This window comes from Ruditapes philippinarum, unplaced genomic scaffold (genome assembly GCF_026571515.1).
Source record: "Ruditapes philippinarum isolate M1 unplaced genomic scaffold, ASM2657151v2 ctg998_1_1_1_1, whole genome shotgun sequence".
Taxonomy (NCBI): Eukaryota; Metazoa; Mollusca; class Bivalvia; order Venerida; family Veneridae; genus Ruditapes; species Ruditapes philippinarum.
The window spans coordinates 91695-213590 of NW_026851652.1; the positions used below are offsets into that span (position 1 = coordinate 91695).

The 121896-nt window shown below is 33.6% G+C and overlaps 6 protein-coding genes and 1 long non-coding RNA gene across 13 annotated transcripts in view; 2 read left to right on the forward strand and 5 right to left on the reverse strand.

Annotated features, from left to right (window-relative positions):
* LOC132733633 (neurofilament heavy polypeptide-like) overlaps positions 1–6931 on the reverse strand; it is a 14779-nt gene extending 7848 nt beyond the window's left edge. For both annotated transcript variants that reach the window (XM_060720402.1, XM_060720327.1), the window contains exons 1-3: positions 6464–6931; positions 1288–1410; positions 388–451 (exon numbers count right to left, since the gene is read on the reverse strand). In XM_060720402.1, the coding sequence (XP_060576385.1) occupies positions 388–451; positions 1288–1307 (84 nt within the window). In that variant the 5' untranslated portion in view covers positions 1308–1410; positions 6464–6931. The remainder of the gene's footprint in view (positions 1–387; positions 452–1287; positions 1411–6463) is intronic.
* A 15505-nt stretch (positions 6932–22436) lies between these two features.
* LOC132733792 (uncharacterized) lies at positions 22437–34748 on the reverse strand. 2 transcript variants are annotated; one of them, XM_060720587.1, is made up of 6 exons: positions 34648–34748; positions 34253–34328; positions 33082–33238; positions 32091–32160; positions 28378–28436; positions 22437–27437 (listed from the first exon to the last, which is right to left on the reverse strand). In XM_060720587.1, the coding sequence occupies exons 1-6, from the start codon at positions 34665–34667 to the stop codon at positions 26734–26736; spliced, it is 1086 nt and encodes a 361-aa protein (XP_060576570.1). In that variant the 5' UTR covers positions 34668–34748; the 3' UTR covers positions 22437–26733. The 2 variants fall into 2 exon arrangements, with proteins under 2 accessions (XP_060576570.1, XP_060576489.1); XM_060720506.1 differs by having other exon boundaries at positions 34253–34331; positions 34648–34744.
* Positions 34749–42520: 7772 nt separating this feature from the next.
* LOC132733944 (X-ray repair cross-complementing protein 6-like) lies at positions 42521–66075 on the reverse strand. 2 transcript variants are annotated; one of them, XM_060720735.1, is made up of 20 exons: positions 65996–66073; positions 64942–65040; positions 61865–61975; positions 60853–60927; positions 60155–60202; positions 59064–59118; positions 57563–57656; positions 57014–57092; positions 56012–56119; positions 54796–54872; positions 53813–53896; positions 52701–52797; positions 50184–50298; positions 48828–48916; positions 47822–47950; positions 46092–46203; positions 45593–45754; positions 44745–44845; positions 43346–43438; positions 42521–42687 (listed from the first exon to the last, which is right to left on the reverse strand). In XM_060720735.1, exons 2-20 carry the CDS (start codon positions 65008–65010, stop codon positions 42565–42567), a joined length of 1821 nt encoding a protein of 606 aa, XP_060576718.1. In that variant the 5' UTR covers positions 65011–65040; positions 65996–66073; the 3' UTR covers positions 42521–42564. The 2 variants fall into 2 exon arrangements, with proteins under 2 accessions (XP_060576718.1, XP_060576657.1); XM_060720674.1 differs by having other exon boundaries at positions 42523–42687; positions 64942–65023; positions 65996–66075.
* Positions 66076–66846: 771 nt separating this feature from the next.
* LOC132734092 (TAF5-like RNA polymerase II p300/CBP-associated factor-associated factor 65 kDa subunit 5L) lies at positions 66847–94843 on the forward strand. Of its 4 annotated transcripts, none has more exons than XM_060720845.1 (16): positions 66847–67011; positions 68833–68990; positions 70029–70147; positions 71557–71686; positions 72502–72565; positions 74348–74402; positions 75682–75732; positions 80503–80716; positions 82080–82265; positions 82726–82832; positions 86943–87024; positions 87523–87634; positions 88647–88815; positions 90126–90248; positions 90769–90832; positions 92279–94843. In XM_060720845.1, exons 1-16 carry the CDS (start codon positions 66943–66945, stop codon positions 92391–92393), a joined length of 1818 nt encoding a protein of 605 aa, XP_060576828.1. In that variant the 5' UTR covers positions 66847–66942; the 3' UTR covers positions 92394–94843. The 4 variants fall into 4 exon arrangements, with proteins under 4 accessions (XP_060576828.1, XP_060576952.1, XP_060576882.1 ...); XM_060720969.1 differs by having other exon boundaries at positions 75697–75732; XM_060720899.1 differs by having other exon boundaries at positions 75691–75732; positions 92279–94842.
* Positions 94844–97780: 2937 nt separating this feature from the next.
* Positions 97781–102926, reverse strand: LOC132734379 (uncharacterized). The gene is made up of 2 exons (XM_060721146.1): positions 102679–102926; positions 97781–99750 (listed from the first exon to the last, which is right to left on the reverse strand). Exon 2 carries the CDS (start codon positions 99671–99673, stop codon positions 98375–98377), a length of 1299 nt encoding a protein of 432 aa, XP_060577129.1. The 5' UTR covers positions 99674–99750; positions 102679–102926; the 3' UTR covers positions 97781–98374.
* Positions 102927–104493: 1567 nt separating this feature from the next.
* Positions 104494–113977, reverse strand: LOC132734476 (thymocyte nuclear protein 1-like). Its single transcript, XM_060721256.1, has 7 exons — positions 113834–113977; positions 112977–113164; positions 112587–112655; positions 111349–111444; positions 107894–107955; positions 105596–105780; positions 104494–105266 (listed from the first exon to the last, which is right to left on the reverse strand). Exons 1-7 carry the CDS (start codon positions 113853–113855, stop codon positions 105223–105225), a joined length of 666 nt encoding a protein of 221 aa, XP_060577239.1. The 5' UTR covers positions 113856–113977; the 3' UTR covers positions 104494–105222.
* Positions 113978–115888: 1911 nt separating this feature from the next.
* On the forward strand, positions 115889–117482 carry LOC132733229 (uncharacterized). The gene is made up of 2 exons (XR_009626149.1): positions 115889–116406; positions 117239–117482. It is a non-coding gene; the product is annotated as an uncharacterized LOC132733229 (long non-coding RNA).
* The last annotated feature ends 4414 nt before the right edge of the window (positions 117483–121896 follow it).

Here is a 121896-nt window from a genome sequence, read left to right on the forward strand (position 1 = left end):
AAAATTAGGCAAGGTAGAGTTACGGTTCTTGTGCACTGCACTGCAAACCTACTCAATAAGATCTATCTACCTACAAAGTTTCATTTTGATACCTCTTATAATTTTAGAGTAATGTCCCGGACAAAGTTCAAAGTGTAAAAATAAACAAAGGAGAATAATTCAAAAATTAGGCAAGGCAGAGTTACTGTTTTTATGCACTGCACACCTACTCAATAAGATCTACCAACCTACAAAGTTTCATGTTGATACCTCTTGTTGTTTCAAAGTTATGTCTCGGGCAAGAAAAACGGACAGACGGACAGACAGACGGACAAACAGACGGACGAGGCGGCGACTTTTTTCGGGGGAGCATAATAAAATCCTCACTTTAATACATCTTTAACCTACCTTGTGTACAATATTCACAAGTCCTGATGTGCTAGGCTGTGAACTTAATGTCTTTCCAAACCTCCTGTTATATAAAAATAGAAAAGAAAAACATATTTTTATAAAATATCTAACAAAAGATTATAGATAATATACTTGCTTATTATTATTTTTATTATTATTGTGAAAGGCTACTTAAAAGGGGCTCCACTGAGGTCAAAAAGTCTAAAAATTAAAATATGCAATTCTTACATAGAAGAATTGCACCTAAAATAAAAAAGTCTGCAAAAAACAAGAGGGCCAAAATGATTGCTCACCTGACCCATCAAACTCATCCGAGTTCATGACGACTTCGTGGTCAAGTGAGCTCAATATGCTCAGAAATAAATTGTCAAGATAGACTTTTTGTGCGATTCTTGGCCAATTTGAGTGAAAAGCATTGCAAGGCTTTCCATTTTTAGGTCATTTTGCACAATGAAAGTGATGATTTAAGAAAGGGGGGGGGGGGGGGGGGGGGGGGGCAGGGATTGATTTGAAAAACGTATGCACAAGTTATTGGTCCAGACTTACTTAAAATGGTAAACAAATACCGTGAAACTATTTCTAGTGTTATCATGTCGAAAAACCTCAGTGGAGTTCCTTTAAATTATCAGTCATATGTTTAGATACACATTTATCGGACAAAAAAAGCAACAACATGAAATGATAAGATTCGTTTTCGTCTTCACTGAGACATAAGTTATGTTCATGAAAAACATCACTTTTACATGCCAAGATTTTCCCTTTTCCAAAATACATGCATCTTTACTAAATTCTTTGTCTTTTTGTTGCCATAGCAACTACAAATACTTTTAATCATTACTTTTCATATCATTTTTGTTTGTTTTTGTTACTAAGTAAATGAGAAGCAACTATACTTACATAGTTTCTGACTCTGCCATCTTTCGAGTAAAATAGAGTTAAGGATGTTAGAATGTAGAATCCAAAAACAAGGACTGCGTCACCTTACGACAACTCCACTGGTGCCAGGTCTATTCTAGATATCTGGAATAAATATCTCAGACTATAAGCTCTATACTATGCTTCCCTTAGTTCACGGTACTTAACGATTTGAAACCAGAAAGAAAACAACTAATGTAACTTATGGTACAATAATTGTCATAAGCTATAACATATAGGTATTTTCTGCTGTATGGCACAAGGAAACAACAATATATTCAGTCAAAGTCAATTTTAATGGACCAAACGCACCACATGTGTCGGCCATTTTGAAAACAGTATGTCACCATTTAAATCGCGGAAATGGTGTTACACTTCAGTTTTTCATGTTTTTTCTAAAATTTCTACATGTTAATTTGCTTGATTTTAAATATTAATATTATCCTTGCTTTGTAACTCAAATTTTTTTTTTCAACAAACAAGAACATTAAGAAAATGATGATTGTTTCAGACATACACACAAATTTAATGGACTTTATTGCTTTTGCAGAAATTTGTAAAATTTTGTTCTGTTTTACATAAAAATCTAGAGATTTAAAATATTTTGCACAAAAATTAACTTTGTTGTATAGGTGTATGAATAAAATATGTCAATTCTGACCAAGTTAAACACTGGCCACATGAAAATATGCCATTACCTTGAAATAAGTGATGACGCGGAATTAGTGATGTTGAGTACTATATATCAACAAGATATGTTTGTAAAACATGTATGCCCCATATCGGCAGCCAATTAGTCATGTGATCAGTTTATTATGACTGACTTTTGACCCAGTGACCAAAAAATTAATAAGGGTTAATAACTGGTCATGACTAGTCACTAGGTAATTGTGACCGCAAAGGTTGTGTGCAGCAATTTTGTGACAAAGTTATTTCAAATCTTACCAAATAATATATGCATAAATTTTATGAATAATGTAGGCCTCATTAATGACAGCCAAGTTGTTATATTACATAAGACCTTGAAATGTGTATACCCCAAAATGTGTATACCCCAAAAGGATTTTTAGTTTAATAAAAAATATCAACCAAGGCAACTTGAGTTGTTGAGTTATTGGTCAGAAACAGTCTTTACATACAAGGTCAATATGACATGGACCTTTGACCTTAAATCAATAGGGGTTATCTACTGGCAAAGACCAATGCACCTGTGAAGTTTGAAGGTAAAGGGACCATGAGTTGGGATATTGATCAGAAAGCGTTGTTACCAATAAGGTCAATGTGATCTTGACCGCTGACCCCTTAACGCCAAAAAATCCATTGAGGTCATCTTAATTATTATGACCAAAAGCAATAAATCTGTAAAGCCTGAAGGTCAAGGGTCCATGGGTTGTCCAGTTATTGATAGAAAACCATTTTGAAATACAAGGTCAATGCAACCTTGACCTTTGTTTCCTTGACCCCAAAATCTTAAGGGGTCATCAAATGGTCAAGTCTTATGCACCTACCAAGTTTGAGGGCCAATAGCCCATGGGTTGTCAAGTTATTGATTGGAGACTTTTTTTACTGACAAGGTCAATGTGATCTTGACCTTTGACCCCTTGACCCAAAAATCAATTGGGGTCATCAGCTGGACATGAACAATCATCATACCTAGTTTGAAATTCCTAGGCCTAAGCGTTCTTTAGTTATCACTTGAAAACAGTTTTTACCTACAAGGTCAATGTGACCTTGACCTTTGACCCCTTGACCCCAAAATCAAAAGGGGTCATCTACTGGTCATGACCAATCATCATACCAAGTTTGAAGTTCCAAGGCCTAAGCGTTCTTTAGTTATTGATCGGAAACTGTTCTTACCTACAAGGTCAATGTGACCTTGACCTTTGACATCTTGACCCCAAAATCAATAGGGGTCATCTACTGGTCATGACCAATCACCATACCAAATTTGAAGTTCCTAGGCCTAAGGGATCTTTAGTTATCACTCGGAAACCATATGGTCTATGGACCGACGGACCAACAAATGCAAAGCAATATACCCCCTCTTCTTTGAAGTGGGGGGGGGGGCATAAATATATCTGTCATATGTTGTTCAAGTTTAAAGACAATCCATTCAAAAATAACAAGGTTACAGCCAATGATAGCAATTAGATGATAAGATCAAAGGAAAATTTGGACTTTCGACATTGAAGGTCAATGACATTTATGGATGAAGGTCAAGGTAAGTGTGGTCTACTGAAAGGTCTTGTCCCAAGGGTTGTTGTGGCCAAGTATGAAGACAATACACCAAGAAATAAAAAAGTTATGATCATCATCCAGGTACAAGTTTGCGGACGGCAACGCCGCCGCGACTATCACAATACCTCTACTTTTTTTTTCAAAAAAAGTCGAGCTAAAAAGGTCCAGAAAACTGCTATGAATTTTTGAATAAAGGTGAAAAAATGTGTTACATTTCAGGCCTATATATAATTTAAAAAGTAAAATGAAAACGCCACATTAAACACATGGCAATGCTTGACAGATACCTAACTTTGTCCTGTCAAAGTTTTGTACCCCTCCGTAGACTGATTTTTATTTTTTACGGTGGCCGGAAACTGCTAGGAAACCATGCAGTAGTGTCACGGACATGCTTCACTCCCTGAAGCTTTGAAAACTGGAACTCAGACGTATCTAAAGGTGCTAGTTTATCCTTTTTCTGTAAGATTAACAATGGTCTGGTTGCTATCCCCATAGAACAATATGTGACACCCCTCTCCCAAACATCACGCCAAGGCCATTCCTTCTGTAATAGGGTTATTCACAGCAACATCAGACTGCAGCTAGTTGCCCCACTCCCTACCCCTGAGCAATTCAGTGCAGCCATAGCTTGCATTGAACATGTCTCACCCTAGTTTTCCAGTCCCCTGTTTTTAAAATTTAAAATATTCTTTTATCCTCTTTTTAAACAACTCTTTTTAACTTGCTTGCGATTCTGACGCGCTGACATGACATAAATAGTAGGTAGGTAGGTAGGAAATTACTGTTATTTCGGACCACGGACGTTTCAGACCAGACACTTCGGACCAGATTTTGGGACATTTCAGACCATGAGATGGTCATTTCATGACCATAATGGGATGGGGACACATCGGACCAGAACTTTTTATTCAAACTTTTAGACCATTTATTCCTTTTATATATAATAATTTGTTATCTCAGGATGTTATTACAATATTGATGTGCAATAAGTACCCATACACGCTGAATATACATTTTTAAATTCATTTTTTACCAAATTAAATCGTGTTCTGGCAGGTATTAAAGAACAACGACATCCTTGTCAATGCAGTTTTTCACACGTTTTAATTGATGAATAGGACTTGTCACGTTTCACTCAATTAAAGAAGTATATGTATCACCTAATTTGACAACAAATATTTAATTGATTGGATTTGATTTACTATATTGTGTCTAGATTCATCACATTATTTCGTCTTGGCCATTTTCTAAATATTATTGATTTACAACTAAATTGCACAAGTATATAGACCAAGACATTTATACCGTATGATCTAAGTCAATAAATAATCGATCTTACAAAATGCTTTTACAACAAACACACATTATAAGTACCAGTTCGAATATTAATACCACTACCAGTATAGTAATTAATATTTTTAAATAATAAATAATATCAATATATTAGATATATTTATTATTCTTTTGTAAATATAAAACAAAGCGTATAAAATTAATTATTCTTTTTAAATTATTTCTTAAAATCTTCATTAATTCATTGAACAGTACCATCACACCTATCTTGGAAATTCTACATCGACAACATAACGAAACTAGAAATGTGTCATCATGCCACGGATGTATGCAACCAAAATTTCAGATGTTATAATATTTAGTTCCAAATTTGTTTGCAAAAATTATTATTTTCGTTTTAAGTTCAAAGCCCTAAAAATATTCAATGTTAACACAAACCATTTTATACAAAGTTCAAGGCACTGAAACTATTCAGTGTTAACCTTTTGTAAATTGCATATGATGCATATTTGTAGCCAAAATAATGGGTACATACATTTCCACTAAAGTATGAGTGCTTTAACTGAAAATTCAAAATGTTTCCAACATTCAAGAAAGATAACTTTGTCAAGAATCATTGAACCACGACCAAGTTTAAACTTGAACTGCTTATTCCTAAGATATATCTATATGTCAAATTTGAGTTGAATTTGTACAACCATTTTGGAGATAATTAACGGAAACTTAAAATTTCTGATTTTTTTTTCAAAGTTCAAGAGGGAAAACTCTGTCAGCTATCATCAAACCATGACCAAATTCGAACTTGACCAATGCATTGTTATGACATATCCATATCTTTTATTTGTTGTTGAATATGTACAACTGTTGGGGAGATAATGAATATGAACTGAAAATTTCCTTTTTTAAAATTTAAATCGGCATAACTCTGCCAAAATCATTGAACCATGGCCAAATTCGAACTTGACCTGTGCATTCCTTTGACATATCCATATGTAAAATTTGAGTTGAATATGTAACACTGTTGGGGAGATAAAGAACAGAAACTGAAAAAATTCATATTATTTTCAAAGTGAAAGGGGCTTTACTCTGCCAAAAATCATTGAACCATGACCCAATTAAAACTTGGCCTGCGCATTCTTTTAACATATCCATATGTAAAATTTGAGTTGAATGTGTACTACTGTTGGGGAGATAATGAACAGAAATTGTTTTCAAAGTGAAAAGGGGATTACTCTGCCAAAAATCATCAAACCATGACCAAATTCGAACTTGGCCTGCACATTCTTTTGACATATCCATATGTCAAGTTTGAGTTGAATGTGTAATTAATACCGTTTCGGAGAAAATGAACAGAAACTAAAAAATTCATATTATTTTTAAAGAAATCAAAGAAAAAGGGGCATAACTCTGCCAAAAATCATTAAACCATGACCAAATTCGAACTTGACCTGCGCATTCTTTTGATATATCCAAAGAATGTCAAATTTGAGTTGAACGTGTGCAACCGTTACTAAGATAATGAACGGAAACTGATGATGACGGAATGACAGAATGACGAAATGACGGAACAGAGTAACACTATATGCCCCAGCCATTATATGGCGGGGGCATAAAAGGCCAACTCAACTATAGCTTTCCTGCGCCGAATCATCCTGTCAAGCCCACCAGAAGCCAAAGCCTACAACACCTACGTACGGTCAAGCGTCGAGTATGCCTCCTCTGTATGGTCACCTGCTGCTGACAGCCACATCAACGAACTAGAGATGGTCCAAAGAAGAGCAGCACCATGCTCTACAAGATCAAGCATAACCTTGTAGATGTCACATCAGATCCCCCGCTACGTAATGCAAGAACATCAAGAGGCAACCCACAACAACTCATCCAGCTCACTTGTAAGAAATCTGTGTGTACCAGAACAGCTTCTTTCCGGCCACCATCATCCTCATTCACCATCAACTAGACACATTGCCAGTTTTTACCAGTTTTTAAGAAGATGTAAATAGACAATTTTAACTGTAAAGAGGAAACCAATTGCTGCGCATGTACATAGTTTTAGTTTCATCGCGATTATGCTCTATGAAGAGTGAGGCGATTACTGAAGATGATGATGAACTAACAGTTTGACATCACTATTAAATTATTTGTATAAACATTGCATCAACAGTTACTTATCAGTTTTTTATTGGACCATTGAAATATATTTAGACTATGTTAAGCCAATTAAAACCAAAGTCTTGGAAACATATATACGAATACGAACTTTATTAAGCATAAAACATAGTACAATGTTTATAGCCATAGAAATACAAATAAACATATACATACAATGAGAAACAGAACAATATTCCAGAGAGTATAAATATTTGCCAGAAAAATAAACAATTCTAGATTTTCATACATCCTAAGTTGCTAAATGTCGTCCATATTGTTATATGGTTATGTGTGATCAAGAAATACGTTTCTGATTTGCAAAATACAAAAATTTAGACAATGCCAACAATGTTCTCTTTGATCTAGATGATAAAAGATTATCAAATTTATACATGTTTGGCCAATGACAATATATAGGTTTAAAAATTTTTATTCTAAGCTCTCTATAGTGTGGACACACAAGCAGAAAGTGGTATTCATTTTCAATTTTTCTCATGGTACATGATTAACATATTCGATCTTCACGTAGAGTATTATCATATCTTCCTGTTTCAATAAAAAGATTGTGTGAAGAGGTTCTAAACCTAGTAAGTGCTACTCTATATTTATTTTCATGTATGGAGTCTAAATATAATTCACTAACAAAATTGTGTTAAAATAGACAATAAGTTTGTAATCTTGAAGAATTATTAATTTCGGTATACCATTTCTGCATATATGTGTCCAATAATCTTTGTTTTATAGAGTTAATCGGAATTTCAATATCAAATTGGTTATCCCAGACATACCTAAATCCGTTACTTGATAGAATATCTTTAACATAAGAGGCCCAATTTTTTCCACCATAATTACGACCGGAGTCCGTGTCGGATTTGAGGAGAAGGTATGATTGTTTTACAATTGAGGAGTCATTCTGTTTAAGTATCTTTATCCAATATCGGAGTATATTAACTTTACGAAAGATTTGTATCGGAACTCGACCTAATTCTCCATAAAGAGCTGCAAGATTCGTTGACTTTTTTACACCCAGGATTCTACGCAAAAATTTTGTATGAATTAGCTCGATATCTGGTGCATCGTGTAAAACAGTTTTGTTTATAGACCGTAACAAAACTAAAATAATATTTAATCAGATAATAAGATAAAAATAAATTATGTTTATATTTTTTACTTATTAATATAAAATATACTTAATGCAAAGAAAATCACTTATATATTTTTATCATTTAAATAGCATTAAAGAATTGTAACTTTTATACAACTACACCCAGTCAAACACATAAACATGCATGATATCCTCCCCTAAGTAAGAATACATATTTGAAAAGATAGATGGGCCAACATAAAGAGACCAAAGATCTCTCCCCATCAAACACCTGACGTTGTTTCAACGTTGGATTAAATTTGGATTTATGTTACGACGTCAAAGTTTGTATTTGCGACGTCGTATCAATGTGTTGGAATTCATCGATAGGACGTCAGATTGCAGGGTAAACATAGTAGTAATAATTGACTTATTTCCCTTTGTTCTGATTTGTAAACCCGATAGGTGGCTCTAATTTCAGTTCAAGATAATCATTCGAATTTTGTTTTTCAGTTTTTTTTCACATCCATTGTATTTTAAGAATATTTTTTTGTTATACTAGACCATAAAAAGGAACAATATAAGTATTTCAAATAAATTGAAAAAATAATGGAAACTTGATGAATTTCAAAACAAGGCTACAACAACAAATTTCAAATTCAAACAAAGACAAATGACATTATAGACACCATATAGAAGACAACTCTTTAATAAATAGTAAGTGATATTTTTGAAGGGAGATTAGTATTAAACTTACTGCATGCATAGTATAATAAATGAAAAATTATTAGATTCAATTATCTCATTTCTAAACCAGTTTATTAACGTTGTCTGATTCGCCCTCGTTTAACACATACTTTGGGATTCAAATGATATATGCAGTCAAACATTTTGTTTTATTTGTGTTGTCATTTTAAGCCAAGATTCCTGGGCCACATGACCTTTACCTCTCTTGTATCATAGTTTGGGGACCTTGCTGTTGAAAATGTTTCAGAGTTAAATCGTATACATATACATGCACAATGCGTTAACTGGAGTGCGGGTATTAGTTACCCGTACTCCAGAGCATGCCTATTCACCGAGTCCAATCGTTCACTATGTTTCCCAGGCGGAGAACGCATGAAGAGATCAATTTTACAGGTGGAAAACCGATACTGTGGTAAGAAAATTGTCTTCAATTTCTTTGAAAATGCATATTTCAAAAAAAATTTATAGCCTATTCTGATCTCGTATGATTACTTTATCCGACAGGCATCTCAAACTAGCCAAATCTTTGTTAACTTATTAGATCATTATCGACAACTGCACAAGGAAAGTCACAAAATTGGTAAAATCGCTCTTTGATAGCCAATAACTTGACATCCAAGCAAACTTCTAAACATTTGTATCGCTCTAAAGGCACTTTATTAACATATCCTCATCCACCAAAAGCCTGTTCTATTTCTATCCCGTATTTTTGGAGTATAATATCGTTTAAGCGAATTTTCAAAATGAACGCATGAGCCGAACTTTTCATGTGGTTTCATAGGTTTGAAAAGTGAACGCATGAGCAGGTGGTATTTTTAAAACTCAAGTTTTTCTTAATTATCTAACAAATTTAACATATTCAAACTTTAAAATTTTCAAATTTTATTCCAAATAAATGAGAGACACTTCTTTTTACAAATTAAAATATACTTTGTACGCTGTATATATATGCTAATTAGCAAAAGTACGAGGTCTGTTGGGAAAGATCGTGTAAAATTGAAGTAATTCCTCAAAAGCAGTTGTTAAGATGACAAAGAAAAGCATAATAGTTCCTCGAAAACTTGTTAACTTGTTAATAGTGTTTAATACATAAAACGGAGAGATAACTAAGTCTTGTCATGTTGAATAAAATCAACAACTGACGACATTAAGCTGGTTTATATAATAATCTTACATGGCACTTTGGAAAAATCCTTTGCACGCATTGTAAATGATTGTTTTACAAAATATGTACTTTGATAATTACAACATGAATCCTGAATAATTGTATATAATTACTATCATACATGCATAATATTAAACAACAAATACAACAAAGGACAAACGACAAATAATAGCGTATGTATACTCCTTTAAAGTCCCTGTACCTCAAAACTTTAATAGTCTAATGCATGTTTAATATGATAAACCTGATACTCAAATAAAGAATTACCAATATTACAAATCTTACATAGATATTATCGAATTTAACAAGTTCTGTAAATAAAGGGAGGTAATTAACAAGAGCTGTCCGTAAGACAGCGCGCTCGACTTTTTTATTGCTTGCCAATAAAAAAAGTTTTTGCAGTAAAAGGCAATACAAGAATCTCTGTATTTTTAAAGTGAACAATGGCCATGAGCATTAAGATATTTAGTGAAGAATTATTTTATTATGACATAATTTATGGTAAAGTGAACAAGTGGATAGGAATGAATTTTTTTAGATTTTTTAAGTTTTTTAGTGCTTGCCTATAATACAAAACATTGACAGTTAAGGGCCATAATTCAAATAAAATCTTTGACAGAATTACCTTCTCCTGGACATGTTTGGGAATCATGATTGTAAACAAGTATTCCAACTTTCAAATTAATATCTCAAACAGTTCAGTCAAAAAGTGGACTGGTACTAAAAACTTAACCAAGATTCTAAGTCGATAAAAGGCCTTAATTTTTAAAACAAATCCTTGACAGAGTTACCTTCTCTTGCGTACAGATGGGGGTAATGATGTGAAATAGCATTAAAAGTTTCAAAGCAATATCTCAAAGGGTTAAGGCAATAAGTGGATTTTACCCATATTCAATGTATTTTTCTAAGTCAAAAAGGGGCATAATTCTGTCAAAAACCTTGACAGAGTTATGTCCTCTTGTCTGTTGATGAAGGTCGTGATGGTAAACAAGTATGGTCAGTTTCAAAGCAATACCTCCAATGGTTTTGAAATAAAGTGAGGTGGTACAAAAAAACTTAACCAAGCTCAATACACTTTCTAAGTCAAAAAAGGGCCATAATTCTGTCAAAAACCTTGACAGAGTTATGTACTCTTGTCTGTAGATGGAGGTTATCATGGTGAACAAGTATGGTAAGTTTCAAAGCCATACTTGTAATACTTCTGAAATAAAGTGGGGTGGTACGAAAAACTTAACCAAGGTGTGACGCCGACGCCGACGCCGACGCCGACGCCGGGGCGAGTAGGATAGCTCCCCTTTTCATAGAAAAGTCGAGCTAAAAACACATTTTGATAAATACTTTGCCTATTCTTCATTAAAATAAAAAGTGTATTATTTTTAAAAGAAAAAACTTATAATGAACCTAAAAAATATGTGTTATTTCAACATTTTCTTGTATGTTCATTTTGTTGTAAGGAAGGTGATATATATATTCTTGCTTAAAGGTCCTGTATTTTATAATTGAGGATGTAACATCCTTGCGAAGTCAGTTCTTATGAAAAACATATACTTAAGAAGTTAACATTATTAAACACATTATATGATATTTCTTGAGGAAAAAAGGTTGTGAAATTTTTATTGGAATGCAAAACTGATTTTTTTTACCAAAAACAGATTTCTAATTATCTCCTTTTTTATCGGAAATTTTAAATTTTGGCAATATCCTTATCAAAAAGGTTTTCTGTAACTTTTAACATTGTTAATTCTTTATTTAAGCCAAAGATGTTTCATATAAGAACATAAAATTTTGAGTCACAGGATCTTTAAGTGTATGTTACATCTTTAATTTATCACACACCCGTGCCGATTTGCGACTCCGTAAATATGGTCAATCACCTACGCAGTGATCTCCCCTTGTAAACAGGATTAGATAAAGTAGCAAAGCGTGACGTAACCGCTGTGAGGAGTTTGAAATAATTATGGTATTGCACGGCCGTGCATATATTTTGACGTGACGTCATTAGCGTTATACAAACATAGTGTAAAGACGCGCTAAATGTTAGCGTTATACTATAGGCGCGTCAATGACTCTTTTTTCACTTTAAACGGTCTTTATTTTTGGTATGTGATAAATAGAATATTAAATTCGTGTAACTTCATTACTGAATGTATTGCACTCGCCAGAGCCTCGCATAATATATTTTTATTCAACTCGTGCAATAAATTTAGTATTGAACTCACGCTCATTCAATATCCTCTATATAACATACAGGAAATTTAGGTCCCATCAACCAATTGTGTTGTATTTTGCAAATATTTTACTCAAAGTTTTAGAAATGAGGATTTATTATATTTTCACAGAACCGAACAGACCTTCATCTATTGCTTATAAGCAATTCGTCATAAGGTATGAAAATAGAGACTTCTGTTTGCTCAAACATTTGGAACGAAAATTTTGGAATTTAAAGGTTCAGTGATCGATAACATGTGAGATATCCATGAAAACTGGAGTAACCAAAAAGTCCGCCTGCTCATGCGTTCATTTTGCAATCTGATGAAACCACATGAAAAGTTCGGCTCATGCGTTCATTTTGAAAATTCGCTTAAACGATATTATACTCCAAAAATACGGAATAGAAAAAAGAACAGGCTTTTGGTGGATGAGGATATGTTTATAAAGAACCTTTAGAGCGATACAAATGTTTAGAAATTTGCTTGGATGTCAAGTTATTGGCTATCAAAGAGCGATTTTACCAATTTTGTGACTTTTCTTGTGCAGTTGTCGATAATGATCTAATAAGTTAACAAAGATTTGGCTAGTTTGAGATGCCTGTCGGATAAAGTAATCATACGAGATCAGAATAGGCTATAAAGTTTTTTGAAATATGCATTTTCAAAGAAATTGAAGACAATTTTCTTACCACAGTATCGGTTTTCCACCTGTAAAATTGATCTCTTCATGCGTTCTCCGCCTGGGAAACATAGTGAACGATTGGACTCGGTGCTATTGATTGGTTCATTTTGTCAGGGGTTTAAATATTGTGACGACAGAGAAAGGGAAAGCGATGGAATATCATATTCAGATGCTCGTGAATGTTACTTTTTTGTGGGGTTTCATTTTGTGGTATCAGGGAACGTGTTTTTATGTTTGACTATGATACAAAAGAGAAAGAACAACAAAACACTCGGCAATCTGATTTATACTCGGGGGCTACCCCCCCCCCCCCTCGTAAAATCAGATAGCGGCTCGATCGTGTTTCGGTGCTCTTTCTATTACATGTACTTATTCGATTTATCAGATTAGATAACAATAGGTATTTCACAATGACGTACATGTATTTGTTATCTTTGAGATTGAACTGTACTGTATTGTATATTTGATAAAAGTAAATTTATAGCTTTTTGTCAATAATCATTTTCATGATTACTTTCTTAAAATAATAAAATCAACTTTTCGAGTATAGATAGTTTGGTATTTTCTCTTTATTTGGAAATTATTTAATGTGAAAACGAGTCAGATTTATGTTGGGAATTGGTTGGAATTATGTTGGAAACTGGTTGGTATCACGTTGGGAATAGGTTGATAAGTAGTTGTATACAGTATATATATGTTAAATAGAGGTTGGATTTATGTCATTTTATGACGTTGGATTGACGTCGGATTCTGACGTCTAAAAAACTTTCATATACAACTAAATTTCAACATCTATCCAACGTCAGACTCAAACGTCTAAGCAACGTTGATACAACGTCATGTGTTTGCTGGGCTCCAATCATGTAAAAAAATAATACTTTAACAATTATGATATACAAACATGAAAGAGTTTGAAGTCATTGACAAAAAGTGAAATCGCCCTTTCCATTTCATTTTGTAGTAGATGTACTTGGTCTATTTTAATATATCATAAGTATCAGAATAAATTTGGTATAAAATGGGAGTGAAAGGTATTCCAGACGTTTCAGAGTAAAACGTCTTGGTGTGAACCGTCTCAATAGTAAAACGTGTGTCAACCTGTGTTGGCACAGGTAAAAACATTGGAGACGTGAAAAAAATGACAATCCGGCATTATGAATTTACTGTACTTAGCTCGATGCTCCTTTATAAAGCGTATGTTATACGATATTTTGAATTACAGTAGAAAATAAACACAACATTTCTTTATTATAAAAAGTTTTTACCTTGATTATCCTGATGATATTTACCCTGTTTGCAGGTTATTAATTATTGTAACCAAACTAAGTGACAAACATTCATTTTGGAAAAAAGCTTATTTATCTGTAAAATATTTGTTCTGTTCTGTAACGATATCAAACATCTACTCCAAAACCGGGAGAGACCGGACAATAAACGTGCGGTACTAAAGAAAAAAGTCATGTAATAACAACAAACCTTGTTGTTCTTATTTATACCTTTTATGAAACTAAAAGCCGGTTTTTCTTTTATCTATATTAGTTGTTCTTACCTTTTATGAAACTGAAAGCCGGTTTTTCTTTTATCTATATTAGTTGTTCTTACCTTTTATGAAACTAAAAGCCGGTTTTTTTTTTATCTGTCACTTTTTATTTTTTTGTCATCAAACTTTTGGAAAATAAACATACTTGTAATATCTGGGGAACCGTGTCTCAAATTTTTTCTATCTTTTCTCAAAAAAATATTACGTAACGTCAAACATTTTATGCGACTTTTTTTACCATACATATTACGTAATTAAAGATAATTAAGTCGCTGATTGAGCAAACAAAAATCCCTGACACGGTTCCCTCCGTAAATAAATTCCCTTTCATGTGCTTTAAACCGCATGTTAATTGCTTGATTATTAAAAAAGTTATGCCGATTCAAAGTTAGTCCGACCCGCATCAAACGAAGTGTCATAAATCGGCTGTTCTCTCTCGGACCCCTACGTTTCACGCTAAATACAACAACAACAACAACAACAACAACATTTATTAAGCAATTAAGCATTACAATGCTTTTAGCCATAATATACATTTGACATAAGGTGACAAATGACATGAGAAATCATTAGCAATCAAATATTTTCTGCATAGAGAAGCTTACACAATAAATAAACTAGTTTGACATAGGTAAATTTAAATCGATACCAATATAATAATTATCAAATTTCTAAACTATTCCTTAATTCATTTGAAAAAAATATATATTTTGATAAGTTTAACAATTGTCTTTCATTATCTGTGGACATCAGTCTATCGAAATCTGGGTCCAATTTGGTTAAGCTAGCCAAGGATGCACAAGCTGGCATGGACTCACTATGGGGATGGGCACAAAAATGGGGCTTTAAAATATCTGAAACTAAAACTGTGGGTATTATATTTGGTAATCAAAAAAAGCACAATTTGAACGTATCTTTAGGTGGTACACCCATTAAATTTGTTAAAACGGTCCGATTTCTAGGTTTACTTTTAGATGACAAATTAACATTCGGGCCGCATATCAATGATTTGGTCAACAGATGTAAAAAGGATTTAAATGTCATGAGGATGTTAAAAGGCACTGATTTTGGGACTGATAAGAATAGCCTATTACTCCTATATAAATCCTTAATACGTTCAAAGATAGATTATGGTGCTCAGATCTATTCTTGTGCTAAGAAAACACATTTAAATAAACTCGATACCGTACAAAACACTGCTCTCAGATTGGCCCTGGGGCCCTTCACCCCACACCAGCAAGGGACCTGGAGGTGGAGGCCGGTATAGTACCTCTATCAATAAGGAGGAAATCACAAACATTAAAATATTATACCCGGGTTCGAGCCTCTGCGGCAGACAACCCGGTCCGTGGACTGCTGGGAAAAGGCCACTATACACTAAATAGGTTTAAAGACCCAGTCCTCCCCTTTGGTGCTGCAACGCAGGACCTGGCGGAGGAATGTGGTATTAAGGATTCAAACATTGTTGAGAAGCGGCCCATGGAGGTTCCGCCGTGGACCCTAACCTTGCCTGAGGTCGACATCACGTTACAAGAAAAAGTGAACAAATCTGATTTGCCGCATCTCGCAAATACAGAAACAAAAATATTAATTAACAAATATATAGGTCAAACACACATTTATACAGATGGATCAAAGGACCCGGACTCTGGCAGGGTTGCCTCGGCTGTAGTAATACCTTCCATACAATATGAAAACAAGATTGCATTTGAGAAAAATGCTATGCCACCGCATTAATACAACACTAAATAGTAGTGTAGGAACAGATATTTTTTGTTTCTATACAATTGAAGATTGTCATAATGCATAGATCCCTGACCTATCTAATTCTTATCATCAGATTAGGGGTTGAATCTATTGTTAATCCAATAAAAGATCAGAGTAGGAATATATCAATGCACTTGAGTCTGGTGAATTTGGTGGTGAAGGTAATATTTTCACACAGCCTAAATTTCATGACTCTATCAATGGACAACACAGTAAGACACTTTGTTAAAATCTAAATCCAGCTGATATCAAAGTTCACTTTACATCTTAATCTGTGCACATGGTTCAAATTTCATAGCTGTACATCAAAGGACAAGAAAGTAGGTCACATCATCAAAATCTAGATCACCTGATATCAAAGTTCAATTTTACAACTTAAACTGTGCACATGGTCAAAATTTCATTGCTGTACATCAAAGGATAAGAAAGTAGGCCACTTTCCCCTTGGGCAAGGCAAAATTTTGACCCAAGGGTTTAATTCAAAACAATCTTGATACAGGTCCACCAAACAACATTTCAAGTCAAATATATAAGCTGTAGCTTTCTCCCATTCAGAAAACATTTGTTTTATTTTCTGTTTTTACTATGTGTACATAATGAGAATCACTGCCCCCAGGCAGGGCCAATTTTGACACCAAGGGAAAAATTTGAACAACTTTGGTAGAGGACCTATAGATGATATTATATAGCAAAGATCAAAGCTCTATGCCTTGTTCCTTCAGACAAAAATATTTTTTATTTTTTTTTTACTATATGTACATAATGAAAATCAGTGACCCCCGGGGTGGAACCAATTTCGACCCAAGGGCTATAATTTGAACAATCTTGGTAGAGGTTCAATTCGCAAAGTCTAATGCCATATATTTAACCTCTAGCCTTTGTCAATTCAGAGAAGAAGTTTTTCAAGTTTTTACTTTATACATATAAGGAAAACTATCACCTCTGGGGCAGGGCAATTTTAACACTAGGGGCATAATTAAAACAACTTTAGTAGAGGACCATGATATTACATACCAAATATAAAATCTCTAGGCCTGTACCTTCAGACAAGAAGTCTTTTTTTTTTACTATATGTACATAGTGAAAATCAATGACCCCTGGCGGTGGGGCCAATTTTGACCCAGGGCTATAATTTGTACAATCTTGCTAGAGGTTTACTACACAATGTTTCATGCAAATATCTAACCTCTAGCATTTGTCAATTGCTAGAATTTTTTTTAAAGTTTTAAACTATAAGTTTTTTACTATATACATATAAGGAAAACCAATGACCCCCCGGGCGGGGCCGATTTTGACCCTAGGGCTATCATTTGAACAATCTGGGTAGAAGTCTACCAGACAATGCCTTATGCAAAATATCTAAACTCTAGGCCTTTTGGGTCTTTACAAGAAGGGTATTTTTAAGGTTTTTACTATATGTACATATAGTGAAAATCAATGACCCCCGGGGCGGGGCCGATTTTGACCCCAGGGCTATCATTTAAACAATCTTGGTAAGGGTCTACCAGACAATGCCTTATGCAAAATATCAAAGCTCTAGGCCTTTTGGGTCTTTACAAAGAAGGTATTTTAAGGTTTTACTATATGTACATATAGTGAAAATCAATGACCCCCGGGGCAGGGCCGATTTTGACCCCAGGGCTATAATTTGAACAATCTTGGTAGAGGTCTACCAGACAATGCTTTATGCAAAGTGTCTAAGCTCTAGGCCTTTTGGGTCTTTACAAGAAGATTTTTTAAATTTATTCTTATAATTCCTTTTGGTTGCCATGGCAACCAGATTTCTGCATGGAATGAAATTCTTTGAACAACTTTGGAAGCCCTTCACCCAAGGATCAATCCTGCCAAGTTTGGTTGAAATTGGACCAGTGGTTTTTCACAAGAAGATTTTTGAAGTTCACTATATAATCTATATAACACACACACACACACACAAACAAACAAACACACACACACACGCACACACAGGTGAATCGCTATATGCCACCGCATCGCAGATGCTGCGGTGGCATAAAAATTGATAGGTTAACCAATAATACATCCATCTATACCGCCGAGCTCCTTGCTATTAGAAATGCTATGTGCTGGATTCATGACAGTAATATAATAAAAGCTGTCATCTTCTCTGACTCACTTTCATCACTGATCTCACTGAAATCCAACAATAGTCAGTCGAGACCAGATTTATTAAACGAAATAATTCTTTTATATAATAAAGTCCTAAACCTAGGAAAACAGGTTACCATAGTTTGGTGTCCAGCACATATAGGGATCTCAGGCAATGAACAGGCAGACAGGGCGGCCAAAATGGGCTTTAAACCTCAACAATGTCACTGAATCAATCTCACTCTCCCCCACTGAGATATATTCCAAAATTAAAAAATATATAGTTTTAATTGTGGCAGGCTGATTTCAATTCCTGCCATGATCAGAGAAAACATATAAATAACTCAGTGGGGCTCAGTCGCCCAATTCAATATTCAAATAATATTAAAATAGATAGGGCCATAACAAGACTGAGGTTGGGCACAACCCTATTACCAGGGGGATTCTGGCCAATATTCAAGAAAATGAGCCCCAATTGTGCCCAATGTGGAGTGAGATTCAATATATCCCACCTATTGCATGAGTGTGACCAGTTCAGGGACCATAGAAATGAACTGCGGTCTGCACTTGGTGCTGTAGGTTTGGGATATAACACACAAAATATACTGAGTCCACCAAAGAAATACTCAGTACACATTTTTTAAAGCTTTAGAGTTGTTTATTCTAAACTGTTGTCTAACAGATAAAATTTTAAACAAATAATAACCCATTTTCACTAATTTATTGAGTGATTGGGGCTTTAATATAATTTTTTTTTGTCCAAATACAACTGTGACCTTGATCCAGCAGTCATATTAAAATATGAAGTCATGATTGGCCTTTAATGTAAAATCCTACTTTTCCTCCCCTCTGACAATAACATAAAGATTCCATTATTTGTATACTTCACTTAATTTATCAAAAGGTGTTAAAGGGACCCAGTTTGCATACTCAGTCCCCCGATACCGGTTCCTTTTTTATGGATTTATAGTTTTGACAATATCAAATATAGTAAAAAATTATCCAAATTTATGATAGTTTTAAAAATATAATAAAATTATTTTATGAAAAGCAGTAAAATTTCTTTTTTAAAATAATATGACCCAGAAAAACCAAAAAATTAAAAACCCCAAATAAAAATTGAAATACCCAAAACTTTTAAAAATTTTTTAAAAAATTAACAAACCCCTTTTTAAGGTTTTAAATTAAAAAAATTTAAAGTACTTTATTGGTTTTTTTAAAAAATTTTTTAGGGGTTGTTTCCCTTTTTCGGGCATTTAAATAGAGGAAAAAATTAAATTTAAACTAAACAAAAAAATTTTCACCAATTTTAAACCCCCCCCAAAAAGGGAAAATTTCTTTTTTACAAATTTTCCACCACTATAATAAATTAAGAGAAATCTTTTAAATTGAGATAATAAAAAAAATTCCCATAAAAATTTCTTTAAATTTTAAAGAAGATATGGCCAATTACCTATGACACTTTAAATTTTATATTTAAAAAACAAAATTTTTCGGGAAAATTTAAGTCAAGGGAAGCAACTCAATTTGGGATTAATGAAGTATTTTTTCCCCAATTTGCTGCTTGATTTTAATTAAAAAAGGGCCAAAAATAAGATAAAAGGGTTTTTATAATATAAATTTATAGGATTTTAAAAAATGTAATTTTAACAAGTTTTAAGATAATTTGAAAATTTGGGATAGGGGGAAAAATAAGAATTATGGGCTAGAAAAGGGTTAAATTTCGGGTTTAATTTTAGGAGTTGTCCCCCAATATTTAAATTTTGGGGTTATTTTTTGGTTTTTTAACTCTTAACCCTTTAATTTATTTTCAATATTAAGGAACTTTATAAAAATGAAACCAAAATTTGGAATTTTAAAAAAATTTTAAATTGGAAAAAGTGTCCCCAATTACTGTAATAAAATGAAAATATATACATAGAACATAATAAATATAACCCTGTCAGAGGGGAAACCAACATTGTACATGAAAATACTGAAATTCTATTTACATCTTTTACCAACCTGGGTGCCAGAGTAGAATTTAAATGTTAAAATAAAATATTTCAATTAGATTTTGATAGGGACAGATATGGGCGGGCTGAACTGAACGTCGTGGACAGGCCGTACCTCAGGGAAACTTGACCCAATGCTGTCCTAATTAAATATTCAACTGTTTTCCATATAGTAGAAATACACATAGGTATGTTTTGGTAATTTGGTATTAAGTTAAATACCTATTCTAATGGTGCTAGTTTAAGGTAATTTGTGGTTTGTCCTTCCTTGGGTACATATTTCCCTCCATGAATAGCTTTAATTGGTATTGTTCTATTTTCATCTAATTATCATTTGGGCTCCAGAGAGAGCCAGTTTTATTAAAGTAGAATATGGTATATCCATATAGGTGTATAAATTTTCCAATTACCTGCCAATGGGTGTTGCCATAATTTACTTTATTGTTTTATTTTGTTCTATTCTTGTGATAATAGCTATGAGCTCCATTAAAAAATTAATTTTTTAAAAGTTGTTAAATAGTGTACAGGTCAGACACTTTTTATTGTACATAATCTATTGTTTCTTTTATTACATGTAATTTAATTTTTAAAAGTGGTCCTAAAAAGTGGCCGTTAAACGGTGAGACAACTATATATTGCTTATTTATTTTTACATTTTTAATACATTTTAATGCATATTTCTTAAATACTGACTGTACACTATCACTTATTTTTATTGTCCCTGGAACATGATCAATCAAAATTGGGTTGTGTGGCTACATGATACCTACAATGTCACATAAAGACTCCATTTTATACCTCTTATCTATATTTTTATCCCTTGTAAATAATAAACAGCTGGTCTGTTTGTAAATATATAATATATAATATATCTTCTTAATTTTTATTCATTCTTATATAGGTACAATCTATAACATACTATATGTTAAAATTGAGCCCTATTTCAATAATATGGAGCAAAAGGCTATATAGGGCTCAATCAAGTATGAAGTCTTCTTTTATATGTTAATAAGAGGACTTCATCACATTAAGGATGTCCTATTCTATTTTAAAACTAGCATAACAAGTCCCTATGGACTACAATGCTGTTTTTTTTTTCTAAAGACAACCTTAATGTTAGCAAAGACTCCATATCAGATTGTACCCATATAAACAAATATTTTATAAAACAGTTTTTTACTGTGATCTACTCAATGACAAAAATGGAGCATACGTTAATTCATTGAGTAAAAAGTATTAGGAGTTTTTTTTTTTCTAAAAGGGAGACTATCAATTTTAGGGAACCAAGCAAGTTATTAATTGCCTTTTAAGGGGATAATTTTTCTATTCTCCCCCCCCTTATTTTTTTTTTAGGTCTATAGGAAAAGTCTAGAATTAAAAATAATTTGAATATTTTTGTTAAATTTTTAAAGATCATTTTTACCAAATTTATCAGTACTTTCCCCCCCTGTTTTTAAAAAATTTTTAAAAAGGGGGGTTTGTGGTTTGGGCTCCAAAAGAAACCCGTTGTTATTTTTTAGCATTTTTTGGGAGACGGGGCAAAATGTCTACAGAGACCACGTGGGGCTAAAACCACAAAATTCTGAAACTAAGCTCCAAAAACGGGGTAGTAAATGCGCCAATGAAATTGTTTAAAAAAACAAAAATCATATCTTATCCCTAATTAGCCATACAAATCACACCATTTTTCGGCCAATCAAAATTTACCTACTAAACGTGGTTCGGCGCTATCTGTCAAAATCGTTTCTGCACTGTTCTCCCTACGAAAAGTAAATTATTAAATGATGGCCAATTGTAAAAAACTATGTTCTCGGGCGTGTTGCTAAGGTTTATACTTATAAACCTTCTCATGTGCTAAATAAAGTTTATAAAAAACTAAGATATACAAATCTAACTGTGTTGGTCTGTTATAGAAGGCGTACGCGTATAAGCGTCTTCCCCCCTTTTAATATTTGTTTTAACATTATAAATATGATTTGCAATAAATGAAGCTATCATTAAACATAATTATTAGGGGTTTTTTTTTGTTCCCTATATAGAAGACGTCCGCGTATAAGCGTCTTCCCCCCTTTTTAATTTAAGTTTAAATTTTAAATACAGCTTTTTAATCTTAGTGTGGGATGTAATCCCACCGTTTTCCGGCCCCATTCAGTGCAATTATTTTGCATGGTTGGGGCAGGAAATATTGTACTCACTAGTCACATATGCAGATATTAACTAAATAAAGTGTTTTCCCTTTAATAAATGAAGCATATGCTCGCCCATATGGTTTTTAACCGGTGGCGAGGGTAAATAAACTCAACACACACACAAATGCTTTTAGCCATAATATACATTTGACATAAGGTGACAAATGACACGAGAAATCATTAGCAATCAAATATTTTCTGCATAGAGAAGCTTACACAATAAATAAACTAGTTTGACATAGGTAAATTTAAATCGATACCAATATAATAATTATCAAATTTCTAAACTATTCCTTAATTTATTTGAAAAAAATATATATTTTGATAAGTTTAACAATTGTCTTTCATTATCTGTGGACATCAGTCTATCGAATTTATTAAGAGTTGGCCACCTACAAAAATATGGTTTGAAGTATTTTTTCTTTATTTCTCGATATATTGGGCAGACAAGAAGAAAATGATACTCATCTTCAATTATATTATCTTGGTTGCAAAATTTACATATTCTATTAGTTCTTTCTATATTAAGATATCTACCTCTTTCTATTTCTAAATTATGCGAAGATAATCTAAATCTACTTAAGGCAATCCGAAATTTCCTTTCACTTATTGAATTTAAATATGTTTCAAAGTTAAAAGATTGTTTAAACCTACAGTAAGTAAGTAAACGTTGTGAATTGTTTATGTTTGCATACCAAGCTTGATAATAATTATCTAATATCCTTTGTTTAATTTCTAAAAATGTAAAATTTCCATTATCTTGATTTATCCATTATTTGAAAGTCCTAGATTGTTTAACATTGTTTTTATATGAAAGGCCCAATTTGAATTATTGTATGTTATATTATTATTGGCATCATTCTTAAGCATGATATAAATTTGTTTTTGCAAAGAGTTGTCTGATTTCAGTAAATGGATCCAATATCTTATCATATTTATCTTTCTAAAAATAATCATAGGAACTCTCCCTAATTCTCCGTAGAGACCAGTAGCATTAGTTGATTTATTAACATATAAAAGTTTTCGACAGAATTTTGTATGAATAAGTTCTATATCTGTTCCTGCATTCATTCCCCAGACTTCTGAACAGTAGTTTAGTACAGTAGCAACTAGCGAATCAAACAATTTACTTTTTTCACTCGTAGAAAAATCGTACTTATCAAAAATTGAAAATAGTTTATGTAAAGATTTAGATGCATGTTCTGCAATACATTTTTGGGTTCTATTCCAATTTGCATTTTTGAAAAAATGTACGCCTAAATATTTAAAAGAAGTAACATTTTCTAGTAGAGTATTATAAAGGTAAAAATCATAGTTTGTATGTCTACTGCCTTTTTCAAAAATCATAACCTTAGTCTTTGAAGTATTTATTTTTAGACCCCATGTATTACAATATATTTCAATATCATTTATCATTGATTGTAAGGATTCTGGTGATGTTGCAAATAACACCTGATCATCTGCGTATAAAATTAAAAATAAAATTAAATCTTCGTATGTGAATAATCCATCTAGATTAGTATTTATATTGTCAACAATATCATTTACGAATTAAATAATTGCATAATACACAAATATCGCACCAGAGAGGGTCACAAGTTGCGCTAACATACTCTAACAACATTTTATGACCCAAGTGACATCTGACCAATTAAAAAGTTGCTGATTAATATCAGTTTATTAGCATCCTGTGATAATAAATTGGCGTCCGCGCCGAAGCGCGGCGCCCCTTTATGGAATGAAATCAGATTTTGTGAAAGGGCGACAGCAACTTCTCGAGCCTGTTAGTCGGACATAAGAAAAGCCGATCATTCCAATCGGTATGAGGTTGCTAAAAATGAAATGTCGCGATATGTACAATGAATAGCGAACTGGAGGATTTCGCAATGCAAACATTTTCAAATGCAATTTCCGTCTCTTCGGTTTTTTTTTATTTATCATTTTGTAGTACACAGTGGGTTATCATGCCGGCTCGCCACGGCGAGCCGGTATTACGTTAGGATTTTACTGAGAAACAACCTAAAACTCCGAAGCCATCCAAAAATTTAATCGAAGCTTGGCTTCCAGCTTTCTACAAAATTTATCTATCAGGGCTAGGATCCAAAATTATTTAGCCAATCAAATTTAATCTTACATAGCGTCAAAAAACCTTCAATTTTCACGCCATTTTTAAAAATCAGCAAGTATTGTTTTGAGCGCAAAGATATAATGATGATTAAAATGTTTGTCTTTATGAATTCTTTTCAATAAATCATATTTACACTGACTTTTGATTTAGCGATTTCACCTGTTTTCTCTGTAGTAAGTTTTCGTTTGGTTAATTAACATAAGTGTACATCTGGTTCTGTGCATTTTTTATTTTTCCTTTTTTCCGGTCATTTTATCCTTTCCGGTATTCAGTGTATGTATTTACTGGCCGGGATCCGGGATCGTATAAGATATTGAGGAAAAACCTAATGAACTATATTTGTTTTGATTGTTGTCGTAATGAAAGGCCATTAAACGTTAAATTTTTTTATTGTATATAATGAACGTTAAATCAATTTAACTTAGAATATAGATATATTTAGAGCTATTTATTAACAAACTTAAAATGCGGAAATCACAATACTTATAATTATATGCCTAATTAATTGGAAAAATCAAAGACTATATATATATATATATATAGTTATTCAAAAATAAGACTATCTATTTACTATCATATCAACTAATGACTACACAGATTTTTTTATTTTAGTATAACTAACTATTGAAGATGCTAGCTAGAGTTTTAGGGATTTTATCATCATGAATATACAAAAATTGAGCTACCAACATTATATATTAGCTGTTCAGACTACACAGGTATGTAGGTCAGTCTGGCTCTATACTGGCAGCATAGACTAGTCACTTTAGGCTCCAGAAAGGTAACCATTTTAGTAGTTTCTAATAACCCTTTACAAAATTCTTCCAAAATTACATTTATCACATATCTGTGCCACTTGTGTGACTATGTAAAAACTGTGTATATATTTACATGACATCATTTGCATTATACAAACATAGTATAATGATATGTTAAGTGTTAGCATCACACAACAGGCATGTAGATGAAAAAGACAGTAAACAGCATTTATTTCGGATATGTAATAAATTGAATATTATATTCACGTAGCTTCATTGCTAAATTTAATGAACTCCATGAATAAAATATTATTATGCTTGCATAATATATTTTTATTTAACTCCTTCAATAAATTCGGTATTCAACCTACACTCATTCTATACCTCTTTATCTAGATTCTTTTACCTAATTATCTTGTAAACTGTATTGTCTTTAGTGTAAATTAATGCTTTTTCTCCTCTTTTTATATATTTATCTATCCTTTCTAATGGCAATCTAATTTTTGTAGTTGATCCATGAATAAAATATTATTATGCTTGCATAATATATTTTTATTTAACTCCTTCAATAAATTCGGTATTCAACCTACACTCATTCTATACCTCTTTATCTAGATTCTTTTACCTAATTATCTTGTAAACTGTATTGTCTTTAGTGTAAATTAATGCTTTTTCTCCTCTTTTTATATATTTATCTATCCTTTCTAATGGCAATCTAATTTTTGTAGTTGATTGGTCTTCTATAGAAATATGATGGCAATAGCTCATTTTACATCATACATTCAGAATATATGCAAGAAAACTTGAATATTGACCCCAAAAATGGTTGCCACTTTTGGCAAGGGAGGTAAATATTGTAAAAATCTGGAACTATCTATACTGCATACATTAAGAATACATGCAAGAAATAACTTTCTTTTTGCATCTAATTCGGGTTATATAACAAGGTCTTGACCAAATCATGTGTACAGTTAATTCTTGAAAAATAGGGAACATCAAATCATATAATTAACAAACCTTGCTGATGATAAATCTAAAATTTCAAAAGTTTTTCTTTTTTGAAAGTGATATCGTTTAATCTGCTATTAAGTCATTTTAGAAATTATTAAGGTCTGTTAATAAACTTAGGAAATAACCATGCCACAATATTAAATTAATATCAAGTTTGGTGAAAATCATTCCACAAATTCAAGAGGAGATATGGACAAAGTTTATCTTTCTTTTTTTCTTTTTTCATTTTTGTCGCCCATTTAAAAAAAAAACCTAAAAAATATAAGGTACACCAAAACATGCTTAATGCCAAGTTTGACAAAGATTCATTCATTGGTGCATAGGATCTTACACTATCAAATAAACTCAAAAAGGGCCACCAAATACTATTCAAACTCCGGAAGTATGGGAAGGGATGTTTGAAATTTTTTAGATTTGTCACTTTGCCGTTTGTATGGGTGAAATCTCTCATTAACGCCACCTTCACCCTGCCTCTCACCCTGTAAGGCCCTTCTTGTTTGTTCAGATTTGAACCGCAAATTTGACTGCAAAATATTCTTCAGTTCAGGGCTTATTGTATATTGTGTATGATCTGGTGGCTTCTGGGGGATTGACTTATAAGGATATAGACTTGGCAGAGTATTTGACCGATCATTTGGTTGTATACCAACCGTGGCATTGCCATTTCCAGAAGCATTACCAACAGAAACAATACCATTATTAGTCAATGCATCGGAATTATCAACAAGAGCATTGCCTATACCAAACAAATCATTGGCATTACCAAACAAATCATTACTTAGGCAAACATTATTTTGCTTTGACATAGAGTTGCTTTTAGCAACTGAAACAATGACAGGTTCTAAAGAAGTCTTGCTTTCACCAACAGCCTTTAAACTGTCATCAAGTTCCATTCTTTCTTCTTCATTGATTTGGCCCTCCACTTCTGTTAAACAGTTGTTTTTGTTTTCAGCTTTTTTGTCGGGAAAGGCAATATCATCAGTAGGAATATAAGGTTTTTGGTTTGAACCATTATCCGATTGTAAGTTTTCTTTCCATATAACACCAACATCTGACTCGCCAATGAATTCTGAAAACAAGAAAAAAGTATAGTTCTTATTTATGTACAAGCTTAAGTATACAGATGACTTGTTCCTTATCTTCCTTATCTATATACTGTATCTATTTACATCAAATTTCAAGTTAGTGTCAGACACTGGATCTATGGAGAGAGAAAATTTGTCGAAAAAAAGGGGCATTATTCTGTCAAAATGCTTGATACAGTTACCTCCTCCTGTCTACAGGTTTGGGTCATGATGGTGAACAATAGTGCAAAAGTTTCAAAGCCATATGTCAATGGACTTTGAAAATATTTGAGGTATTACCAAAACTTTAATGAAAATTGTAAGTCGGAAAAAGGGGCATAATTCTGAAAAAGGGGCATAATTCTGTCAAAATGCTTGATACAGTTACCTCCTCCTGTCTACAGGTTGGGGTCATAATGGTGAACAAGTGTGCAAAGTTTCAAAGCCATATGTCAATGGACTTTGAAAATATTTGAGGTATTACAAAAAACTTTAACATAAGTGGTTACGCCGACACGGATGCCAACGCTCAGGTGACTACAATAGCTCTACTTATTCTTATCAAATAGTTGAGCTAAAAATGGTGATAAATACTGCAAAATCAGTCATTAATCACTTATAACTTGTAATTTATTACTTAATTTTTTAACTTTTTACTTTTTCTTAAAATATTAGTACATTTCTCTAAAGTCTGATTTTCTTAAAAGCTCATCTGGAGGCATGCACTAAATAGCATATATTAATTTGGATAGCTGTTTTGATGGGTTTAGAGCCAATTTTGAATTGTCATTAGACTTTTCAACACAAGTGGTTTGAAAGTGAAACAAAGGGTATTAGGCATGATTATGTTAATCGCATTGTCACATTAAAAAAATATGACTATGATTTACAGTTTAAAATGTACAATTTTTTTTAAATGAAATGGAAACAACAAACATAACAAACCTTCAAGAGTCTTTGACACTGGAATAGGGGTGAGTTCAATGCCTTCTGGTGTCTTTAACCTGAGAAATTTAGAAATCACATATCATTTAGAAACAGTTTTGTGGATTAAACATGTTCATTACTAGTAATTTTGTTTGCTTGTAAAGCCATTTCTTTTTTAAACACGCTCAACTTTTTTTTATTTCTCAAGACAAACAGATCAGCGGGGAAAAAAAGGACCAACAAAATCATGAAAAGATATTTCAAGTCCTGTCATATCATTAACGTCAGTAGAATCCCTTTGAGGAACGTTTCTAGTCTTCAACCACCTGTAAAAAGCTTAACAGTTTGGCCACTTGACCTGAAAACTTATATTAGCATTATATAAGTGCATGTATTAGCATTGCCAAAAATACGTAGCAGTCATTTAATTTTAAAGGGCAATATTCCTATATAGTCTCAGTGTAAAATGGCAATCATTTTCATATTCAAGACCTTCAGTTTTGACTTATAGAGCCACAAAGGCAACCATCCTAGTAACTTCGAGCAAAAACCAGACCTGGGGTAATCACTAATCGTAATCATCAATTTTTTAATTGATTACATGATTACACTATAATCATCATGTAATTGATTACCTTGCTCAAAATTGATTACATTAATTGTAATTAATCAATTACAGCTTAAATTCAGTCTGTTATTATGATTACAATTTGATTGATGTTGATTACTTTCAGATTTTATATGAAACTATTGAAATCCAAATGATTTATTTCACATGTTACAGTTTAACTAAGGTATTAAACTATCAAGTGAGACATTTTAAAACATCACTCACAATGAAGAAATAAATTTTAATCCAAACAGTTAACCAAATTCTAACTAAAAGATAGACATTATTGTTTGGCTGGTATTCTAACCAAACTGTCAAATCATTGGATTTATGATGTCTTTGAATTTCCTAAAGAAACATCTTGAAATGTGACAGCATAGTGCAAATTGGAATCCCGGACAATCCCCCTCCCGGACGATTCCCCTTCCATATTATTTTCACAACCCGGACATTTCCCCTCTCGTTATTTTAATAGGGTGGACTTTTCCCCTCCCATTAATTTTACAGGACGGACAATTCCCCTCCCGTTATTTTAGCAGAGCGGACAATTCCCCTCCCGTTTTTTTCACAGAGCGGAATGTGACATTATACGGCCCTTAAACATAACCGCCACTGTGTATAAAAAAATCTATAACCATTCTTATTAAAGATGACAGTTTTTTACTGTTAACAACAAACTGTTAAAGATCGGAACTTTTAACAAATCATTATTCACAAAAATGTGACATTATAGCCGCCTTTAATCATTGCCGCCGCTGCTTAAGATAAACAAACTGTCGATAAAAAATCTTAATCAATGCTGCCCTTAATTAAATGTGTCCTTGATTGCAAAACCAATTATTTACAATTATTTTACCGCTGCAGAAATCACGGTGAATATCCATATCGGTACCCTCTTTGTGAAATCTGCTCAAACGGTACCCTCTTTGAAGTATGACACGTAGAAAAGATGTATACCACGGAACACTATAACATGTATAATGTTTTATTAAAATGTGCTAATTTGTATGTGCCCGTTTTTCATGTACTGCAAACTTCACAATAAGCTACAAAAAATCGACATGTCTCTGCCTTTTAAAATAAACAATTTTTAACATATATATGTTCAACAGCCACGGGAGGGAAATTGTCCGCTCTGACAACAGCGGGAGGGGAATTGTCCACTCTGCTAAAAACATGAGGGAATTGTCCGCCTGTAAAAATTACGGGAGGGGAATTGTCCGCCGTAAAAAAATAACGGGAGGGGAAATGTCCGGGTTGTGAAAAAACATTCAAATTTACTGGGAGGGGAATCGTCCGGGAGGGGAATTGTCCGGATACCTGCAAATTGTGCCCTAGGAAGAAAAATGGATACACTAAGTCACATTCAAATTTCAATACCCATATAAAGGTATGTTAAATTTGATAACTTCTTTACTTTGTATATTCTAGAGTTTATGTCGGATGCATATTACCATATTTTAATTATATGCAACAGTTATTTTGTAAGGTGATAGACAATGTGTTTATATTATAATGGATATTGTTGTACCATTGAAGTGTTTGTACAAAAATTGATAATTTCTTTGTAAAGTCTATTGTCTCTTTGAATTCCCATACAAAAATTTTTATTGTTTTACACACCTGTTTTAACACCTATATACAGCATACTGTACAAGTGACACTTTTCAAAATTTCTGTTGCAGAGAGTTCATTATGAAACCTACACCAAGAAGACTGAGGACCATTCTTGCATCATCGGCCCCTGTAGAGCGTTTGTTTAGTATTGCGGGTAAAATTTTCCGTCCTGATAGATGCAGTCTGACTGAAAGACGGTTTCATGAACTTATGATGCTAAAGTGCAATGCTAAAATATGATGAAGTGATGTGACAGTAACTAAAAGTGAATGTCAGACATAATCCCCTTCGGACAAAATCCCCTTCACCTACCCGGACAAAATCCCCTTCATGGGTGGACATAATCCCCTTCAAATTTTTGCAAGGCTGGACAAAATCCCCTTCACTACCCGGACAAAATCCCCTTTTTTCATAGGTTTCTAATGTATTATTATGCTCCATAAAAATTGATGAATAATGTATTATTATACTCCCTAAAAATTGATAAATAATGAACTTTTGTTTTTTTATTTATAATTATGCATCAATAGTTAACCTTTATTTAGTTTAGAAGTTTTCATTAATATTATGGTAAATTATCAACTGCATAACACATATTTGATTTGGCAATTTCTTTAATTATTTTAAACTGATTAGTATGAAAAACATTTTTATTAGCCAATAATTGTTTCATTGATTGTTTAAGTTGATAATTCTAATTGATATATACTATCCATTGTTACAATTTCTATTGATGAAAGAGTGATAATTAAATCAAACCAAGATCACTGCACTACTCGATTGATTGTTATGAATGCTTTAACAAAGCAATTTCAATGTGATTTAAATGTTGTTAATTGAATGTGCTTTTCTGCTGAAATATTTTCTACTTATTTATACATTAAGATATTTACTACACAGCATAATGCAGTATGTCGCTCTCATACCCACTTTATAAACCGAAAATTCCTCTGAGGGGGATTTTGTCCTAGGTAGCAATTTTATGAAGGGGATTTTGTCCACTTCAAAATTTCACACATGAAGGGGATTATGTCCACCCACGAAGGGGATTATGTCCGGATATACAAAAATACATGAAGGGGATTTTGTCCGAAGGGGATTATGTCCGTACACCACTAAAAGTGTGTTAAATTGATGACTGTTGATGACCTGGAAATCCTTTGTGTATATAATGTATATATTAAATAGCATGAAGAAACTTTTGTTTATTGTTATACATTGGATGTAATCAATTATCATCAATTACTTCCTTAAAGTAATTGTAATTTAATTGATTACAGAGGCAAGTCTGAGTAATCAATTGTAATCAATTACAATAAAATCTGAAAGTAATTGTAATAGATCAATTACTGATCAATGTAATCATCCCCAGGTCTGGCAAAAACAATTTGACATATAAAAGGGACAATTAGCCTTTAAACACTTGCATAAAAAATAAACCTGCTGTTCTTGTAAGATTAGCATTAAATAAATCATATTTATTACTACTATTGTATTACTGTACCTTGGAAGTTTATTTTCAGTCTCATTGAATGTTACCATGTCATTATTAATTGTCTCAATCAAATCGAAGTCTAAAACAAAAACAGAGAATCACACTACACATAAGACATTCCAAAATAAGTTTACATTTTAATAAACTAGTGGTAATGGGTAACAGTGGCCATAAGGTGTCTCCCTCTCAACCCAATGATCATGGGTTTGAGCCCTACTCGAGTCACAACTATGTTTCTACATGTTTCTAAAATAATCACCAGTACTGGTTTGTTCCAGAAAGCAAATTTGAATGTTAATTTAAGTTGTGATAACTTGTTTCACATTTGACTTATAAATAACCTTCCACTAATTTAGATGAAAGTAAACCACTTGACTCAAAGAAGTAGGGGTGTTTAACATTTCATAACTTATTCATTAATATAATTATCAGACTAAAATTATCAAAAGTGATAATCAGATTTATCGCATGCAACTTTATAAAAACGGTATTGCATGACCGTGCATATACTTTTGACATGATGTCAGTTGCAATTTACAAACATAGGGTAAAGATGCCCTAAAGGATAATGTCACACTATAAGTGCATCATTGAATAAGCCATTCTTTTTTTATTAAAATTGTTCAATAAATTCAGTATTCATACAATATCCTCTTATTTATTTGGTACATAACATCCAAAGAAAAGCCAGCTGACATTGTAAAGAGCAAGTAATAGCAGGTATGTATTGTTATGGTTGAGTGCACAAGTTTATAATCATAAGCACAACTTCGGACAACTATATCAGAAAATTTACTCTTTGGCTTTGCGGTCTAGAGCTTTATTAATTTTGCTTGTAAGCAGGAGGTTGAAAGTTCGAATCCAGCCACGGTAGAATTTTTCTGAAGCATTTGCATTTTTCTGTTACAAACTAAAAATGTTCACAAATGTTTACATAGATCTTTGTGATACACTTTAAGTAGTAAAGGCTACATTAAATCAAACAGAGACTTTCTCTTACCATCTCTGATTTGAAGAATGTCGCCACATAGCTCATTGTCTGATTCAGAGAATTCTTCCGACTTGTCAAGATTGTCTGCTTTCTCTATCTCCAGTAAGACGTCATCTTTCAATGTCTTTCCCTCTTCTTTTGTTCTCAGTATATTTCCAGAAAATTGCTACAAAAATCCAAAGTACTTACATTGTATTATGAAATTTGAAAAAGAAATAAAATCAACATGTATTATTCATAATCCAATCCTGGAGCTCACACAATATAACATCACTACAGACTTAGAATGAATATTTGACTTTCAGTCACATGGACATTTTGAAGGCCATATTTGCTGCAGAAAACTGACCTTTGGTGTCCAGGAGTAAAATCATTTTTCGCAGAAAGCAGCGATGAAATTAAAAGCGCTGAAAATATTTTATAGCATTAGAGTATTCATAATCTCTTGCGAGAAAAAAAATCTTTATAACTAATATAAGCTATTTTCAGAATGTGCAGTTCCCTTTATAATAATGTATATCAAATCTGATGACAAAAGATATCGAACAAAAATGAAAAAAATTCACTTAGAACACTTCATTATACAATTTGTCAATTATATCCATTTGTTGCTGTTGTCTTGTTTTTTTGCATGTTGTTTAATAATATAGTGAAATACCACCTAACAACCACTGCACAAATAGAACCACTCCTAGTGCTAGTTAAAACACTTCATGTGGTAAACCATTTCGATGGTAATCAGACCTTGGGATGATAACATTAATCAGTAATTGATTTAATTACAATTACTTTCAGATTTTATTGTAATTGACTATGATTGATTACTCAGACTTGCCTCTGTAATTTAAATAAATTTAAGAAAGTAATTGATTGATAACTGATTACATTCAATTTATAACTGTAAAACAAAATGTGAAATAAAGATATCTTTTGAATTTAAATAGTTTCCTGTTAAATCGGATTGTAATCAATGTCAATCAAATTGCATTCATAATTACTGATGGAATTTAAGCTGTAATTGATTAATTACAATTAATATAATCAATTTTGGGCAAGATAATCAATTACATGATGTTTACAGCATAATCATGCAATTTATTAAAAAAATCGATGTTTGCAATTAACGATTACCCCAGGTTAAATGGTAATTTGTCTAATATTTAAAATAACTTTCACCTACCTTTTGAACAGTTTTCACAAGCTCTTCATCTACATGTATATCTGATGTGCTAGGCTGTAAACTATTTCCAAACCTCCTTCTATACACCAATAGAAAAGAAAAACAATATTTTTTTAATAAAATATCTAACAGAAAAATTATAGATAATATACTTGCTTATAAATATTGTGAAAGGTGACTTTAAAGGGGCTCCTCTGAGGTCAAAAAGTCTAAAAATTAAAATTTGAAATTCTTACATATCATTTTTATATGCCAAGATATTCCCTATTCCAAAATACCAGCATCTTTACTGAATTCTTTGTCTCTTTGTTGCTACTGCAACAACTTTTACCTGTTACATTTCATGTTATTTTTTGTTTATCGTTATTAAGTAAATGAGAAGCCTCTAAGCTTACATAGACCCTGCTTCTGCCATGTTCCTTGCAACAGCGTGTAGAGGGAACCAGTATGTATAATCCAAATATATGGAATATCAGTCTTTAATAAATCCACTGGGACCAGGTCTCTTCTAGATATCTGGAATAAAATTTAACAGACTATAAACTCTATAAACTTGATATTAATTACACATTTTTTGCTACATGTATGAAACACTCAAATCAATATAACAAGCAAAACTTTACAAATATGTATATATATATTTCACCTACACTCTTTCATTAAAGTTAATCTTTCACAATAAATCTCCTATGCACTATCAGGGAAAAGATAAGCTTACATTAATTATAGAAAATTTTAATTATCATTATAATGAGGTAAATTATAAGAACATTTCTTTGTCTGTTTTGTTTGGTATATGGTGCACCAACACAATTTATGGCGCTGAAACAGGAAATATGATTTTGGCTTAAACCTTGGGTGTTACAACAGTTAAAGCAAAACCAGTGGTCAAAACCACTGCTCGAGCTAAGAGATACATAGACTCCAGTTATTTGAACCAATTTGATTCCTAAATATTAGTTCTCATGCATAAATTTGTTATATGGTTTGTGCTTTAATGTGTATATGGGCATTTTTTCCCTAAATTGTGAAGGGGTCTGTGCTTTCTTTGATTTGTAGAAAAAATGTGATTAATTGTGAAGTTTTAGTGATGTTTTTTATAATTGTGAAAGAAAAGGCATGATATTAAGAATTAATTATTGAATGAAAATTTTGCATGCAGGTATTCAATAACTGAGAAGACAAAAGATTCTCATGATCAATTGCCTGTTGTTAGGTTTTTTTAATATGCGTGACTCAGGGCGCAATTTTATTTATTATGTAAAAACTGCTTCATGAAATAAGAATCCTGCATGTCCGTGGCCGAGTTGTTATATTAAAAGTGGTTGACTTCAAACCACTTGCCCCTCACCGCTGTGGGTTCGAATCCCCGTTTTGATGGTTCCAGACCAGTACAGTATAATTCAAGGTAACACTGCTGAAAAGCAAATATTCTTTCAAAGACTGTTTTCAATGTGAAAGAGGCTATTCTTGCAGTTGTGAATCTAGCAATTTGGAAAAATGAAACGGGTTTTCTTCAAATTAAGAATGGGCCTTTATATTACGGCAAAGTTTATCTTGTCAACTCTACATCACCATCAGAGCCAATAATCATCCTACAGGTATCCTACAGGTAACTATACGTCCACTTTCAGGTTTGGCTCTGGTCCAAATAATTTGAGACTGAAGAGAATTCGCATTGTGAGACTGCACCATTATAAATTTACTCAGCTAGATCTAAAACTCCTCTATGCTCATTATTAAATCGGTATATTAAACGATATTTTGAATTACCGTAAAGAAACGTAGCAAAAATGTATCATGAAAAATTCTCTTCCTGGTCGTCGCTAATACCAGTATAATGTACGGTATTGAAGTACGGAACTATACCGTCCCAAAATCGTACGGTACTGAAATTTACCTGACTTTTAACTGATTTTATTTAAGTTCGACGATTTTAAGTGCTAGACAAATTGGGGCCTACATGCCGCGAAAATTATCAGCAAAGCATCAAATACTTCAACCGCTCTATTTTTCACGTTTACAATATCTTCCTTTCGGCTAGCGGCTAGGCCTATACTGGGATGTACTATATGTACTATCGTATGTTCCAGGCCTATAGTACAGGCCAGTTACAGCTAGCCTAATTAGTTCGGCGTGAACGGCTTGACATATTTTACAGACTTCATTTTCATAGAAAGACATCGCCCATCCAAAATTATCTCGATATTTTCTGACAAGTCTAATTAGTTGGACTATATGCCAGTAGGCCAGTAAATTCACCTGTTGTTATTGTTGATGATGTTGTTACCAGTACTGTAGCTATATTTGCATTGTTTGTGTGACTGTAATATTAATTCAGTAAGTTTCATTTTCAACAGAACGACTTATCGGATAAAGGTTAATTACATAACGTGTTTTGAAGATTTCAAAGACATAAGAAAATAAATATATAGCTCATGTAGCTGGTTTCGCCTTAAAATAGTGTGCGAATCACTGATGCGTTATATCACGTGATTGGTTAAGTGGTTTTGGCGGTAAAACGCACGGCGAAATAGGGACCACAGATATACATACATTCTAGCTCCATGCTGGGGCCAAATAATGTTATTTTTGATCCCAGTTTAAACATATTTTATTGCAGCACAAACATATAAACTATTATACAAATAATAAGTAACACAAAGCATATGGGTTGGGCAACAAGTTCTTGCAGCATCCAGACTCCCGCAATTTCGTTCCTTTCGGAAGTTCGACGGAAAGGACCGGAAAAATTGTTCGCTCCTTGGTAACATTTTCATGAATAATACATGTATACGAGTACATCTCCCTTTTGTTATTAAACATAAATCTTATAAGCAAACACAACTTCCATTGGATACACTTCACTTATTAACATAAAATTATCTATATATAAGAATCGCTAAAAAATTGGCATTCAATTTAACACCGAGTATATTTCTTTATTTTTTCCTTTGCATATTTTCTTCACTTCATTTCTTCACTTGATCTATAAAAGAATTTTGTCTGCTTCTGTTTGCTATTGTTCCAAAACAACGACTCTTTCTGACCACTTCTAAAGTTAGATAAAACAGGGTCTTTCCAATTCTTTTTGAAAGACCCTGGATAAAGTTAAATTTTAAAGGAACATTAAGCTTCGGAAATGTTTTTTCTTTCTTGCTGTAGAAAGGGCATGGTCAAACTAAATTCAATTATTTTGACATTTCACAGGAGTAGCAACAAACATTATCCAGAAGAATGCATTTTCTAGGCATAGAAGAACATTTCAACTTTTTAATGTCTAGATTGCAACTAAGGAAAACTAAATACATCTTTGCAGTCGTAATTTTAATTTTACGGGTGTATATTGGAACTAAGACATTTTTGACACAGTTTAAAGCACCTAAAATATCTAAGTCAAATTCTACGTCTCTAAACCTTAAAAATGGAAATTGAAGTTGTTTTCCCTGCTCCTACAAAAATACATTTGAGCCGCGCCATGACAAAACCAATATAGTTCATTTGCGACCAGCATGGATCCAGACCAGCCTGCGCATCCGCGCAGTTTGATCATGATCCATGATGTTCGCTATCAGTTTCTCTACTTATAATAGGGTTTGTAAGCGAACAGTATGGATTCTGATCAGACTGCGCAAATGAACTACATTTGTATATTGGTTTTGTCATGGCGTGGCTCATATTTGAAAAGTGATTTTACACCCCGTGTCTTTTTCTGCTACTTTACGGCTGGAATTTTCGTACGGGATTACAAAATAATAGAGAAAATATTAGCATTATGGAATAATGGATGAGTAGATTAAACTGTTAAATCTTTAATCTTGTAAAGAATGATGGTGATAGAATTTCTATTTTAAATGTATCAGTTATAAATCAGGAATTTCGAATATAAAGAGCAATCGTTCGCTTACAAATCATGTTCGTAAAAACTCTTATTACTAATGAAAACTGATCAAATCATGATTTTGCAATTAATCGGTGATTAATTGTTGGCTATAATCAGAGACATAGATAAACATCTCTGCTATAATTTTGTCCTTAAACCTAGATTTATTTGCGATTCATTTAATGAATAATACACAAATCATCTAACAAATCAGGAAAACCCTAATTTTGGTACGATTTGTTTACGATTTGTTATCCTTTTTTGTTTGGGGGAGACCTCAGGAGCCCCTCCGTGCATTCTGGGATTATTTTTTGTGTGTTCCTGGTGCATTATTCCAGGAACAAGCGGGCACCCTTCGACGTTCCGTAAGCCAGCTGTATTCGAGCCTACACCGGTGAGGAGGCAGATAGCTTCAAGTATAACCATTCTCCCATTGATGTCCCACATCGCCTACTTCATTCCGTATAATATACAATTATTGACTATTACATGTATGTTCAAATTTGGTGTGACAGACTATAGTGAGCAATTGGTTGGAATATGATGTGATATCCACCGGTAAATGTCAATATGACGATATGATTTTTTTTCCATTATTTGATCTATATGAACTACTTTTTGACCCCAGATAGGCCATATTTGAACTTTTGCTAGAAATCATCCCAACAACCTTTCTGGCCAATTTCCTGGATATATGGTCCAAAGAAGACGCCTCTATAGCGTTTACAAAGTTGTCCTATATCTGGTCTGTGCGACCTAGTTTTTGACCCGATGATCCTAACAATTTTACTGACAATTTCCAGGATATTTGGACAGGAGAAGTTGCCCCTAGAGTGTTATAAGGTTATTCCATATTTGGGCTGTGACTTAGTTTTTTTACTATCAAAGGTAAATCGAGTAAATTAGATTTTATTTATTTTAAAGTTATCAGTCAGAATTACCAGATAAATGCTTAACATATAATCTAATGGCAGGATTATGATTTATCATCCATTAACGTACCTTATTATTATTGTTTTTATTTGTTTGGGTCGTCAGACCAAACAAATAATGGTAGCGAAATTTCAGATGATGCTGTTAATTGCAAATGCCGAAAGTAGTCCGCTTTTTTGAAGCGGTTACTTCCCTTTATATGTACACTTACGCAAAAACAAAATTCAGGGGAGATCACTGCGTAAAGATTGTCAATTGACAGGCGTATTAATTTTCAAGCAAAATAGTTCCCGAATGGTCGAAGATTTCTAATATTGTTTTATTCTTTATAGAAAAACATGCTTATAGTAAGCTCCATGATTATTTACATCTGTGTTAAACAACATTTTTAGCGTCGAAATAATAAGTGTTACAAACCCTAATATTTATAATAATATGGTTTTCTTCAGGCCGTTAACATATAACTTCACCGTGGCCGAGGGGTTTGCACCTCTTAGGAATCGAGAGATCTGGAGTTCAAATCTCAGTTAAGGCAACTCAATTTTTTTTAAATTGTTTAAAGTCAAATAAACATTGAATGGAATATCAGTGTTGCAATTAGTCTTATAGCCGATTTACTAAAGTTAAAACACTGGGAAGCATTGGTAGCACTATACAAAACCAAATTGGTTTATAATCTCACAACCTTCACCTTTCTGACATTCTGAGACCCAAACAAATTCAGCGCCTTCTGTGCTTTGATTTCTTTATTCTTGGGACGAGGATAAATATTGGTAAAATATATTGTTGGAGGAAGATAAATATTGGCAAAATATATTGTTGGAGGAGGATAAATATTGACAAAATATATTGTTGGAGGAAGATAAATATTGGCAAAATATATTGTTGGAGGATAAATATTGACAAAATTTATTGTGGGAGGATAAATATTGGCAAATTATATTGTTGGATAAATATTGGCAAAATATATTGTTGGAGGAGGATAAATATTGACAAAATATATTTCTCTACAATATTTTTAGTGATGTAGACTTGATCCATATATATTACATGTATACACCATTTGAAAGTTAAATCTTTTATTTATCTATTGTTGCATATTAAAAGATTGGTACCATGCCTTTCACTTAGAATAGATTAGCAGAACATACCCACTAAGCAAGTTTTTTCGACATATGAATAGTTTTGTAACAAAAAATTGATAAGTAGTCCTCTTTTAAAAACTGATGTCTCATTTATTAAATTAGAACTGTAATTGTTTTTACCTGCAGCCTTAGGCAAATTCATAAGCTTTCAGAAAAAATATTATTTTACTGATTTTGATAAGTTTTCATAGGCTTTTCATATGCTATAAGATTCAATTCAAAGTCAAACTTGGTTTTTATTTAAGAGTTTATTAATCATCTATGTCACAAAAATTATAAAATGTGTATGTAATTGATAAACATAAAGATCATATGAAAGTATACGCTAACAGTAGCAATTTCTACAAAGCAAGAAATGATAATTCTACAAAGTGATTTGTTGATTAACACAGTGATAGACTGATAGTGGAGTATTGGTGGTGTTGGCAGTTTTCACTCCAGATCACGGTAGTAAACTACATTGAATTTACCAAAGCACAGTTAAGCCACCACATTATTCCTGGACAGGCTGTCAAGAAGCTTACCAGTACTAGTTGCCCTCACTTTCGCAAGGAACTGATAACTTCTGTACATACCAGAGCAGAAGTCCAGATCATATGACAATAGAAATGATTTGAGCAGTGTCACAACAAAACCAACATAATGCGTTTGTGACCAGCATGGACCTAGACCAGCCTGCGCATCCGCCCAGTCTGATCAGGATCCATGCTGTTCGCTATCAGTTTCTTTACTTGTAATAGAGTTGGTAAGCGAACAGCATGGATCCTGATCAGACTGCGCAGATACGCAGGCTGGTCTGGGTCCATGCTGGTCGCAAACACACTATGTTGGTTTTGTCGTGATGCGGCTCATTTCATGATCAATCACAACAGAAGTGACATGCTCCATCCAGGAATCAAACCTGGGTCGTCAGATTGACAGTCCAAAGCTCTACCTTTTGAGCTAACTGATAGCTTTTCAAAGAAAGTTGAGATTTCAAAAGTAAACTACATTGATGTACATATTGCAGTAATTGGTGAAACGAAACGTATTATTCAATTTTAATTCAAATATAAAGGAAAAGATTCCTTACTAAACAAAAATTGTGAAAACTTTTGCCAATTTCTATAACAAGTACATGTATAGTACCTGTATATATAATTCACATAATATCAATTTCCAACAAAAAAGCAACAAGTATACAATTATATCTGAAGTACCTTTTTTAAATTTTGTTAAGAACTGTTACAATTGAAATTTTGTAATTCTTTAAACACATTACAATTGGTCAGTAATTACACATTAATATTTAGTCGATACAAGAAAAACTTATTATCTGGACTGTCATCTGTGCCGTCTGATTATAGTTAGCATTGTTCACTATTCATTTACATAATTAAAAAATATCCCTAAAAATGATGAATGGTTTTGTCCAGAATAAGAAATGGACAAGTCCATTTAACATGATAAAGGGTATACAGATGTATTTAGTGCTTGCATTGTGATAAAAATATTCCACAAATACCTGAATAGAAAGAATGGTGTACCTGTTAGTTTCTTCTCTCAAAAAATAGTAAAACTAGTAAAACAAGTACAGTCAAACATTTCAACAAAGGCCGCTAAAAGGAGACACCAAACATGACCGTTTTAGACAAGTGGTCTTTAATTGGAGGTTACTATTTTCTACTTAATCAATAAAGGGTTATGAAAAAGACTGACCTTTACTAACCAATGTTCTTAATTTGGAGGTGGTCTTTCACACAGGTTTTACTGTAAAGACTAAATATTTTTAATAAAACCAAACATAACACTATCATTAACAAATCTGACATCCAAATAATTTTAACAACTAAACATAAAACATATAAAGAATATGAAGTAAATTTAGGTAAAAAACTCTTTTACTGTGTATCTTTTAATCAAATCACTTGATATATAACAAATACTTTCAAGTTCTTTGAACGCTACCAGCAGAAATTGTTTATGTCATGCACAAGTCAGACAAACTTGTAATGTAATGCCGCTTATTTTACTATTGTCTGTTTATGTTATAAATGCTAGATTGAAACCCTTAAAGTAACAAATAGACTGACTATTCAAAACAGGGCAAGCCCATTTAACAAATGTAGGTAAATAACTGTTTTTAATCCAGCTGAAACTTGTTCATTTCACATATCTAAACACTACGAGAACTACTTTATCAACTAACAGCGTTCATGTTTTTCACTAACATATGTTCATCTCTCGCGTTCAAATTATCTCAAATAACAACAAATGTCTTTGAAACTACGCCCCGTCTATCCCTTCCACACGCACACATTATATCCTGCCCATCCCTTTTACACGCCCACATTATACCGTGTCCATCCCTTTTACACGCCCACATTGAAGTGTGCACAAATTGCGTCTATTAGATCAGCTTTCCTCGTGCCCGTACAGGATATGCCGTTCTCTTTTATCTTCTCCTTTAAAATGGGCACTGTCAGTTTACCAAGCTAAAATAAAATGGAATAAAATGAATCAATGCAGTGCGGCGAATGAAATGATCAAGCATAGAAAAGGGTTAAAACAATTTGGACAAACATCTTGAAATGCATCTGTTTTAAGTTATTCTGGCATATAATGGAGTTTAATATAATATTTCCTGCCTTTACTGAAAGAAAGACCTTAAGCATCTGCTAAGTAGTTTTTGGCACTAAGTGAAAACTTGGACCAAGAAAAAAGTTCTAATAATTGGACCAGGTGCTTGATGGTATATGTAAATTGGAATTAGTTTATACAAAATTTGTTATTTGTTTGATTGTGTAGGAAGCTTTAAGCTTTATAAAAATACTCTCAAACCAACCAGTATTGAGTTACGAGTGTAAAGTTTCTTGCTCTAGGTAACAACAGCTTGCCCGTAACTGGGTTTGAACACACACGGTTATCAATGCTTGATAAATAGGCTTGCCTGTAACAGGATTTACACACACGGCCATCAATCCTTAGATAAACAGTGTAAGTATAACCAATTTGGCCAGGCCGCCACCTAAACTATTTGGATTTGAATCACAAACATCATAATTCATGGCAAGACATTCCAAATGTTTGAAAGCCTTCTTTATAAAAATTTAATAAACTATATCTCTGACATAACATGCTATATATACTTACTCGGCCAGCTTCAGCTTCTGCCTTCAGGTCAACCCCTGAAGCCGCCTGCTCCGTCTTGGCTCTTTTAGCACCTGGGTCTCCGCCACCTCCTGCCTGCAGATAGAACAGAACAATGGTAAAACATGTCAACAAATTTCTGTAGTCTGATCATACTCTAAACTGTTTGCTGACTAACTTTAAATTTTCATCTTGATATCCCCAAAATCCAAAATGGACAGTGTCAAAAACAGAAGCTGAGCAATTCAGTGGTAAAAGAACTCTGCAGATTATGGGTTAACCAACAGACAGTTTAATTACATGTACCACATGGCTCCTTAGGGTGCGTTATCTTATTTTTGTGAGTGCCAAAACAAACAAAAAATTACACTTTTGCCCAGTTCTATCAATTGTGCAGGGTCCTAGACAATTGCATGTGTATATGATAAATAGAATATAAATGTAGTAAACAGAACTTCACACCAAATATAAGGCATTCATAGTTCCAGAAAAAATGACAAGATACACTAATTACGCTTGTCCATTTCTTTTCAGTCAAGTTTTTAGTCCCATTGTCACTCCTGAAATGGCACTTTCTTTACTGGTCCAGGAAAACCCCAGAACTTCCATGTTTTATTCCATGTAAGAACAACTACAAATGTTTCTCAGTAGAACCACAAACCCTAGTAGAACTGCTGGCTGAATTTGTGTAGGCATTTTCTCAGAATAAGGGACTTTAACCGCTCTGTCAAGGAAACACAAACTCATTGATAGCGTTCACTACACTTGAATCATTGTTTTTTGTAGTTAAGTTTTATGTCACACCATCAAGGCATATGTCATATGGTGACCAATGACTTAAAACAAAGTGCCTCTCCTTGCATTTTTTTTAAGGAATGTGTAAGCACAAAAGAACCACTGATCTCTATAAGCTAGCTGAACTGTTTCCTTAAAAGGCAAAAAACCATCCTGGCAAGATTCAAACCCACAGCAGTGAAGAGCCAGCAATTCAAAGTCAATGACTGGAACCACTTGAACACAAAGGCCTCTAGTTATCCATAGATGAGAATGTAGAATGTTAGGCCTTAATTTGTAAATTTGTAGCACAAATGCATTCAAATTAAAGATAGTTATACTTTTTTTTTTCGTTTGGGTTTTACATCACATCGACACAGTATAGGTCATATCGCGACGTTCCAGCTTTACTAGTGGAGGAAGACCTCAGGTGCCCTTCCGTGCATTACTTCAGGCATGAACGGGCACCTGAGTAGAACCACCAACGTTCCTCACATGAAAGAATCCAAAGTCCCTGTCGGGATCCGAACCAACAGCGGTTAGGGGCAAGTGGTTTGAAGACAACGACCTTAACCACTTGGCCACAGACGCCCCTATAGTTCTACTTAATGAGAAGAAAATAATATACCTTTCTCTTGGCCCCTGCAACGTATCCTGCTGGAAAAACAAGGTCTTTAAATTGATCTATAGCGTCACCAGCTCTCCTCTTTATTCTATCCTCATCTGGTACTACAATACAAATCAAAACTTACTATACATACATCTGGATACTAGTAGCTGAAATAAACTCTATTGGATAGCAAAAAAAAAATAACGTTTTCAAACATGATTTTTCATACACTTCACAAAATATAATTTACATACAAAAACACTTCAACCTTTCACAACTTAATCAGTATAATAGACACCCTTTGCTTAGGCTATAGAACTGTCTACTGTTGCTTTAAGGGGCTGCAATATCAAATATTAAAGGCAGCAGTAGCCAAGTCTTGGATTGTCTGCCTCTCAACCCAGGGAATATATGTTCGAGACCTACACTGGTCATAACCATTTTCCCTCATAATAATAGTGCTGTTTTTGTTTTTTTTGTTGGGTTTTACATTGCACCAACACAGTGTATGTCATACAGCCAATTTTCAGCTTAATTGGTGGAGGGAGACCTCAGGTGTCATTCCTTGCATTATTTCAGGCAAGTAGAACCACTGACATTTCATAAGCTAGCTGAATAACTTCCTCACATGGAAGACTCCAAAGATCTTGACCACAGACTCCCCTCACCAATAATGGTTTATTATAGGAAGCTGACTGGAGCATTATATTTCACAGTCAAGCTTGAATATAAATATAAACATGTTTAAACCAATATCAAAAGCTATTACTGAGCAACCAATAGAAAAGCGTCTGGCTGGATTGCACAGAAAGTGGCGGTACTGACGAATGAATTACTGATAAGAATTTGTCAACAAGAAAACTAACGTGTGTAATCTGTCATCTCTTCGGGCGAATCTCTGTCTAAAGCCAGGGCCTCGATGTTTCTCCAGTGTTTCTGTAAAACGGGGTTCTCAAAACTCTCTGCTGAGTACGTAAACTGAAGTTTCTTCAATATCTCTTTGGCAGCATCTATCTGGTCTGAATTAGCTGTTATATATAATACACAATATATTACAACATGATAAATCATCCTTGTGCAGTGTTGAAATAATATTGATGACTATTATGAATTACCTCCCTTTTTGTTATACAGGCCTAACAGTGATATGATGCACTTTTCCAAGATAAAATTACAGAAATACTTAGTTTGAAACAACACACAATTGTTTGTCCAACAAAAAATAAAAGGTCAAGGTCACTTTAAGTTTGATCGTTGCATACAGCTTTTGAAAACTGACTTTATCAACATGCTCAGTAATACTTCAAAAGGTATGAATTCATTTACAGGTAAAACAAAAAGTACATGTATATAGATTTATTTTACCTTTTGTATTTTGCTCATACTTGACTTTCCTGAAATCGTCTGCAAATGGTAGGAAAATAACATGGAAGCCAGGGGGACATAACTGTACCTTGTGTTCATCACACTCTTCCTCCTGGAGGTAAAAAGTTAACATTTCTCATTGTAATGTACAGTGGAACCTGTCTAATCCGAACTCGTCCGGATCAGAAGAAAAGTTCGGATTAGAAAGGTTTCCAGATTAGAAAGGTTTCCGAATTAGAAGGTTCTTTTACATGTTTTTTCATGTTACATGTATTTGCAAAATAGTTTAGGGAAAGAAAACGGGAATGCATTTGAAATTGCAATTTAGATATTTTATTTTTGCAGTCTCTTATCGTTCATTCTAATACATGTGAATACAAAAATAAAGAAATGAAAATAAATAAATAAGCAAAAAAATATTATGTCCTCAAGGGTAAGTTAACCTACGATGTAAAACAGGAGGCGGAGACATAATTAAATATTCGTACCAGCATTTGTCAATTGTTGTTTACTCCTATCCGATTCAGCGACTATCCGAATTCACTGACAGTTTCTATTAATTTTCATTGCTTAATCACGTATCATCGAATCCATTACAAAGGATTAAAAGATATTTTTATTACATTATATCAAAATATATTTATTGAAGTTGACGAAAAACAATTAATCAAGCAATTATAGAAGATATGAAGACAAGCTATAAGTGTAATTTTCACACCTTCGCAGATCATACGTTTCACCCATTAATCAAGTCAAATAACACATCAGTTTGGTGTATGTTTACACCTGCAAGATGTGCGATTATTTGTTATTTTGAATGAAGGTGTGAAATTTGGCAAAATCTGTTCGGATCCGAGAGGTAAGTTTTAGAGTCAGATAAAAACAAAAATTGAAAAAATCGTCCGGAATTCGGAGTAGACAGGTTCCGGATCCGAAAGGTTTTTTACTATTGAAAATTGAACGAATAAAATCGGGCCCGGACACTTCGTTCGGATAAGAAAGGATTCCGGTTTAGAGGGGTTCGGATTAGCAAGGCTCCACTGTATATACGTATGTCTTAAATGTTTGCCTTGTATTTATTTGGTTTGGTTTTTAAGGCCAGTTGTGTTTTTTTACACAGTATTTCAACCTTATACTAGCTGATACCGCATTTGTTTCAAAAGCATAACTCAATGGACACTATTTAAGCTCCCTCTTTTCCATTTAAGCTCCTATTTTCCATCTTGGCTCCAATTTTTCAATTTTAGCTACACCCTTACCATTTTAGCTCCTACTTTTCAATTTTAGCTACAACATTTCCATTTCAGATTAAATCTTTCTTCCCTTGAAGCTCCTACTATTCCAATTTAGCTCCAATTGAACAGAAATTATGGCAAAAATTAAGAATAAGCAAACAATGACTCTGTATCTATACTAGAAGTATCAACTAGTTTTACCACAAATTATTGTCAATATCTGTAGATAAATTACTTGACTTTGTTGTGAAGAGAGAAAATGGAATCAAACAGATTATCTTAAAACTTCTTGACCAAGTATTCAGACCTATGAAATCTGAAGTCTAGAAATTGTTTCTGTTTTCAATTCGCTTGATTCTTTAGGTATGTCATTGTCAACACCACAGTTTAGGTGATATGCCAACATAAAAAGACACCCTTTCTCACAAATGGTTAAAAACTCATCGCTTCTAAAATTGATCAAAGTGTGATATTAGTAACTATAAATATACTTGCCTGCGGAAGTAGAGCAACAAATCTTGGCGGATAATTTTTCCCGGGGATGTATTTACAGATTGGGACCACATCACGATCTACACACTTCTTCAATAATGCTGTGAACAATGTAGTGCTGCCAATAATAGTCTGTAAATTTAAACAAAAAAATTGTATGTTAAACATATGGTCTATGCTGTGTATAGCTAACTTAGTTAACTGAAATGGAAAAAAAAAGCACTTTAAAAATTCACAGAAATGGAAATTTAAATCTTAAAGACTGTTATCGAGCACCTCATTTGATAAGACTAAAGAATTCATAAATAAATGCCGTTTAGATATAATTCAATAAATCCTATGCATAAGTTATTTGAACCATTTAATACAAGAGCACCCTACACAGTGTAAATGCTTGTCTGTTAATAATTCTAAGTCAAAAAGGGGCATAACTCCAAAATATTACTTTCAGATTTATGCCCCTTGTCTAACAACTGGATCTTGTCATGATAAGCAAGTATGCCAAATTTTATGTTGATAACTTTTAATATGTATGAATAATGGGCTACATTAAAGTTTACGCACAGCGACAACAAAGACAAAGTAACAATTATAATATCTTGACTTTTTTTCTTTCGAAACAGACAAGCTGAAAATAAATACAATCAAGAGCTGTCTAATATGCGTTTGTTTTATTGGATTTCAAGTAACACCAATACTGCAAAGGTGATATGGTGACTTTCCAGCTTTACTGGTAGAAAAAGACCTTAGAGGCCTTTTTGTACATTATTTCAGAAATGAACGGGCACCTAAGTGATCCGTTGACTTTGGTAAGTTAGCTGGATAGCTTCCACACTTGAAAGAACACAAGTCTCTAAATAAGCGGGATTCAAACCCTCAGCAGTGGAGAGCATGCAAACTTAATTTGCCGACCTAAACCACTCTGCCACAGAGAACCTCTGTCTATTATGTAAGGCTCATAACAACATCTCTAGATAAACAAATATATTGAAGAACATTTTTTACTTACTTTTTCATCAGGATAAATGAACGAAGCTGGTTTTACTTTAAAGTATATTTTTAATGAACTTCTTGGTTTAAATCCCATCAAATATAAACCTGAAATTAAACAAGTTTGGTATAATATACAATCAATAAATAAAATCCAAATTCACCAGGTGAAGGGTTGATATAGCTGTCAGCACTGCTGCACACCATAATTATCAAATGTTTTTCCTTCAGACAATGATGTCAACTAATACTGTAAGACCAGGCTAAAAGAAGTAAAATGTCTATAATTGTTTCTGCAGAGTAGCGATGACTGTGTTATTAAGTATGGCAGTGTATTTACATCCAAATAAGAACAGATGGTAATCATCATTGGTTATAATTGCATGTTTTTATATCTTTTATCACTTAATGATAACCATGTGAGACCGTCACAAATCTTAACCCTATTTCCCTATTTGCAAGATTCTTTGCACTCCTGGACAGTTGGCTGCCCTCTGTAAGCTTCCCACCCTTTTTTTTATATAAGAGGCGGACTTTTGCCTCCTCGTATTCACATCAATGTGTCTTTATGCTTTGATTTTCAAGAAAATGACAACACATTGTCCACTGAGGTTTTTTGACAAGATGGGACTGAAAATATTTTTTTAAGATAAATGTACCATTTGATGTAGGCTTAGACCGCTAATCTTTGTGCAAAATTTCAGATCATTCCCACACTTTGTTTTACCAGAAAAGCTAAGAAAAGCATAAAAATATGATTTTCAATTTATTTCAAAGTATATTTCTTCAATATCTTTGCATTTATTATATACTTATAAATGAAATATTGAGAAATATTGATGAAATAAAATGCGTATTTTCATTTTCCGTATTTTCACTGTAAAAATTTATTTTTCACTGCAGTGAAACATATTTTCCGTATTTTCACTGGTGTCTTGCCGGACTACTTTCTTTTAAATTCTACCAGTACACATAATTTAAGGGAAAGTTTTTCAAATTTTATCGCAAAAAAGAGAAAAATGTACATAATAAACAGAAAATTCAAGTTTTTTCTATAAATACATGATTTATTTTCATCTTGTGGCATGAAAATTACCATATTTCACTCGTGGCTACCGCCACTCATGAAATATTTATTTTCATACCACTCGATGAAAATATATCATGTATTTATAGAAAAAACTTGAATATCCTCTATATATTTCTGTTTAAAGTGCCCCAGCTCATTTATATAAGAAATTCAAATGTTATGTTTTTAGGCTTTAAAACCTCAGTGGAGTCCCTTTAAGAAAAGAAGGCTAGAACTTGTACCATAGTTCAGGTAAAATACATCCACATAAATTTAAGTCAAGCCAATATAATAACATAAACAAACCTGATGGGTCAAATCTCTTTATCTGATTCACTTCTTCATTTTCAAAGAAGATTCTTTTCCCACCGTATGTCTGACATTTCTTGAGATCTTGTGGCATTAAAACTTCTCCAGTGTCCTTGACATGTAAATATTCCATTAATAAAATCAACCAAATAATAAAATCATAATTTTTATCCTTACAACTTAATGTGAAAGTAAATAGGAAGATGGGCACTTACTGTTTTTACTTTGGTATAAGACTGGTTTTCCTCTATTCATTTAGAAATACTATACATGTAGTCTCATAAGTGGGTCATACATAAAAATGAATCAAACAAGCATAATACACAAATAACATAACAAGAGCCCGGTTTGAGCCGGGTGATGCTCCCTGAATAGGTTTTGGACACAGGAAAGTACACCTCTTGTAGTTTCAGAGTTATGTCCCTGGAAAAAGTTCAAAGTGCAATAATTGCAAAATTAGGAAAGACAGAGTTACTGTTCTTTCCACTGCACTTCTAATCACTGTTATCTATCAACTTACAAAGTTTCTTGTTGATATCTCTTATGGTTTCCGAGTTATGTTCCGGACAAATTCAAAAAGTAAAAATAATTAAATGGCAATAACTCCAGAATTAGGCAAGGCAGAGTTATGATTCTCGTGCACTGCACATCTACCCATTGAGATACATCTACCTACAAAGTTTCATGTTGATATCTCTTATAGTTTTACAGCTATGTCCAGTACAAGATTTTTCTAAAAGGGGAGATAATTCAAAAATGAGGCTTAACAGAGTTATGTTTTTTTTGCACTGCACTTCCACTCAATGAGATCTATCTACCTACAATGTTTCATCTTGATATCTCTTACAATTTTAGAGTTATGTTCCGGACAAAGTTCAGTGTTAAAATTAACAAAGGGCAATAACTCCAAAATTAGGACAAAAAGAGTTATTGTTCTTATGCACTGCACATCTACCCATTGAGATCTATTCACCTACAAAGTTTCATGTTGATATCTCTTATAGTTTTAGAGTTATGCCCCGGACAAGATTTTTCTATAAGGGGAGATAATTCAAAAATGAGGCTTAACAGAGTTATGGTTCTTTTGCACTGCACTTCTACTCAATGAGATCTATCTACCTACAATGTTTCATCTTGATATCTTTTATAGTTTTAGAGTTATGTTCCGGACAAAGTTCAAAGTGTTGAAATTAACAAAGGGCAATAACTCCAAAATTAGGACAAAAAGAGTTATTGGTCTTATGCACTGCACATCTACCCATTGAGATCTATTCACCTACAAAGTTTCATGTTGATATCTCTTATAGTTTTTGAGTTATGCCTCGGACAAGATATTTCTATAAGGGGAGATAATTCAAAAACCGGGCAAAATAGAGTTATGGTTCTTTGACACTGCACTCCCCCTCAATGCCCTCTACCACTGTATGAAGTTTAAATAAATTATCTCCAAGGGTTTTCAAGTTATGCTCCGGACAAGAAAACGGACAGAAAGACGGACGGACAGACGAACAAGGCGCCGACTATATGCTCCCCCGAAATTTTTCAGGGAGCATAAAAACTAGAAATGTGTCCAAAGGACAAGGCTGCCCCACTCCCCATTCCATTGTTTTGCCTGTCTGTGGCAGACAGCTTGACAAACCCTCAACAGCAAATATATTATTAGTTATAAAGATTTTTGACAGGTTATATGACCCTATATAAATGGATGTTTGCAAAATATATCGCAAACAATGCAAGAATTCTTGATAAATCAACAGCAGCTGTGTATATAAAACTAATAAACGTCATGATTATCTGATGAAAAGTGACATTACAAACATGCAGTATTATCAACGTTTATATATAAGAGCTGTAAAAAACCACCAAACTCTCGTATGGGACCATGTGTTAATGCTGTATGCCAAATGTCAAGAGGCTGTGATAAGTAGTTGCTGAGAAAACTGTTACGAAAATTTCCTACAATTGACCATTAATGTTGAAAATTTAAGTGGGTAAACAGGAAGTGGATGAGCGACAGACCTGAAATTGAATCCCACAGTATGGGAAATGTTAATGCTGTATGCCAAATATCAAGATGTTGTGATAAGTATTTGCTGAGAAAACTGTTCCGAAAAAAATTTCCCACCCGCCTGCTGCCCGACATTCACCATACTATAACCCAGGTTTGCACCTGTGCAACCCAACCAAAAAATGTACTGAGATTTTAGGAAAAGTAAAAAGATTTAAGATTCAAGTAATAATTTACATGTTAGGTGGGATTAAAGACTGATTTTGCAGTATTAATTAACAAATTTCCTCCGCATTACTAATGCAGTAAGGGTTATTTTTGCTCATTTTGACCTATTTTGGTAATTTATGTGGGTTGCAAGTGCTGTTTGCAATGTGTAAACTATTGTCTCTATTCACTTCCCAATATTTCACTTTTAAATAATTTTAAGAATCTGACAGCTTGCTGCTTTAAGTGTGGGGGGGGGGGGGAAAATAAATCTGATGAATGATAATAAAATACCATACCTTCAGATATGTTTTTGAATGACTTTTCAGCTCCTCATTGGTCCTTTTGTCCAATTTTACTGGATATGGCTTGGTGCATGGTCTTACTAAGTTATACCTATAGTGAACATAAGACAGAATTATTATCTTAGCATGGAGTACTTACTTATGGTCGTACAGTATCTGTTATGTGTATTTCATCATTTAAAAATATTAAGTACATATAGCATAGGAATCAAACATTTAAAAATCTAAATAGGTTTAAAAATGCCTAAATTATTTAAAATCTATATAGGTTTTAAAAAACCTAAATTAATTAACAAGAATGACATTTCATTACAATATTAAACATTTTATCTGTTTATCTCCTAGGATAACAGGCCAATCAGAGTACACTGAACATTCTAGAAAGGCAACCAAACAAGGTGCAACAGTCTTCTTCTATTTTTATCAGTGGTTTCAGAAAGAAAAACTTTCTAGAAAATTCTAGAAAAAGACAACAACAGAAAATGGTACTTAATATACCTTTAAACTAAAATCGGGCCCTCTGGCTTTACCTCTTACTCTACTATACTTTCATGTGATTAGCCTTTGCCATCTGTATAGAGCCAGGCCAGCCTGCATACCTGTGCAGTTTGACAAGGCTCGATACTGTTAACAGACTGAATATTTCATCATTATTTCTTTAAAATTGATAATGAACATTTCTGATCAAGTCCATTTAAACGCACATTATGCCTCAGAAATGCTATCATTTTTATTTCTAAAAAAACTTTTTCATTTTTGAAATTTTGTAAAAGTTTCCAAAAACTTTATCATTTGCCATATAGATGAACTATTTTTGCTTCTGTTGCCCTGTTGTCAATTGGTATAATTATAGTGAATTAGTATTTTGTACGGAAGTCAAAATACTACTTTGTTTACATTGTGCTACCTTTACGACATATAACTTTGAGTTCAGCACTTCTTTCATCAATTGTTAAACATGTAACATTCTCTTAATCAATTATCAAAACATTTTAAAACCCATTTTTGACATTTCTAAAGAATTTAAAAAATACGTTTTTCTGATGCGTTATGTGCCTTTAAGAAATTTATGGAGTTAATGAGCTTAAACAACCGAAATCACTTACACTCCTACACCCATTTCCAATCCTTCACCCAGTGATAAGGAAATATGCCGCAGTGCTCTCTTCTTATGGTCTTTCGATCGTACCCTAAAATTATAGGGTATATATATATATACATTCCAATACTGCTTTATATGTCTGCTGTAAATTTCTGCCATCATGTCATCATTATCAATTAAAGCTTAAATATGTAACAGTGTGGTTCTAAATTAGTTGATATTTTGTTTTCAAAAATAAGTCCTCAATAGCATATTAATAGGGGTGTCATGTTATCCATTTAAAGAATTTTGGTCAGTTTTTTTTAGCTCAAAACCTGTGAGAAAATTTTAAAACTGGTAACCGGGTTAAAACAATATTAGACAGAGAGCCGAGAAAGTTTTAAATTGATTCTAAACCTTACCTTAATTTTTATAACAAGCAAGATATGACATTTTGTTTGTATTTTAATTGTATTTTAATTGTATGCAACAGTGTATTTTTTCCGATTTAATACATAAGCCTACTATCTGATCACGAACAAACCCTACATATTAACTATTTTACAGCCTACAAGAGAGGTATCACCAGTCCACTCACAGTACCTTATAATGCCAACAAGATGGGTCTAACTGTCATTGGGAAATAAGATTATCTAATTTATATATCCATGAATAGTACCACATTTTATCATGTTTTTGGATTGCGGTTAGGAAAGAATTGTTTTATTTTAACTTGTGCCCTTTTTCCATAAAAGTATAGATTTTATCAATTCTGTATAAATGATGTGTAAAAGTAAGTATCCATTGGTCTTAGTAAATTTAAACATTATAGGCCAATATATCATAAATATACAAAAATACTTCCAACATACAAACATTTATCTAAACCAATATTCCTTCAATACAATTTGTGTAATAACTTGAATCATTTAAAAAAGGGATATTTTCCTAAAATTTCTCTGACACTAATATTCTACTTAAAAAAAAAAATAGTTCCTGAAAATTTACCTTGAAAGTAGTTCCTCTAGTTTTTCAGCAGGGTCAGGTAACTCTGTCAACTCATCATCATCTGTGTACAGTAAGTCCTACAACATATACAAACTTTAGTCTATAACATCTATCCCAATAAATGTGTGCAAATAACTTACAAGCTGTACCAAATGTTTTGGATGAATAGATCTTTCATGCACTCAAATAGACCCAGTCATAGCCCCCCCCCCCCCTTCCCAAAAAAACCCAAACAAACAACAACCAAACTTTAAAATGAAAACAACTGTCATTATACGCCTTTTTAAGACTCATGACTCATTCCTTATAAAGTTTTAATTTAAAGATTTGATTTATTAAGTGCCATACATCGCATATCATTTTAGACAATAGAATAAGATTTCTTTGAAGCTACAGTGTGCAGCTGTCATTGATTCAGTCTAATTAATATTGCTGCTAGATTGATGACAAATATCGATAACACAATAGATGAATCTTTTTTTTAAAATTCAGTTTTATGTCACAACACAGTATAAGTCATATGGCCACTTTTAAGCTAAACTGGTGGAGGAAGACCTTAACACCTGAGTAGAACCACAATCATTCCATAAGCTAGCTGGATAGCTTCCTCACATGAAAGGATCCAATGTTCCCATTGAAATTCAAACACACAGCCATGAGGGGCAGGTGCTTTGAAGTCAACACCCTTTGAAGTCTGTCATGACAACCTGATCAATCTTCTAAGTATCATTAACTTATATAATAATTATTCCTGTCACTGTAATTTCTAGGCATCTTACGAACAAGCCCAAATTATTGATTTATAAATGAATCAATGATACATCCATATCAATTCTAACGATGACAATTCAAACAGTACACAGAAATCCTGTAACTCAGTAACCTGAACGATTCTGCGACAACAGAATTTTCATGTGACCTCCATACCAATACTGTTACAAATACTTTTCATGCAATGTTTGTTTGATTGGGTTTTACGTCACACCCACACAGTATAGGTCATATGGTGACATTCCAACTTTGCTGGTGAAGAAAGACCTCAGGTGCCCTTCCGTGCATTATTTCAGGCACAAACAGGCACCTGAGTAGAACCACGGACGTTCTGTAAGCTACCTGAATAGCTTCCTCACCTGAAAAAAATCCAAAGTCCCCCGAAGGATTCGAACTAATACTGGTGAGGGGCAAGTGGTTTTCATGCAATAATTGTTAAATATACCTTGTAGAATTTGGTGACATCAAATGTTTCCCCTGGCAACTGTAGATGCATCAATTCCAGGTCTATACCAGTTTCATTGAGATCACTTGCTTTTGTCTTAGCTTGACGCTGAAAGCAATCATATAGAAAATAATTTGAGCCGCGTCACGACAAAACCAACTTATTGCCTTTGCGACCAGCATGGATCCAAACCAGCCTGCGCATCCGCGCAGTCTGATCAGGATCCATGCTGTTCGCTTACAAACCCTATAACAAGAAGGGAAACTGATAGCGAACAGCATGGATCTTGATCAGACTGCCCGGATGCGCAGGCTGGTCTGGATCCATGCTGGTCGCAAACCCATTATGTTGGTTTTGTCATGACGCGGCTCATTTATATCATTTTTTAATGTTTATCAATGATATTTAAGTACACATCTTTGTCAAATACAACATTACCTTAAATTTAAAACAGATTAAGTTCAAAGATAAATATGACAATTTTCTTATATGCTTTCCTGTGGACTGTGAAATTATACTTTGATAGTACAGACACCCCATACATGTAATTCTGATATCTACAACAGATTTATTTATAACTTCTCTAGAACAAATATTCATTTACTAAGTATGGTAAAGACTTCACAGTATGGTAAAGTAAAGACTATAGAGTATGGTAAAGACTATACAGTACGCTAAAGACTATACAGTATAAAGACTATACAGTATAAAGACAATACAGTATGGTAAAAACTATACAGTATGGTACAGACTATACAGAATGGTAAAGACTTCACAGTATGGTAAAGACTATACAGAATGGTAAAAACTTCACAGTATGGTTAAGACTATAGAGTATGGTAAAGTCTTCACAGAATGGTAAAGTAAAGACTATACAGTATGGTAAAGACTTCACAGTATGGTAAAGTAAAGACTTTACAGTATGGTAAAGACTATACAGTATGGTAAAGACTATACAGTATGGTATAGACTAACAAACAAGATAATCAAAATGGTACCTACCTGTAACTGCTGGTTTCCGGCATGTGGATTATCATTACATGTAAACAACAGAATTCTCTTCGAGTTCACTTTTTGTGGGCTAGATAAAAGGATCGAAAACAAAATTTACAATATTTGGTGTCACAGATTTAAAGTTTTCAACAGTAATTATTTGTTTTCTGATCAAAATCCTACCCAAAGTATATATTGAAAGATGTTCAATAAAGTAGGTGGGCAATGAGCAAAATCACCACTTCGTTTGTTTCATTTGGTTCAACATAACTGGTCATATTGAGCCAAAACAGAAAAAATGATGGGGGTCAGAACCACCTCACCTGCTGGAGCTAAGAGATACATAGACTCCAGTAATATTTACCCATTTAATCCTCTCTTATGATCATGCAGGGTTAAACAATGGCTAGAATTCTGATAGCTCAGTCTATAAAGGCAACCCCTCTGCCAAAAGGGGCACTTTTAAATGTACCCAGAATAGCAGACATTCTATTCTGTTATTTAATATATGTGAGTTACAATTCACTTAATAAATAATGACTAGATAATGTCTATTACCTATTAGCAAACATATTCTGACATGTCCACAAAGCCTCACTGAGGGAAAATGCTGGACTGTGTCCATAATCTACAGTAAATGTCTTGTAATTCTCTGAAATAAATCCACATGATCTAACTCCAGTATCATAACCCTGTTAAGAGTTTCAAAAAACACCATAGATAGAGCTGTCATTGATTCAGTGCAAAGCATATTGATGATTATATACCAATATCGGATGACAAATATCGGTGATAATCCAATATATCGATAAATACTCCTAATTTCTTGTATATAATACTTTTTCATACCTTTTTTAACGATTTTATTAAAATAATTTAATACCTGGTAAATGTTCTGTTCATGCAAATATGTTGTATCCCGTTTCTAAATGACCTTTGTATGATTTTTTTCTGACTATATTTTGTCATCACTGCTATCAAATGTGTCCATTATGTAACAACAGATTAGTGTTAGACATGGCCACCTGCTTTTGTATATGTTTTGAGTGAATTTTCATAATTTATAGACATATAAATAATTGATCAAAATATTGATTTTTTCAAATCTGTTAGATTATTGATCAACAGAAAAGTATCAACCATACATCAATATCGTCTCTATCGGTGACAGCTCTAACTATAGATCTGTATTTGAACATAATAAATTTGTACAAAGAATTTAAATCTTTTTAAACTGCTGTTTTGAACATCCGCATTTTTAAAAACACACTGACAAAGTCAATTTTCCAGCTTAACTGATGAAAGAAAGACCACAGGTTCCCCTCTGCATTATTTCAGGCACAAGCAGGGACCGACATGTAACTTGAGTCTGCAACCTTGTGTGAACCTAGCTAGATACATTGTAGCTTCAACAGAACTCCCTGGTGGGATTCTAAATTAACCACTCAACTATATATGAGCCACGCCATGACAAAACCAACATAGTGGGGTTTGCGACCAGCATGGATCCAGACCAGCCTGCGCGCAGTTTGATCAGGATCCATGCTGTTCGCTATCAGTTTCTCTACTTGTAATAGGGTTTGTAAGTGAACAGCATGGATCCTGATCAGACTGCGCGGAGGCACAGGCTGGTCTGGATCCATGCTGGTCGCAAACCCATTATGTTGGTTTTGTCATGGCACTGCCCAATTATGCCCCTCTCTAATACACTGTTAAGAGAAGCATATTCTTTACATTGTAGAGGCTTGACAGCTTTTCATTTAAACTATTTTCAATGTTTTACAGTTTTAATCAATGGTTGGTTTTGTTTTACGACACACTAACACAGTTAAGGTCATTTGGCGCTGAAACAGGAAACATGATTTTGACTAATCTCTGGTGTAACGAATTTTAAGCATCTCCATGGGTCAAAACCAACTCACCTGCTGGAGCTAAGAGATGCATAAACCCCGAATATTTGAATAGACGCCTTTTACAAACACAAAGGATTAAAACAATGGCTACAAATTCTGATGCTGATTCTAATGTTAAACAATTCCAAATATACCAATTTACATACCTTCACACATTTCTTCAAGTTGTAATATTCTGGGAGCACCTGGCTGATCCAACTCCTGAAAGAATGAAATACAATATTTCCTTACTAATCAAGTAACCCTGAATGCATGCATAGAGGATATTTAGTTTTTTTCTCTAAATACAAAATTCATTTTCATCGGGTGGTATGAAAATAAATATTTCACAAGTGGCTGCAGCCTCTTGAAAAACAAAATATTGTACAAAACAAGAGCTGTCGGTAGGACAGCAACGCTCGACTATTCTTAGTGCTTGATAGTAAAAAAAATGCTTGATACAGTTACCTCCTCCTTGGGGTAATGATGGTGAACAAGTGTGCAAAGTTTCAAAGCCATATGTCAATGAACTTTGAAAATATTTGAGGTATAAAAAAACTTTAACATAAATTCTAAGTCGAAAAAGGGGCATAATTCTGTCAAAATGCTTGATAGAGTTACCTCCTCCTGTCTTCAGGTTGGGGTCATGATGGTGAACAAGTGTGCAAAGTTCCAAAGCCATATGTCAATGGACTTGGAAAATATTTAAGGTATTACAAAAACTTTAACATAAATTCTAAGTCGAAAAAGGGGCATAATTCTGTCAAAATGCTTGATAGAGTTACCTCCTCCTGTCTACAGGTTGGGGTCATGATGATGAACAAGTGTGCAAAGTTCCAAAGCCATATGTCAATGGACTTTGAAAATATTTGAACTATTACAAAAACTTTAACATAAGTGGTTACGCCGACGCCGACGCTCGGTGACTGCAATAGCTCTACTTATTCTTATCGAATAGTTGAGCTAAAAATGCCTTATTTCAGATTAAAACCAAGATATCTTGGACTAAGCAAGCTTCTACCAAGATAATTAACTAAAATCAGCATTAACGTTATTTCAGTACTATCAGTGTGTCACAACAAACCAAGTGATCTTCTTCATGTGTACACAAAGGTTACAACTAACTTGCTTACGCTTGTTCATAAGTCCAGGCTTTTAAAGCTCCTTAGAGCTTGTGTTATCAAACTGTACTGTACTTTAAACAACAAATATTACTTGACTTGAATGAGGTTCATTAATTGATTGACACAACACTTACCTGGTATATATAAATATGTTTAAAGTCATTTGGATTTTTTGACTTCTCCTGAAAAAGAAATCGTTTTTTGTTTTTATAAAAAGTGTAGTACAATATATTGATTATTATGCAAGAATTTTTTTTGTTTTGTTTTGATTGGGTTTTATGTCACACCGACACAGTATAGGTCATTTGGCGACGTTCCAGCTTTACTGGTGGAGGAAGACCTCAGGTGCCCTTCCTTGCATTATTTCAGGCATGAACGGCACCTGAATAGAACCACTGATGTTCCATAAGCTAGCTGGATAGCTTCCTCACATGAAAGAATCCAAAGTCCCTGTCGTGATTCAAACCCACAGCGGTGAGGGGCAAGTGGTTTGAAGTCAACGACCTTAAACACTCGGCCACGGACAAGAAATAAAAGGTGCTTTGATTAAGGTTAGTAAATGTGATGATAGGGCAACAGAAAACACAAACTAGCCTCTATATTCTCCATCAAAAAATTTCCAGACATAAATGGAAATAGATTTAGTATAATAGTACATGGATTATCATTCAAATGCTTTGTAATTAATCACTCAATCTTATCAGCCTTTGTGATTATATTTCTACGAATTTTAACTCAAACCTTGCATTATTCCACAACCTTGCACTCAGAGTTGATATCTATTTCCAAACCGACACTACACGTGACTTTCTAGCTTTAAAATAATACTTACGGTTCCGAAGAAAACAACACCTATTAAGTCCTTTTCACTACTTATGATCTTGTTCTGTAACGTAGTCTTGCAACACTGAAAATATGAATACAATTTTACAATTTAAACGTGAATTGTGAATACCTTCATTAGTTCAAATATTGAAACTCCATGCAAAACTTCAACCACAAATTTTCTAAGTTCACAAAAGGGCTATAATTCAGTCAAACTCCATACCTAGAGTTATGAGACTTGGATAGTGAGCTCCACACAAGACAAACAAATGTCTTTAGTAGTTTTGAAGATTGATGTTGCATGCAAAACTTTACAGAAGAATTCTTTTAAGTTCATAAAGGGGAATAAGTTGGTCAAAATCTATGCTAGAGTTATGGGCCTTGGACAGTGACCTGCAAATTAAATTATGATCCTGCAGACACGTAGTAAGTTTCAAATTAATATCTATAGTAGTTTTTAAGATTGATGTTGCACGCATAACTTAAATAAAGAATTTTCACTATTCAGTAACATTCTATGTCAGAATTTTGGGCCTTGGATAGTGTACTCAAATTATGATCCCAGAGATTTATTTTGTTTCAAGTGTGTGTTCAATAGTGAGAAAAAATCTATAACTTTTGAAAAAATGAATTCTTGTTATTCTTACAAATTTATTATAACCTTGACAAATACTGAACAGTAATTATAGCAGTTAATGTGTTAATTAAAATTCTAACACTAAAAATCTCTAACCACTAAAAATGTGACGCGCTGAGTACAGTAACAAATCAGACGCAATTTAGCTTAATATCATTCACCGCAATATTTATTTCTTGATGTTGTGTTAGAATCGGAATAGTATATCAAAAGCGGTGATTTAATCCCTTGATAAAATCACTGTTTGTCGTTCGGATGTGCATCATTATATCACGAGGGCGTATCCCTCATGATATAATTCCTCGCATCCAAACTCCAAAACAGTGATTTTATTGAGCAATAAAATCACTGTTTTGGATATAATATTTCTTAATTTACTTACTCTGATACAGCGCTGGAACAGACTTTCATCTTCGTCCTCATCATCCACATCAAACATTGGTTTAGTACAATCTAACAGCAATATAAGTCCATCTCTCATACCCCCACCAAACTGTAAACATAACATTAGTTAGTTAGATTACTACTGCCGCATTATAAGATATTAAAGAAACTCCACCAAGGTCCAAAAGCTTAAAAACATAAAAGTATATGTTCTTACATAGATCAACTAGGGCACTTAAAACAGAAATAAATGACAATGATAATTATAAGAAATATACCTGGAAATTTACTGAAAATACACTTTGGCCACTTAAAACAGAAAGAAATGCAAATGGTAATTAAGAAATATACCTAGAAATTTACTGAAAATTCAGTAGGGGCACTTAACCTTTTCCCTTATATAAGCGTGTTTCGACGGCTTTTTGCCCCCCCCCCTTTTGAGGCCTCAAACAGTGAAAAAATGTCCTATTTAGACCCCAAACACTGTTTTTCGTTAGAGAAATGTTGTTAAAAAAAGTGACCATTTTTTCGGCGCCGTCCCCCATCCAAATAATACATCAGGGGATTGCCAGAAGGGGGATGTGCCCCCTTCTGTTTGGGGGGTTTGAAGGGGGGCGGAGTCCCCCTCATCGCCAAGAAAATTTTGGACTTGTGAGAGGCTTAAAATGACCCCAGGTTGATCATAAAGTAAAGTGTAACCAACGCTGAAAAGCCTTTGACTCTATCTCAATCCATTGAGAAGTTGCAGCACTTTGAAATAAATTTTGATGGAAAAAATCGAGGCAAAATAGTGATTTTTGGCAATTTTGAGATGTCCCCTCGATGCCATGGTAACAGAAAATTTAAGACTGAGCATGTCGTTACAAAGGCAATGGTCCACTCAACATTTGTGCCAAGTTTGATTAGTATTGAAGCATTTTTCATAGTTTCATAGCAGTTTGAACTTGTAAGAGGAGGCTTTTCAGTGAAAATGGCCATTTTTCACAATATGCTCATGGGGGAAAGGGTTAACTAAAAAAAATATAAATGTTACAAAACAACAATTTTTCACCAAAATTAGGTAAAAGACCACATGTTAACATGGAAAAACTAGATTTTGGGTGATTCCAAGGTTTTTCATCATTTTTTGTTAACCTTTTCCCTTATATAAGCGTGTTTCGACGGCTTTTTGCCCCCCCCGCCTTTTGAGGCCTCAAACAGTGAAAAAATGTCCTATTTAGACCACAAACACTGTTTTTCGTTAGAGAAATGTTGTTAAAAAAAGTGACCATTTTTTCGGCGCCGTCCCCCATCCAAATAATACATCAGGGGGTTGCCAGAAGGGGGATGTGCCCCCTTCTGTTTGGGGGGTTTGAAGGGGGCGGAGTCCCCCTCATCGCCAAGAAAATTTTGGACTTGTGAGAGGCTTAAAATGACCCCAGGTTGATCATAAAGTAAAGTGTAACCAACGCTGAAAAGCCTTTGACTCTATCTCAATCCATTGAGAAGTTGCAGCACTTTGAAATAAATTTTGATGGAAAAAATCGAGGCAAAATAGTGATTTTTGGCAATTTTGAGATGTCCCCTCGTTGCCATGGTAACAGAAAATTTAAGACTGAGCATGTCGTTACAAAGGCAATGGTCCACTCAACATTTGTGCCAAGTTTGATTAGTATTGAAGCATTTTTCATAGTTTCATAGCAGTTTGAACTTGTAAGAGGAGGCTTTTCAGTGAAAATGGCCATTTTTCACAATATGCTCATGGGGGAAAGGGTTAACTAAAAAAAATATAAATGTTACAAAACAACAATTTTTCACCAAAATTAGGTAAAAGACCACATGTTAACATGGAAAAACTAGATTTTGGGTGATTCCAAGGTTTTTCATCATTTTTTGTTAACCTTTTCCCTTATATAAGCGTGTTTCGACGGCTTTTTGCCCCCCCCCCCCCTTTTGAGGCCTCAAACAGTGAAAAAATGTCCTATTTAGACCCCAAACACTGTTTTTCGTTAGAGAAATGTTGTTAAAAAAAGTACCCATTTTTTCGGCGCCGTCCCCCATCCAAATAATACATCAGGGGATTGCCAGAAGGGGGATGTGCCCCCTTCTGTTTGGGGGGTTTGAAGGGGGGCGGAGTCCCCCTCATCGCCAAGAAAATTTTGGACTTGTGAGAGGCTTAAAATGACCCCAGGTTGATCATAAAGTAAAGTGTAACTAACGCTGAAAAGCCTTTGACTCTATCTCAATCCATTGAGAAGTTGCTGCACTTTGAAATAAATTTTGATGGAAAAAATCGAGGCAAAATAGTGATTTTTGGCAATTTTGAGATGTCCCCTCATTGCCATGGTAACAGAAAATTTAAGACTGAGCATGTCGTTACAAAGGCAATGGTCCACTCAACATTTGTGCCAAGTTTGATTAGTATTGAAGCATTTTTCATAGTTTCATAGCAGTTTGAACTTGTAAGAGGAGGCTTTTCAGTGAAAATGGCCATTTTTCACAATATGCTCATGGGGGAAAGGGTTAAAATAGAAATAAATGCAAATGATAATTAAGAAATATACCTAGAAATTAACTGAAAATCGCATTTTTGTGCTATTCTTAACCCGATTTGAAGGTCATTTTTCACAATTAGAATAATTTTTCTGGAAAAACAGAGTGAGCGAATGATCAGAAACTTTGCACACAAGTAATTGGTCTAGACCTACATCAAACTGAACATTAATCTCAAAATATTATTTCCTGACCCATCTTGTCAAAATCCTCAGTGGAGTCCCTTTAAGATTTTTCTTTACTTTTTCACAATATGTTTATAATGACTCACATAGAAAGCATAGTTAAGAGAACTGGCATCAAGGAAAGACTGAAAAAGTCATAAAAAATTTGATTTAGATGTTTATATGTAACTGGGGTTGAAAATTATTCTAATTAATCTAAATTTCTACAAAGAGGCATAACCCATGGCAGGTTTTAAGATTAAGTGAGAAAAATCACTGCCCATTTAAGATTTATCGTGCAAGTGGTATGATAAAGCCAATATTCATCAACAAAATTGAAGCATAAAAAATAGTATCATATAAAAGAATTTGAACTTGCATGAAAATCTAATTCCTCATCTTCATCTTCTTCATCCCCAAACTTCTGGAAACCAAACTCAAAAGCCATAGTTGCTGTCAGCCTACAAAGAGTTCAAATCTGTATTAAAGGGTAGACATTTATGCCCAGTTATTTTAAAATTCTTTGATGCTTGACAAAGTTACAATCTGGACACAAATGTGTGTACTTATAATCTATAATTGTATTATAGAGTGAACCTTCAAAAAAATCAAAAACACATGACTCAAATTTACTATTTACAGGTTTATATAGGTATAATCGGATTTATAAAAATATATATATTGTTTCACAGCTTAACTTCCACATAGCGTGAATACTTATTTTATTCAAATTCTAAAACACTTTGCTAAAATATCAACCACATGGCTCAGTAAAAGACATTACCGAACGGATATGTATAAAACATAGTTGAATCTGCTGTCGTTATATTGATTCATCTTAAGCGTTCGGTAAGGTTTCATACTTAGTCAGAAGGTCAATTTTCAATTTTCGTTCTGCAGTTTGATTCTTTAACCAATAACTTCATTTTTAAATGTTTTGAGAAACATCATTTAGATCGGGAGAGCCAAACTGATCAATTTCTATCGCGTCTGATTCAAACTTTCTCTCGCAAATGCGAGTGGAAGAGTGGATTTGTCAAGGCCTGCAGATTAAAACTTCACTATTTAGAGGAGAAAATGAGTCAGCAGTCTGAAAGTCGGTAACGTAATGAAATACATGTAGGGTCTCTGGTTCAAGTCCTGGTCAGGCTGCAAATTTTTCTCCCCCATAACGATACAACCTTCAACAGGTGCTATGTCTGGGTTAAGTGATTTCAATCTCTTTATACACATACATGTATATGCATTTATGTTATTTATTAAAAGCAATCAATCAAAAAGGTCACTGGCAAAAAATACTCGCGAAAACATATAACTTAAAGAGAACACGACTTGCAATGACATTTAACGCCCGTGTCATGCAGTGCTTCTATTACCATTGCTTTTATTTAATTTAATCAAAGAATGAAACATCATATCTTGAACCAAAATACCTTTATTAATAGGCAATTTTAGTAAATTGCAAATTATGCAAATTTTCCCGGAAAACTACTGTGACTGTCGTGATGTTAGATTTCGAGACGTTTCGGCCCCAAGACGTATCGGCCCCAAACTACCCAAGACGTTTCGGCCCCGGACGTTTCGGCCCTTTACCAAATCGGCCCCAGAATATGTACTGTATTTTAAACCGATATATTCATAGCATTTCAATGATTAAATGAATCAATTAATATATATATATTTAATCATTTTGTATAAAAACTAGATAATAATAGTAGTAGGGGAAAAGTAATCAATACTTGTAAACAGAACAGAACATAAACTTAATTTGAAAAAATATAATACACAAACAAACAATTACTTACAACATATATAGATAATATTTTATTAATACAAACAGAACAGAACAAAAACTTTATTTAAAAAAAATATAATACACAAACAAACAATTATTTACAACATATATAGATAATATTTTATTAATACAAACAGAACAGAACATAAACTTTATTTGAAAAAATATAATACACAAACAAACAATCATATATGGTTTGTTTTATAAATTAAGTAACCTGCCTTTATTGTTTGTTACACCTTTAAAAACATTAACGTACATCTAAATGGTTCAAGAGATAAAAAGATAATAAATAATTATTTAAAGAATTACAGTGTCATAATTGTTTAATTGTTATTAAATTAATTGTTGTTAATCAATCAAGCAATATACTATAGTGGGGCCGAAACGTCTCGCGGAAAAGGGCCGAAACGTCCAGGGGCCGATTTTTCGACTGGGGCCGATTTGGTTTGGGGCCGAAACGTCCTGTTTCCTGATGTTACACGGCTGGTGATTGGCTGAATAAATGCATGATAAATCCTCAAGCGTCTACAGGAATGTAAATAAAAAAATGTGAAATGATAACTTTCACAAGTGTACAAAACAATGAAACGCACAAAATCTGAACATTTGCATTCAACAATTTCTCAATATCTGAAAAGAAGACAATACTCGGTAAAGACTCCTTAAATTATGTTGCCGAAGTTTGTTTACAGTTCTTTAGTTAAATTCGTACTCAATTAATCTCGCATCCATTTTGTATTCAATTTATTCTCATTAATTATGGTTTATTTATTTCATGCTTATTTTTGTAACCAGTACGTACTGTCTAGTTGCTGTTCATTTCTTTAAAAAGTTAAAATTGCAAAGTACAATTTATTATATATCAATTACCCTTTAGTTACAATTATCCTGGTTCCCAACTGTCACTTGAAAATGGTGACAAAATTATATGAAAGTAGGCATGCAGAGCCTATGAGTATGATCGGGAAAGTCATATAACAATGTCAGTCATTTTTATTTCACAAATTTCGTATTCAAGGTGTCATTTCGTATTTCATGCACCGTTTACGATCTCAATCGTATAACACCTCAACTATTCTTTAAGCCAAAAAGTTGCAATTGTTCCGGTATCGTAGTGTCATTTTGTTACATTGAATATGGCATTGCCCAACTGGAACTGTCACTGAAAATTTCATTGATAGGTGTAGAATTTTATATTTTTATTTTTTTTTTATTTGATTGCCTTTTAAATATACACATGCAGGCTATAGCCGAGCAATCCAAAGCCTCAGGGCTCGCTTTGCAGCTAAGGCTCCCACGTTTACAATTTTTTGTAAAAGTTTACACGATTGCTAAGAACCAAAACGATACCGTTTAAACGGTGGTACATCTATGTACTATATAGTCGCAAAATGATGACTTACTTTCTATTTTTAATAAATGTACAAATAAAGAATGTTCAGGGCTCATCACGATTGAGTCAGCACACATTTTCGGCATTGTATCCCAATTTTTACCAAAAATGTATTATGTCAAGAGCAATTTTTGCATGGTAATGCTGTGTGGAGGGTTGTAAACACCCATTTTCTGTTTTTATACTTTGGAATAAACCATTTTGTAAGACAATAATGGCCATATTGTAAGACAATATGGTCATTTCGTTTAAACGGTAAAAAATATTGTCAAGGTTTACGAATGAAAATCGAAACAAATCCGTTTAAACGTGTAACCATGGGGGCCTTATTTGCAGCCCTGGCCTTCGACTTCCCTGTATTAACTCTGACTTGTTAAATCTATTTCAATGTGAAAATGGACCCAATACTGGCTCATATTGCAAATATTATTGATAAAATTTATGTTATGTATTAAATGAATTTGTAACATCTCGATAATTTTCATGATATTTTATTTACATTAGTGCCAGTCTCCTTTCAGTGCCTTTAAGAATTCTACAGAAAGGCTGTTCGACTTGGACAAGACTAATATTAAAATAATCTGCTCGATTTGATTATTTATAATTAATGCCAAATACAGAGTGTCATTCCTATATGTTTGTCTTTGTTTTCTATATTAGATAAGAGAATAATTGTTTTACCCTCAATCAAATGGGGAGAGTAATTCCTATCATATGATATGTACAATTATGTTGTATACACACGCAATCTGTGATGCAAAGAGCAAAGGGTTAGATGTATACTATATGTATGAAAAAATATAATATAATTAGCTTACATTTTCTACAGCATGGTAGAATTTATGCATTGAAGTGTGATGCAGTTGATATGATGATCAGAATTCCTAATTAAAAAACAATAACATGAAAAAAAAACTAAAAATAAATTGATTTGTTATTTCAAATCCTTTCTGTCATAAAATTATTGTAGGTTAATAAGACACAAATTCTGCATGACAGTTCCAAATTATTTCCAATCTATTTAATACCTGTACCAGACCTGTATTTTCAATTACACAGTTTTCTGATCTCCTTTGTAGGAAAGTGAGACAACCCAAAAGAAGGAGTCTAGATGGGTGCAACAACTACCTAGCATGGCATTAAAAGGTTCCACATCAGGGGAGATAACTCAGGACAATACATTATCATTTAGCAGCATATCTGGCGATGCCGCATTATCAGAGCAAATATTTACAAGGTCAGCCTCTTAGTAAAAAATAGAAAATATCTTGACATTATATTTATTTTTAAAGAGCATGACTTATCAGTTCCTTGTAAGGCGCCCACGTCTACACATTTAAATGTATGCATTTCAATTATCATCCATAAACAGTTATGATTATTCTAATTGTTTAAACGAAATGATAACATAATAGATATGTTTTTCTTGCGAATGCTTACAATTCACTTTTATTGTAAATGTTCATAAGTTTGAATAAAACATAGTTCTAAGAGCCAGAAAAAAATATTACATCTCACTTTAGCACAGTATAAATTGCAATGATAACTGCTATATGGCCCCTTGATTAGTTTTCCATGCAGTGAATAGTATGTGTGATTCCTAAACGAAACAATTAAAATTACCGACTCACTAAAAATGAGGAGTTGGACATGCTTCTTTCATATTTAAAATTGTACTGTTATCATCAAGTTTACAGTCATGAACTTGCCGACTTCTAATCTTTATCATCAAAGATGTCTACCATATTTAATGCATGGGAATTTACATGGTCGCTGTGACATAGCGTGAACAAGACGACAATTTAAGTGGCTGGTGTCACAGTTAAAACAGGAGAGATTTTTTTTTTTTATGACCATGATTGATTACTTACAGTCAATTAGCTATATACAATATTTAATCCACTGTCATGTATGTGTACACATTTTGTTTCAGCAGTATCAAATCAATTAAACATTACTCCAGAGTTGATTACGAGACCTCAATTCAGTCAGCTGGCATATTTTTATAAAGCTGGCTGCTTCCTTGAATGATGTAATTTATTGGAATATCTTGAATTGCCAAGTTCATTACACTAGTTTAGCTGGGTGTAAGTTAAGGATGTTTGGGAGTTTTCATATAGACAATTTTTTTCCAATTAAAATGTTTCTATTATCATATTCTAACAACAGGCCAAGTTTTAAGAAATTCTATAGAACAGTTTTAATGTTGCTTATATGTCTATATGAAAACTCCCGAAATAATCTTTAAACAAAGAACAAATTTGTTCGTTTTTAGGTTGAAGACATTTCTCGGAGAGAAGATAGCTCTGCAGAATGTTGATTTACAAACCTTGTTGTTCCCAGTATTTGTTCATATCTACATAGAAATGCTGAGTAATGGCCACAAAGCACCAGGTAAATAATATACCCAGTCAAACCTCTGTTGTTCCCAGTATTTGTTCATATCTACATAGAATTGCTGAGTAATGGCCACAAAGCACCAGGTAAATTATACACCCTGTCAAGCCTCTGTTTAAAGACCATACACAGTCTGGGAAATTAGCAGTTGTCCTATTGCCCGAGACAACCATTTTTTGGTCCGGACAACCAATTTTTAAAAGTTTACATTGTACTTGCCCGATGGACAAGTTAAAATTTTCAGAAAGTATTCATCAAAATTTCAACGAATAGTGATATAATGCAAGATATCAAATACAATTAATTTGCTTACATTTATGACTGTTTCTTACTGAAGATAAATGTGCAGATTTGATCAATAATTACTTTGAGATGTTCTGATGATTTTATGAGATGTTTTTATTTTGGACAAACAGGTTCTTTTTAATTGGTTGCCCGAATGACAATTTTTAAACACTAATTTGACAGACTGCATACATATAAAACATGTTAATAAAGGTCATAGCTGTACGCTTCCTTTCGATCAGTGATTGTGTTAAACAGTCACTTCTTGAAAGACCAATTTAAAACAAAGACTGTTATTTTCAATTTATTTGCACTGGTCTTTATAGGCAGACATGCTAGTCCTTAAAGAAAAGGCCAACAGAGCTTTAAAGGTACATGCATCACTTTCTCCACCTTATTACAGATTGTAGTTTTTATAAAATATAAATTATAATTACAGTGATTTTTTTCACTGCATTTTACAGCCGAATAAAGGCTGTTTCCCCTAGCTCAAAATAGATTTATTTTACCCTATAAATGCAAATATTTTCCCCTAAAATACTTTGTGCTCTTTCTTACAATTTCTTACAAGAACAATGACATAACAACATCTGACTTATATCAGCTAAAATACAGAAAGCTGTCCCTATAGACAGTCTCTGCTATGTACCATGCATGTTTAAGTGAATTTTAAAATGAAAATTTTATAAAAATGGGTTGGTAATTTCCATTCTCAGTTGTTGGAATCTGATTTCAGTTTTCCCCCTTTTCTGATTTATCTCGCTATATTTTCCCCTTTGGAAAGCCACTGGTTGTTTTGAAAATTGAAAAAAAAAAATCACTGATGTATGTACTTTTTCTCTACTATAATTTTTACAACATATTCTGTACCTCAAGGAAATGTATTGACATAAAGGTTGAATGATATTAAGGTTTTTATTCAATCAGTTGAATGAAATTTAATAAAGTTATATTGATTTCTTTCTTTTGACCTTTACTGTAGAAGAAAGTCATTTAAGAACTTGTCGATAGAAGCCATTAAATTGCTCATCAACTTTTCATTTTTCAGTTGTTTATTTTTTTTTTCTCAACACAAATTGCAGAAAACCATCAAATTAGAGAATTTCTTTTTCTATTTATAGCTCACAAGTTTTTTGGCCGCCACAGTAGCTTGTTTAAAACAGATGTTGATCAACAGAGCATTCTCGATCAACTATCAAAGCTCTATTCTAAGGCTGACATGATCTCATGTAAGGAAGTACAGGCCTTCAAGTAAGTTGTAGAATAATTATAAAAAAGCAGATAGCTTTCCACAAGTACAAACTAAATATTCTCCACAGTATTACCAGTTTCAATATTTACCTGATATTTTGTCTTGGATGTGTATGTAGCCTTCCATTTTAGAAAGTTATACAGTAAGTCTTGTAAGTGGATCAAATAAACACATAGGAAAAATGACCATCAAAACAACTTTAAAATGATTTATAAGTGTTCTGTTTTGTAGGTGAATAAGTAGGAAATTATTCACAGGTCAGTTAAAGGGATATTCAGGCAAAATAATGACAAAAATATCAAAATGATCTTTTGTACTCAACTCGCGCTAAAATGACAATTCTAAAAGTTTCAGCATGAATTTCTCTTGAAATTCTATATATTTTGGATTTGAAACATAAATATATCTATATATGTTGAACAAAATTTAGATGCAAATAGAATCACCGAATAGTTTTAAAACAAGTCAGGTGACTTGAACAAATCGTTGAAGTTGCATTAACAGATACTGTGGATATTGTATGATTGAAACAAGTCAAAATCATTCATTTGACATGTTCTTTAAGGTTTCCAGAGTTCACCGAGACAATTATTGTGAAATCCTAGCGCTTTAACCTAACCCACGCGGGTCAGGTTAGGAAACCACCATTTTATTCTTTACATGGACAAAAGTTTTGTTGCTTTGACTGTCTAATATATTCATTTTGAGGGCATTTACAGAATTAGGAATTAAAAAGTTCAAAACTAAAAAATGAAAATTTTGCCTGTGTCTCCCTTTAAGTCATAATGAATTGATCATCTGTTTTCTTTTTCAGAGATATGAAATATCAAGTATTTCTTCCTAGGAATAAATTTGAAAGTTTGCAGAGATTTATAAAGGTAAATTTTTTGTTTATATTAATTCCTTATCATAGAAACAAATTTTCTTTGTAAATTCAGAATGATAAATTATTTGATCATATCACTGACTCAGTATTTTATGTCATTTTGATTTTTACGTTGATTTCCAAGCCATGCGGAGTACAATGTACATACTTTCAATAATATGAAATTATATTATACATATACATGTACATGTATATTGATTTTCTATGAATATTAATGATTTTACTTGATAAAGATAATCTGTAAATAGCTTTATAATCTGCAAATAGATTTTTATTTCATACTTTCCAGTATTTTACTGTAATTTATCAGATGATTATATTCTGATAAACCTCTAGTGAAATTTATAAAACATATTTTTCACAGTAGTCGGACTATATCTGAATGCGGACGAAAAGGATATCATTACTAAATGGAATAACAGGCAATAGTAAATGCCATCATATGTTAATTTTGCTTCTTAAGGCAAAGAAAGTCAATGTCATCATACAAAATAATGTAACAAAATTAGAAAAATTCAACAGATTTTTATTTCAAAATTGTGATATGAGGTCATGTTGTGATAATGTTATAAAGGAGAATGCGCGACGTTACGCGGCAAAATCAGTTAAACAGGGATTTTTTGGCTTATTTTATAGCGGTTATTGGGTCATATTCCCAATTAAAAATAGTATATTACTTTCCCAATCTACAGGAAAATATTCCCATTTGAAAGTTACAAAATAAAAATATTGAATAAAGAACATCTTTAAAAATAAGGGCTTCTTCACTGTAATAGTGCTAAAATGTTTGAAGATGCCATCCTAGACATGGATTGTTTGCATTCATATAAACACTGCAAAATTTCAGTCATGCATTTTTTCCCGATTTTTAACAAAACAATGTTGAAATTCCCAATGCCATGGGTATGGGTCATGTTCCCAAAATCCTCGAAAAAAATCCCTGGTTAAAAAATACTTAAACTCACTTAAAAAGCATGAAAAAAACAAAACAAATTTATTTGTTTTACATATAAGATTGAAATATATTTCATTCGTGAACACCAGCTATTATATTGCTAAAATATTGCTTCTGGTGTTCATTCAGTGAAATATATATCAATCTTATATGCAAAACAAACAAATATTCTCTATATAATCTATAAATAGATTTATGATAATGATTACATTATTTTAACCCTGAACATGCTGAATATCTTAAATGGACTTGTCCCACTTCCATTTTTGGGACAGTCCATTATCAATTTTAGGGATATCAATTTGAATATTTAAAATTTGTCAGCCAACAGTATAGAGCCTGGTCAGACTGCACGGATGTGCAGGCTGGCCTGGCTCTATACTGGTGGCAAAGACTTTATGCTTTCGGGTCCAGCACTAAAAGGGTTAATATCAATGACTTTTTGTATATAGATGATGAATATTAATGAGTCTCAAGGGGCATTGTGCTAAACGCGTCTGCCTCTCAATCCAGCCGAGGAATCCTAAGCTTGTCAGGTGACGATCAGGTTTTCTCATATGACAACAGTATTGGGCAGGCTGAAACATGATAACTGGTAATTTAAGTTGGTTTAAACATATTTATTAAGCTTGATTGCGAAACAAGTTCTTGCAACTTATATTAATCACTTTTGAGTCCCCTCCCTGGAACCAACAAGTACTGAGAACCAATGCTTCACAATCAAGCGGAAATAAAAGCTGTTTAAAACTAATTAATGAAATATATGAATAAATCGTAAAATCATTAATATTCATGAATTATTATGAATATTTTATACAGAATGATGACAACATGATGCTGTTACAGATATTGAATCAACACATACAACTTCAAGGTATCAATTTTACCTTTCATTCTCTCATTCTTTTCTAGATGTTTATTCCTGAAATGTATTTATTAGAACAGTAAACTATCCATTTATAAAGGGGTTATTAAATGGGTATATTGATCTGAAATGTGTATATGACAAGAGTGGATTAAACTATGCTAGGGTCTCACATGGCGCGGCACAGGAGCTGTTGGCTACTTGATTATACCATTTTTGATACAAAATTCCTCGACTTTACATTGGACGGTCCCATAAATTAGTAAATTTTATAAATTCAGCATGCAAAGGGATTAAAGTTTAAACAGTGCCGTTATTTTATTAGTTGCTATTGTAGTGCTTTACATGGAATTGCATGTTGTTGTTTTTATAGCTTATTTAGAGATACAATTTCACCGTTGATAAAAAAAAATCTGACATGTTCGAGTAAAACTTACTTTTGTGTTTCAAGAATAGATAATCAACATGAAATGCCCAATTTTTTAGAACAGATTCATACATGAAATATCCTGTTTTAAGAAAAGATACACAATTTTATTTGCATGAAATATCCAGTTTTAAAGTGGCATGCCTCCAGATTCATACTAATTTTCATGAAATTTTTGAAAATGTATTTGAATGTATAAGATTGTGAAGCAATTTACACATTATCAACGGCGCTTACAACCCACGTTAATAACCAAAAGTGGTCAAAATATACATAAATAGCACAGTAACGCAGTAGAAATGTAGTTGTAAATACTGAAAATCAGTCACTAAATCGCACATAAAATGTAAAATATTACTTAAATTTTGAATCCTTTTACTATACCTAAAATCCTAGTACATTTTCTCAAGTTTGATTTTATTGAGATATTTTTTATCTCATCTGGAGGCATGTAGCTTTAAGAATAGAGACACAACAGAATTTACATGAAATATTGTGTTTGAAGAATAGGTGACAGCATGATATACAAATGTACCCTTTTCAATGTTATGAAACATCCCATTTACAAGGTAATACAGTAGTTTACATGAAATATCCAGTTTTTAAGAATTGAAAAATTGAGTAATTGACTGAAAGACTAAACTATATAGCTCATTATTGTGTAAGAAAATGGATAGTTCATGCAAGTTGTTGTATATCAGAATTAGTTCACACCTACTAATACAAGAATACAAAATTAGATCTTTTTATTTTGTTTACACATAATATCTTTTACAAAGAATGCATAGTTTTAGTTTTACACATATATTATATACACACACACAGATATATGTGTATAGCTTTTATGTTAAGAATGCATAGTTTGTGTAGTTGCAGGCGTATACAGTAGAGCTTCAACACCGTACGAGCAGGGTAAACTTACGTTTTATGATGCCACAAAAAGGCTTTAAGGTTTAAGCTGGAACATCTGAAATATTTTATGAATTTTTTTTTTTATTTTAATTAAAGCACTTTAAATACTAAAGTAAATTATGGGCCTAAACTTTCAAACCTGTGCTTTAGAACCATCTCTGGATAAAGACAAAGGTGCTAGTCTCATTGATTTGACATAAATTAAGTTTAATCTTATCATTCACGCATTATAATATCAATATATATATAAAAAATCGAAAAAAGAAAAAAAAAATCTGATTTTCTGTTGTATTGTTATATATAAGTTTTATATATTCTTTTAAAGTTTTTTTTCAATGTATGGATATTATATTGCATGAATAACAATATTCAATACATATTAATTCTCCGTGGTCGAGGGGTTAGAGTCAATGACTTCTAATCCAGTTACCTCTCTGGCGTGGGTTCGATCCCAGGGAGATGCTTTGGTAGTTATGCTCCGAGGAAGGTAGTCTAGTACTGGTGTAACTCTCCAGGAAAAAAATACTGTGGGAAAAAGGCATAAAATGAAACTTACAAACAAAACAAACAAGGTCAAATCAATGCAACAATACGAAAAATTAACCTCACACCAACAGCCAGTGTTTTGGTATCTTTTTGAATCAAAATCATAGTTAAAATTTACAGTCTATAAGACACCACCTGTCAGTGATGTAAAGTCTTTTCATTTCCCTTGACTGGCCTTTAAAGACAGTTTCAAGTTAACTGTGGTTAAGGTCACAGATATCAAATCACCTTACTGTCACCCCCACAGGAACTTGAAATTCTATTAATATTAAAGATAATATCCTAAATATACCCCCTATACAGTATAAATAAACACTCTGTATTTATTTGTTTATTTATACTGTATAGGGGGTATATTTAGGATATTATCATTAATATTGATAGAATTTCAAGTTCCTGTGGTCACCCCTGTGCTTTGAAATGCCACCATTTATTTTTTCAGCTATTTTTCAGCTATCCAGCTAGCTTTAGGAAGATCAGTGGTTCTACTTAGATGCTAGCCTGTACCTTGAGTACGGTAATTCATATTTAGGGAACATTTGAGGGCTATATTAAGATTAACTAAATTGTCAGATGCTGCGAGAATCTTATCCAAATATTTTGTAATTTGACTAATTTCAGTCTGGATTTTTCAAAATTGTTTTGCCATGAAACACACAGTTTTACACTTGTAACATGTTTTCCTTATTTGACCTTATTTGAACACTTAATCAATTAAAATGATATTGCTGTAACAGTATAAATCATATGTTTATTTGAATGTACAGAGTTCTAGCTTAAGCCGTTAAGTTGCTTGCACGCTTTATGGCAGCATGCCGACCTAGGTTTAAAACCTCTGTTGTTTGTATTGTTTTTTAAGCAGCACACCTCCAGATGAAGAATCACTTTTTTCAGAAAATTATTTTTATAAGTTTTTAACCCTAAGCCTGCTGGCAGAAACTGAATCAATCAACCAGTGCAAACCAAATTCGTGCCGTCTGCCCATGGTCTGCACTGTACGCCATTTAACGATGGCAAATTATTTTGTCCATATGACCTGTGTACTAATTTTATCATCATTATTTATATGAAAGCATTACTAATGGGCCATTTTTTTTAAAACATATTTTGGCAAAGCTTAAAGGAACTCCACTATGATTCAAAAGCCTAAATGCATAAAATTAGAACTACTTACATAGATCAGACGGGGTACTTAGATCACAGATATGCAAAAGAAAATTAAGAAATATACAAAAAGAGTACATTGAAAATCATAATTTTATGCCCTTTTAGCCAGATTTAAGTGATTAGCACTCAAACACTTCAGTTTTTGTTTATTTTCATAAAAAGAATAATCGTTCTGGAAAAAACCCAGTGTGCAAATGATCTGAAATTTTGCACACAAGTTATTGGTCTAGACCTTCATCAAATGAAACATTACTTTAATCTTCAAAATTTATTACCAGTTCTGTGATGTAAAAAAAAAAAAAAAAGCGCTGTGGAGTCCCTTTAAATTAGGTGATATAAATCTGGGGGTGTGCTGCTGATAATTGTTTGCTTCTTCTTTATTGACCCTTTTGGTACTGAGTTTTGATATATGGAAAAAAAATCATTTAGAAATTATTATGTGATCACAATATGGTCCAAATGTTGCATTTTTTGTGTCCATTGGAATAGACTACAGGGCATGCAATTCTGGAATTAAGAATATTTGGGTTTTTCCAGCTAATCCATTGGTACAATCAAACTTTAACAGTTACAGCTTCAAAAATAAGAGTGATATGTTGACTAATCTGTTGTGACGGGTAGTGCACTGTGAAGCTTATAATAATTGTAAAAGTTTGTTTCTATCGTAAAAGTTCTGGAAATCATCTATTTAAATACATGGGTTATGTTTAAGTAAACATTGCTGCATCTTGCATGCAAAGTGTGTTAGATTTTAGGCAACAACAGTACAAAGAGGGTTGATAAACAGTATTGTTGTTTATGGTTATTATGTTGTTTATGTTAATGTTGTTGTGTTGAATGTAATTCCTAATGTTTATTTGGTTTGTTTTTGATCTTTAAAACTAAGACATAAGATAAGAATAGTGCATGTCCTGTTTATGCATAAATGCATTGTGTTGCATAGTTACATGTATAAAACAGGGCTGGGTATTGCAAAGAAAAATCCTATTGTGATGTACTGCAATATTAAAGATTGAGAAGAAGTAAATGAGCCGTGTCATGACAAAACCAACGTAATGCGTTTGCGACCAGCATGGATCCAGACCAGCCTGCGCATCCGCACAGTCTGATCAGGATCCATGCTGTTCGCTATCAGTTTCTCTACTTGTTATAGGTTTGTAAGCGAACAGCATGGATCCATGCTGGTCGCAAACCCATTATGTTGGTTTTGTCATGACGCGGTTCAAATTATTCTCAGTACTGAATAAAAAAATGTAAAGGCATTTGGTTATGTAAAACAAGATGACCGAAATTTAACAATTCCATGAGTAAATGAATATCGCGTTGTGGATTGCGGGTCAAGATTGTTTTTTTTTACTATTTTTAGAGCTTGTTATTCCTCTGTAATATAAATCTCCAATCACCACATTTACCATCCTCCCGTCCTCTTATGTGCTTTCTATCTCTGAGCATTTCTCATGAGGATATTCATGTAGTTACCTAACTCTGTTTGTCCTAGCACATTGTCTCAAAGCAGTTTATTACATATACATGCATTTATCTATCTCTGGTTGTCCAAGCATATATGAGCCGCGTCACGACAAAACCAACGTAATGCATTTGCGACCAGCATGGATCCAGACCAGTCTGCGCATCCTCGCAGTCTGATCAGGATCCATGCTGTACGCTTACAAACCCTATTACAAGTAGAGAAACTGAAATCGAACAGCATGGATCCTGATCAGACTGCGCGGATGCTCAGGCTGGTCTGGATCCATGCTGGTCGCAAACGCATTACGCTGGTTTTGTCGTGACGCAGCTTTTAAATATATGAATAGAGGAATATGTATACAATGAATGTGTCTTAGCTTATATACCTATTAAAGGGGTATAGATCTTGTTGCCAAACTCTGAATACAGGAGAGAATTACTTACAGGTAATATCTTAATTAATTCTAAAACTATTCCCATACTTATAACATGCAAATGGTTTTGTTTTTTTGCATTTTGTATAAAATTTATGTGTAAATGCACATGTACAAATATCAGGTTTCTGCTCTTATCTTGCTATTTCTGTAAGAACCTGGATTTTTCTACTTAACCCATTACTTCATGAGCATTTTGTGAAAAATGGCTGTTTTCATTGAAAAGTCTCCCGTTACAAGTTCAAATTGCTATAATACTATAAAAACTGATTCAACACTAATTAAACTTGGCACAAATGTTGACTGGACCATTGCCCTTGCAACAACATGCTCAGGCTTAAATTTTCTGTTACCATGGCAACGAGGGGACATCTCAAAATTGCCAAAAATCACTATTTTGCGTTGATTTTTTCCATCATAATTGATTTTAAAGTGCTGCAACTTCTCAATGGATTGAGATAGAGTCAAATGCTTTTCAGCGTTGGTTACACGTTACCTTATGATCAATCTGGGGTCATTTATAGCCTCTCACAAGTCCAAAATTTTCTTGGCGATGAGGGGGACTCCGCCCCCCTTCAAACCCCCCAAACAGAAGGGGGCACATTCCCCTTCTGGCAGCCCCCTGATGTATCTTTTGATTGGGGGGCCGCGCCGAAAAACTGGTCACTTTTTTTAACAACATTTCTCAAACAAAAACAAGTGTTGGGGGCCTAAATAAGGCATTTTTTCACCATTTGAGACAACAAAAAGGGGGGGGGGGTGAAACAGGCGTTAAAAGGCGTGTATATGAAGTAATGGGTTAAATGGCCTTTATTATATATGCTCACACTGTTTGTTTGAAGAAAAGTGTTTTTTTGAGGCCATTGAGCTTATCAATTTATCTGACATATTTGTGTATACATTGATTTTGGTTTTACTTTTAGTTGATCTAAAATCTTTTGTTAATCTAGCATTATTCTAGAATAAAATAATACTCAAGCCTTACAAATTTAGAATGCCTCAATTTAAATTTATTTCAATGACTTATCATAGTCATAAATGATTTTGTAAGCCATTGTTTTTGAAGAAATATCCAATGTACGTATAATAGTAAAAAACAACAACATTTTGTTAAATAGGGATGTCATAGCATTTTCTTTCTTGATTATTACAGTTAAAACTGACTTGAATCCAACACTAGGCCTTCAAGACGAGAAACTTGAAAATCGTCAGCAGCAACCGATCTCACCAGCCGTTATACCAGACAATAAGGTTGTACAAGATGACCTTGGTCTGTCAAGTTTGAAACAGATCATTAAAGAAGTGAAGGACGGTCCACCAGGATTACCGTCGATATGTTTCTACAGTTTTCTCAATGCATATCAAGGGTAAACAGCATTGTTATTATACTATTGTTATCCAAACAGTTTAAGTATTAATATATCCCAAACAGTGATTTTATAGTAAGTAAGTCAGTAAGTAACAACTTTATTTAATGAGGCAACACAGTTTGGCCAGCCCAGTCTTTCCTATGAGCATCTGTCATATGTTGCTGTTCTGAAGGGACCCTCCCAATGTTGCGGTTCAGATTTGAATATCTGCCCGGAAATTTTTCTATATAAACAGAGAAGGCCCGAAGCTTGCATTATTCTTCAACAATGCACTCACCGTTTTTATTATCTTTCTGTGTATTTTTACGTTGAGGACACCATTTTGTTTGAAAAATCTGATAAATAAAAAACATTTTTTTTGTCGAATTTTGTTGTGACGAAAGAAAATTGTCTAACTAAGAAAATGAATCCAACATCTTTAATTCAGTCGTTAACGCTGTATTGATGTTTAAAGAGTTGATAATGTGACGTCACAATGTAGCGCCAAACAGCAAGTGCAAAACAATCAAATCAAGTACAATACACGCTATTTTAATGTCGCAAACGAGTTAAGTTTTACATTTATTTCACTTTTAATAATTTGTATTTCGCTTGAAAAATTATGGAGTGAAATAAAATAAACAAGGTTTTAACAAAATTTTATCAACGTTTTCAAAATTTGTTATTCTCAAAATGTTTCTACACACGGTAGATTTAACGAGAGTTTTCTTTCAACCCACTGGAACGGCCTTAAAAGAACGTTTCTATTGGACACTCTAAGGCGAAAACAAATTTAACCACCAAACATAAAGTCCATCTTTATAATAATAATTATGTTTTTTCTTGACGTGTTAGAATGGAAATAGATATTAATTCTTTGTGCATTATTTGCACGTTTTTCGTTCAAATGCTTTGTAATAAATCACTCAGGCCTATTGACCTTCCTGATTATGTTACTACGCATTTGAACTCAAACCGTGCATTATTTTACAACAGTGCAGTCAGAATTGATATCTATTTCCTAATTCTACCATATTCAATTATATTTTTAACTCTTTACCATAATGAAACAATTTTCCATGGAAATTTATGTCATTACACCAGCGTATGAAATTACAACTTAATTCATAAATGTAAAATTTCGTCATCCTAAGTGTGCCATTGTATAGCACTCTGCTCATCTGGCACCCCACTATGACAGATGAAATTTCCAGCTTGGGTAAAACTAGTGGAAATGCCATTCTGATATGCCAGAAGTCCTGTACATATAGTCAAGATATTTTATAATGAACATTTTTAATTAACAATATTAATGTATACATGTAATTATGATCATCAGATGTATATAAAAACAAGATTGTTGTACATTTTATAAATACAGGCTGTGCTGTGCCTCTACATCTGACAATAGTACTTACCTGAGCGGAGGTTTTGAGGACAGTTCAGTAAGACTATGGAGGTTGTTACCAGGCTCGTTCCCCGCTGTGGACAACAGTGACGGTCCTTCTGTCATACACCTCGCAGCCAATTATCTCAAAGTTCTAGATGATGAAGAAGATAAAAAATGGTACAAAATAATTTTCACTTTACCGATATATTAAAAAAAATGTTGCCAAATTTTTTTATCCTACTGCCTTAATAAGTGTGTAATGTCTTCATTTATTTGACAAGAAAGGATGATATTTAAGGTAAATTGGTAGGGTGTGATGTGTCTGGTATTTAAGGTCTTCCATCCATGAGATGCTGGTAATATCAGACTTATTTTGTCACTTTATCTGCCTGGTAGATATTTTTAGACTTTGGAACAAGAATGGATTTTCTAAAAGTGAACTATTTCTCTGAATTTTTTTTTCAATGAGTAGAATTATTTCTGGGAACTACTTTTTCATTGAGCAGAATTATTTCTGAGAGCTACTTTTTCAGTGTTAAGAATTATTTCTGAGAACTACTTTTTCATTGAGCAGAATTATTTCTGAGAACTACTTTTTCAATGTGAAAAGAGTTATTTCTGAGAACTACTTTTTCAGTGAGGAGAAAGAATGTCTTGTGTTAAGAGGTCATACAGGAAGTGTGTATCAAGCGAGGTTCTCCTGGGATTCCAAGTTTCTTTTTACCTGTTCAGATGATACAACAGGTAAGACTTCAAACATTATAAACAATTAGCTTTCACACAATAAAGATACATTCTAACACACTTCACACTATTTCCCTATCAAACAGTTAGGGAAATTAAGTGCATTTTTACATCATATATGCATAGAATAAACTAGAACTTCGCGAGTCGGATGTGTTGCCTTGTGAACAATATAGTTTAGGAGAAATGGCCAGGACAAAAATGAAATATGAAAATTAACAAAGGGCAACAACTCAAAAAATAAGAAGTGCAGAGCAGCAGTTTCTGTGCACTGCACTTCTTATCAATAAGATCAATCATCCTATGAAGTTTCAAGTCCATAGCTTTTATAATTTATGAGAAATGGCCTGGACAAAAATAAAGTATGAAAATTAATAAAGGGTAATAACTCAAAAATAAGAAATGCAGAGTACTGGTTTTTATAAACTGCACTTTTTCTTAATTAGATCTATCATCCTATCAAGTTTCAATGCCATAGCTTTTATACTTTCGGAGAAATTGCTTGAACAAAAATAAAGTATGAAAATTAACAAAGGGCAATAACTCAAAACTAAGAAATGCAGAGTACAGGTTCTTGTGCACTGCACTTTTTCTTAATGAGATCTATCATCCTATGAAGTTTCAAGTCCATAGCTTTTAAAGTTAAAGAGAAATGGCCCAGACAAAATTAAAGTATGAAAATTAACAAAGGGCAATAACTCAAAAATTAAGAAGTGCAGAGTACCGGTCCTTGTGCACTGCACTTTGGTTTATTGAAAGAAGCATGCATACCAAGTTTTAAGTCAATCCGACTTATAGTGACTGAGTTATGCTCCGGATAAGCTTTAGGGGACGCAAACAACAACGCCGCCGACAAAAGTAACCCCTATATGTTGCCTTTTCAAGGCGACACAAAAACGAATGCTTACACAATATTTGACATCCAAAACCAAATGATGTCAGGAAAATTACTTCCATGCTTAAAATTAATGTAGTTCAACATATTTTTATCCATTCTCTTTTATATTAGCATGTTAGAATGGAAAAAATACCAATTTTTCTTGCAATATAGTAATACAATGCACGGTTTATCGTTCAAATGCATTTTAAATAATTACTCACACATATTGGCCTTCGTGATTATATTCCTGAGCATTTGAACTCAGACTGTGCATTATTCTACAACAATGCACTCAAAAAATTGATATCTACTGAAAGTATTTCCTGATTTTAACCGGCTTAATTTCTTAAATGGACTTGTCCAGCGGCTTCCATTTTTGGAATGTTCCATTATCAATTTTAGGGTTATCAAGATGAAATTTCAAGTTTTTCAACCAACAGTAATGAGCCTTTTTAGACTGTAATATTCTGCAAGTTGGCCAGGCTGTATACTGGTATCAAAGGCTTATATTTTTCTTTTGGTTCAAAAAGGGTAAGAGTCAGTTTGGAAAAATCCCCAATAATGTTTAATCCTTAAATGTGTCTAGTGACTATGAAATGTCTCTGCCATCATTCTAGAGTCTTGCCAGTCTGCATGTCTGCCCAGACTCTATAATGTTTACTGCTCAATTTATATTTTTAAATTGAAACCCCTCATAGTAAATGACTGTTCCAAATTTGATGCTGGGTCTGCCTATTACACACATTTAGCTGGTTAAGTGTCAATTATTGCATTTAAATTGGGGAAAATGAACTTTTGACCAATCTTTAATGCATAAATCTCTTTAGTGCAAAAATATCTTTGTTTTTGGAAAAGACTTGGGGATATAGAAAAAAATATAAATCCTCTAAATACAAAAATATCTTTGTTTTTAAGAAAGACTTTGGGATATCGAAATACAAAAATCTCTTTGTCTTTTAGAAAGACTTTGGGATATAGAGAAAAAACATAAATCTTCTATATTCAAATTTTTTTTTTTATTAGAAAAACTTTTGGATAGAGAAAAAAAAAGACAAGTATTCTAAATTCAAAAATCTCTTTGTTTTTAAGAAAGACTTTGGAATATTGAGAAAGACATAAATCTTCTATATCAAAAAACTCTTTGTTTTTCAGTAAGACTTTGGGATAGAGAAAAAATAGAAATCTTATAAATATAAAAGTCTCTTTTTTATCAGAAAGACTTTGGGATATAGGAAAAAACTAGATCTTCTAAATACAAAAATCTCATGGTTTTTCAGAAAGACTTTGGGATATAGAGAAAAATATAAATCTTCTAAATACAAAAATCTTTTTGGTTTTCATTAAGACTTTGGGATAGAAAAAAAACCCCATAAATCTTCTATATACAAAATTGTTTTTTTAGTCCCCTACCGGTTTACCGGAGGGGACTTTAGGTTTACCCTCCGTCCGTCTGTCCGTCTGTCTGTCTGTCTGTCTGTCCGTCTGTCCGTCCGTCAGTCCGTCCGTCCACAAAACTGGATCCCGCGATAACGCAAAAAGTACTGAAAATATTTTAATGAAACTTGATATATGGATAGATGGCAGTATGGAGATTATGCACGTCTTTTTCTTTTCTTCCTATGTTGAAAATTCTGGTTGCTATGGCAACAAATAGACTGAAAATATGGCAAATTTTACACATAACCTGGATCCCGCGATAACGCCTAAAGTACTGAAAATATTTTTATGAAACTTTATAAATGGATAGATGGCAGTATGGAGATTATGCACGTCTTTTTCTTTTCTTCCTATGTTGAAAATTCTGGTTGCTATGGCAACAAATAGACTGAAAATATGGCAAATTTTACACATAACCTGGATCCCGCGATAACGCCTAAAGTACTGAAAATATTTTTATGAAACTTGATATATGGATAGATGGCAGTATGGAGATTATGCACGTCTTTTTCTTTTTCTTCCTATGTTGAAAAATTCTGGTTGCTATGGCAACAAATAGACTGAAAATATGGCAAATTTTACACATAACCTGGATCCCGCGATAACGCAAAAAGTACTGAAATATTTTTATGAAACTTGATATATATGGATAGATGGCAGTATGGAGATTATGCACGTCTTTTTCTTTTCTTCCTATGTTGAAAATTCTGGTTGCTATGGCAACAAATAGACTGAAAATATGGCAAATTTTACACATAACCTGGATCCAGTGATAACACAAAAAGTACTGAAAATATGTTTATGAAACTTGACATATGGGTAGATGGCAGTATGGAAATTATGCACATCCTTTTCTTATCTTCCTATGTTGAAAATTCTGGTTGCCATGGCAACAAATAGACTGAATTTCAAGATTTCTGATTCTAGTTTTTAAGTTTTTTCACTATAAGTTCTTTATTTCTTAAGATATTTTCTTCAAACTTTAAATATAAGTTGCTTGTCATCAACCACATCATATGTGACAAGGTTTACAACTCTAGCACAAAATTTATCAGAATAACCTCCCTTGAACTTAAAATTTTCATGAAAAAAACATTGTTTTTTTTTTAATAACTTCTTTTTCTGAATGTATCTACTTCAAACTTCATATAAATGTTTCTTATTATCACTCAACATTTGTGAGTGTTCAATACTCTAGCAAGACTATTTCCAGAATTATGCCCCTTTTGAACATAGACTTTTTTTTTGAGAAATTGGTAATTTTTACTCCAACTTCTTAAATCATGATAGGATGTTAAAAATGTTATATTTTGATAACAGGGATGTTTAAAAAATAACTTTAGAGTGTCCTTCAGTCCGTCTGTCTGTACATAAAAACTGTTTTCTTGTCCTTCAGTCCGTCTGTCTGTACATAAAAACTGTTTCCTGTGATCACTTTTAAAGAACTTTTTCAACAAATTTACTTAAAATAGGAACCTAAGTAAATGGCCAATGGCCCTTCAGAATGTTGCTTGGGCTCTTACCGGTAGGGGACTTATGGATTGCTTGCAATACTATGATAATTGCTTGTTTTATCAGAAAGACTTTGGGAAAGAGAAAAAAAAAATCTCTTAACCCCAAAAATCTCTTTGTTTTTAAGAAAGACTTAGGGTAATATAAAAATTATTTTCAGAAAGACTTTTGGATAAAGAGAAGAACATAAATCTTCTAAATACAAAAATCTTTGTTTTTCAGTAAGACTTTGGGATATAGAGAAAAACAATCTTCTAAATACAAAAATCTTTGTTTTTCAGTTCGACTTTGGGATATAGAGAAACAAACAAATGCTGCGGTATTCAGGGGCCATAACTATCCAGTGTGGGATGTAGATACAAGGTAGCTATTGTTGTAGTTTTATAAGCTTGTTTCATTGTCCAGATAGGATTATAGTTGATAATGACAGCAATATCAATGTTAGATTTTCTAGGAGTAACCTAATTCCTGAAAAAAACTTTACCTGATTTAGACTTTTGAGTCAACTGGAGTTGTTTTCTATATTCTTATTTACATTAAAATCTGCTAGTTTAAGTTAAGATCCGAGCCCAATAATGGTCATTATTGCAGTCTTGCAAAATTTCCGTGCTAGTTTTTTTCTATGTTCAATAAGACACTTTTATTTGAATTTATAAAAAAATGTACCATCAGTTAAGGTTGTTAAGGTTATTTTTGTTCCCTGACCCCCAACAGTCAAAATTCACTATGGCAACGAAATAAGAAATATTCTTTTTCAGTTAATTAAAATTAAATGAAATATCATTTAAACCAGACAGTGAGAAAGTTTATGGTATGATTTTGATTTTCTTTAAATAAAATCCAGTATCTGTTTAATTTTAGTGCAATGGGTGATTATTTTGTAAGCTGTTCACATGACCAGACTGCCAAATTGTGGTCGTCAGAGAGAACGTACCCAATCAGAAGTTTTATTGGACACACATACGATGTTGACGTAAGTTAAATGATAAAGTAAAGTAATGCATGGAGAAGCCTCGGAGACCTTTTTTCACCAACATTGCAAGAAAGTCATTAAATTACCTTTCTAGTAATTTGTTCCTCCTGTACAAAGTTGAATATCTTCTGCCTTGTTATTAGTTATAATTATATTCTAACTACATTTTACTAAATCATGTTAAAGACTTCTGCATGTGATAATTTGTAAAAAAATGAATTTCAAATAATCATGAATTTTAAGTGTAATGTATGCTCATTTCACCACATTAAAACCATTTATGAACTAAGGTTGACATCATTTCACCACATAAAAACTATTTATCAGCCTAAGATGGCATCATTTCACCACATTAATTTAAACCATTTATGAACTAAGGATGACATCATTTTACCACATTTAACCATTTATGAGCTTAGGATGACATCATTTCACCACATTAAAACCATTTATGAACTAAGGATGACATCATTTAACCACATTAAACCATTTATGAACTTAGGATGACATCATTTCACCACATTAAACCATTTATGAGCCTAGGATGACATCATTTCACCACATTAAACCATTTATGAGCTTAGGATGACATCTTTTCACCACATTAAACCATTTATGAGCCTAGTATGACATCATTTCACCACATTAAACCATTTATGAACTTAGGATGTCATCATTTCACCATTATGAAATAAGTTGTAAATTTGTGTTCTTTCTTAAGAAAACACTGTTAAATAGAGACAGTAGTTTTCATAATTTATTTTTTTGCTAATGTTATTATGCAGCATGCTTGAAAAAGAATGATACACTAGCTGTGGTAACAGACTGGGATGTTCGGTTCTCTAGTAACTGTTTAATTGAAATTCAACAGTTTTGTTACTGCCTAAAACAGTAACCTGTGAACCAGATATTCTGGTCAACTACTAGAAGCCTGCATAAGACTCTATAATTTATTTTTTTTTACGGTTGATTTTTTTCATATTTCTTTAGAATAATTTATTTGGTTTTTCAGTGTGTAAGGTTTCATCCCAATAGTAACTATGTGGCTACAGGTTCAGGTGATAAGACGGTTAGAATGTGGAGTATACAGGACGGCAAGTCTGTACGTCTGTTGCCGGGACACAAAAGTTCAATCCTCTCCCTAGCGTTCTCACCAAATGGCATGCTGCTGGCCTCAGCAGGTAACTATAATTATACTTTATCATTTTTGGATTTTTGTTTATGTTAAGGTTTGTTGAGCCCTAAAAATTTTGAGTGACACTAAGTGTTGGAGCACTGAACTGAATACTGTATTCTGGTATGTACCAGTATATACCTGACAAGGCACTTGAATCACTAAATTCTAAAATCTGGCCTTTTCACCCACTGAAAAGCACTTAAAGACAGTTAATTCATCTGACACCGATTTATATACAGATATGAATGAAAAATGTAAGAATCTCTGAAAAAAACAATATTTTTCTACTTGTGATCATGATAACTGTGTCAAGCGTCTTAGAGGTACTGCTCCAACACTGTAGTGAATTAAATCTAAAAATTTTCATATGGATGCTTAGAACTGATCATCAGCTTTGAAAAATTTGAAAGGTCAAAAATGTTTTCAATTTTCTTACATGACCATTTTCTTAATTTTAAACATGGATCATGCCTAAAATAGGAAAAATTGTCCTTGCTGAAAAACAAAACTATTTTTGCAGATCAGTAAGTAACAGTCATGTAGTCTTCATTATAAAAACTTTCTAGGGCTTTTGATAGCATAGTATTTGCCCTTCACTATTGCGGTTTTGAATCCCAACAGAGACTTGTTTGGTTTTTTCATGTTAGAAAGCTATCCAGTTTGCTTATGGGAGGTTGCTCACTGGACCCAGGTGCCTGTTCTTACCTGAAATAATGCACAAAGGGATACTTGTGGTCTTCCTCCTCTAGTACAGCTAAAAAATCATCATATGACCTTTACAGTGTTGGCATGACTTAAAACCCAACAATCATGACCTCTGATATTGACAATGGTATGTTCCAAATACAAAGTAGGAAAAGTCCATTATTCAAATCTAGGAACATATTCATAACATAAGGGTATATATCTGGTAAAAAGGTGATCCCTCGGAAGCATTAAAAACAGCAAAATAACATGAAAATTACAGACTCGGTTTGATTGAGCCTGTACGTGTATGTGTTAAGACTGAGTAACTATAGTTTGATACTTTACTCTCATAATTATTTGTTTATACTTAAATGAGACGTGTCATGACAAAACCAACATAATGGGTTTGCGACCAGCATGGATCCAGACCAGCCTGCGCATCCGCGCAGTCTGATCAGGATCCATGCTGTTCGCTATCAGTTTCTCTACTTGTAATAGGGTTGGTAAGCGAACAGCATGGATCCTGATCAGACTGCGCGGATGGGCAGGCTGGTCTGGATCCATGCTGGTGGCAAACCCATTATGTTGGTTTTGTCATGACGTGGCTCATATATTGTTACATTTAAGGTGAGGACAGGAGGATACGTGTTTGGGATCTGAGGAACGGCCAGCTGTTTAAAGAGTTCAGAGGTCATACTGACACTATATATTCCCTCAGTTTTAATCAGAACAGTTCAACGCTTGCCTCAGGTGAAGTTTATGCTTGTTTGTTATAAGATCATTAAACACTTTCTACAAAACATTAATTTTCTTATTACGATCTTAACATTATAGCTTGATTACATGTAAGAAAGAGAAAAACAGTGTTTATACAGTATGTACGCAATAATTGAGAATCCAGATAGATTCTTCTTTGAGATATCTTTACTCATCCCTTAAGATGTCTTAAGGTATATCTATGACCAAATATTTAGGTATCTCTGACAAATTTTGGCTAAACTTGTAACCAGTTTTTTTTAGCAATCTTTAGTAAAAGTTTAAGCATATTTTGCTGAACTTGTCCATCTGTAAGAGTTCAATTTGGTACATGTATTATAAATATATTATTGTGAGGGAGCTATTCAGTCAGCTTATGAAAGGGAAGTTATGGTTCTACACACATATTATAGTAGGTCTAAAATGGGCATCATTTTTACCTATAGGAATCTGTTCTTATATGTTTAATGCCTACATTTAAAGCATGTGACGTTATATTGTGATTATTTGACAGGTGGATTAGACAGCTGTATTAGAGTATGGGACTTGAGAAAATCAGCTGGAAGTTCATTGTCAGCGTAAGTGTTGTACACTACTTTGTATATTTTTTAAGCTCAACTGAGCACACAGGTTTATTCAAGCTTCTAGCATTGATGGTTGACCTAAAATTTAAGGCTATATCCCTGAAAGTTTTACTTTCAGTACTGTTGTTTTGCATGTTGTTTTGAACTTTGACCTTGAATATGACCTACAGTGACCTATATCTGAATTGTAGACATGATGACCTTACCTAGCAATAGTTCTAGGCTGAGCGATCTAGGGTCATCATGGTCCTCTTGTACATTTTGAATTTTCACCTGTGAGACAAAAACTTTATTTGCATACTGATTTTCAGGATGTTGTTAAGAATTCATGTTTGTTACTGCACCCATGCTGTCAGAATTGCTGCACAATGTTTAAGCCATAAATTTTTGCTAAGGATGTAATTTGATTGAAAGTTGTAATTGTAAGTGATAAGTTGGCCAAGATAACTACATTATTGTAGTTTTCTCTAATATTTGTATTAAGAATAATTAGTATACAGCTTTTTACTCTTAACCTCAATATCTGGAATGGACTTGCCCATTCACAACCATTCATTAATTTTAGGGGGTATTTCAAAAGAAGTGCTGACTGAATAAAGAACAGTGCAGACCATTATTAGATGGCACAGATGTGCTGGCTGATCTTGGTCTGCAATGGTCTCATGGGTAGATTCTGTTGCCACTAGCAGGCTAAGCTGTTATTATACCCAGTTATTTATTATTCAAATGTTTATGCTAACTCCTTCATTATGATGAAAAATACAAATATACAGACAAAGGTTGCATCAAAAGGTCAAATATTTTATGCTACAGATAATGGTGTTTTAAAATCTTTCATTACTTTCAAAATCATACCTATGTACTATAAGATCAACATCATCTAGTATAATCATGAAAGATATAGAGGATATTGAATGAGTGTAAGTTCAATAATGAATTTATTGCACGAGTTGAATAAAATTATATTATGCGAGCCTCTGGCGAGCATGATATTATTTTATTCAACGAGTGCAATAAATTCAGTAATGAACTTACACGAATTTAATATTCTATTTATCACATACCAAAAATAAAGACCGTTTAAGGTGTAATAAGAGTCATATTTCAGTGACGCGCCTATAGTATAACGCTTACATTTAGCGTGTCTTTACACTATGTTTGTATTACGCTAATGACGTCACGTCAAAATATATGCACGGCCGTGCAATACCATATTTACGGAGTCGCAAAATCGGCCAGGGTGTGTGATAAAATATTTTAAAGCTGCATTATTTAGCTGTTTCAGAATGACCTAGGTTTTTTTTCAAATCTTTTTTGATATTATTTATGTAATTTACATTACATTATACTAGTATGATACAACATTATATTATAAAGAATTATACATTTGTTATTAAACTTTAATGAATAACGACTATTTTTTTTCCGCTCTTTATGTAGGTCAGACAACCATAACTCTGCGGAACTTCTCGGAGCCTTCCCCACAAAGTCAATCCCCGTGATATATCTAAATTATACAACTCATAATGTACTACAGGCTGCAGGAGCTGTATGATTTATTATATTTGTATACTAATATGTTAGTGTGAAAACATTGTGGTTACTATGCTGTGCAACCAATGTGGCCAGTGATATTTGCATACCAGCCAGAAATTCTCGCAAGCTAAACAAGTTAAACGAGAACTGTGGTGATTTGTTTGCAACCAAGCCAGGATAAATGTTGGTTGACATGCAGTCCAGCCAGGATAATTGCTGATCAACTTGCAGTCTAGTCAGGATAATTGCTAGTAAGCCTGCAGTCCTGCCAGAATACTTACTATCAAGTCAGGGTAATTTTGGTTAACATTGAAATCCAGCCAGGATAATTGCTTGAAAATGTAAAGTGCAGCCAGGATAATTGATGGTTAACTTTATGTCCAGCCAGGATAATTGTTGGTTTACTTGCAGTCAAGCCAGGATAATTGTTGACTTACTTTCTGTACAGTCAGGATAATTGTTAGGTTACTTGCAGTCCATCCAGGATAATTGTTGACTTACTTGCTGTCCAGCCAGGATAATTGTTGGTTTACTTGCAGTCCAGCGAGGATAATTGATGGTTCATTTGTTGTACAGCCAGGATAATTGTTGACTTACTTGAAGTCCAGCCAGGATAATTGTTGGTTAACACTTGCATGTCCACTTTGATTTCTTGCTGTAGATAATGCATTTCTTTGCATTTAACCAAGACTGCTGATTGGTTGCTGGTAACTTGCATTTCAGGCAATGTTGTTTGTTGCAAGTCAGGCTTTCTAGCAAGTAGAGCAGTCAAAACATGTATAACAAGAAAGACTTTGGAATGTTTTCCTAGCTTTTCAGTCAGGATAATTTATTAGTGCTCTTGCATTTCAAGAAATTTAAGCATACCTGTTGAATAAAACTACATGTATATTACAGACAGAAGAGACATGTAGAATGTGATCTCTTTTTTAATGAGATTATTTGCTACTTTTTTGAAAAATCATGGTAATTTGATTCCATACATTTTTAGCTCACCTGTCACAAAGTGACAGGGTGAGCTTTTGTGATCGCTTTTCGTCCGGCGTCCGTCCGCCGTCCGTCCGTCCGTAAACTTTTGCTTTAAATGACATCTCCTCATAAACCACTGAGCCAATTTCATCCAAACTTCATAGGAATGTTCCTTTGGTGGTCACCTTTAAAAATTGTTCAAAGAATTTAATTCCATGCAGAACTCTGGTTGCCATGGCAACCGAAAGAAAAATCTTTAAATATCTTCTTTTAAACAACCCTAAGAGCTAGAGCTTAGATATTTGGCATGAAACATCTTCTAGTGAGTGTCTACCAAGTTTGTTCAAATAAAAGCCCTGGGGTCAAAATTGGCCCCGCCCCAGGGGGTCATTGATTTTCCCTATATGCATATACATGTAGTAAAAACTTAAAAAATCTTCTTTTAAAGAACCCTAAGAGCTAGAGCTAAGATATTTGGCATGAAACATCTTCTAGTGAGTGTCTAACAAGTTTGTTCAAATGAAAGCCCTGGGGTCAAAATTGGCCCCGCCCCGGGGGTCATTGATTTTCCCTATATGCATATAGTAAAAACTTAAAAAATCTTCTTTTAAAGAACCGTAAGAGCTAGAGCTAAGATATTTGGCATGAAACATCTTCTAGTGAGTGTCTAACAAGTTTGTTCAAATTAAAGCCCTGGGGTCAAAATTGGCCCCGCCCCGGGGGTCATTGATTTTCCCTATATGCATATTGTAAAAACTTAAAAAATCTTCTTTTAAAGAACCGTAAGAGCTAGAGCTTAGATATTTGGCATGAAACATCTTCTAGTGAATGTCTACCAAGTTTGTTCAAATAAAAGCCCTAGGATCAAAATTGGCCCCGCCCCAGGGGGTCATTGATTTTCCCTATATGCATATAGTAAAAACTTAAAAATCTTCTTTTAAAGAACCCAAAGAGCTAGAGCTAAGATATTAAGCATGAAACATCTTCTAGTGAGTGTCTACCATGTTTGTTCAAATTAAAGCCCTGGGGTCAAAATTGGCCATGCCCCGGGGGGTCATTGATTTTCCCTATATGCATATAGTAAGAACATAAAAAATCTTCTTTTAAAGAACCGTAAGAGCTAGAGCTTAGATATTTGGCATGAAACATCTTCTAGTGAATGTCTACCAAGTTTGTTCAAATAAAAGCCCTGGGGTCAAAATTGACCCCGCCCCAGGGGGTCATAGATTTTCCCTATATGCATATAGTAAAAACTTAAAAAATCTTCTTTTAAAGAACCGTAAGAGCTAGAGCTAAGATATTTAGCATGAAACATCTTCTAATGAGTGTCTACCAAGTTTGTTCAAATAAAAGCCCTGGGGCCAAAATTGGCCCGCCCCAAAAACTTAAAAAATCTTCTTTTAAAGAATTCAAAGAACTAGAGCTAAGATATTTAGCATGAAACATGTTCTAATGGGTGTCTACCAAGTATGTTCAAATAAAAGCCCTGGGGTCAAAACTGGCCCCGCCCGGGGGGAGGGGGGGTGTCATTGATTTTCCTTATATTAATGAAGTTATATGTGTATCGCAAAAACTTAAAAATCTTCTTTGAAAAAACCCAAATAGCTAGAGTTTAGATATTAAGCATGAAACATCTTTAAGTAAATATCTACAAAGTTTGTTCAAATAAAAGCCCGGGGGTCAAAACTGGCCCTGCCCCAGGGATGTCATTGTTTTTAACTATATGTGTATAGTAAAAACTTTAAAAATCTTCTTTTAAAAAACCCAATGAGCTAGAACTTAGATGTTTAGCATGAAACTTCTTCTTATGGGTGTCTACCAAGTCTGTTCAAATAAACAAATAAAAGCCCTTGGGTAAAAATTGGCCTGGGGGTGGGGGGGGCCTATATACAGGTGAGCGACCTCAGGGCCATCATGGCCCTCTTGTTTTCTATAAGATTTAAAATAATTCCTGTGGAATTATATTGTTTTGGACTCATTTTTTTGCAATTTTGTATACATGAGTTGATCAAATATAAATGTTTATGAATACCTACATTTTTGAATTTTGTTATTCTTTTTCTTTATTTACTTTATTACTTTTTGTATTGTTGTTTGCCTGTAAATGACCGCAATTGATTTTTAAGTCTTTAGGTCAAAGGTCAAGGTCACAGTGACACTTAGAGTAAAAACTTTGTCCAGTCAATTACTTGCGAGGGATTGTGCCTATGTTACTTGATACTGACCCCTATTGATTTTGATGTCATTAGGTTAGAGGTCATGGTCACAGAGACACTTTTCAGTCAGTAATTTGGTCTGGTTGTTGTCTTTTTCTCTCCAATGTGTCATCGCCCATTAATGCATCCTTAGATAGTACATACATGTACATTGAACTTGTGGCAATATATTCTCTTTTTTTTTTTGGGGGGGGGGGGTGCTATTCATTCCTTGGATATCTTTAGGAGGGTATACAATGGTAGGGGCACACCCTGTTTGTAATGTATATAGTATATTTGCTGTATGCTGCATTGTGTCACTTTAGGTATACCAACACCTTGTAAAAGAAAAGTTAATCATATTGTTATTATTGTTCCAGACTTCTAATTGACATCATAAATTTATGTTTGAAATCACTTGAAACAATAAATGGCAATTTCTAAATTCAAAAGCAGGGTGTGTCTGCCAAAACTAGCAGGGTGTCCATAACACAAGCAGGGTGTGTCCATAACACAAAACCAGCAGAGTATGGGTTAACTGTATTGTCACTGACCATTTTGTATATAAAATCCATAACAACATCAATTATAAGCAGCTTTAATATATTTGATTTTTAAGCATTAAAATATCAGCAAACATAAAAACAAAAATATCAACTTAATATACATATTGCAACATGATATAATCTCCAAACAAAGTCAATGAAACCAAGGTATTTCTAAATTTATTTTAATATTGAAAGACTGATGAAAGGTAGCCATATATTATAAATATCTTATGCATAGATACATACAGGATACCATCCTATGCAAGTAAAATATGTAAAATTTATTTTAATATATTTATCATACAAAAAGTTAGGTTTTCATACATCTCTTAAAAAAAAAAAAAAAAATTACCCATTGAAATTTAAACTGGTTTTCTTTTATCTACTCAGACCTGTTTAGCAAAGAGGAATTGGAAAATCAATTTATAACAGGGGTTAATATAGTTCTTCTACTGCAGAATATGCATCAGGTTTAAAAGAATTTATAATGCGCACAATGAGATGTATAATTATAAAAGCTGCACGCCTTCATATGAATAAATGAGACAAAAAATGTTTTAAACATTCAACTTGTAAATGAAAATTATGAGTGTATATTAAATATTTGCACTTCATGCCAAAACCTTGTTTAAGGTCGAATATACATTTATATATTTAATGTATGTTCTAAGGACAATATTTTTGTTAGATCTACCAGAATAATTGGTATTTTAGCATAATTTTATTGGTATTTTAGCATAATTAATATGGTTGATAAGAATTTATGCTATTTTGGGATGGATTTTAAGTGCCTTTAGACATTAGGGCATTATAATCTTAGAAGTGCATGTAATTTAAGGCTACTCTTGAAAATATATTTACTTTTCAAATTTTTAAAAAAATCTCTTTAAGTTTTAACCTGTTGGAACCGGAATGATTTGCCTTTGCCACCAGTTTAGAGCCAGGCCAGTAGGCTCCGCTCTATACTGTTGGTAGACTAGCTCATTGAAATCCCTTTAGCTTTAAATGGACTATTCCATATTCAAAGCACTGAGCAGGTACATTTAAATTGGTTAATGGTAATGAATATGGAGGCGTGCTGCTTTAAAATGAATTCAACTTGCATGTACATTTATTACCATAATCAAATAAAGGACAAAGCACCCACACAATGTTTTGCATAGTGGCTTTTTGTATAATGAACGCAAGTTAAATTGACCCTTAACCTGCTGAATTTGTATAATGGAATTGCCCTGCTTTGAATTTGGGACAGTCCATTTAAAGTTTAAGGGTAAGTACTGTTAGCAAATGCACGTCACTTCCGGTGCTAGCAGGGTAAGGGGTAGTCTGGTTCCCTTCTTTAGTAAAGTGTAAGGAGAAGAAACTCTAGACAAGGTAACTATTATAGTGATCGAAACATATTGTAACCAGGGCTCCAGTTTGTTTACATTAAGAGCCATTATTTTTGTACAAACTCATTTATGCAAGTCTCGATGGGGTGTAATCAACTTTGAAAAGTTTATAAAATATAACACCTATTGAAATTAAGATATTGAAATACAAATACTTGTATTGCGGAAAACTAAATTCTGGTTTATTAAATTCGAAGTTGAATAACATTAAATGTGTCATTTATATATATATATATATATAATATATATAATATATATATATATATATATATATAATATATATATATAAACGTAGACTCTAGCTGGGATGTAATCAGAGACATTTTTACAGACTGTACATTATATTATGCCCCAGGAACACTTTATAAACATTTTAAGAGTCATGCAAATTTTAAATGAATATATACAGCATTCTAATATGTAGGAGGAAATACATTTTTACAATGGGTTATTTAATAAACAGTCATTCTTGGCTGTGAACGTTAAATAATGGCATAAAGTTTATATTAAACATAAAGAGAAGTACTATGTAACTGGCAGTGGTTTTTCTCACTTAATTTGGAAGAGGTCTTACAGCCTCTTGATTTTGGGAAAAATCTGGGACATACGATATCGTATGTCCCAGGAAAAATCATCGCTCATATTATATTGCTAACTTGCATGGGAAGTAAATAAGCTGGAGCTAGTAAGCTCGATCAGATCTTTTGGAAAACTACATGATTTCAAGAAAAATTTCAATTGGGAAGTGTCCTTTTATTGGCCTCTGTTATACATGTATAAGGAGGAAAATCACGGACAGGATCGACATATTGGTCATTTTTTTCCACAGGATGAACAGTATTAATAATACTGGTAAACAGAGCTAAAAAGTCATGTTTAAACTGAGCATTTTATGGTTTACAACATAAGCACCTTGGAATAATTGTCCTCACACAGTTTCAGTTTCTTTATGTAATAGTCATTATTTAATATTGCTTCAGAGAAAACAACCGGAACTATATTTGTATTGACGTAATTATATTCTTCCGCCATGGACACATTCCGGAAGTCACCCGATGATTCCCGAACTCGCACATTTACAATACTGTCGGCATTTCCTGGCCGAATGTTGTCGTCAAAGAAAATGTGATGAGTACTGGGGTCCGATTGGTCAATCCACAAAGGTTTCCCTCTTGTCGGGTCAAACCCATGTTTGTACCAATCTTCACAATCGTCCCTTATCGCAGATATTCCATTCCGACTTGAGAAATAATTGTACATTTCGTTGTCATTTTTCACATTTTCACAATTTTCACATTCTTCCGACTTTTCACACGAATCTTCACATTCCGATAAAAACCGAAAAGTTCCAAAGTCTTCGCCTCTTCTTAAAATAGGCACTTCTTCTGAGAAACCTTCCAAAAGACTTTCTAAATTATGACAAAATGGCATATTTGATCCAATGGTTGCTTTGATACTCTTAAGAACGCCTTTTGCGTCACTTCCGTAAGTTCTAAATACTACAGTGAAATCACGTTCTTCCTGAATCAAATAGTTCAAAAGTGTATAAAAAGACGGCAGAATGAAATGAAATCGACTGGATTTTGTTCCAGGAACGGTCATTTCTTTGTGTAGAGATTCGTCATATGGCAATTTCCATTTCAAAGTGTCCAACAAAGTATTAAGGTATGGCTTAAACGTCGTTCCTTGTGGATGATCCGTGAACGACGTTAAATGATACCTCAGTGCCGCTCTGTCTTTAGATTTCTGAGGCAGAAGACGTTTCTCTTCAAACTTATAGAAACTGACGTCAGTGGCGTCTAAGGGACGACTGGAAGGTTCGTGTCTAGAAGAATGCCATACCCCTTCCCGATCCTTTCCCCACGCCATACCAGAGAGATAAATGTTCAAGGCAGCTTCTACAGTTTCACCGGTCGCCGAATCTACGGGAACTATAGTTTTATTTACATCAAAATGTAAAACAAGTTTTCGTTTCACTACTTCAGATATTTCTCTACCATTTTGATGAAACATTGCGCACAGCCTCTGTTTCATATCCTCGAGCGTCTTTGCATCCTCCGCTACCGTTGTATCCTCCAATATCGTTGTATCTTCCAGTACTATTGTTTCCCGCGTTACTACTAGAATATCACCGGTTGTTTCTGCTTCATTAATTTCCGGTCTATCGTTGTGATTTGTCCTATCAGAAATCGACATTACAGACGATGTATTTGTTGAATGACTGTTGTTAGCGTTTGATTTATGAAGCTGCCACTAAATTCTGTTGCTCTTGTCTGAAAATATAACATTTGCATTCGTGTAAAATACAAGTAATCGATACGGTTGCAATTTTCATTCAGGGTAGACCGTATTAAATGGTCTACACATCGGTTCTGATCAGCTATTTTTCACAAAATTTACGTACAGTTTTGATCCCTTTTATAAATCCACAAAACGCAAAGAATGAATCCAAGAAATACGCAAACTCCATGATAGTTTTTATAAATGTAAAGTCAACGTTAATCTTAATTTCTATTTTTCGAAATCCGAGTAGGAAAATCTTATGTCAATTCGAAAGAAATGTTTAAATTCACCGTCACTCATATGGAACGCTGTAACTGCTTTAAAATGAAAATCAATACCGTAAATCAAACGGGGGCCTATCTCTTATTGTTGAACTTCAAAAGGCCTTTATAAATGTGTTAGTTCTTTCGTTATTTGTCACTAACTTTTATCTATATATACAAGTAATTGTTTACCTTGACTTGTGTAATTTATCCCGAGTCAGTAGGAAATTCTACATGTAGAAATATATATAACTATATACATGTATATTACCTGATTATCCCAAACCGTACAAGAGCTTTTTTTTGATACTGGTATACAGTAGTACAGTGACAAAGATTTATTTATTTATATTTATACTTCTATTATTCCCAACAGTTAAACTGAACGTGAAACGTGAATTTAATCTACATAAACCAAACTAAACAAATGCTTTAAATATACTACATGTAGTTGTGCGGGTCGTAAAGTTTGTAAGATGTCTGAAGAACGCCCTCATAGGTCAAATATGTCACCTGATATTTGAGCCACGTCACGACAAAACCAACATAATGCGTTTGCGACCAGCATGGATCCAGACCAGCCTGCGCATCCGCGCAGTCTGATCAGGATCCATGCTGTTCGCTATCAGTTTCTCTACTTGTAATAGGGTAGGTAAGCGAACAGCTTATGTTGGTTTTGTCGTGACGCGGCTCATATAATAACTCGGTCAGTAAAATATTTGAAATATCTAAAGCAGCTTTTTTGCCAAAATATTTAACACTCCCAATTGACAATCATTAATATAAAAGAAAATGAATTAACAAATTAATCAATCAATCAATCAAATGATTTCTGGATGCTGCTTTGTAACTTTAAAAAGACACATGTAATAGACAAACTATTTTTTCTTGCTGGTTTGACATACACTGTATATATATACATATGTTGTATATACAGGTAACATTTTATTTTACACCTTCAAAAAATAAAAAAAATATCAATGAAACTTCAAACGTTAGAATCACGTGAAGTGCCAATGGAAATCATTTTTGGATCCAACCTTGTCAAATCACAACTTCGTTTTCATTTCCAGAGTCCAAAAAAAAACCCCATATCAAATGCATACGGTACCCCATATAGCCTCATTTTCAGAATCCAAAAATTCATATCAAATCTTTAAAGTATTTAAAGTTACAAAGTTCCGTCAAAAACTCGTGGTTATGAAATAAAGAGGTCATTATACATTGTTCGGAACTAAACTGATTTTATCAATGGACTGATACACTACACTGCTGCAAGACCTATATCAGGCTCGGTCATCGTCGCGTCCAATATAGGTTTGACAACTCTGTACTCATCTTGTATAATTCAATTTTGAACTCAACAAAATATGATAATTTCATAAAATAGAATATTTCATTTTTTTCTAGTTTTAGAAGAAACTTTACAAGAATATTTGAAAAAGAGAGGTTTAATGGGTACATGTGAATGCAATGACCTTAAAGTGGACACTTGCGTTCTAAAGAAAAGGGGTTTGTCCGATTAAAAAAATTAATATACTCTTTCTGACCGCAGATCTTAACATTCGGGACGCTCCTGAAATTGAAACCACCGTACCATAAAAAATATTTCTGACTTTTGGCAGTTCAGTACGGCTCTACGTACGGTCAATGGTCAAAAATGAATTTTAAAAGAGGCCAAAACAGTGGTTTTTTTACCACGCGTACTGAAAATACTAGCTATTTTTTCATGCTTTAAATCAAAACCGCAAATAATAAGAAATCATTTCAGACAGGCATTCTTACTAGAAGCACCGTGACCATTAGATGTCCTTGAATAATAGCTCAAATTAAAGGGACTCCACTGAGGTTTTGCAATTCGGACTGGTAACCGACACACGTGAATCCGGTTATCATTGGCAACATGCCAGAGCATTCTTTCCAGCTTTACACAGACAATTTTAGTCAAATAATTGTGGGTTCCTGTAACAATTTTGTATTATTATGAAATGAAAATATCCCCAAACCTGTGATACATAAATTACATCATCTGTTAGAGCCAGACGTCTTTATTGACCTAACATGGTGGTTTTTGATGTCCAACTTTGTGTCATCTATAATAACGTTTGCTACAATTGTTTTCTGTATGAAAGCGTATTTGAAGTTTTTTGGTTAATCTTTTGATTATATCAGAATGTACTCTTAGACAATAAAGATATCTGACTGCCAGACATTACCAATCAAGGTTTTGTGTTTGTGTTAACTCTACTGATGGCAAATGCCATAGGATAATAGAACATAACATTTTTTATTTCGTTTTGCCTTTTTAACAAATGTAGCTTTACACAAAGGATTTGGGGGGGGGGGGGGTACTGGATTCCATTTTATATCATTCTTGGTCTAGACATACATCGAAATGGAACATTAATTTCGAAAACCAAGTAACGGAACCGTCAATCCGTCACCTCCCCCACCCCCAATCAAAAAAATTCAGTTTATAAAAAAAATTCAATGCAGTCCTGAGTCCCTTTAATGAAGTCTAACGAACAGTATTAAAACCTTGTTTTAGTTGGTAGTTTCATCAATACTACCTTCACGATCTACTTGTAAAATGAGGTTATTCCAACACACTTAAACAATGCAATACTAGATCTATATTTAATCGATTAGACTTACCGTTTAAAGTATTTCATACGTTAATCCAGGGTCCTTATCAAGATATGCATGGGTTTGCTTTAAATCCACGTATATATTCATAGTTTCCATGTTTGTTTTACTTATGACGTCAGGTGTTTTCAAAATCATCACTTAATCAAACAGAAACAAGAAATTTGTTCCACGTATACGTAATATACAAAATAAACATAACCCGTTGACGCATAATCATGTAGATCATTTACTGATACAGGTCACAGACAATGTGTACAAGGTTAAGTTATTTATATATACTTATTCTATTTATATCTAGAACCATAGCTACTATGTTGACAACCTTGTATTATACATAAATTATCGGACTCGCGACAGTCGCCTGGTATCGATTTAAAACAGTTTGAATTATTGCGCGGGAAAAACAATTGTCTCTTAATCGGTTCGCTCAAGGAAGCGTTCTAGAGAAATTACAAGTATGATTTCAATAGAAATATCATATCAATAATAACGTCTTATTATCATCATTTGATATGATAAATTTATATGAAAAACAAGGAGTAGATCTATATTATCATACAAACACAAATGGAGTTTTTATGACATGTACATTAGTAGGCTTAGCCGAATGGAGACAACATTTATACATATAAATCACGTGCACGCACCTACTACATGTACATGTATGTGCATAAACATTATATTGATGATCCATGCATCAGTGAATCTATGTACTTTTATAGAAAATAAACGCGAAGTGTAGATCTAACAGAAGCTCAAGGTTAACATTTTATGCGTTGAACTGTAAAATTTTTTGTAAGGAACAATAACCAAGACAAAAACATTGCAAAAACATTAATTTTATGCACTCCCACTTTCTAAAAAGGAAAGAACATGTACATTGTACATTCATTTCAATATTGTGTCACATGAAATAACTTAAGGTATTACCATCCTAATGCATTACCTCCGCTTTGAAGAGTATTCAAATAGGCTAAAACTACTGTAAACTACATTGAAAATGAGGGCCGTGGGTTCAATCCCCAGAATTTCTTTCTTTTTTCTTTTAACATTATTTATGTATCTCTCATGTCCCATTTGGAAAGAAGGAAAAAAGTGTTTAATTTTGATTTTTAAATTTATATAGGTATTTATTGGCTAAATTATGCTAAATCAAGTAATAAATATGGTACCTGATATTTTCAAAGTGTAATAAAATCAAAACTAGACGGTAAAATTATTTCATATTTTACAAGATCAACCAATATACTTCTTTAAAAATTTAGGGAAACTTTGAAAACAGTCAATGTCAATTTTGTAGTTCCTTATAGGGTGCTAATACCTTAAACAAATATTAAACTACGGAGAAGCCGTGTAATTCTGTCAACAAGTTTATCTTCTACCGATTGTGAAGAATTTAAACCATACGAAATAAGTTTATAAACTGTATGACAGAAAAAGAACTAGGTTTATTTTGTTGTTTTTAATGTGAATATCAAAGCGCTGAAAACAATTTGCTAAATATGAAATGAAACAACAAATTTCAATGTAAAAATACTAAAAAGATTGGATACATGTATATAGATTATAATTATACCAAAATAAACTTGATAATAAATCATGTAGTTTCAACATATAACTCTTAAATTAATAACAAATGGTCATTAATAAGAAGCAAATTAACAAGAGCACTGTTTGCAATATTAACACTTTGTCTGTTTTGAAAAACCAATTTTGACAAAAAAATTGCTTTTAGACTTTTTAACCTCACTAGAGCTCCTTTAATAAATGCAAGAAAAAGAAACAAACACTTTATCTTCAGTACTTGGCAATATAAATATCAAACAGTTCAAGCATAATCCTGTCCACTCATGTTAAAACACAAAGAGAGTCACACTTTTCATATATTCAAGAATTCTTGCATCTCTAGTCACAATAATAGTGAAAAATTTGATATAAAAAAAAATTTGAATAAAGATAAATGCCATGATAAGGTCAGAACACAAAACCACATTTGAGCCGCGTCACAACAAAACCAACATAATGGGTTTGAGACCAGCATGGATCCAGACCAGCCGGAGTATCCGCGCAGTCTGATCAGGATCCATGCTGTTCGCTTACAAACCCTATAGCAAGTAGAGAAACTGATAGCGAACGGCATGGAGCCTGATAAGACTGCGCGGAGGCGCAGGCTGGTCTGGATCCATGCTGGTTGCAAACCCACTATGTTGGTTTTGTCGTGATGCGGCTCATTTGTGTTCTAGTTAGAGACAAAATAGTGTCAGAACACAGTATATATCAGACCATACATTCTGATAAAAAAACAAGACTGAGTCAGAACACATCATCCTTAGTTAGAAACCCAAATAAGAACACATTGTCATGGCAGAACACATAATCTTGTCTGAACACAATCTGGTGAAACACATTTTTGACTATCACAAGTCGGAACACATTATCCTGAGTTAAAACATACTAGAAACTAAGAACACATATTCTAGTCAGAACACATGACTAAGTCTGAACACCATTCTGATGGAAAATTTGTCGTAACCGCTCTGTCAGAACATTTTAACATTCAGTGTCCTCCAGTGTCATGATAAAATCCCACTCCTCTGAAATATAAAGAAAACAGTTAATCATAATGTTTCAAAAAAAGTTTATTTAAAGGTCAATTATGCCTCAGAAATGCTATGAATTTTAGTTCTCAAAACCATATAATTTGACCTACTGACCTAGATTTAGCATTACAAATACCCATCTCAACACTCCACCAATGATCTGAACAAGCTATAAGGATTGGATTAAACAATGCACATTATATCAGATATAAACATTTACCAAGGATGACATCAGCTCTTATAAAGTCAAATTCTGTTTATCTAGAAGTAAAATACCTGGCCCCTTGAAATTCAAGATATCGAGTGTCAACAGTATTTCTTACCTTGGGTCAAAGGTTGCACGGAGAGCCTCGCTCTAGTGAATAATGCAATATTTTTAAGTGGCCCGCCACTTTCTTTATGTTTAAGGTGAAGTTCTTTCAGTTCTGACAGGGGAATATATCGTTTCATCATTCGTTTAAAATGCACATCCACCATAAACCATCTGGGGTTATCTTTCTTGGCAGAACTGAAATAAAATAAAATCATTCTTGCTTTCAAAGCTTATCCAATTTGAGTTTATTAAACCTCCAAATATATGTATCTTGCATGCCCAGATACACAAATAGGCAATATCTAATTAAGAAATAACATCGGCCTGAGAGGTGTATATCGGCTATTTAACACCGGTTTGGAGTTTTGATGCGTAGGAATTGACCACGAAGGCCGTAGGCCTGAGTGGTTAATTTTTACGCATCAAAACGACAAAACCGGTGTTAAATAGCCGATATACACCTCTCAGGCCGATGTTATTTCGATTCTATCACGATAAAATAAGGAAGATCACTAATGTTATTTTTTCAAGAGGAAATAACTTCCGGTGCCGATTTTCGTATAACGCTGTTCGATTTTCGCACCCTACTGTTGCAAAGATATAGAAATTATTAAACAAAATAAATAATAAGAAAAACGTTATTTTATCAAGTTTTCAACAATAATAACTTACGTCGTATTGTATTTACATCAGTGCCCCATTAATAATATCTGTCATATTTTGCGGTTCGGACCGGAATATCCGTCCCGAGGGGACCCGCCCATTGGGCGGTAACGAGGCTTGCCGAGTTACCGCCCATGGGCGGGTTCCTGAGGGACGGATATTCCGATCCGAACCGCAAACATATGAAAGATATTTTTTCTTGCATATTCTGCCATATTATGTCATATTTAAAATGGTTTACCTCAATATGATATATGTTCAATGGAAATTAAAGTCATTTCATCCATAACTATTTTCTTACAATAGCGTATGAACTTACAACTTAAATAACAACGGCGAAATGACGTCATCCTAAGACATATTTCCCTTCTAAAACGACGTCATTTTAACGCGGTTCATTCATAAATGGCGCTAAGATGACGTTGTTGTTTGGCACGCGACTCATCTGGCACCCCCCATGCCAGATGAAATTTCCGGTATGGGTAAAACTCACGGAAACGCCAGTCTGCTATGCAAGAATTATTATTCTTGTATGTATGAAATAACGTCAGCTTGTTTATGAATGAGTTGTTTACTTACGATGACGTCATTACGTTGCTTACGGATTGGCGCCGTTTTGTTAAAATATTTATTAACTGATATGGACCAAATATGTGGCGTTAGTGTATGTGAGATATAATTTCAGTATTGTATGAAAAGAAAACATTATAAGAACTGAAACTATAAATAAAAATGCTTTTTATTGTTGCTATAAAAGGCTTTGTAAACTATATAATCGAGGGTGAAAACATAAAAGCCGCATATACAAGTAGTCCCTAGCCAGTGTTTATTGTCAGTTTAACACCAGTTTTTTCCTTCTTTGTCTATAGTGACAAAATCACGTGGAGTGATAGAATAAGAGATAAATGCAGCTAAAGTGAATGTATTAAATAGGTGCTGATATAAAGCTATATATCTACACAATTATTAACGTCATCCTTGTGATGCTTACATTACTGAGCAAGATATCATCATAGAACCTTTCATCTTTGGGAAAAATTCCTCGTGAAAAATTCCTCATACAGCGATGTCATTTCCCGACCAGTGTGAACCCTACATTGATACAAATGTACATATTTCCTTCCCAGCCAGTGCTAACCCCACATTTATACAAATGTAGATATTTCCCGGGCAAGTGCAAACTGTACATTTATACAAATGTACATATTTCCCTGCAAGTGCATAATGTACATTTATACAAATGTACATATTTCCCAGCCAGTGTGAGCCCTACAATTAAACGAAGGCCAGTGTGAGCCCTACAATTATACAAATGTACATATTTCCTGGCCAGTGCGAGCCCTACATTTATACAAATGTACATCTTTCCCAGCCAGTGTGAGCTCTACAATTATTCAAATGTACATATTTCCCGGCCAGTGTGAGCCCTACAATTATACAAATGTACAGTTTGAGCCCTACAATTATTCAAATGTACATATTTCCCGGCCAGTGTGAGCCCTACAATTAAACGAAGGCCAGTGTGAGCCCTACAATTATACAAATGTACATATTTCCCAGCCAGTGGTAACCCTACATTTATACGAATGTACATATTTCCAGGCCAGTGCGTACCCTACATTTATACAAATGAACATACATGTACCTGTCATAATGTGGATCTTTAGGATCAAACTGTGTATGGTCAACATAACTTTCCTTCACAACCTGGAAAGTTACATTATAATAATATATGTATCAATAGGATAGCTAACCAATATGTGCATGCTATAAAACACAACTTCTTCAATTTAGAGGGATACTCAGGCAAAATAATGACAAAAATTTAAAAATGATATTATGTACTCAAATCACGACAAAATGACATTTTTTAAAGTCCCAGCATGAATTTCTGTATAAATTCTATATATTTTGGGTTTGAAGCTTAAATATATCTATACATGTTGAACAAAATTTAGACGCCAACAGAATCACCGAATAGCTTATAAACAAGCCATGTGACTTGAACAAACCCTGGAAGTTACAATAACAGGTATTGTGAATATTGTATGATTGAAAGAAGTCTAAGTAATTGATTTGACATGTTCTTTAACGTTTCCAGAGTTCACTGTGACAACTATTGTGAAATCTACGCGCTCTAACCTGACCCATGCGGGTCAAGTTAGGAAAACACCATTTTATTCTTTATATGCAGAAAAGTTTTGTTCCTTTGACTGTCTAGTGTATTCATTTTGAGGACATTTGCAGAATAATGCATGAAAAAGTCAAAACTAAGAAATGAAAATTTTGCCTGTGTCTCCCTTTAACAGCTGTTGAACAACATTAACTTTAGGCTTTTTTGTTTCCCCTTGCTAACTACCCACAAAAATCACAACCCAAACATTTTTATTGCCAACAGTGTCTATTCTAGGATTTGAAAAACAATGTTTTTTTTGTGTTTTTTTCGAAAAGTGAGAATTTATTACATTTGTTCATTTCTTTCTCTATGTAAAATTTCCCCCCTGCCTTTGAAAAAATAGGGGGGAATTCTCAAAAATAGGAGTGAATCCCACCCATTCTAGAATAGACACTGTGCCAAAAAACAACATAATTATTTTTTTTACTATGAAACATGGAAGAAGAGTCTGTCATTGAAAATCACAATATACAAATTGAGATGTATGTTCAATATTTTGGACATAAAAAAACATTTTTCCGACCTACCTACCCTACCCAAACTGGCATGTGTCGGAAACATAGAAAATTTTAAGTTAGGCCTTATTCCCCTGCAAGAGAAAGGACAAACCTGGGTACTGCAAACATTACAGTCAGAAAACATACATGTTCAATATATGTGACAATGATTTTTCAGTCTAACCTGCCTATAGTAGTCAGTAATGGGATTGATCTAAAATGGCCCCTATAGACAGGTTACCACTATATTTAGGTTAACAAGGATATTGTAATATGTTATCATACAATATGGCTCCATATGTATGTATAGCCTTAAATTATATTCAATTTAATTACAAAAGGAAATAGTTTTTCAATTTCTAATATATATTGGCCATGATACAGTGATAACTGTTATTCACAATAAATCAGTTTTTTCAATTGTAAAATAGTCTGCTTTCAGCTGGACCTTCATCTGACTGTTACAGCCAGGGTCATGTTTTATCAAGGTCACTGCTAATGCAGTTTTGACTGTGTACCATTCATCAATATTTCTGACATGGACAAGCATTTGGGTGGTTTCTTTGACCACAGTCAGATTCAAACCCCAAGTGAAGCTACCACAATCTTGTCAACAAAAAAATCATCTTCTTAACAAATACACTTAGAAAAAATTCTGGAAAGGGCAATCCCAAGACAGGAAATGAAATTGAAAACAGGAAGTTAAATGAAAATTACTCGGTCAAATATGGAGATTGTTAATCAGAGATAATGGTCAGTATTAAACACCCTGTCCTCCCTAGCTAATGCAAGATTATGGTCAGTATAAAGCCCCGTTTTATCCCCAAGCTAATGAGAGAAAATGTTTAGTATAAAAACCCCTGTCCTCTCCAGCTCAGAGATAATGGACAGTATAAAAGCCCCTGTCCTCCCCAGCTCAGAGATAATGGACGGTATAAAATCCCCTGTCCTCCCCAGCTCAGAGATAATGGAGGGTATAAACAGCTCAGAGATAATGGACAGTATAAAATCCCCTGTCCTCCCCTGCTCAGAGATAATGGGTCATGGTCATGTTTTATTAGCTCAGAGATAATGGACGGTATAAAATCCCCTGTCCTCCCCAGCTCAGAGATAATGGACGGTATAAAATTCCTCGTCCTCCCCAGCTCAGAGATAATGATCAGTAGAAAATCTCTGTCCTCCCCAGCTAATGAGAGATAATGGTCAGTATAAAACCCCCTGTCCTCCCCAGCTAATGAGAGATAATGGTCAGTATAAAAACCCCTGTCCTCCCCCAGCTAATGAGAGATAATGGTCAGTATAAAAACCCTGTTTTCCCAGCTAATGAGAGATAATGGTCAGTATAAAAACCCCTGTTTTCCCCAGCTAATGAGAGATAATGGTCAGTATAAAAAACCCTGTCCTCCCCAGCTCAGAGATAATGGACAGTATTAAAGCCCCTGTCCTCCACAGCTCAGAGATAATGGACGGTATAAAATCCCCTGTCCTCCCCAGCTCAGAGATAATGGACGGTATAAAATCCCCTGTCCTCCCCAGCTCAGAGATAATGGACAGTATTAAATCCCCTGTCATCCCCAGCTCAGAGATAATGGACGGTATAAAATCCCTGTCCTCCCCAGCTCAGAGATAATGGACGGTATAAATTCCCTGTCCTCCCAGCTCAGAGATAATGGACGGTATATAATTGCTCAGAGATAATGGACAGTATTAAATCCCCTGTCATCCCCAGCTCAGAGATAATGGACGGTATAAAATCCCCTGTCCTCCCCAGCTCAGAGATAATGGACGGTATAAAATCCCCTGTCCTCCCAGCTCAGAGATAATGGACGGTATAAAATTCCTCGTCCTCCCCAGCTCAGAGATAATGGTCAGTAGAAAATCTCCTGTCCTCCCCAGCTAATGAGAGATAATGGTCAGTATAAAACCCCCTGTCCTCCCCCAGCTAATGAGAGATAATGGTCAGTATAAAAACCCCTGTCCTCCCCAGCTAATGAGAGATAATGGTCAGTATAAAAACCCCTGTCCTCCCATCCTCTGTCCTCCCAAGCTAGTGAGATAATGGTCAGTATAAAAACCTCTGTCCTCCCAAGCTAGTGAGATAATGGTCAGTATAAAATCCCCCGTCCTCCCCCAGCTAAATATGGTTGTTATAAAATCTCCAGTCCTTGCCCAGCACCAGCTGTAGTGGTATTCAATCCTACACATTAAACATTATGGTATTACTGATCCCAAATACCGGGTATAAATACCATCGACCTAGAACTTTAAATTAGAAATCTCTAAATTTATCATGAATGCTTCATATGAAATAATTGACCATTACTTTTAATAAAACTTGAATATGAAAATGCTTAAATGTCTGAACAAAAACAGCATTTCAACAATACATTTGCTTTACATTATTAAGTTACAAATCAAATTGTTTACCTCACAGACCCCTGCGATCCCTGGGATCTTTGTGTTGCTGTGGTAGAAGAATACATTGTGACCAATTCTCATCTGATCCCTCATGAAATTCCTTGCCTGAAAATGTAGGAAATCATGTAAATTATAGAATAGAAGGGTTGTTTCAACAATATTAAACAACCTTAGCTTAAAATATTTCACAATCTTGTCAGAATCGATGCTGTTGGCTGACAAGTTTTATCTTGATCAAAACAAATATTAAGGTAACATTTCTGTAATGCTTCTTTGCCGAAAAAAATCAATTATCTAACATCAGCCAATATCGTTGCAATTATAACTTGGGCATTACATTATTTATAATCACTCATTCCGTATCGCTATGCACTAAATTTTGGTATAAAACGTTAAAAATTATTGAATACCGAAGATTGTGAAAAAAATAATGTTCCGGAAATGACTTATCTATTACACTATTGGCCAATTTTAGCAATTTTTTGGCGGGAAAGCATTACAGTAAGACTGTTTAAACCTGTCTGCAGACAGCACATTCCACTATTATCTGGATAGTTTATAAAAAGAAACATAGAAAAGGGGGCATAAGTCTGCAAAAATGCTTACCATACTTACTTGCCCTTGATAGTTAATAAATTTTTCATGTTTGACATGTTTGAAGAGTATACATATTATAGAGCAGTGCTTGAGAAAAAGGCAAATATCATTCTAAATATAAAAAGGAATAAATTATGAAAAAAAGTTTTCATAAATATCTGTCCCTTAGAAATCTATTTCAAATTTGATAGTGAACAAGTACTCCAAGATTAAATTTAATATCTTTGATACTTTTTGAGCAATACACCTTATCAAAAATGTTAATCAAAAATTCAAAGTAGAAAATGTTGGCATAACTACAATGTACAATGTAGGCTAAAATACATGTATGGTTGCCTGCCTTTAGGAAATGCATTTTAATTTTTAATTTAGATTTAGTATTCCAAGTTTGAAGCAATCAACTTTGACAGTCTTTGAGAAATTGACTATTGCAAAAATGAATTTTCGGTTTTCGACTCTTCTGAAATGGTGTCATATTTTAAAAAAGTACATGTAAACCAAATTTAAAGTGACTAACTTTGATAGATTTGTGTAGCTTCTGAGAAGTTGGACCTTAACACAAAGTTAACCAGGACAGGAAATCTTAGTTTAAAAGGGGGTATTAACTTTGACCTTGACCCTTTCATCTAAAATAAGTGGATTATCATTACCTGGTAATTACGAACACCATCCCAGCAAGCTGTCTGGTTAGGGCACTCCTTTAAATCCTCAATACCAAACTGAAACAAATCTACACCTTTTAACTTTGTATTTTCTTTGTAATTCAAAACTATACACATTAATGGACAAAAAAGTATGTTTCTAAATGATTCTTTCTTCAAAAGAGTCGGGCTAACAAAAAAAATTATCATTTACTTTTTTTGTGATATCAGCTGACCAGTAATAATTAAAAGGAAATTTGAAAATCATATTAAAAAATCGCGTTATTTTCTGACATTTTCTTTGTGCTATATAAATGAGGTTGCTTAGAGATATTTTTATTTCTTGGCAAGCCCGTAACGTCTAATATATTGGACTAACATATTCTGATATACATATACCTTCACATCAACTCCATTCTCAAACCTGGATTCCGGTTCCGATTTCATCAACCAGTGAGAATATTGTACAGTGTTCGAATCTGAAGTAGCCTTTGCTTTGAGAATCTTTCGAGAAGAGTTTACATCACTTTTTTCAACAATTTCCGACTCTGGTTCTTTTTTATGATCATTTCTTACAGGAGCTGTTTCTGAAACATATTAGGTGAGATTTTCATGCACAAGTTATTATGCATAGATGACACTAAAAGTATCAAGTTGCATGATAAATTTTCAGTCTTAAATATAGGTTGGCAAGGAGTTTCGGTGCCCCAGGGCCATTCTTGCTGACATATATTTTCTTCCATTTTAGGGGCTTGACATTATTTTAAGGGGTCAAGGTAATAGTTTCTGTAACTTTGTGTGTTTAAGAGACCATTATTAGAGACAGTGGAGATCGAGGCACTTTAGAGACAGTGGAGAGGGATTTTAGTGACAGTGGAGAGGCACTTTAGAAGCAGTGGAGAGGCACTATTATCAGTGACAGCGGAGAGGCATTTTAATGACAGTGGTGAGGCACTTAAGTGACAGTGAAGAGGCACTTCAGTAGAGACAGTAGAGGGGCACTTTAGCAGTTTAGAGACAGCGGATAGTATAGGCACTATTATTAGAGACAGTGGAGAGGCACTTTAGTGACAGTGGAGAGGCAATTTACTCTTTCGAGTCCAGATCTAAACAGTAAGCTTTAAAGCTTGTCATCTGCTAAGCTGTTCAGACAGGATATTGATTATATACCAATACTATGAGTACATTGATGCACCGATCATATGTAAACTTCTGGAAGTTTTAATCTATATGGTACTTAATAGCACGAAACAAACCACGTTTCCTTTTCTTTGGCATTTTGTGATGATTATTTTATTTCCCGCGATTTTTGAACTGGTGCTCGTTTTATTCTTTAACTGTGTAAATCAGTAAACCAGCGAGTTAAAGCCTCTAAATTATTATTTTCAAAGTATGTGTAAACGTACGTGGAGGAAACAAAGGCCGTAAGCAGATTTTCTAAACTTTGCATTTATAAATAGGCTAACATAATAAAACACATCCATGGAGCTCTTCATACGGTTTACTGCCCACTAGCTGTCGGCATACATTAACAATAAGTCATTAAAGAAATTAACACCAATAATAACAATGATGTTTGTTTGTTTAGTTGGTTGGAGGGTTGGTTTTACGGTGCACCAACCAAATTTACGTTAATTAATTGGCACCTTTTTCAAATTTACGTTAATTAATTAGCACCTTTTTGTGAAAAATTGAATTAATTTGTCAGATCAAAGTACCTTATTGCTTTACGATCACGCAGGGATAATTTTAAGGTGGCTGCATTTCTGATGGCTCAACATCTAAAGGCAATTAACCCTTCAAGCACAACTTACAATGATTGTAATCATAGAATGATATCAATATTTTAAGAAGATGAAGCAAACACGTAAATAAATGACGGATACTAATTTATATCGCAACCTAATTTTTAAACTGGGCCTTTGCAAATATGACATATTGTCGTTTGCAAAAATACTGTAACATTATGGTGCAATTATTTTCTTTAATCGCATTGACATTTGACACAGTCACAACCAAGGCTTTTCGATCACCTTCTGTTGTCAAGTGAATTTTCGCTGCCACTCGCGAAATATACGACATGAAACAGTTTGTCGTCTGCAAAGTTACTGTAATTAATGTGGTCATTCATTGTTCTTACATACCACCCAGGAACAGCAGAACCTTCTTGTCCCAACAGCATTTAGTCGAGGGTACTACACACATTGTGACGATGAACTTATTTCCAAATTAAGTATCAAAAGTGATGACGACTAACAGCTTCCTATTAAACTATTTTAGCGCTAACGCGCCTCGTAACTTATGACGCAGATTGCGCTTTTGAATCACATTAGGCCTAATGTATGGGCATTATGTACAACCGCTGCGCCTTCTTGTTTTATTGGGGGCCTCCGTGGCCGAGTGGTTAAGGTCGCTGACTTGAGATCACAGGTCCCTCACCGCTGTAGGTTCGATCCTCACTCGGGTCGAATTCTTTCATGTGAGGAAGCCATCCAGCTGGCTTACGGAAGGTCGGTGGTTCTACCCAGGTGCCCGCTCGTGCCTGAAATAATGCCCGGAGGGGCACCTGGGGTCTTCCTCCACCAATAAAGCTGGAAAAAAATCAACGAAAAAATCTCGGCGGGACGCTCTAGGATGGCCCGACTTGAGTGTACGGTCGCCCATATGGGTTTCCGGCGGCGACCTTAAATAAACGCATTAAAAAAAAACAAAAAAAAACTTGTTTTATTTAATCAAAATAACCCACCGAACATATACAAATCAACTGCAAATGATTTTCGATGTTTTTCTAACAAATTCATATTAAAATGAAAATTTATAATATATGTGTATTTGCACTTATTACATGTAACGTGTGTTATTTTTCAGAAGTTTGGCTTTCGGCTGCTAGTGTTCGGGTTTGTCGGCTGCTGCAACATCTGTATGTCAGAATGATAAATGAATGAAGGGGAAATAAATGAATAATATGAGAAACACGTGTGCTCTTTGACGAGCCATATTAAAGCAATTTTTAAAATATTAGTTCTAGCTGTTTCAGGCAAGGGAAAGATACATTCAACTTCAGCAAAAGGTATGTATTATTTAAACCGGTTTGTATACATTTTAAATAACTTTTTATTGAATTAATAGACACTTAACATTTGTTTAAATACCTTTAAAATATTTTTTTTAAGTAAAACGATACAAAAAACAACAAAAATATGAGTACAAAAACATATATGTTATCTTGAACATTCTTACGGTGATTTTATTCGTTGGAATAACGATAATATAAAGGAGCAAACGTTTGAGACATGGTCCTTGATATTGGCTTTTAATACTCAGCAGGTAAATTGAGAAATGACCAATGAAGAGATATAGTAAATATTATTAATTAAGTCAATCCCAGCACATGTACTGATCATATATATCAAAAAACTAAATATAAGCCGTTTTGAAATATTTTCATATTTCAACGTCTATAATAATATACATTTTATTTGGATATTAAAGGCGTTTTTAGCTCCACACCCCAAGTGTCTGTGATATCAAACAGGAAACTACTTCATATTACCGTTAAGTAAAATACATTGCGTAAGAGTTCTTATTACTTTATTTTGAAGTAGTTGAAGTGCATGTGCAAAACATGCGGAAAAAACATATACACGTATCCGCTATAATTTTGTTCGGACATACGTGTTAGGATAGCTTGAATTGCAGCGGAGCAAGTTTGATTTGTTAATTATTTGGTTTATTTTAAGAAACAAAATGATTGGGTTGTGCGTTATCTTGTTTGCAAGCCTAGCCACAATGACATCTGCTGGCCCGGACGAAAGCCCGACAGGGAGAAGTAAGGATTTAATGATATTCTATAATATACATTATTATATATAGTAAAACTTATTAGGAATTATGTGAAGAGAAAAAAGGACTAAAGGTGAATTAAACTGTCTCCATTTGAACAGAAATACAGGTATATGTATTTGATTCTTTAAAATATATAATTTGCAGCAATTTCTGCGGAAATAGACCAAAATTTCATGTTCAAGTATGAAAAGTCGGTCTTTTTTATCAAATGAGCCTTGTTTTTTACCGTAGGTATTGTGCGAAAAAGGCAACAGTGTTCTTTATTATCTAAAACATAATATAAAATATAAAATTCACATTTTCTTGTTAAGGAAAGATTATCAAAGAACGACAAAAATGTTAAAAGACCAGCTTGTTTTTCCACTCGACTAGTCGCGCTTATTATAATTAAGGACTTTTTTTTTCGTCTTCGGAGTTCAGGGGTACATAAAAATTATGTTTTTTAAATAATGGTTTAAGAGCATGCAAGAAGATAATCACCTTGAGAAAGTAGTGCTGAATGTGAAATTGTTTGTAATAAATGAAGCAAAATGTAAACAAAGAATTATTAACGCTATATATAACTGTACTAATGACCCAAAAGCAAAATAAGCAACAGACAGTTCAGTTAACCGGCTAAAAGCAACATACAATTCAGTTAACTGGCTAAAAGCAACAGACAGTTCAGGTAACTGACTAATGAATAATGTTTTGGAAACTTTAACAGGACGCCAAAAATGAAAGCTTTTGAGAAATAAAACTTAAACCATTTCTGAAGCATTCTTGGTCTTTAAGACCGTGCATTCTTATTGTTTTTACTATTTTTTCCTTTACAGTTGACGAGTACTGTCTGCAATCAGCTCCCACCATAAGAGGACCGTGTACACCAAGGACCATCTGGACCTATGACACTGACGTTGAAAAATGCGTCGAGAAAGAGGGCTGCTTTGCAAATGGCTTTCAGGAGTACAATATATTCACGAATAAACTTGGTTGCCACGTGTGGTGTCATATGATATATGAATAAATCTGATTATATATATCATACTGTATTTGATGAAATAAAATATCTCATTTCTTTGTATTGTTTTGTATTTTTTGCAGTCATTAGCCATAATCCAATCAGTACTAGATATGATGCAACATACCAACTAAGAGAGCCTCACAATCTAGGACATATTTTTTTTATAATCATAGATAATTTGCTTTATTGGTCATATTATGACAAACAGAAAATTTTCTGTAGGGAAAATCCTATATTATATATATATATATATATCTCAGTTGCCGTAAGGGACGTTAGGATGCTTAATGTTTTTTGTAAAGAGAGACAACTTATTTAAAAACGCTTTATCTTAAATATCAAGGGAAATAATACCTGTAAAAACGAAATCATTCTTGAATACCATATGATGCATGCATTTCATAAACATTCCGTATAAGTAATGAGTCTAGGTTTAAAAGGCAGATATAGTGTAAACTTTTACTATGTCCCAGCGCGGACAATTAAAGTCTATGGTCCCAGGTTTAACACAATCTTGATTTAACCCTTTACCTTATGAGTATATTGTGAAAAATTGCCGTTTTCATTGAAAAGTCTCTCGTTACAAGTTCAAACTGCTATGAAACTATGAAAAATGCTTCAATACTGATGAAACTTGGCACAAATGTTTACTGGACCATACCCAATGTAACAGCATGCTCAATCTTAAACTTTCTGTTACCATGGCAACGGGGGACGTCTCAGAATAGCAAAAAATCTCTATTTTGCATTATGTTTTCCCCATCAAAACTGATCTCAAAGTGCTGCAACTTCTCAATGGATCGAGATAGAGTGAAAGGCTTTTCAGGATTGGTTACACGTTACCGAGCCCTTTTTAGTCTGTCACATGTTCTGCACATTTCCTTGCCGATGAGGGGGACTGCCGCCTCCTTCACCCCCCCCCCCCCCCCCAAACAGAAGGGGCACATTCCCTTTCTAGCACCCCCTTGATGTACCTTTTTGATAGGGGCGGCGCCGAAAAAGTGATCACTTTTTAAACAACATTTCTCAAACGAAATACAGTGTTTGGGGCCTAGATACGATAGTTCTTCATTGTTTGATGCCTCAAAAGAATATGGGATCGAAAAATCGTCAAAACACGTCTATATGAGGTAAACGGTTAATACAATTTTCTGAGAACCATACAGGTCCGATAACTTATTAGGATATGCAACTTATTATAAGATTAAGAAAGAGAGAAAAAAAAAACTCAATTTCAGAAACTCATTTTAATGCCAATAAAACACGCTCACTAAAAATAATTACTGAAACATAATCTTCAAAGCACGTATTTTAACAATTTTATGGCAGTACTTCTTAAATTTTACTCAATGCATATAACACAAGCTAAATAAATATCTGAGCAAAATACAGAATTTGTTGGTATGTATGTGAGTGAAAACAAATGAGCCGCGTCACGATTAAACCAACATAGTGCATTTGCGACCAGCATGGATCCAGACCAGCCTGCGCATCCGCGCAGTCTGATCAGGATCCATGTTGTTCGCTATCAGTTTCTCTACTTGTAAAAGGGTTGGTAAGCGAACAGCGTGGATCCTGATCAGACTGCGCGGATGCGCAGACTGGTCTGGATCCATGCTGGTCGCAAACACACTATGTTGGTTTTGTCGTGTCATGGCTCAAATAACATTCACTTAATTTCATCATATAACATCAACATAAACAATAGAAATGAACATCTTATAACAATATGAAAATATCCAGAATAGAAAAGCATTCATTCAGAATTTGCTGGTTTGAGCCAAAAGCTGGCCATGTTAAACAAAAAATCAAAATGTCCTCTGCATGTTTCACGGCAAATGGTATACATGTATCATGATATAACAATACAAGAGGGGTGCAAAGGGCGTCCAAGCAAGGTTTGCTAGAGATTAGAATATCAAATGAAAAAACAAAACTGAATGAATTTCAAAAAGACCAAATTCAGGTATTTTTGTTTGTTATACACGTTATATACATTATTTATCAATATAATGGAAGACATAAATTTAGACTGGTATGAGGAAATTTACTAACATCATGTTCGTGCGAGTCAAAGATATAAAAGCTACTTGGCATTGGTGATATATAAAGAGCTATTGCTAATTGATTTATTCGGAGATCAATATACTATTTTGTTCAATTTCTTCAAAACACTCTGTGTTTATATTCCTAAAAAAACCATGACATCTTATGTTTAAACTGCAGACGAAAGTTTCTGTTGTTAAAATGTCACAGTATTCGGCACATCAACATTCCACGCAAACCACCATAAAACCGATTGCCTTCAAACAAAATAAAATGTTCAAGTAATAATCGCGGCAAAGAATGTCAGAAGTGCAATCGATGCCGTAAAAAGGAGCTATATCCCGGAAAGAACCTACGATAAAATGATAATATACTATTATGATATAACAATTCGTAAATAATGGCTTACTTAAATTTTTCCGATAAATTAACATGAAGAGTTATTTTATTGTTGAATGGTTGCATTTCAGTTCCTGCAAATTTCTCCAGTTCGTTATTTATTACCATAGCACGACACGAATGACCATTTCGTTTAGACTAAAACAACTTCTGTAAATAGATTTTCGGACTTTCAAAATGTTAAGGTCATTTAGCTATTTAAAGTTTTCTAATTCATGTACACCAGTACTGCAATCCCAGCGGTTGAGGCGTGAAATTTGTCTCATTCTCAATCATTAATATGACATGCTGCGAACCACCGAAGGGGAAACAAATATATGACTTTACATAATAGAAATCGGAAGGAGTTCTTGATTCCGAATTTACTTTTAGCTGCAAATCGAAGGGATTAATTGATATAAAAATCGGATCCATGGATAAAAAAGTAGTAAACTCAAATAGCGCACACAGGTCACAGGCGCGGAGCAATAAAAACTGTACAGGTTTGCCTTTAACATCCAGACAAAATTACAATATCAAAGTGAATGTAATCATCATATCCATAAAACTGAATGATCTTACAATTTCTTTCTGTAGCAATCTCTGTATAAAGAACATACAATTTTTAGGAAGGCTACTCTAGATGCCTGAATCATAAGCTCTTCAGAAAGGAATATTAGCCGCGTCACGACAAAACGATCATAATGGGTTTGCGACCAGCATGGATCCAGACCAGTCTGCGCAGTCTGATCAGGATCCATGCTGTTCGCTTACCAACTCTATTAAAGTAGAGAAACTGATAGCGAACAGCATGGATCCTGATCAGACTGCGCGGATGCGCAGGCTGGTCTGGATCCATGCTGGTCGCAAACCCACTATGTTGGTTTTGTCGTGACACGGCTCATATTATTATTCTGGCTGACTATGGTCTTCCTAGATGCTCTCAGCTTTTAATTTCCATGATTCATTGCTTACATTACTGAAACAAAAATTGTTGAGTTTGAGTTGTAGAATTAATAATAAACACAATCACTGTGGCCACTATGATATATTTTTTTAATTATCAAATTTAAACATGCCACCTAATTCCGAAATAAGGGTATTTTCATGTGAGGAAGAATTACATCTATATATTTTTACTAAGATGACTATTCCGGCTTTAGGTAGTTGGATCTCAGCTTTATATAAATGTCATGTATTAAATATTTCTAAACCAGATGCGTACTGTCAAACTACATACTTACGAATTTCTGTAATAAATCAAAAAGATAAAACATAAATATACTCTAATGTCAAGAAATTCAATTTCTGCAACATTCATTTCCGTTAAAAAGCTAGCATAGATAATGTCTTTACAATTCTCTTCACATTTTTACTAGACTAGAACAGGGTTAGTTGACAATACTGGCAGCCAGGCAAGGCTCAATGCCTTTTCTTGGCAAAATCCTCCCAAACCTGCCGATATTTTAAATGTACCTGACCATTTTAATTATTGGAGGTTATAAAGATGAGTGTCAGTTATTGACCCCGACATATTAGAGCCTGGTTAGAATCTACGGTTGTGCAGGCTAACCATCTACTGGAAAGGTTAATCGCAGGGTGAGGATTAATAAATAGAATGTTCCGAGTTGACAGTAGGGCAAATTAATAATAAATTTAACAGGATGAAAGATAAATTCGTCATACAAGAAGGGTTATTAATGTGAAGATATTAAAAGCAATATCACTTACTTCTCTGAAAAGATTCTTCAAGAATTTCAGACAAATACAAGCTTAGTAAAATGGTCTGCCTTCACTTCCTACAATTGAAGATGTTGACGTTCTTGGAGTTCGAGCACTTATTGGGTTTTAAGTACATAATTAATTTCTACAACTCTATCCATAGCTCATTCAATACTTTTACCACGGTCCAACTCAGATGAAAGGTCATATATAAGTCCTACTTATATTCAAACGATGTTCTAGTTACTAGTTCAATTTTAACGAGAGAATAGTGTGTATATGTATGCATTTACTTTAACCAGTTTGTATACCTTTATATAATTT

Bases quoted from the DNA above. Each gene is read 5' to 3' on its own strand.
- LOC132733792 (XM_060720506.1), bottom strand. From the start codon at position 34,667: ATGGCAGAAGCAGGGTCTAT. The intron at 33,239-34,252 runs GTAGGTGAAAGT...GGATTTTTGTAG, and splicing joins TTGTGAAAACTGTTCAAAAG to CAATTTTCTGGAAATATACT. The intron at 27,438-28,377 runs GTTTGTTATGTT...TCTTGTTTTCAG, and splicing joins AGTGTCAAAGACTCTTGAAG to AATTCATTGGCGAGTCAGAT.
- LOC132733944 (XM_060720735.1), bottom strand. From the start codon at position 65,010: ATGGCTTTTGAGTTTGGTTTCCAGAAGTTTGGGGATGAAGAAGATGAA. The intron at 60,203-60,852 runs GTAAGTATTATT...TTTCTTTTTCAG, and splicing joins GTGTTGTTTTCTTCGGAACC to GAGAAGTCAAAAAATCCAAA. The intron at 57,657-59,063 runs GTATGTAAATTG...GATTTATTTCAG, and splicing joins ACTTGAAGAAATGTGTGAAG to AGAATTACAAGACATTTACT.
- LOC132734092 (XM_060720845.1), top strand. From the start codon at position 66,943: ATGAAACGCACAAAATCTGAACATTTGCATTCAACAATTTCTCAATAT. The intron at 82,266-82,725 runs GTACAAAATAAT...CTACTTTTTCAG, and splicing joins GATGAAGAAGATAAAAAATG to TGAGGAGAAAGAATGTCTTG. The intron at 82,833-86,942 runs GTAAGACTTCAA...TTTGTTTTTCAG, and splicing joins CTGTTCAGATGATACAACAG to TTCGACTTTGGGATATAGAG.
- LOC132734379 (XM_060721146.1), bottom strand. From the start codon at position 99,673: ATGTCGATTTCTGATAGGACAAATCACAACGATAGACCGGAAATTAAT.
- LOC132734476 (XM_060721256.1), bottom strand. From the start codon at position 113,855: ATGCCAAAGAAAAGGAAACGTG. The intron at 112,656-112,976 runs GTATATGTATAT...GATTTGTTTCAG, and splicing joins AGAATGGAGTTGATGTGAAG to TTTGGTATTGAGGATTTAAA. The intron at 105,781-107,893 runs GTACATGTATGT...ATTTTATTTCAG, and splicing joins AAAGATCCACATTATGACAG to TTCTGCCAAGAAAGATAACC.